We start from the raw sequence: 144,179 nt of genomic DNA, 5'->3' as shown, positions 1-144,179 counted from the left end.
TCTCAACTTCTCCAAGACCATTAACCCAGGGATCTGACCCCAGTGGCTCCAGCGTTCATGAGACTGGAAACGGAAGTGTTTGGCCTCTTGCTGTGGAGAGGTTTAGCATACTGGTTGTAGAGCTTAGTGGGTTTCTTTTAGGTTTTGTTTCAACTCCTAAGAGCCCAGGGACTCAAGCTTTATGAAATGCTCAAGGAATGTCAGGGAATTGACTGGGACCCGGGGAATTGGTGTTCACCGAGCTATTGCTGGTGTATTGCCTGGGATGGAGAGTGAGGAGGCCTAGAGATGCGGCCCACCCTGAGGAGTTGTGGTTGAGAGGGCTTCATGCTGCAGGGCTAGTTTCTTTAGTAATCTACTCTGGTAAGACACAAGGGATGGATAAAAATGAGCAATTATACTTGAGGCAGATCCATTCCTTCAGTGGCAATATATTTTCCTCACATGGTTTTCTCTTCACAGCAAGCAAATGCACATGGAGCCAGTGACTATGAAGTCGGTCATATTAAATTTACTCAGTTTTCTTCAAGTCTTAAAGCGTGAAGCGTTACAAACCCTTATGTGTACACTAGGGAAAGAAAGGAAGAAAAAAAAGAACTCCACGGCAAGGCCTAAGGAAAAGCCTGTGGAAAGAAAACGGCAAGATAAAGCAACACAATTTCTAATCTTAATCTCTTGAAATGGTGCCTTTAAAGCCTCACTTTCCACATTTCTGAGTGGGGCCCATCAAAACTCCGTGTCAAATCATGTTATAACCCTGCTTCTTATCTGTTTGTGATAGCTTTCAAGGGCCAGTAATTCCCCCATATGTGGCAGAAAAGTTCATAGTAGAGATTTGCACACTTGACTAAGCTTCCTGCATTGCTTTTTGTGGAGTGCTGGTGAAGGAGAGAGATTTATTCTCCCTTTCAGATCTAAACCGTGCAACTGCCAGCGACACAGTCTAGAAGCAAACCAGAATCACTCACTCGGTCAGATAATCTACAGAACGATGACTTAATATTATATACTCTCCACTTTTGTCCAGTAAAACACCCAGCCAGGTAGAATGCCCTGGCCTTTTTTCAAGTACAAGTTAATGGACAAGACCCCATCTATGAGGGAGGGCTTTTTGGTGCCCTCTCCCCAGACACCCTCCTTTGGCACTCCTGTTCCATCACCAGAGGTGGCCTGGAGCTCTGGGTTCCAGCTGACTGCTGGGGTAAGGAAAAGAGAGTTGTGGAAACCATAGAGCTGTGGAGAGAGGGTGTCATCTGCCTTGGGAAGGGTGGGGGACAACTCACTCTGTTTCCTCCTCTGTCTACCTGGTTGCACTGACAGGCCTGAGGCTTAAACAGGAAGAGACAGGTTTGACCAGCTCTGAATGGCATCCTCAGGCCCAAGAGTCATAATCACAGGCATCAGCCAAGGCCAGGCAGGTAATGTCAGTGAGTGAAATGGGCCAGGTACAGGCAATAAAGATGTTTGGGGTCTTAGAAAAGAAAAAAAGACATAATCTACTATGTTGATTATTCGTTTGTTTTTTGGTGTTTTGGTGTGTTGTTTGTTTTTTAAACAAAGACCGCTTTCTTTTTTTTTTAATAGACAACATTCTGAAACAAAAATAAAATTAGTCCCTCTTGGCAAACTAATACACTTTCTTGAATTAGGCATGACATCTATTGTTTCCTTTTCCCCTTGACTTTCAAGAGGCTCAAACCTATATGGTGTGCTTCCCTTTGATTTTTTTTCCAAGTTTGTTTTTTTGTTTGTTTTGTTTGTTTATAAGCTCTACACCCAACTTGGGGCTTGAACTCATGACCCTGAGATCAAGAATCACATGCTCTACCAACTGAGCCAGCCAGGCATCTCCCTTTGATTTTTTGGACGCAGTGATCTCCCTTTCCTTCCCATCCGTTTCCTTTCCTGATACACACACACATAAGTACACACATACACACGACAAACTTGCCTGGTGCCCTATAAAGATAGAACATAGATAATATAAGTGTAATACTCATTAAATATTTCAGAGTTCTTAATTTCTTAATATTAAGTATTAATATGTGCCAAGGTCCTATTTTTATTTTCTTCTAAACCCTTCAATGATGTATTTCATCTAAAACATTCTATTGAATGACTGAACTCAGTGGAAAGAACCATTATATAAGTTCTAAATTCTGGCTCTGTCAGTGAACTCTAAAGGTATCCTAATTATAAAACATCTTTTATTCTCATTTTAAAGACCAAAAGTATTCCCTTTGGAAATTTTTGGTTTTGGTTTTGTTTTTCTTTTTCTTTCTCTCTTTTTTTTTTTTTACAATCACTACCATCACTGTCTGCCAGCCAAGACTGTGAAAAGAGATGATATATTTTAGGAAGGGGCCATAGATCCAAAATTAATCTCTACTGAAGTTAATTCCTGCATAAATTAAGCTGAATATGTTTTCCAACACCATAAATCAAGTGTAATAGGTATAAATAAAACATGAACTCAGGTTTCCTCATTTGTAACTTCAGATCTATGACACTTCAGTGTGGAGAAAGATAAAATTGTTTTTGTTCTTTTTTTAGATCTGTTGGGTTAGTATATATTGTAAAATCAAATAGATTTCCTCTCTTTGGCTGAAAAAGCTAATAATCAGAAGCCCACAGAAAAATTCCTTCTGCATACTTATGCAAAACATCATGACCCTCCTCCATCTATATTGATTTCAGCTTTAGGCTCATTGTATATCATTGTATATCATTGTATATCAACTAAACATTTATATATGGAAGGCTTAGATTTCCTTACCCTGAAAGATACTCATGCATGCTTGTTTTCTGAAGCATAAGCTCATAGGGTCAGTGGACCAGATTTTCACAAAAGGAGTAGGGCTCTGGGAACAAAATGAAGTAGTCTTAAATCCCCCAAGATTTAACTGAGAAGTGTGAGTCTTTGCAGCAGGCAAGCAGTGCCCAGGTTGGGGGCGGGGCTGAAGACTGAAGCACGAGCTGAAGACTTTTGGTAGAGCTGAAGAAGATGTTCCATGGCTGTGAAAGCAGACTACCTGATTGAAGATAGAAGACAAGCCGTAGTCTCAATGTCAACTTCCTCATCCTTAACAAGAACTAAATGTTACATAGAGAAAATGAGTTCATTCCCTCCCCGTTATTTACGGAGAGCTTGCTCTATATCATATGTCATGTACATTTGCCTCCGCTTTCTTTCTTTAGGTCTTCTCTTTGAGTGTTCAAAGGAGTAGTTTCCTCTTCCTGAATATTTTAGCACTGGGTCTGTATAGAAGTATAATGCAAGCCACATAGGTAATTTAAATTTTTCTGGTAGTCAAAAAAAAAAAAACAAAAGGAAACAGGTGAATTTAATTTTAATAATCTATTTTATTTAGCATAATATATCCAAAATATTATCATTTCAACATACAATCAGTATAAAAACTTGTTAATGAGACATGTTCCATTCTTTTTTCTCATGTTAAGCATTCAAGATCCAGTGTGTAGTTTACACATATACTACATCTCATTTCGGACTGGCCATATTTCCATTGCCTTTAGATTTTGTGTATATATTATATATACAAAATTAAAATTAAATTATTGCTTTTTAGGTGAGATTAAGAGCAAAATAATTTAGAACGAAAGTTTCCAAACAACTGAACACAATTGTCCACCTTACAGGTCAGTTGTAAGGATCAAATAAGATTATTTATGTTGATGCCCGGCATAGTCTGACACTTAGTAGGTATGAAATAAATCATAGATAGTCTTGAATTGAAGTTACAGCTACCCCTAAGCTACTCTTAAGGTTTAAGAGACACAATTTTAATAGGTAATTGGTGTAAAATCCATGATTTCCAGCTGCAATAATAATTTTTTTTTTTTTTTTTTGGAAGGAACATAATGATGGGGAGTAGGGAGCTCATGGGAAGAGAAGGCTGGGCTAGAACTCTTTTGTCACTAATCCAGCATCCAGCCTGGGGATTTTTTTTCAGTATGTACATCTCTATGATAGAGATATGTTTGTCAGTGGGAAGAAGGAAAAAGGTAGGTAAAGCAAGTTGGGTTAAACAAGCAAAAGGAGCACTGTATAACCACCAATTATCTAGACAAAGAAATGAAATGAAAGGAGAAATGAAATCTGGATAGGATATTAATGAAATCTCCTCCTACGGACAGAGTAACTGAGAGGCCCTTAATTCTGTTTGCAACACAGAGAAAAACACTTACCTTGTTGAAAGTATCCCCACTGGGATCCTCCCTCATCCATGTTACAATGGACACAAGTGTGGAGTAAGTAGCTTTACTCCTGTAGAGTGTGTTTTTTTCTGCCTGTAGACCTGACCAGAAGGGCATGGAAATAAATACATTTTCCAAAAGATATGGTCTGAGACCACATGAAATGCTATGTGTTCAAAAATTGGGAATGATAGGGGCACCTGGGTGTCTCAGTCAGCTAAGTGTCTGATCTCAGCTCAGGTGTTGATCTCATAGGTGAGAGTTTAAGCCCTGTGTTGGGCTCTATGCTGGGCAGGTTTACTCTCTCTGCTGGAATAGATACATCCTTCTCTTGTTCACTGACCCTGACACTCCTGGTTCTCAGGCCTTCATGTTGGGACTGGAACTATACCACGGGCCTTTATGGGCCTCTAGCTTGCCAACTGCAGATCACAGGACTTCTCATTCTCCATAATCATGTGAGCCATAATCTGTCTATATATCTCTATTATTTCCTGTTAGTTCTGTTCTATAGAGAACCCTAATACCGACTTCAACATATTTTTTAGGGGAACACAGATCAACCCTTTGCATGATACAATGGCAGCAGCCAGGGAAGACCAAAGTCTGAGAAAGAATTGGGAGCTGGCAGGCGTGGACAGGAGAACCACATCAGGCATCACGCCATGGATTGTATTTACTGAGAGTTAGGGGTTTGGAGGAGAGTGAAGGCAGCTAGATATGAGCTTCTCTTTCCATCTGTGTTTCCAGCCAAGGAAACCAGCTGCAATTCCAGAGAACACGAGGGAAGCACTCCAAAACACGTTGCAAAATGCCTAGTTCCTGAGCCAGATGCAAGCAGCCTGCTCTATACTAGAGCTAAAAAAAGAAGAAAGTCAAGGGAAGAGGTGGCTTTGTACTTGTTTTTCTCCAGTCCCTGGGGCACAATGAAACAAACCTTCTCAGCTCAAGACTCTTGGTGCCAGGATTCTAGCACGGTTTGTCAGACTGCGCTAACCAACCATGCATTCGTTATTCCTCCGGAATCCCAGTTCTAGAAGCATTTCCCCAACACATTCAGACCATCAGTATCCAAATCTCCCTAAGGAGATTTGTTTTATTTAGTCAGAGTTGAATGTCCTGATTGCAACCCTAAGGATGCATCTCTTAGACATTAGTCATTTAGAGTTGTATACAAGGGCCAAACAGTACCATCCAAACACATTCTTAAACAAAAGCCACATCTGCTGGGCCTTAAAACAAAGAATATTCTGTCCCTTTGTACTTAGGATCCTCTTCTTGGCATCCATATATGTGCTTTTAAATGCTCTGTCAGACAAGCCCTGGATGCTGCTCATGGTCATATTTGTATGTGGGAGTAGAGAGGAGAGGGTAAGGCTTGGGGCATAAAAGAGAAGATGGGAAAATGAGTGGATTATCACGGGCAGAGCTTGATCGCACAGTGATCAAAGGGAGAGTAAACCCTGAAATTTAGAAAATAAGAGTAATCCTAGTGATCATTCCTTACATTTACTGAGCATTTAATAAGTGCTCTAAAAGAATTATCTTATATAAGCTTCATAACAACTCTCTGGAATGGGAACTATTATTGTCTTCATTTTAAGGATGAGAATCTTGCAATTTAAGGGATTACGGATTTACATAAAGTCGTACAACCAGTTTAGTAGCAGCGCCAGGAATGAGATCCAGGCAATCTGGCTTTGAAACAGACCCTTACTATTTTTTTTTAATTTTATTATGTAATACTTGATGCATAAAACATAAATAAGGCATATATGTTATAATGTGTAATAATAACATTAATCACCATGCAATGTTAAAACTCCATCACTACCAATGTCTTTTAAGTGACCTATTCACTTCTCATTCCATCTCCAGCCTAACCCCTGGAGAAACCACCATTATGTGTTTATCACCCCCTCGGTGTGTAAAATAGTCTTTTCACATAGGTAAATGTCCTTAAAGCTATAGTTTTAGTGTGGTTTTCGAGCTTTTAAAAAGTAGGGTCACATTTTCTTTTAATTTTTGAATTTTTTTATTAACATATAATGTATTATTAGCCCCAGGGTACAGTCTGTGAATCGCCAGGTTTCCACACTTCACAGCACTCACCAAAAAAGTAGGGTCATATTATACACAACACCTTGTGACTTACATTTTTTATTTTATTTTTTATTTAAATTCTAATTAGCCAACATATAGTACATCATTAATTTCAGATGTAGAGTTCAGTAATTCATCAGTTGCATCTAACACTCAGTGCTCATCGGGGAAGGGAGGGAAAACAGAATGGGAAGAAATCAGAGCTGGACTTACCTTTCTTTAAAATTCAACATATGTTTCTAAAATTCATCCCTATTGTGTCAGTTGACCGTACTGTCCACATTTTCACGGCTCGGCTCCATTTGTATAAAGAGACCACAGTTTATCTATACCTTCTCCCGTTGAGAGACATTGGGGTTGTCCCCAGTTTCTGCTGTTGCAGACAGTGCTATAATGAACATTTTTGAACTTGTCCTCAAGTCCATATGTGCAAAAATATCTCTAGAGTATTACAGGATCAAATTATTTTCCAAAGTGGTTGCACCAATTTATATTCTTCAACTGTGTGTAAGAGTCCTTACTCCACATTATCACCAACATGAGGTGTTGTCAGGCTTCTTAGTGTCTGCTAAGATAGTGGGTGTGTAAAATGGTATCTCATTTGATGTCAACTTGTATTTGAATGTTATTTTATTATATTTGTATTATATTATTATTTTAATCATATCTGGATAATGTTTGTTCACCTTTACCTCAGTTTAGCCTTCATGTTTACCAGGTATGTTTGCCCATCATTCCTTCTTATATTTCTGACCTTCCTACTAGGATAATTTTTCTTCTTCCTGAATGATATCTTTTAGAAGTTCATTTGTTTAAGAGCCATTGATTGTAAATTCTCTCATTCTTTGCTACTCTGAAGATATTTTTATTTAGCCCTTGTTCTTAGAAAGATGCCTTTCCTGGAATACAATCTTATTTGGATATCATGTTAATGAGCTGGAAGATATTCCTGTCTGTTTTCCCTTGTTGTTATTGAGAAGCCTACTGTCGCCCCATTTGCCTTTCCTTTGTAGGTGATCCTTTTTCCCTGGCTAGTTTTAAGATCTTTGGTATTTTGTGGAATCATACAAAAAATGTGTCTAGGTGTAGAATGTTTGTTATTCTGTCTGATATGTGCTGGTCTTCCTGAAGCTGTGGACTCATGGCTTTCATCGTATTTCATCACTTCAAACACTGTCTCTCTTCTCTTGCTCCTTCTGTTTTTCATACGTTTTAACTTTTATGTCATCCTTCTCATTTCCCCATGTCTCCGTGCAGTATTACAGTTAACTTCCTCAGCTCTTTCCTATAGTTTGTCAGTTTTCTCAGCATTTCTAATTTGCTGTTTAACCCACCTGTTTGTTATTCACATCAAGATTATAGGTTTTCATTTCTGAAATGGATTCCATTTCTGATTTCTAGGTCATTGTTGATAGCCTCTAATATGCACATTTTTAATATGCACACTTTTAAGTGAAATTTTTATCTTTAAATTATCTTTAAACTTTCTTTAAAGTTTTCACTTTCTGATCATTACAGTATCTGAATTCTTGGAGGAGCACCGCAGCTGTTTTCGTTTCTTCTAACTCTTGATTAGTTTCCTATAACTGCTATAACAAATTATTGCAAAATTGAAACTGGTGATTTAAAACAACACAAGTTCATTCTGTGACAGTTTTGGAATCCAGGAGTCTAAAATCACTTCATTAAAGCTGGGGTGTTGGAAGGGTTGCTCTTTCCAGATGTTGTAGGGCAGAATCGATTTCCTTTCCTTTTCCAGCTTCTCGAGGCCACTCTCATTCCTTGGCTTGGGACCCCTTCCTTGCATCACTCTGGCCTCTTGCTTCCATCAGGATGTGCCCTACTTCTGTAGTCAAATCTTCTTTCCTCTTTTAAGGATACTTCTGATTATATCTAAGATCTACTTGGGTTATCCAGAATAACTTCCCCATCTCGGTATCCTTAATCACAGCTGCAAAGTCCCTTTCTTCTTGCAAGCTGATGTTCACAGGACCAGGGATTAGGACTGAGATATTTAGGAGTTTCATTACTCAGACTACCACACACTCAGTTGTCAGAGACTGTTAGTTACCAATTAGTATCCATTCTATCATCCCTTCCTAGGAATGAAAATACTAATTTTTAGCCAGGCTTATTGTCAGCCAGTTAAAACTCCCTAGTTTTTTAATTTTTGTTTTGTTTTTTTCCTTGTTTTGACATCCAGATGTGGTCACTAGAATTAAAATTTTGCCAGTAAGTTATAAGTGGAGGTGCTATGTGCAACACCCTAAATATGTTTTTAAAGAGAATGGTCATGCTCTTCTTGTCCTTCCTTCCATAATGGTCTGAAATGTGGATATCTGGATCTCCAGCAGCCACCTGGGATCACAAGAACAATGATCATAACCAAGATCTCAGAGGATTCATGAACCATAAGAAAATAAGTCCCTGATGAATTTGTGATAAACCTGTCCTGGATATCTATTTCTTCATTTGTTTTACATGAAAACAAATAAATGCATGATTAAGCCACCATTATTTGGTGGGGTTTTGGGGTTTGTTTGGGGTTTTTTTGGTGTGGGTTTTTTGTTTGGTTTGGTTTGGTTTGGTTTTTGGTTTTTGTTCTTTTGCCACATGAGGTTGAATTTAGTCCTAAGTGATACAATCATTATGTCTTGTTTCCTCGTGTGTTTGGTATCTTTTATTCTGATCCTTTATTTGGTTTTAAATAATCTGTGGGAATCCTAAAAACCTGAATGAGTTTTTAAAACCCCCCAAATGGGTTTGCATTGATTTATTCCTGGAGTCGTGTATACCACCAACAGGAGATGGCTTTAACCTTCTTAATGAGGGAATGGTCTCCAGCAGCAGGCTGAGGTTAGCTTCCAGTCCTTGCATTTTTGGCGGGCATTGTCATTTCTTTATCTTCCAAATTTGCAGTTTTCTTTCCTCTATCAATCCTGGTCTTGCTTATTTTTGCATGCTTATATGTTGTTCTTTTGTGTTATTATCATTGGAAAGTTCCCTCTGCATCTGGTGAGAGCTCAATGTATTAAAAATCATGTCATCACCTGGATGCTATGCCATTGTAGTAGAGTATTACCTCAGGGTCTCTTGTTCACCTTCCTGCCAGGAACCACCCCAGTTTCATGATTAAGATGGGCCACAAAGGCCTTACATCTGATTGGCCCACCCAATATTTTGGTGCAAATTTGGTACAAACAGAACTCTTCTGGAAACCAAATTGGTAGCACTTTCTCTGACCATGGACTCCATTCATTTACTTGTTCTCAGGGGTTCATCACAGTTAGTAACTATGATTCTCTCTTTTAGAGTTTCCGGCGGCTCTTTCAAATTACACAGTCCCCTTCATCTGTCCACAGAGATTTTGATACATTTCCAGGAATACATATAATAAAACTCTACTAATGAGCTAGTATAATATGTGTCATATTCTGCAACTTGCTTTTTAATTTAGTAATGCCTCCTATCCATCTCAGTACTTCTAGTCACCTCATTCTTCTTCCATAGCTGCATGGTATCCCATGGTAAATGTAATAGCTTATTGGACAATTTGATTGTTGATGGACAGTTAGTTTGTTTCCAATTTTGTGATATTATTAACAATGCTATGCTATAATAAGCACTTATATACCTATTTGTATGATCACATATGTGAGAGTACATACATAGAAAGGATTTCTAAAAATTAGTTTTTTAGTTCAAAGACTATGAATATTTAACATTTTGACAGATGTTCCCAATTTGTCTCCCTCATGTTAATGTAATGGTGTTTTGTGACAAACTACTAATGTGAAATCAATGTCCATTTTCCCTAATTCCTGAGTAGGGAGTCTCTGTTTTATTTCAGAGTGGTGGTATGCCTACCTAGAGACTACACTTCACAGCCTCACTTTCAGTGAAGTGTGACCTCATGACTATCTCTGGCCCCTGAGCTGTGAGTGGCTATCTTGTTTGGAACATGGTGCAGTATTGCTCCCTGAAAGTTATGCCACTTTCTGCCCTTCTGCCTTTATGCCTTCTTCCAACATATGCAGTGGTTTAATGGCTAACATTTCAGTAGCCAAGATCATTAGAACTGGGTTTTGAGGATGGAAACTAGCCATTAGGGATTGTAGAGAAGAAAGAAAGGAGGCTGAATCTTGGAGAACTACCATACAACCTTAGACTCACTACATCTTGACTCCCATTATAAGAGAGAATAAACCCCTATATTCTGAGTCTTTGTTACATGCAGCTGAATTCCTAAATGACACAGTGTTCCTTTCAACCATTTAACCAATAAGCTAGTCTTTGCTATGAGCCCGGTCTTGTGCTGTGGATTACCACCACAGTGTGCTTACCTGTGCCCAAAGTGGGCTGTCCTTGGAGAGGTCGGTGTGACCATGTATGTGACATTTTACATTGATGCCCATCTCTTCTTCCCCAAATGGTATTCTCAGTCCACAGAACTAATAGAGCAAACTTTAAATTCCTGTCTTTGGCTCAGATCACCTAAGGAAATCAGTCAGAAACATGCACGCGCACGTACTCACACACACACACACACACACACACACGCACCCATGCATACAAAAAGCCAAATAACTTTTCACAGAACCCATAAAACTTCCTTACTTCAGTCTCAGGAATTTTACAGAATAACCCTTTGGCCTTCTTTAAGAGAAGGCCCATCTGATGAAAAATGTAATAGTTCTATGGAATAAAGAATTGCAGAATTAATCATTCAAAGCTACTAAATCAGTGTACTTCATGTTGATTTGTCAATGTGGACTTTTTCAATTAGACAATTTTATTACAGTGATGAATACCAATGGTACAATTTAGAGAGAATTGTTCTAAGTTATGGCCGGGTTAGCCTAGCAATCCATATTTGCTACTGAGTAAGTGTGATGGCTGTAGCCTTTCAAAGATTAACAGACCCTTATTGAGAGCTGAGCCTGCTCCTGTCCCTGGTAAGGATCAGGCAGGAGTGACTTTATTCGTGTATCCCCAAAGGATCCTTCCTGACCATTGTAATGGCCCATCACTTCCCTCCCCACAAAAGGAACACCCACCCTGCCAGAAGCAGGTGTCACAGACAGTGCCTGACAAGTATCTGAGTCCCAAACCAAGTCTTACATTGCCTGGTAAAGACAGCAAATAAAATTCCTTTTAATTTACATCTTCATGTGTATTAAAGCTCTTGTAGATCTTGTCAAATGAGAATCAAGTGTGGCAAAGGTTCACAGTCAATGCAATCAAATCCAGAGAGTCTCTGTTATGAGTAATGTATGATTAATGCCTGAGTTATTTAGCCTGCTGTCAGGGGAAGGGACACCAGATACAGAGCAGAACAGGGAAATGCTGGCTCTACCATACTCTAACAGTCACCTTAAGCAATTCTCTCAACTGCTCTAAGCCTTGGCTTCCTCATGGGTAGAATGGGGATAATAACCTCTACTTTCTAGAGTGGGAATAATTACATAATAAAAGAGTGTACTTCCTCTAGCACAGAGCAGATACTCAAAAAAGGCTGATTGACTCTAAATCTGTTCAATTTATTGACAGGACAGCCCCTGTGCCTCAACGAAGGGGCAGAAGCTTCCACTTTTCCTTCCATGACAATGTTTTGTTATTGCTTTTCCTCTTTATCTGATTGAAGTACGTGCTTTTTGGCCCATTAATGATCTTTGAGCAGTATTTGTTGCTTCCCCTCTGAATTTGCTGTAGGAAACTCTTGGCTTACAACTATTCCATATTTGATGGCAAAGATGGTGTCACCTGCCTTGAAGGGAATGGCAAGCCAGGCAGATAATCTTGCTCCTATCCTTGTTTTGATGCCCCCAAAGCATGGGCAAGCAAAGTCCAAATTAACCCTGTTTGCTCTCACACTACCTCACATAATGTTCATGCTCCTCCTGGTCAGCTGCTCAGAAGTCAGAGCACAATTCAGTCCTTGAAGGTGGGTAGGATGACTAACTCATCCTGGTCTATGTGGGACTTTTCTGTTTTTTTTCCCTGAAAACCCAGCAATATCCCAGCACTGGTGGTCACCCTCAGAGGGGAACAGCCCCAGCATGTGGATTGGAATGGCTTCTCTTAGAGCCCTTTGCCTGTTAAATGCAGAGCAGGTCCCATGGCCACCTCTGGGTGCTTGACTCACTGGGTTTGCACTGCCTTGCATCTTGCTTCAGAGACTGCTCTTCCCTGGGGACAAGCTCCTGGTCAGCAGAGTGCTGCTTCTGCCTTGGGCCTCACTGGGCCAGGCAAATAACAGCCTGGCCCGAGGGACCAGGCCGTCATGGGTGTCCTTTCCCCATGGCAGGCAGGCACACGAGCGCTACACTAATTAACAGATCCCATGTTTCTTCTTGCTTTCCCAGGCTGCTCCTGAGAGAGTACTGAGGGCAGGAAGCCTTGGGGGCCCAAAGCCGTAGCCAGGTCTTCCCCATTGGTTACTAATGAGAATGCCTGTGGGCTGAGGCCTGCAGCTAGCGTTGTGTTGACTCTTCTGCAAGTTATTTCTCTTTAGTGATGTATGCTTCCGTATCAAACATCACACAGTTACTCAGCACCCATGCTTGTTTCCCTTCCTCAGGGACTTTAAGGTCTTTCTTTCTATACCCTCCTCAGGGTTCTGCCCGCACCTATCCTGGTGACTCTGTTTCCCTTATTTGTGCTCTAGATGTCTTCCCTCTTGTCTGACCATGTTGGTCTCCTCTTAACTTTTAGATCTATGGGAGGTTGTGTCAGTTTCCAGAGGGCTCGTGCGTACCTTCTTACACTTGCTGGTTTTGTAGGTGGCCGCCTCAAGCTAGACCTGGAGCACCTGAAGAGCAGCACTACGGCCGTGCCTCCCCACAGCATGCTGTTTTGGCCTGCGCAACTGCCGCTCCTCTTCATCTTGTAGTGATGGTAGCCTCATGTTGCTGGAGGAAACCGCCCAGTCTTTTCCACATTGTGGGGACTTTTGTGGGCACAGGACTGGGCCTGAATAATGAGAGCACTCATTCTCCTTGACCAACACAAGTTAGCTCAGGGAGGGCCTGGGACCAGCTAGGCCAGTAAGCCTTGAGCCCAATACCTCCACTGGATCTGCTGGGGGAACATGCCCTCTGCCTGCAAGGGCTGCTCAGCTGAGCAGACATAGACTTGGTCTCTTCGTCCGCCATGTTGGGAGAGCCTGCGCGAGAATGCAGTCAACCCAGCGGAAAGAGGCCACGACTCCAGGACTCTGCCCTAGCAGCACTGCATGAACTTTGCATCTTGGTTTAGCTATGCCAGATGTAATTTACCCTGGACTTCACAGTTTCACACTTCCCCATTTTTATTAGCCCAGTGTGACCCGAGTTCCTGTGTCTTGAACCCAAAAAGGCATGACTAACCCTGCAGCTTTCTGATTCTGTGATCAGTGGTCTTTCTGTTCTACATGTCACGTCTTTCTCCCCAGGGTGCCACACATGTGCCCTTCATCAGCATCTCCACTCCAGACCACTTTGCCTGGCCTGTGCCACCAGCCATCAAGTCCAGGTCAAGACTTCCATCTCTTCTGCCAAGCCTTTTTTTTTTTTTTTTTTCTGCCAAGCCCTTCTTAACCTCAGCATCCTTCACCACTCTGCTCTTCTTCTCAATTCCTACCCAAGGGGGCACCACACAACTTAGCAATGCCCAGGTCATTGGCTCTTTTTTCCATAGGATGACCTTATCTCCTCAATTTTAAGTTCTCCAAGTTCAGAGATGATGCCCTCCCACTTCCACAAATACTGAATCAGTGTTAGGAAAAAATAACAACTAAAAATTTGTGTGAGCACATGCTGTGTGCCAGACATAAATCTAAGCCCTTTACGTGTACAAACTCATTAAACCCTCGTGACAAACCTGTAACTATTATTATTGTCCCTATTCTACAGAGGAGGAAAGCAAGGCACAAAAAGTTAAGGAAATTGTCAAAGGTCAGCGGACCAGGAAGTGGTAGAATTAGGATTTTCTCCAAAGCATTCTGGGCTCCAGCGTCCCCTGGTTTGACTACTACACTACACGTCATTTTGTGAACCAGTTTCTGCCACTTTGTGAAAATTATCAGTTGCTGGAACATAGGGAATTGTGGAATTTTACCAAGCATAAAGTGGTAGTTATTACCTTTTTCAGAGTCACATACTTCTCTGATAATCTGAAAGTTTTGTACCCTTCTAGAAAATATACACATCTCTCACATACACATGTGCATGTGTGCACATGCACACACACACACATGCACACCACACCTGAAAAAAAGGAGGGTTGCAACCCTGAGCCCTGATTCTGGGGTCATTTTGGCATCTTCATTCTATCCCTCAGTCCTTTGTTATGGCTGGGTATTTGCAAGGGACACCACGGAGGAAAAGGAAGATGTCTCTGCTGTCCAAAAACTCAGCCAAAGCATAAGTACGACTAGAGGCTGACCTGACAGGCGAGCCATTGGTTTTCAGTGCCTCCTGCCTCCTGTTCCCCAGCATTCAACAGGTGCAGGGGGCAGCCACTGTGTCTGCCTTTCCAGCATGCATGCTCTTATTTCTCATAATAGCATTTTGATTTCCCTTTGGCGGGCCACCACTCTCCCATTTCCTCCTCTGTTATTTGGACAGTCGACCAAGGAGTCTGCTCTCCTCTGGCCAAGTTATGAGTACAGGACCCCAGCAGCCCACCAGACTGTGTCCTGGGAATTTGAGCAGTCCAAAGAGGGAGGGCAGCTGGAGGGGACTCTGGGGCTTGGAGAAAATCTGAGTGTCATTTGCCGGTTCCCCGGAGCTGCCTTGCTTTCTTTCCTGTCGTTGGTCTGATTCTGCAGCTTTTCCTTCAATTCCATAAGCTACCTGAGGTGGCTTTATAATATGCCAACCTGGCTAAGCTGAACTACTTCCCAGAACTCCCTTACCTATATGTTTTCATGTAGGATGAGCCAGGAGTGAGACTTGGAAGGTGGAAGAGAAGCGTCCATTTCTGTAACCCACAGTGTTGTCATTCATCTGCTCATTAGCAAGAGGCAGTGGCCTTTCCCAGAATCCTCCTTAAGCTTTTCCAACTTCTGGGCTAGGTGTGTGTGTGTGTTTCAAGAACGTCATGAAGGGTCCTGATCTCTGCAGGATATCTGTGCCCCCAAGGTCAGAGGCACGGGTTGCAGTCCATCCTTGTGGTCCCCAGTTGGCAGGTGTGGGTTCCAGCTGTTCTCACTCTCCTCTACTTTACATCCAGCTGCCCTTCCAGCTGTCTGCCCTCTGGACCACAAGCCCTAGCTTCAGGCCTGAACACGGTGGCCTTACTGCTTCCCAGCCCTCACAACTGTATGGAGTCAAATTTCTGTTAAAAAAAAATTTATATATATATATATATATACATATATATATGTATATATATATATATATCCCTAGCGATTTTGCTTCTCTAGTGGTTGTGCTTCTCTGAGTGAACGCTAACTGACACGCCTCCCCAAATCCTCCTGGTAGAGTCCACTTCAGCGGAAGTTATCCAGAACCTACTGCTGCTGCTTGCAGCCCCCAAATCCCAAACTATACACATTGCATAATGCTTAAGAAAATGTTTTCAAATGAAAGAGCACTAAATACGTGCGTATTCCTACTACTCTTCCTAGTCTGGACTGTGCTGGAAAGGCAGACTCTGGGGTCAGAGAGATTTAAGTCTGAATTTGGGCAGGTAATACTTGTATGACTTTGGATAGAGTTATTTACTCTTTACTCTTTCTGACCCTGATTCCCCCTTTGTAAAAAGAAGAAAAAACAGTGTTAGTAGTTAGCACCAGGTATCCATGCATACAAAGAGAAAATCCAGAGTTATGAACTTAAATGTGACACAAGTGCATTTGTCTGTCATGTGGAAGCAGTAGAAGTAAACAGGCTTAGGTTCTCCATCATCAGGCCCCCAAGCTCCTCACACCCCTGTGTTCCGCTGTCCCTGGAGGGCAAACCCATGCTCAGGGTCTGGTGGTGGCCACACCTAGCTAAAAGGGAGGCTGGCAAATGTCATCTTTATTATGTGGGGCAATAAAAACAGGTTCCTGTCATTGAGGAAGGAGGAAAGAGCAGGCAGGGAAAGCAACTGCTGCTGCACAGTGGGAGACAACAGGGCTGTGCCCAGGGTGGGAAGGAAGCCAGAGCCCATCCATGGCAGAACCCAGCAAGAGTCCATTTTCCTCCCCTACTCATCTCCTGTCTTCCCCCGCCCTGCCCCCCAGCCCATCAGTGGGCCGCCAGTGCCTCCTGCTCTGATGAGAATCCCTGCTATAGGCTCCATTCACGATGATAAAACTTTCTAGCAGGACTTGTATCCTTAAAGTGTGAAATAGATGGGGGGAAATGCATTAAATATCTTGTGCCAATTATATGAAAAAGGAGAGGTTAAGAGTCTGGGTTCTAGAGATAGATAAACTACATTTCTACTACTGGATCTCCTGCTGCTTGGCTGTCAAATTTTGAGCAAGTCTCTTAATCTCCTGAGATCTTTTCCTTAGAGGAGAGGGAGGGACAGAGAGAGAGAGGATCTTCAGCAGGCTCCACACCCAGTGCAGAGCCAGATGTGGAGCTCCCTCTCATGACTCTGAGATCACAGAGCTGAGCTGAAATCAAGAGTCAGACACGTAATCGACTAAGCCACCCAGGCATCCCTGAAGTCTATTTTTTAATTGCAAATTTCAACAACAGTACTGACCTCCAAGTTTTTGTGGTGAGCATCGAATAATATGATGCAGGAGAAATACTTAGTAGTGCCAGGCATATAGTAAGTGCTCAGTAAATATTAACTGTTACTATTATCATTATCATTATCTTTATATACATTATCTTAGTCAAGACTCTCTAGAAACACACTAATGGTTTTCTCTCTGGGTTCATTCTTCACTGCTTTCTTCTGCTTTAGGAACCTGAACAGTGAGTGAAAGAGAATGAGGTTTCTGACACTTCTCCTGTCTAAGAAGCTTTACTGCACAGATTCGGAAAATCCATGGCATGCCCCAGTGGCCCTTCATGGATGAATAGAGATTGAGACCACAAGGACTCCCCTGCTGAGACTTTTGGCTCTGTCTTCTTTGGAATCTTAGCCTGTGATCTCCCAGGAGTTCAGGGACCCCTCAGTGGGTGGTAACAGTTTCCCCTAATCTGTTGATCAGCTAGTGTGAGGCCCAGACCAGCGCTCATAGGGTTCCCAATGTGCTTGCTGCAAACACAGACTCCCTCTGAGTGTGAATGTTGTTTCTCACCAGATAAGGCATGTGCTCAGTCCAGATCAAACACTTGTTTATCTTCAGAGTGCTGAGAGCCAAACCTCTGCTTCTGTTCCTCCCTGGTGTTTATTTGCTTACCCTTGTTGCTTCTGACCATGGTGTTATTTGCGTACCTGATCTAAGTTTCTGGCTTGGATGCCCGGAAAGGTATCCTGCTTCTTGAGGGAATAGAACGTGGAGCAGCTTGTAGGTGGTACAGGGCAGGGAGCATTGGACTAGGGGGTCAAGAGACATAACCCCTGAGTCTGTCTCCAAATGGAAGGATTGGGCTCGGTAGACTTGAAGCCCTCTTCCAGAGCTGACATTCTGTTTTGCTATGAAAATCCCAGCATGAGCATTCTTAGGGGTAAAGAAGAAAAGTTGAAGACTTAAAATGAGGAGCAAGAAGCATGTCTTCAGCCTCCTGTGTCAGGGAGAATTGTGAGTCTCTTTTGACCACATTATTTTGTGTTGCTTGTCTTAGCTGTGTGGTCACAGCACCAAAAGTGAGCAGGAGGGTTCCCGCTCATTGACTTGTTCGTGCAGACATAGCTTGTAAAAACAGTGACTATATCCCATGCAAATATGGAACAAGAGAGGTTGGGGGAGAATTCTAGAATCCTTGCTGGAAGATAATCAATGGTATAAGGAGGTCCTTACTTTGAGAAATATTTCATATTACAATCAGAACTTACAGAATGAATGGGTGGTGGGAGGTAGGGGCATAGATTATTTACTTTACAAGACAGTGTCCCACTTTAGAAGAAGCCAAATGTTTCCTTTAGGAAATCAGCCCTCATGGTGCACTAAAAATATGGTTGAATCTGTAATAAAGCTAATTATACAACTTTTGGCAAATAAACCCATTGTGTACAAGCTTGGCCATCCTATACAGCGTTATCACATTCTTTTCATAAGTACACTCCCATCTTTGGAAGACATTTCTAAAGATAATGCCTTTTTTTGTGGTCCAGTTTGACTTATGTGCTTACTGTGAACAATGAAGATTTTTCCAACTGCAGCTGAAGGGCAAAATCCATTTTCTTTGGTGATAAATGATCTGCAATGCCCATGCTTTCCCACTAGGGGGCAGCACACCACAGGGCCCTTTGGTACAACACCAGCTTGGGATTCAGAAAGCACAGCCAGCCCTAGGAGAGAGCGGCTAGTTCTCAGGTGGAAGACAATTCACTAAAAGCTGTTAAAAGGCAGATCTGATAGTGTCTCTGCATAATTGAAAGCCCTAAATATGTGCCAGCAACTTTTTGGCTGTTCTCTTGGAGAAAAAGGATGAAATCATTTGGTGATGGATAATCCTTCGATACTAGCAGAAATTATTTTTTCTATATCAATACAAAATTTATCCACCTATATCACCAACAAAAGTAATTTTAGGCAAAGACTAATATACATTGATTCATAAATATATTGTTTCCCTTCAAGTTTCTTTTGTGAGTTTATGGAAATCCATGAGGTCAAGTGTTGCATTCATGTTCTACTCCACTGCCCAGTAGATAGAAGCAGGGCTTAGGATTTGAAACAATTTGTTATTAAGTAAACACAAATTTTCAAGGAAAGAAATTTAGGATAGAAGATCAGTTTGAGTTTTAGGGAGAGCTACCCTTTCATAATTTTATACAGTGCCAGGCTTCCACTACATGTATGTAAAGAATAGTAAAAGAAATTCAACGGGTCAGGAAAACAAGTGATTCCACTATGTCCTGTCTATACTAGCTGATGGAGAAGATTCAGTTGCCAAAAGTGTATTTTGGTTGCCAAGATCCAGTTCCAGCCTGAGGAGATATGAATTGATCACCCCTGGTTTTCACCTCATGGGAAACCTTAGCCAGGGAGATTTTATGCTGGACTATTCTGTGATACTGTGGTTAAATCCATTATTTCTCCTAATAGTCTTCCTTCCTCAGAACTTTTGGATGTGAGTTGAATTATCATTGCAGGGAATAAATCTGTTTCTCAGCTTACTATGGTAGGCGTGACCACATGACCAAAAGATGGCCAATGAAATGAAAGCAGAAGTGGTATTCCTTAAAATGGCAGGGTATCCTTTCTCTTACTTTCCTACTTTTATTTCTTGATGGCTGAAATGTAGATGTGATGGCTGGAGCTGGATCCAATAATGATGAGGTAAAAGATACATAATGAAGATGGTAGAAAAACAAGATAGAATCAGGTTTCTTCTTATGAAGGCACCATAATAGCCTAGACTGCCTACCTAGATTTTTGGAAGAGAGAGAAATAAAAATATTTTGGGTTTTTCTAATCAACAGAGATACCTTGAGAAAACAGGTCAGAAGATGGATTTTTTCCTAATTATTTGTTTTGCCATGATTTCATAATTTTCACAACCAATCGATATATATTGAACATTATATGAAGGGCACTGCTGGATGATCTGGTTTTAAATTGGCTTAAGGACAGAGATCATAAACAAAGTTCAGTTGTTAAAAAGTCCTTCATGGAAATTGCTTCAGTGCTACTACATAAACAAAGGCAGCTGTATTTGGTCACAGCCGTAGCTGTTTCTGACATCTGTGTTTTCCCTGGCAGCAGAGGTTGTGCTTATCCTGAATCTCCCTTATGACTTAAACACAGCCAGAATCTGTTTCTGCATTCAAACTTGATGTTTGGTGCAAAATATGCAAAACCTGTGGACATTAATGGTCATGGCATTGTGAGGCGAATTTGCATCCTCTCTCTCTCTGTCATTCTAACTAAGAAGCACCCACTTTTGTGGTTCGAGGTTGAACACAGGCATGTCTGTTTCCCTTTAGATCCTGACACAATGATACGGATTCACAGGATCTGGATAAAACCGTTTTCATGCAGCGACTTGCCTGCCCTAGCCCTACAGGAGCCAAATTACTTCTCACCCCTCCAGGCAGCATTCAGGGGTGTGGGTGGAGTGAGGTAGAGGGCAGTGTCCTAGCAGTCCTGAGTCCTCAGCTGTCTGGATGAGGGACAGGACTTCCATCAGGTCTGAGAACAGCATGGGCTCAGTGCCTCCTGGCTTATAGGGACTCCTGGGTATGGCCCAGCTCTGAGAGCTCTGTGCAAAATAGGAACCTGGTAGCCTAATCCCACCCACAGTAATGAGGTGGGGCCGCAGAATACAAGGGTGGCCATTAGGGGCTGAGGTTTTTCTAGGCACTTAAAAATGATCAACCAGTCCTCTTTAAGTAACATAGCTAAAAGCCAACTGCCTGCTTATTTTCCATACTAGCCAGAGCAACTGAATGCAGACAGAGATACTATACTCAGATTGCACAAACCAGCCTTCTATTCAAAGCCTATTTGCTGCTTCGCCTACCTTAGGGGACAGTCTGGTGTCAAAGGAAAAAACATGTCTTTACAAAGTAACACTTGCCTGGAAGGGCTGAGACCCCATGATGAGAATTATTCCAGGGAACTTTTACCAAAATATTCAATAATTACCACCGTTCCTAGCCAAGTGCTAATGTTTATGCTACAGGAGGATGGAAAAAAGTACACACAAATAGACACACTATCCAAGGGCTTCACTGCCCAGAGTTGGGTTTTCAGGCTTCACCAAGGCCCAGATTAATTATTTCTAAATGCTGCCCATGTCTGGTTCTAATTTGACCCCCACAGGAAGCCTTCAGGTAAGTTGACACAGAGGGTACCCCAGCTGGCAAACCTAAGCATTGTGGTAGCTAAGAGACTCACTTCTCATGGTATACAAATGAAGTGCCATTTCATTTTTGCATGTTTGATTTATATGGTCTGCTGCAGGACACTCTCATCATTGCTTGGGATATTGAAAAACAGCACCAAGTTTCGAGGGAGTCCACACTGAGGTAATGCCTGGTCCAGGAGACTATCTGAACTCTATTAGGGTATCACCAACAGCTGGTAGTAGGTCCTAGTTGTATGATAAAGCTTGTGAGACTTAGAGAAAATTAGTACCATGAGTGTTTAGTAATAGCCATACTAAATTAGGGGCAGGGAGGTGTGTAAACAGGTAAGTGGTACAGGAGGGCTGCATTCCAAGTAACAAACTTCATTCATTTTAACCAGTCTGTGACCCTCCTCCCCCATTTTTACATCTTTGAAGTTGTGATTCATCCTGTAACCTTACCAAGCCAGACTGTATCTTCGAAAAGTGGACAAAATATTTTAAGTCTCACACACTCTTCCAGAACCTAGCCAAGCCCCCATTAAGAACTGGAATTTATGTCCCCTCCCCTTGAACTGGGGAGAGAGGAGGATTTTGTGACTGCCTCCACTAATAGTGCGTGGCAAAAGTGATGCTAAGTGAATGATGAAGCTAGGCCATTAAAAAATGATACTGCTTCTACCTGGCCTTCTCTTTTGGGATGCTCATCCTTGGAACCCAGCCACCACTGCTCTGAGGAAGCACACGCCATGTGCAAAGGCCCTGGTTCTCAGGCCTGGCTGAGGTCCCAGCTGACAACCTGAATGCCACTGTGGAGACAGATCCTCCAGCCCTAAGGAGGGCTGCCTGTGCACAGAGCACAGCTACTAAGTTTTGTGGCAATCTGTGACACAGCAACAGACGACTGAAACGGTCCTCCGTAAGCCAGGCAGCAATCATGACACTGGTCACCACCGGCACGTGCAAACCAGAACTTGCAGAGTAAGTGCCCAGTAACTGCAGACAATAGAGAAGCATGTTTCAAAGAGAGGCTGTGTCACCAACTTTTTTTATGGTACAAAGGACAGTACTGTAAGGAAAATACTGAGAGGTGATTTAGAAGGATCAGACTCTGAATCGGGAGAAATCCGAGGCATACCACACCAAATTTATTGTATATGTTTTCCTTTATAAGGATGCACAAAGTAAAACATATATCTAAGTTTAAAAGAATATTCAGGGGCACCTGGGTAGCTAAGTTGCTGGGCGTCTGCCTCAGGCTCAGGTCATGATCCCAGGGTGCTGGGTTCGAGCCCCGCATTGGGCTCCCTGCTCAGCGGGAAGCCTGCTTCCCCCTCTCCCACTCCCCCTGCTTGTGGTTCCCTCTCTTACGGTGTTTCTCTCTGTTGAATAAATAAAATCTTTAAAATATATATATATATATCCAATGAACATTAAAGAAATGCTGAGTCATAAGAAGTGTGTACGGGTTTCTAGGACAGCGTTTTCCTTTCTCAGTGAAGTTCATCTTACAATTGATGACATCTTAGATTTAATGAAATCGAAGTATTTATTGTTCTTGATTTAAAACCTCTCTAATTATATCACCAAATACAAATTTTCTAAGAATTTCACAAATTTTTCATTTTTCTTTGAAAATTGAAAAAAAAAAAAAACAACCCAAACCCAAAACACCAGCAGGTACAGGCTTTAAGTTCAATTTAATTTTTACTTCCACAATTATGTCCACGGCAAAAAAAAAAAAAATATCTTGGGGATTTTTTAAAAGGTTAATTTTCTAAATTTAATATTCCAGATTAATGACTTTCCAGGAACCCATGAAGTTACAGGACTCTTACATATTTCAAATGTTTTAGGTGGCTGATTCCTGATCTGAGAAGTGAGGGAGGGTAGGCTTAACGAAAGTGAGTGCCTCGGAGCTACGTGAAAGATCTGAGCATTAAAGAAGCCTACTGAATGAAGAGGTTTACAAAACGAAGATGTGATGGTGTTGGCTTTATTACTACTGTTAAATTAACAGAATCAAAACTTCCATAGATTTCAAAAACAAATTTATTCATAAAATATATGAAAAGATTTGACAAAAAATAAGGCTAGAAAACCTCCATAATCTTATACATCTCAACATCACTTACCAATCAATAACCAAAAATCTAAATTGACTCCTATTTTTTTTTAAGTAAAAAGAGATCATTGTAAATATTCACTTGGTAAATAATATTTCATTTTAGGAGTTACACAGCTGAAAACAGTTACCCAAATCTAGTCTGACCATGCCATTTTGGAATTTTAGAAAGTAATATTCTTTACAGAAACTTACTGACACTGAAATCTCTCAAAGTACATTTACAAAGTTAATTCACAGTACTTTTAGAACTATTTTAAACCAAGTGTTACAGTAAAATATGTAACTCTGGGGATGAAGAACAAATTTAAAATATAGACAAGTATCAACTTCTTCTTAGAAATGGAGGGAAGATGGACAGAGCTGGAGACAGTGGTGTCCCACTGCTGCAAACCAGTTCTGAGTCCGGTCGCTGGAAGACAGCACTGTGTTTCACACCCACAGAAAGGCTAGTCTGGACGTTGGTATCTGGGGTCTGTTTTCATCAGTCAAATCCAGCTCTGTTCAGTGAGGGTCGGAGGATCCCAGCGCATTTCCTAAATACTAGGAGTGTTCCTCTGGAAGGTTTCAAGTCCTAAGTCTTCAGATCAAATTTTATGGAGTTTTGTAATAATCAATACTCTCACCATTTGATCAAATGAACTACAGATGCAGAGACCCCTTTTATCTGGACTCCAGTCCAAACTGGAAATGGGCTGAGTAGACAAGGTGACATTCTGCAGAAGGCTGACGGAGCCCGCAACTCCCATCTCTACTCCCTCAGAATCTTTCTTTGACCGCTGAATAGGGTATTCACTGCGAACAAGGCCAGAGTAGTAAGGAGAGAAATCTTAGCATTCTCCACACTGTGTTTACAAGCATATAGACCAGTAGCTCTATTTTTACTTCTATGTTGATTACTACAACTGGTAACTACTTAAAGACTCTTTCTAATGTTGTTTTATACCAATAAAGAGAATATATGGGTGTGTGTGTGTGTGTGTGTGTGTGTGTTTCAAATATACATACAAAAAAATCAGCATGTTGGGGTCCATTCATTCGAAAAACAGTTTCTGAATTAACTAGATAAGATGCTCTAGGAACTCTCGTGTGCTCAGTAACAGAATTTAACTGCACTACTACCAAGGGAGACTGGCAAATGGAAATAAAGCTAAGTATCATTTTACTTAAACCAAATCTCTTTTGCTGGTAATACTCTGACAGCAAATCTCCAAACCGGTTTGAAGATTATACTAGATATCTGTTCTGGTAAGGATTAAAGTTCATACTGAGATAAGCTTCCAATTTCTAATTACACACAAGTCCCCAATCATCAAACATTCTAGCTGTAAATGTGTTTGCACATCACATGGAATACAACTCCGTACGTGGATTACAAAGAAAACGGGAACCAGTTCTTCAAAGAAGCAGCCTAAGGAGTTTGGTTCCCAGGCAGAATAGTGACGTGCTGCTGCATGGCTTAGCTAAGGACACAGGCAAAGCCTAATGGGGAGTGCAGACTGGGCTGGAAGAAATCAGGGAAGGACAATGGGCAAGATACTAGGAAAACAGTAGTTACCAAATGGTCTGTCTACCCAGCATGCTCCCAGAATTCTTAAAACTTTTCCTTTGCTTTTTACTCACAAAAACTATACAGTGTTGATCTAATGCATTCACTCTGGTTGTTGTTTTTTTTTTTTTGTCAGCTAGATCCCTAAATACCTTAACACTTTTCAAATGCAGCCCTGTTTTTCAGCTTCACTGCTGCTTCTAAAAGGAGCTAATAAATAGACATGTATTTTGCAAATGTGAAAGTCCCAGCTATACTGAAGATGGTGTTTTTCTTCTTCTTCTTTTTTTTTTTTTTTTAAAGATTTTATTTATTTATTTGTCAGAGAGACAGGCACAGCGAGAGAGGGAACACAAGCAGGGGAAGTGAGAGAGGGAGAAACAGGCTTCCCGAGGAGCAAGCAGCCCGATGTGGGACTCGATCCCAGGACGCTGGGACCATGACCTGCGCTGAAGGAAGACGCCTAACGACTGAGCCACCCAGGCACCCCTGGTGTTTTTCTTCTTATATCATTAATCAAACTTTATTTTTGAAGTATCTTTCATTTGCAGGCTTGTGTTATTAGGTTTTTTTTTTTTCCCTTGAGTGATGGAAAAAGAAATACCATTCACTCCCATCTTTTATCGCGCCTTTTAAATGAGCAGCTGACCTCGTACATGCCACCTTAGGGACTTGGGATTCAGGGCACATCTACAGCTGTAACTCAGGCAGCCCACAGCACACAGAAAGCAAGCTCAATGACCAGGGTTTTCCTGAAGACCCACTGGGGCCTCGGGGCTCTTCTGGTTCTTTCATTACAATGGTATCTGAACTTGGGCAAGTGAATTATCAGGATCTAAAATTAAGAATTCCAACCCTTGGGGCACCTAGGTGGTTCAGTGAGCTAAAGCCTCTGCCTTGGGCTCAGGTCATGATCCCAGGGTCCTGGGATTGAGCCCCACATTGGGCTCTCTGATTAGCGGGGAGCCTGCTTCCTCCTCTCTCAATCTCTCTCTCTCTCTCTCCGCCCGCCTCTGCCTACTTGTGATCTCTGTCTGTCAAATAAATAAATAAAATCTTAAAAAAAAGAATTCCAACCCTTTTCTTATTTTCTAGAGGTAGTGTTGTAATGACCAGATGGTAATATTTCCAAAAAGCCTTCAGTCACATTTTTCATATCAAAAAAAAGACAAAAACAACAATTTCAATTAAAAAAACCATGATTTTAAACCTATGAAAAGAATGATTCCTAAGGTACCCTGATATATGGAAGACACAACTACAATGACAAGTATATGCAGAGTGTCAAAAGAAGGTTAATATTTACTAAGTGTAAAGTAAGTACATTACTGTTTTAAAAAGCTGACAAAAATAACACTTATGTAATACCATTTAATTTAAAATCATTTCAAAATGAACTAAGTCAAAGGAGGAAGAAAGACAACAAAGTTCAATCCAATCCTACTTTCCTCCCACCAGTAACTTAAAAAGCAGCAACGTGCACAAGCAGAGACTTACTACTTCCAGAGGTGAAGGCTGCCGGCACCTCCAGCTGTCAGAAAGAGCTCTCTGTTCTGTGGCAGGTGTCGGACCTGCCACACAGTTGATTTATGAGCCTATGAGGATGAGAGGCACATAACTAGTTTTTAAGTTTATATGATAAACAAAGACTGCCCTAGAAGAGAAACTCTGTAAAAAAATTTTTTTTACTTCTATAATTTCAATTGTCATAAAAGTAAAGTATTTCTGGCACATCTCTTTGTAAGGGCTACAGAGATTTATAGGAGTCCATCACAAATTAAGAAAAGCATCATTTTTCTTTATTGCTTTATGAAACAAAGTTCTACTGGATTAAAAAATGTTACATTAAAAGTCCATATAAGTTTATAGTACCATATAAATTATGCAAATAGATTTTTACACATTTAAGTATCTCTAGCTCACTCCGAGAGAGAAGAAAAACTCGAAATGCAAACACATATACTTCCTCCTAAGGGAAAAAAAAAAGGATACTGAATTAAAAAAAAAAAGAAAAAAAGAAAGTAGACCTTTTTTTTTAAGATTTTATTTATTTATTTGACACACAGAGACAGAGAGATCACAAGTAGGCAGAGAGGCAGGCAGAGAAAGGGGGAAGCAGGCTCCCTGCTGAGCAGAGAGCCCAATATGGGGCTCGATCCCAGGACCCTGAGATCATGACCTGAGTTGAAGGCAGAGGCTTAACCCACTGAGCCACCCAGGCGCCCCTAGACTTTATTTTTTACAGCATTTTCAGGTTTCCAGCAAACTGAATTACAAGAAGTTCCCATACACCAAATGAACTTTAACTTAAAGCTCCCAGAGCCTTATCTTTAATTTATACCATTTGACCTCTCTAGTCTTCAAAATAGGGATCACAAGACTTATAAATGCTGTTTAAAGCCATAATAAGCCAGGGTCTTTATCAGTCATGTTAAACTAAAAGACAAAAATGGCAACTGGAAGGTAATAGCTTGTTAGCACCTCGACAACAGCTAATAAATCAATGTTAATGGTGTAATATTCACTATAAGGGATTTGAGAGAGAAAGAGAGAGAGAGAAATGGAGGGAGGCAGGGAGAAGGAGAGAGAAGTGGAAAGGAGGGAGGAGAGTCGGATGGCGGGAAATAGGAAAGATTCTGTTTGCAGAGACAGTGAGACCAACTAGATCCAAGTCATTCTTAGATACTTCACATTTCAGTGAGTGATTAGTCTTGGCATTTGACTTAATAGTCTTATAAAAGGATTACCATTAGCAGATTAAAATCCCATATCTCAAAATATACCCTTTAAGTGTGTAAGACTCCTCAACTGAGTGGGTTCAAGCTGTTAAAACCTATTTCAATTTTAAATTTCTCTTTTGATTCTGAAAGCTGATTAAAAAAAAAAAACTAAAAAGCAAGAGGGGACATGACCTCTTAAAATATATTGGATGAGGGGTGCCTGGGTGGCTCAGTTGATTAAGCATCTGCCTTTGGCTCAGGTTATGATCCCAGTGTCCTGGAATCGAGCCCTGCGTTGGGCTCTCTGCTTAGCAGGAATCCTGCTTCTCCCTTTCCCTCTGCCTGCTGCTCTGCCTACTTGTGCTCTGTCAAGTAAATAAATAAAATCTTAAAATATATACCGGATGAGAAAAGTGTTATAATTCTATAAAGGATAATTTAACAAAATGCTTTATATTGTTTGTAGATACATAAATTTATTCAGAAATAACAAAGGCAAACAAATTGCAATTTATAGCTGCCTTGTTAAGATTTAGTTCATCAGGCAGTGACAGCAATTTATCTGCAGTGATAGTAATAATTAACAGTAATAACCAGACAAAATAGGAAGGTTTGAGAAGTACTGCTGAATCCACAATAGAGGGGGAGAGCGCAAGAGAGTAAATTTTTATTTCCTGAGCAACTTATATATTTTAATCTTATAGAAACTACAAATCTGTAACTGATCTTTACTTTCACATTCAAGGAAGGTAGAGTCACATTCCCAACCCATCTCTGGCCAACAACAGGGTGTTTCAGCTTGAGTCTGATGCAGTCCTTACTGCAGGCTTCATCATAGTTTTTTTCTTTCTTTAACCAGTATTTTCCCTGTGCTCTGCTTTCTTCATCTATTTTTGAGGTTGTACTACCATATGTTTCCTTCTAAGCTACCTCAAATACTTCTGGAATAAGGTAAAGTATGTATATATATGTAAGTGACTGACTGAAGAATTTTTTTGAACCTACTATGTGCCCACGATTGATGCTTTAAATAATTTCAGTTAATACAGCAAACCAGAATACAAAATGTGAAGAAATGACATAAGGTATATGTGTTGATATGTTCTGAAAAGTATGTAGATACTAACACAAATATTATATACTTATTAGAAAACACCAGGCTAGATTTTGTTGATCTAATTCTTCACATCAGCTCGTTGTCTTGGGATTGTTCCTAAAGTACAAAATAAGATTCTTAGCCAACTGAGGCCTTTATTATAATCAAGAAATCTAAAACTGATAAACTTTGAGAAAGTACTCTCTGCACAGAAAAACTTGTCAAGTTCCCACAAGAATATATTAAAAATAGCTCCTTTCATATAAAGACCTGGAAGGAACCTTGGTGACTAATTCTATTTATTAGTCTAAAACAAGCTATGAATATTTCTGTTCATAGAAAGACATTTCCCTCATATTTACCTTCTCTGAAACAGAAGCAAAACCTTTCGTTGGATGCTGTGTTCTCATATCAAAAACATGAAACTTTCCTTCTAGTGATGTAGCTACTAACTTATTCATACTTATGTCTTTTCTGTCAAACTCCAAGCTACATACCTGAAATAGAAAATATTTATTATTAATAGCCTAATAATTATTATTCAGGAGCTCTTTTAAACTAAGTAAAACAACTTTAAAAGTATCAGTTCATGTGAAAGCATTTAAATAATCACTTTATCTTTTGAGGATCAATACATCAAATACTTTTTTTTTTTTAAGATTTTATTTATTTATTTGTCAGAGAGAGAGAGAGAGAGAGAGAGCGAGCACACAAGTAGGCAGAGGCGGAGAGAGAAGCAGGCTCCCTGCCGAGCAAGGAGCCTGACACGGGACTCGATCCCAGGACCCTGAGATCATGACCTGAGCTGAAGGCAGCGGCTTAACCGACTGAGCCACCCAGGCATCCCTCAAATACTTTTAACTGAAAAAATTTCTTCTTGGTTCATAGGATCAATAAACCATTTTGAGTTCCCCTGTCATAGAAGATTAATTTGGAAAGCTATATAATCTTTTATTATTGTTACATAGTTATTTTATATAATGCAACCAAAGCTAATTTTAGAAAACCACATTCTTTACTAACGGTATATGGTATATGACTCAGGACCCAAAAATCTCCAAGTACTTGGGGAGGCTGTTACTATTCAGGCTTTCTTATATTAGCAGGAAAAAAGGCCTCTTACTAGCTCATTTTCATATCACACTGCATAGCTACAGGGGTCCACAGATAGGCCACAGGGACTGGTGACTCACCAGGGGTTGTCACACCACATCTGAGTATGTGTTCACTTCCTGAAGAGAGGCTCCATGATTTTCATTAAGTTTTCAAAGGGCTCCACAGACCCAAAAGTTAAAAACCACTGGCAGAGGGGCTGTACAAGATGAGTCATTAGAGGCGCTCTCCTTATGAAATAGTTCAGAGGTGGACACAAACATGCTCAAGCTATAAAGCAACCAAATATATCTTACCCCATTTTTTATGTTTGTCTCCCACCGCAACGACATATTTCTGAGATCAAACAGTTTGATATCCCCATTGTCATAGCCAGCACAAACAACACGTTCCTCTTGATTATAAGCATTGCCTAGAAATCAAAATACGTTGCAGATCTGTACAAATGCTCATTTGAAGGCTGCTAAAATAATGTTCTAAAACGACACATATAGCTTGTACCAAATCTCACACACACACACACACACACACACACACACACACACACAATCACACTAGGCAGAATCTCATTTTGCTAATCCTGACAGGACATCAAGATTTTTAAGTTGGTTATCTAACATTGTTTTTCAAAAAAAAGCTCATTTGCTGAGATTCTCTACTGAAGGGGTAAGTGAAACTGTTCACTGAAGTCTAAGTTCAAAGCAAATGTTCTTTCTCTACAATATTTGCAGACTAAGAAGTCTCGAGAGTCCTTCTATATTCATCTACATGTCTTGTGACCTTTTATCATTCCTACCCTGTACTATAATTAGTGAGGATATCATGCCCTCTTTACTAAACTACAAGGTTTTTGAGGCAAGACTAGGAATCTCTCTCACCTTTGCATGTCCACAGTATTCTGGACATACTTGACATTCATAGAAGAGTAAAAATAATGGATTATTTTTCAAACTTAATGTACCAAATTTAAAACTGCACTTATATCCTTTAGATCAAAGAGGAAAGGCATTAATGGACCCACGGGTAATTACTTTTTAATTATCATATCAAATTTTAGAGGATGATTCTAAATACAAATCCTGAAATTTCTCACCAAACTGTACATGTACTAAGTTTATATATTATTGTTCATAATGTACAAACATAGTAATTCCCATATAAGAACTTGTTTTTTCTTTAATTGGAAACCTAAAACTTTCCTCTGATTACAAAATACTGCAATTTTAAAATAATGTATGAAAGTTAAACAGTTCACATATACTGTTAAATCAAATTTTTAATGTCTGTTATCAACACAGGATTATACTAAGAAAACGAAGAAAGAACATACAGGTTTCAAACTAAGTATGACCCATATCCTTTAGTAGCAAAAATTATTTTAATTATGGCTGTCAGTAAGAGATACTAGGGCACACATCAATTAGTCCTACAAAGTCAATATTCATTTTATGTATAGTAGCAGAAGAACACATTTATCAAATTATAACAAATAATTCTGTAATGGCATAACTATGTTCTAGAAAATAAACATCTTCTGTGTAGCATATAATGTAAGATTTGTTAGGTCACATTCGAGCATCTGAAACTCTGCTTGGCTCCATTAATGGCATTTGGCTCTAAACTAGGTCAACATTATCTAGTTAAACGGAAGTATATAATAGTAGCAAATATTTTTGAGCACTTAATAATTTAAGCACAAATCTAAGCACTTTACATGTATTAATTCATTGAATCCTCATAATACTATTAGGTAAATTCTATTATTCGTTCCACTTTATAAATGAAGAAACTAAGGAACAGAGAAGCTCGTTAAATTGCACACTTCACTCAGCCAAGAAATAACAAAGCGAGGATTCAAACCAGGCCCCGGAGGCTGACATTAACCACCACCTCTATTTGCCTCAATAAACTATCAGAATAATCCACAAAACAGAGTGTGATGAGACTATTGGGAATTTCTGGAAGCACTGTGCTTTTTACCATCTGATACCTCAAATGCAAGGTTCTTCAATAATTTACCGAATGCCACAGTCCAACAGTCTCTCTTGTTTTCTCCTTGTACAGGTTCCATATTAGCAACAGGATCATCTTTTTGTCTTGGGTCCCACACCTTCACAGTTCCTGTTGTGCATATAAGTGAGTTGGCAAAATTCAATAGTGATTGATGACATTTCTTTTCTGCATTCTCTTCCTATGACTTCCTGTGTATATGGTCATATTACAGATAGTATAACACTTAAAAATATTCATGTATTTCTGACTTCTACTTGGGCAAGTTGTATTTAAAGTTGTGGTTTTTTGTTGTTGTTGTTGTTTTGTTTTTTGGAAGACTTTATTTATTTATTTGACAGACAGAGATCACAAGTAGGTGGAGAGGCAGGTGGGGGGCGGGGGGTGAGGGAGCAGGCTCCCCGCTAAGCAGAGAGCCCGATGCAGGGCTCTATCCCAGGACCCTGAGACCATGTTCTGAGCTGAAGGCAGAAGCTTAACCCACCGAGCCACCAGGCACCCGGGCAAGTTGTATTTAATATCAGATACAACCTATATGTTACCATCAGACTTGATTTCCAAGTTAATAGATACACAGAAAAGCCAACAACTCTTCTAAAGTTACCAACAAGGTATAACTGACAAGGGAAACACAAATGTTACTGACTCAGATCATGTCTTTCTTTGAGTCTAAACCTAATGTACTATATATTTAGAAGAATATCAGCGTTATTTTAATTCTTTTTCATACTACCATATAATCATGGGCATTTTTCTTACACAGATGAACAAACTCTAATTTTTACATTTATGATTTCTTATATGGGGTTTTAGAATACTATCTCACATACAATTAAGTTTAATTTCCCTGTGGCAGTAGAGATGAGGGAAATATTAAATAAAATTAACACATATTTCTTCTCATTGCTTCTCCTTTTAATGCAAACTGCAGGACTACTAACTAAACTCACCACTGCCTATGAGAAATACAAATGCATTTAATAAAATGGCTAAAAGGCAAGTACTTAAGAGAGAACAGGACAAGGGTGAAAAGTCCTTAAAAGAGATAATAAACTCAGGAAAAGGGGAGATATCCCATTAGATTTATCTCCAAGGATAAAATAAAGTCGGTTATTAAAAAGGCTACTTTAAAGAGAATAAAATGCTCACAAATGTGACAAGAGGTTATTTTATTACGCTCTATAGAGGGTTCATACAAATTGATAAGATGCATATGAAATTTGCAATAGTTAAAGGAGCAAAGAACATAAACAAAATTCACAAAGCAAAACTAACTGAAAAACAAATGTAGAAAGACGTTAACACAAATTGGAATGGACTACTATTTTTATCTATAAAATTAGGGGAAAAAAGGAAAATCAATGCTGCTAAGATAGACTGGAAATCCACCTCATCTATCATAGTTCAGAATGGACATGGATACTTCGGAAAGTCTGACAATAACTTTTAAAAATAATAAAGTATGCTTACTCTAAAAAGTTATATACATGATGATACTCATTCCCTCATTATTTTATAGTCACTCTCCCAAAACAATAAACAAAAACTTAAAGCAAACTGAATGCTTAACAAAGACATAGTTAAGGGCACCTGTGACACATCCATAGGATAGAATATTACAGTCATCAGAATGGTAATGATGGAAACAGCAACATTCACATATGACAAAGCACAAAATAAAAAAAGACAAAAATCATATCCACACTGACAACCTTATAAAATGGTATATAAGACTGGAAAGGAAAACAAATCTAAGGGTTATGCTACTGTGGTAGATTGAATGCTATTTTTCCTCCCCTATTTCATATTTTTTCTATTATTAAAAGGAATAATTGATTTCTGAAATACAGATACTCTTGAATAACTATTAGAAAAATATATCTCACTTCTTTTAAAACAATTTCCTCATGATCTTAAGCAGGCATTAAAAACTAGCCAAACCCTCTAAGGTACCAAATTGTTTATGTACCCATCATGAAGCAACAAATTCTGATTCCTCTTACAGTCATTCAGAACATCTTTGGACACCAATAGACCTGGCCCCTGTTAGTCACCACAGGTAGAAAAGTAGAGTTCGTGCCCTTGGATCTTTCACAATGCTCAGTGGAAGAATCACAGAACTTCGATGTTCAGCCAGATGTCAACATGATAATTTTCACAAGTACTAGTTCTACTTTTTAAAAAAAGAAAGTGAGGGGTGCCTGGGTGGCTTAGTCAGTTAAGCATCCGACTCTTGATTTCAGCTCAGGTTATGATCTCAGAGTCATGAGACTGAGCCCTGGGTTGGGCTCTGCATTGGGCAGGGAGCCTGCTTAAGATTCTCCCTCTCTTTCCCTCTGCCCCTCCCCACCCCCCAAAAGGTGAAAAGCTGCCACCCACCAATAATTATATTGTCAGCTGTCTCAAAAACCTGTAAAGAAATTTTAAATCCTTCCAAGTTCATAGGAAACTATGATTGTTAGGATCTGAACTAGCTCAAAGCTAAAATAGTAAGTGCTCTGCCTCTATCTCAAAACACCCAAAAGTCTGAGGCAATTGAGGGATATGCAATTAAACTTGCCTGTTAATAAAGTACAGTAAGATTTAGGGAGTCATGGCTACCAAAGAGGATTTCCATAAGAGAAGATGTACTGTTGCACAAAGATTTATCTAAATAAAAAAAAAAATTTGAAATACAAAGAATACTTTAACTTACCATCTCGGCTGCCAGTCACAATTTCTGGTGCGCCTTCCCCAATTCCCAGTCCACCTACACCATCTATAGTGTTTATAATTTCCTTATGGCCCTTTACGGAATATACTGGGATCTCTGGAGCTTCCAAATTCCTAAACAACACAACACAGCTTCTTACTTACTCCATGTGTCCCAAACATTTAGTGCACTACTGAAATTTAAGAATGCATACTGTACTTAGGTTTTTGTTTAAAAATAAGGGCTTTGCTGTGAAGCTAATTTATACATTTACTTCCAATATTCTCTCTCCACTTGAGCTTCTTTCGAGCCCTCAACGAGAACTGTCATAATTCAACTTGGAACTCTATGTCCTGAGCCCACTTAGTGATTCTCGGAGATAATCTATCTAGGACCTTTGCACATGACTTACCAGACAAGCTTGATAAAAAATGTGGGCTCCTCCCCATATGTAATGGATGAGGAGCCCCAAATCTGCTAATCCTTTGGGTCACTGAAATCTAATAATCACTACTTTAAACAGAGAGTAAATTCAAAGTAATTCAGGATGCTTTTTCCAAATAGGTCTTGGAAGTCTGATCTTGAGATCTTTTGGAAGGATAAAATACGAGTAGTGTTTACTTTGTATACATTTCTCCCTTTATAATGTATTATTTTCTCACTAAATTCCATACTATTCTCCTCTCTTTACATATTTTTCAGTGTATCATCATGCTGGTCAAAACAAAGGCAAGTGTGTCTAAGTGTAGTTTAGTTAAGAGAAAGAAACACAGAAAAGTACACACCACGAGTGCCTGAATCTACCCAAGATGGCAGGGTGATGAATGGTTCAAGTAGGTTACGTTAATATATCCCTTTTTTCTACTAGAGCTTCTAAATCATATTTTTCTATAACAAATCAGTTTCTGATAACCTACACTTAAAAAAAATTAATGTAGCTATCCATGAAATGTAATCCTACCTTATTACTAGGCCACGATTTATTGGTCAAATCTCCCTAATTAAAATTTCAGGTAGCTCAACCTAGTTCAGAGACACTGTTTATCTTTGTAGCATCATTGAAAGAATCAAGACTAAACAGGGCTGAGATTCTACTTAAAAGAACTGTTCTACTGTTTTTACAGACTTTAAAACACTGCTTTTTATAACATGAAATTATAAGACTTAACAATGAAAATAGGTCAGTAATACCTGTAACTATTCCAAGGCACTCTGTTAGGAAGACAGTCAACAGTTTATATATTTTGCATATTCTTATACTGAAATAGGTTATTTTTAAAAATAACAGACTCATCTCTCCCCATTTCTTTGAAAGAATATGACACAGCATATAAGAACCAGTAAGCATTCCAACAAATGTGAACTTAAATATTTAGCAGTTAAAGCAAAGGGAAGTTAAAATATAGCTTCATTCTGTTTTATATTGTGATTCTAAAATAAATATGTCAGAGTAATTCAATTACAAAGCAACAGATTCTAAGTGAGAGTCAAGAAAGGTCACCTTTGAAAACACAAGGCAGAGACGGTTGTTTCTTTCTAGAACATTGCTATATATACTTTACACAGTTAAAATAAGAGATATTCTTGAAAAGTAATTAAGGAGAAATATCAATTCCTGCAAATTAACTTAAATATGAGGAAATAACTCTAGGTAGAACATGAAATTGCAAACATTTGGCATAATTACAGTTTTGTTCATTTATAACAGGCTTATACTGATTTGTTCAACGGATGTTTTCCTAAAAAGTTGTGCTTAGATGTTAGCTAAAGTATTAAAAAAATTTTAATAAATTGAGGATTCTACATTAAAAAATTAAACAAAAAAATTCAGTAGATTATTCTGTAATGCCAATTGTCCTGTTGATATGTTAACAATATCAAACTTCTCTGTGTTACACATGTGTGGGGAAGAGCCCTTTATGTACACTTATAAAGTATTAAATGCTAGCACCAAACAGCTGGTGTGGAAATAAATACTGGTAACATTATGCAAAATATCTACAGAAAAACAGTATTTCTAAAGGGGTTTTGAATATAAAATCTAAAAATGTGTATTAAAAGACAATTCTTGCATTTTTATAAATAGTTAAAATTGAACAAGAAATTTTAAAATTAGAATTCTCTCTTTCAGAGGAAGAGCAACAAGACTACTCAAAGGAATAGCCTACCTCATGTCTTAATATTGATTAAATAATCTTACCATATATGAAGGTTTCCAGCAAAATCTCCAGTAGCTAAATATCTCTGCTGTAAAGATGTTGCACCAAATGTTCCACATTTAATGGGTTTGGCCTTTTCAATCTTGACAGAAGGGAGGAAGAGAGGATACATTATTTATATAAGCAGCTATTTATAATTCATGATATTTATGGCTCTATTATGGAACTTTAATAAGACACATAATATAAAAAGCAATTAAAACATTTTCTGATCAAAATTATCATGCATTTCCTCTAGTCACTTTCCTATAGTTTAAAAGTATGTAACTGTCAAAGAGAATGAGTTTTAATTTTGCCTTTCCTCTCATCTCACTAATGAGACATTCAAATGCTGACAAGTATACCATCTCCATTGGTTTGCAAATATGAAAATTTCAGCATTTAATGTGCCATTCTTCTTTAAGATCCTCAGCAGAAATGAGAACATAATGAAGATATTATTCTTTCCAGATGGCTTCTGGAACAAAAATGTTTATGTGTCTCTTATAGTTTTCCCTGCAGGACCCTATAAACGGAGAATGTTTATGTCCTTATTCTCTCTGGGACCTTATCAATGCATAGAGATTTGTATGCATGTGAGTACCAAAGGCACTACTATTGGTATGGATTAGACAGTATTTTGATGTTTCTTTAAAAAGCAACTGCTCCCCGTATTGCGTATAATCACAGTAGTAAAACAACTACACACTGATGTACTATTTAATTAATATGGCTTATGGAAATCATGTATAGACCATATCACCGAAAGGGTCCTCGGAAATGATATCATATCCCGCCACAAGCAAAGAGCTTGAAGCACACAGCTTTATACATTTGCCCAACTCAGGCATTCAGCATTTTTAATGAGTTCCTACTAAATGCAAATCAATGGACTAGGCAGAATAGGATACAAACATGAAGGAGACTGGCCATGCCCTCAAGAAGCTTACAAAGCATCAGTACCTCTCCGACTCCTCCCACATACACCTATGCGTTATGCTACTCTCATCTACGCCCACACCTCTGTGGGGCCTCTGCTAATCTTCTACTTCCTGATGCTTTCCATTTGTCTGCTGCCCCCACTCACCCCGACCCCACCTGCCCAGGCCACTGAAGTCCCTCCCGGAGTGCGCTGCTGCCTTAAACCCTGGGAACTCTGGGCAATGCGGAACCAGATGAGGCAGCTACCTGATACCTGCTGACACCATCCTCTAGCCCTATATCCTCCCATTTACTGCTGGCCTCAACAGGGTAAAACTATTCCTCCTATTTAATCTCTTCTAAACTCTAAGTTTTGTGTGTACAAAAGTAATACGTGTTCCCTATACAAATTCAACAAAACAAAAAAACAACATCAAGAAGTGAGTTTCCTTTTGATGCTCCCCAGTAGTAATCTCCATACTTCTAGACCTTTTTCTACACATTTACAAGCATATATAGGTTTGTTTTAATATAAGAAGGCCCATAATATATTTTCATTTCACTTTCTTTTGTTTTGACATAACAATATTCTGGATATACTTTTTTCTCTCCACAGAAAGCTCCAGTTTCTAGATTTCTTCTTGTAACCTTTCAGTTCTGAGCCAATCTGCATCCCTCCTACTGGGTTTAGCCTATTTCATATAATTTAAAAAATAATTTCCCTGACACTTCCAGTGTTTGGCTGAGCACTTCCATACAGAGTATGCATAGCAATTTTCAAAGAAAAAGAAAAGAAAATTCACTTAACACAAACTGTAAACCCTTCCTTCCTGGCTCAAAAATATGATTATATGGTGCAGGGCTTTGGAAACTCCCAGCCTGTTGAGCTTTCTCACTGTTTGGGAGAAATTAGCAAGTTACTATGTAGCCAGGTCTACAGGAAACCATTCACAGCCTCCTCGGAACTGCCCAGTAATCAAAAGCAGCCATCGATAACGACACGGTTGTAAAAGACCACACTGATGAGAAGCACAAAATCACAGAATCATATTTTTCTTTGTAATACATATGTGGTCTGATAGTTCAGTTATTCAGAAAACTGATATTCATTTTAGTTACTTCTCTAATTTTATAAAAGTTATCTTATAAGGCAGCAACCCCAAGGATCAAAATTTTGTCAGTTTAACAAAGTAGTTTCCAGGGCGCCTGGGTGGCTCAGTGGGTAAGCCTCTGTCTTCAGCTCAGGTTATGATCTCAGGGTCCTGGAATTGAGCCCCGCATGGGGCTCTCTGCTCAGCAGGGAGCCTGCCCCCCCCACCTGCCTCTCTGCCTACTTGTGATCTCTATCAAAAACAAAACAACAAAAAGCCAAAGTAGTTTGCAACAACAGATCACTTATATGCTCCCTACCCTCCACCTCCCCTAAATAAAAGTAAGTAAAATTATTTATCAATGGTGATATAGTCCTTAATCACTATTGTGGCACAATTTCTAGGGTTAAAGTAATTCAGAGTTCCAGCTTATGCCAACTGATGAAATAGACACCAACTCCTTCCTCCATTTGTCTCACACTGGGCCTGGGTGCTCCAAGCAAGAAGTCACCAGTCATAGTTCCCACAGCTGGAGGTATAGGATGAAGATGGGCTTATCAGGTAAGCATCGGGATAGACAGGAACATGGTTCCAGGGACTCACGGGATTAGCAGCTGTGGGGAAGTTGCATCATGTATTAACTCTCCAGGAAAATTCTTCTCAGAGACCTGGGAAGAGCAGTCTCCCATGTTCTCCTCTTCTACCACCTAAAGCACGCTGCTTCCCACAATTCCACTATCCCCTGGGGTCTCTGATGGGGTATGTCTTCTTCCTAAGCCACAGGAGAGTTTTACCTTCAAAGCTAACCTCTACTTTTCAGTCCCTATATTACACACATAGTTCTTTGAAGACTGGTAATAAAACATTGGAAAGAAAAACTTTCCTATGTTATTATTTTTTTAAGATTTTATTTATTTATTTGACAAAGAGAGACACAGTGAGAGAGGGAACACAAGCAGGGGGAGTAGGAGAGGGATAAGCAGGCTTCCCGCCAAGCAGGGAGCCCAATGCATGGCTTGATCCCCCAGGGATCACGACCTGAGCCCAAGGCAGGCAGACACTTAACTGACTGAGCCACCCAGGTGCCCCCTCCCTATGTGATTTCTTTATCTAACTTTCACCTTTTAACCATTTGGGGCAGAGAATCTCAAACCATGCTCCTGGAACACATCAATCTTCTGGTACCAACATAAATTTACACACACACACAAACTTTAAAAAGCTAATGGATATGTTTTTCTCAAACTTATGTTTTCTTGGATATTTTTTAGGTTGCCTATTAGAAAATATTAGCAAATGTACACCAGTAAGAAAACCTGGAAATGAAGATTTTAAAATTTATGTATGGTTATTTCATGTGATATAAAGACCACAGTATGATAAAATAGCCAGATTTTTCTACTGGAAAACCCCTTCTTTGTGAGGAATTGGAACTTATTATACCAATGTTTTATGGAGTTCCAAAAACAGCATCACAATGTTCAGACATTTTGGCTCCTGAACACATCTGAAAATCCCTAACTTAAAAGGAAAGAAACCAGAGAACCACTCTATTACAATAGATCCTATACTAGATATTTCCATGTGTCATTGCACAAATTCTGAAAGTCAGTCTTTATTGAAATATAATGGAATGAAATAAAATGCATCTACACTTAGAGTGTCACCAAGGCCTGTGGTAGAAAAAAGGTAAAGTCTTTGAAATCTTGCCTTGATTCTCTGGCCTTATTTCCTGCTTCTCTCCTCTCTACTACACTCCAGCCACATCTGCAGCTTAGCTTTTTGCTCTTCAGAGACAACGAAGTCAATTCTACCTCAGGATATTTGCATTTATTATTACCACTGCCTGAATTGCTCTTCCCTCAGATCATCATGTCTTTCTTCTCCTAATTCAGATTTCAGTTTAAATGTCACCTCCTTTAAGAGACTTTCCGTGCTCCTCCATTCTGAAGTGGAACCCCTAAATCACTATCACTCACCCAGTTTAAACTTCTTTATTGCATTTACCAATAAAATTATTCAGTTCTCTATCCCCATCCTTTCTAGAGTGAGTGCCATGAGAATGGGACCTTGTCCCATCTGTTAAACACTTTGTAGGTGGTCAACATTCATTGACTCAAAGCATAAAGGAATATATATCAATCTCTCCTCCTAGTGCCGGGGAGAGAGAAACCATTACTGAAGTCCATATTCTCATTTCTCCCACGTTTTCACATGACACACCATATAGTTTCTGGTGTCATTTATATGCAATGATGAAAACAGCATCCATATATTGAATACATATATCAGATATGTTCTAGATGGCGAGGCCATCCCTTTTCTTCCTAACACAACTGCAAGCAAAGTATTTGGAACACTCCTTTCCAGATGAGGAAACAGGTTCAGAGGATGGGGCTTGCTCAAGGTTCCTAGAGCCAGGAAGACTCCAAGCTCTTTATACTAAACTAGGCTGCCCCCAGATCTACATGTAAATCAATTAAATAAAGTTCAGTATGTAGGCCCCATTCAATAAACACAAGAGTCATTAGAAGTACCAAAGAAATGTTCCAACCTTGAAATGGATTGGTGAAGGAAATGGTATAGTCACTGAATCTACTTTCAGATTTGTGTCCTTCAGTTTTTACCTTGATTCGTATCTTTACAAGATATAAATACATGGTATTTATGCTTCCCTCATGTTTTTTCTCCTTATAGCCAAGAAAAATAAAGAGACTTATAGGTAGTAGTAGTCTGCTGTGCCAAGAGTCAAATTCAACTCAAAATATAAGAACATTAAAAAAACTCAAATGTATAAACATCATCTGCAGGACAGTGAGGATTGCAGTTTGCTGAGAAGGGCTGAGCTCTGCTGGCAAATGGTCTTACAGAGCAGGGGTGTTTTCTCTTTCTAAGATATTCATGGAAATCATAATAGCTTTTTTAAGAAGGGGTGCTGGAGTGAAGCCAACTTTTTATAGTTAATAAAAAGGCTCCCTCCCTGCCTGTTAAATACTTTTATCTTTGAAAAGAAAGATTTTAAAAATCCAGTGGTTACTTAAATTTCTCTTGCTGGAGAAAAAAAAAAAACCTGGCTAAAAAGATTTTATAAAATGTGTTCCACAGGGGCACCTGGGTGGCTCAGTGGGTTAAAGCCTCTGTCTTCGGCTCAGGTCATGATCCCAGGGTCCTGGGATTGAGCCCCACATCAGGCTCTCTGCTCAGCGGGGAGCCTGCTTCCCTTCCTCTCTCTCTGCCTGCCTCTCTGCCTACTTGTGATCTCTGTCTGTCAAATAAATAAATAAAACCTTACCAAAAAAAAAAAAAATTAACTTAAAAAAAAGTGTTCCACCAAGAAAATTTAGTATATATTAACAACTTTTGCTGTATGACACACCATAGATGATCATTTTGGACCCAGCTGTTCGTTCTCTTTGTTACAATAAGTGAACATGATTAAGGAAGCCCATGATGGATAATTCCCATGAGAGCTATTTTTGTTCTGTCTGTGGGTGGGTCTAGTACAGCCTGTCAGTATTTCCTCCTCCATATCCCAGCACTACTTTAATTAACATTAAAAGGGTTAGTCAACCAAATGGTAACAAGCACTGAACTCAGTGGCACAGGGACTAAAAAAGGAGAAATTTATTACCTTATTATTTTTACAGTATAAACATCCACAACTGTGATTCCATTTTTCAGGGCCATCCCTCGTCCTTTATGCCAATTAGAGAAAAGCTGTCCCTTATAGGATGAGGAAGTCTCACATTTGTCGAGTTTGATGAGAAAGAAACAGATTTCAGCTTTCCCTGGAACCCTGCAACCCTGTGTGTGGTAGAGCGAAGTGCTCAGCTGTACAAGAAGGCCCTCATTCCCTGTCTGTCCTTAGTAACAAGAAAAGGCAGCCGTCCATGAAGACCTATTTGCTCCCTTCACACATTTTTACCTTGGATGCATGAGCTGTGGAACACATGACTTGAAGTGGTTCCACAATGAAGAACTAAGTATTTCATTAATTCATCTAGCCCAATGGTAGTCAACACTGGTAAGTTGTTAGATTCACCTCGTTGAAGCTTTAAAAATACTGATATCTAGGCCTCACTCTAGTGTAGTTGCAAGAGTCCCACTGCAGGGTGCCTAGGTGGCTCAGTCATTAAACATCTGCCTTTGGGTCAGGTCATGATCCCAGGGTCCAGGGATTGAGCCCCACATGGGGCTCCCTGCTTTGCAGGAAGCCTGCTTCTCCCTCTCCCACTCCCCCTGCTTGTGTTCCATCTCTCGATGTGTCTGTCAAATAAATAAATAAAACCTTAAAAAAAAAAGTCCCACTGCATCAGAATTCCTTAAGGTGGGACCAAGGCATGAGTATTTTAAAACACACACACACACACACACACAAACAACAGCGACAACAGAACATACTCAGCTGATCCTGACGAACAGTGAGGGTTGAGAATCACTGAGCCTGTATTAAACTGATACCCTTTTCCACTGCACCATCACAGCCAAATGTAATAATCTAAGTTCTTAAAAGTGTTTTTGCATTAGTCTTATCCTCTCTTCAGGAGGCTCTTTAGAAGAAGAAACTCATCTTTCAAGTACCTTTTGTCCTTCTTTAACATAGTATCTTGAAATAGTAGGTTGCCAATATATAGAGACAAAGGGCACTATTTCACTTTGTGGAACAAGTGTATTCCTGAAATGTACACAAAGTAAATTTTATTTTTAAAAAGTCACAAGTCTGTAAATGCTCTCTGGTGAAATTTGATGGTATTTGGTATTTGTTCCTAATATTTACCTGTCAGTTTCTGTCTGCTATTCCAATGTTTCCCATTTGTTCAAACCCTGATGCCAGTTGATTAATGATCAATAAGCCAATATTTAAATTTCCCAAGATACATCCTTATACAGATATACATTCACTCTTTCTTTTAACAAGCAATTTATTGAATGGCTGAACCTTACAAATCACACTAACAAAAGACACTATCCTTACTCTCCAGGAGCTTACAATCTAATTAGAGATAAATGGGACACAATTACATACTCCTGGAGCCGATAATAATCACCAGAAGGATGCAGTGTAGAGAAGTTTGTGAGGAGATCAGAAAGGGATTTCCTAAGTCAAATAATCTGAACTGGACCCTAAAATAGCAACATTAACAGGTGCAAAGGGGCTAAGTGGTGTGCAACCGAAGGCAGGTAGAAGAGAATAAGCCGGGCGCCTGAGTGGTTCAGTGGGTTAAGCTGCTGCCTTCGGCTCAGGTCATGATCTCAGGGTCCTGGGATCGAGTACCACATCGGGCTGTCTGCTCAGCAGGGAGCCTGCTTCCCTCCCTCTCTCTCTGCCTGCCTCTCTGTCTACTTGTGATCTCTCTCTGTCAAATAAATAAAATCTTTATAAAAAAAAAAAAAGAGAGAGAATAAGCCATGTTTAGGAACTCTTGAGTACCTGGCTAGAAAAGACAAACTGAACAAGAAAACTGGCACTCATAGAAATTTAAAGTGGGATGGGACCTTATATACCTTCACATCCAAGCTTGCCAAACTGTATTCATCCTTTATCTACCAGTTTAATGCCTATCTGGTCCAAGCAGACTCTCTCCATTGTTTTAAGCCCTGGAGTTCTCAGCCTTCTCTGTAGTCTGTTAGAACACTAAATACTTATGACTGATCACCTGAAATCGATGCATTTTAAAAACAAGTGTAAGAATGTTAACATCATTATTCTCTAATTCTTTCACTAATGATCTTCACTAAACTTGTGAACCTGATCTTGCCACACCCAGTTAAAGTCCTTCAGTGATGTACCGTTTAAAAAGGAGTAGATCTTTTAAATGACCTACAGACCTTGCAAAGTCTGCTCCCTTCCTGGAGCTTCCACTGATGCTGTTTTCTTTGGAAACCACCTCCTCTACTCCTAATTTAGCCTAGTTAGCTTCTACTTATCTCAAATCTGTTTCACTCTCACAGAACCGTGTTACTTTACGTTAGAGAATACATCTGTTTGTATTTATGCATCGTCGGTTTGATTATCTAACTGATTGTCTCTCCCACTAGAAAATAAACTCCATGAGACCGGAGACAGTCTCATTCACATGCCTGGGATTACTAGGCAATGAATTGGTAACTTGTTGAAAGAATAAATGGTTACGGGGCGCCTGGGGTGGCCCGGTCGGTTAAGCGTCTGCCTTTGGCTCAGGTCGTAATTCCAGGGTACAGAAATCGGGTTCCACATCCGGCTCCCTGCTCCGCTGAGAACATGCTTCTCCCTATACCTCTCTCTCTTCTGCTTCTCATGAATAAATAGAAATATTAATAATAAATGGTTGCGTAGTCTCCTCCCATTACAGTGCAGGCATCCCGGTTCCTGCCTTGTCTCTGCTTGTATGAAAGAATATTTTACTATTTACTATTTATATTATTACTTAAATCGACTCTCCACAAACAACTGCCCACCGCCTAAAACCTCGAATTTAGATACGCAGTCTTAATGTCACTTCCCAGAGACCTCGTGGTGGAATGGAAGAGTGGCTGCAGGAAGGGGCCAGCAAGGAGATGAACTGGCCAGCCGAGAGTTCAGGACTCGAACCAAAGCCTTTTACGTCGGAAGTATTCCTCAATCTGCGATCACCTTCGCTGGTTCCGCGCACCTCGAGCTGTGCTTTTGGCGGACGCTGGACCGAGGCTGGGGCAAAAAGAAATACAAACTTCCCCCACCCCCGGATCCGCACTCGCCCCCTCACCAACGGCAGATCCTGGAACTGGGCAGTCTCGCCCGGCACCCACCTCCCGAAGCAGCTTTAGGTCCCCGTGCTGGATCTCGTACAGTTGGATGACGCCGGTGCCCCGGGCGAAGTTGCCCATGGTCACAAATTTGGCGCTGCAGGGCACCCATTTACAGTCAAATACCGTGTAGTTGAGGCCCTTCTGGATATGGGCGATGATCTGAGGTTTCTCGAAGGCCGACATGGTCCAGCCGGTTTCCCCTCCAACCACCAGCACATCCAGAGCCTGACAAAACACTAACCGGGAAACCAAACTCCAAACATAGACAGTTTCTACCCCCCTCCCACTTGCCGTAGTCGCCCTTTTCGCCCTGGGGAGCTGCGTTTAGTTGTCTCAGATAATGCCTGATGCGCTACTGAAGTCAAGCCGATAGTTCTTCACTGACAGCACAAACTTACTCATCGTCTTTACCTACTGCCATTCTCCCATACACATATTGAAGATGGCAGTTGCTTCGGCTGTGAGTGGCGGAGCCAGAGGGGCACCAGAGAAATCAGGCATATTTTAGGATGTCCCCTCCTTCCTACCCCCCGAGCAAACGCACAAAACCCTGCTTCAGGTCCCCTGCGTGGGACTTCTTAGGAAACGGGGCGGGGACCTGGGGCTGGTTGGCGGACGCTGGACCCCTGCGTGGCGCGCCTGCGTGGTGCGGCGGCGCACGCGTTCGAGCCGGAAGCACATGTCGGAGCTGGAGATAACCGGGCATGGAAACGGAGATGGAGGCGCAGAGCGCCGGGGCCGAGGACGGCTTCACCCAAGTCACCCGCAAGGGTGGCCGGCGGGCGAAGAAACGGCAGGCTGAGCAGCTGTCCGCCGCGGGGGACGGCGGGGACGCGGGCCGCATGGACACGGAGGAGGCCCGGCCCGCGAAGAGGCCCGTTTTCCCTCCCCTCGCCGGGGATGGATTCCTGGTACTAGCGGGGACCGTGGGACGGGAAAGGGACCGGAGCCAAAGGTGGGCCAAGCCGGTGGTCTCTGGGGGATGTTGAAAGTGCGGGGGCTCTTCTTCACTGACGTCCTTAAAGAAGTGACTCTCTTGCACGAAGTTCAGTTTTTCAGTTAAAGAAAGCTTCTTGTGGAAGAGCTGTCAGTTTACAGCGCCAGCTCCATCCCTCGATACGTCTCCCGACTTGTGTGTTCTTTTATTGTAGAGTGGGAAAGAAGAAACAAGAAAAATTCCAGTCCCAGCTAACAGATACACGCCATTAAAAGAGAACTGGATGAAGATATTTACTCCTATTGTAGAACATTTGGGACTTCAGATACGGTTTAACTTGAAGTCGAGGAATGTGGAAATTAGGGTAAGGAGAATGTCAACCATTTCCCAATATATTAGGGTTTCTTTTTCCTACAGGGGTGAAAAGGCGTGAATACACTTTCCTTAATGGGACTTATTTTGTTAAGTGGTCGTTATGCAGTTTTCTCAAGTAGTATAGTGAGTTTGAACTTCTTGAATGTCTTCAAAATCTGCTTCAGCACAAATGCTAGTTGAATTCATAAGGTGGACAAAAGGTCATAACCAAAATATTGGTTATGCCTGTGCGTGTATTTTATGATGCTCTTAGCAGAGCAGGGAGCCGGATATGGGGCTGGATCCCAGGACCCTGCAATCATGACCTGAGCTGAAAGCAGCCACTTGACTGAGACACCCAAGTGTCCCTGAACTTGCTTTTAAGTAGGGATCTAAGTCCCAAGTTCATCTGACCAACTCTTTGAACCTTATGTCCACACCTGTGGGGGACTTTGCTGTTTGAAGAAAGTCCTCTACTCCGTACTCTGTTTTCCAGCCTCAATTCCAGGCATCCCTTGGAGTCTGGCTCAAGTGCTTTCTTCTTTAGGATTGCTGTGTGTTTCAGTCATTTCTGTGGAACCTACACTCTTACTGTGCTTGGCTGTCTTACAACTCGCAGGGGCATCAATTAGGATTCCACTCAGGCCTGTTGGGACTGCAGGATGCCAGGCACACAGCGGTACTTTGGCATGCCCCACGTCATTTTAATCTTTCAGACAGGCCTGTGAAGTAGTCATAATCCCCACCATTTAGATGTGAGGAAACGGAGTCAAAGGAGTAGGTTAGTCAGAGTCATCAAAGTCGTTCACTAGCAGGGAGTCTTGTTAGTCCTGAAAGGATCCCCCACTCTGACCATTTTTATTTTACAAATGAGAAAACTTAAGACCTGGAGCACCTATGGGACTTTCCCAAGTTGACGTACAAGATTGGAACTGGGAGCTAGTTTTATACGTACATTATACAACCTTGCATAGTTAGAAATTTGTCAAATATGTGGTCTCCTCAACTAAATTGGAGTCTTTGTGGAAGAATGAAAATGATACTTTTGGAATCAGACCTGTTTCAGAATTCTGCCTTTTTCACATTTCAGTACTTCAGTTTTCTCAAATATAGAACTTATCGTATTACATAACTTTCAGAAGCTGTTGTGTGTGAAGCACCTTTTGCGGTGCCTGTCACTTTTAGTGGCTGGGATTTTATGAATAGCAGCTATTTCTGCAGTTATCTAGTAAAGCCTTTAAGGACAAGAACCCTGCTTAAACCATTTGTGGTAGTTAGTCCTGGAGTTTGGGAAACATCAGCATTTGATGACGATTATAAGCTGATGATCACTCCTAGTGTTGTACTAGAATATTTTCATCTCCAGTCATAATATGTGCCTCTTTTCTTTTCTTTCCTTTTTTTTTAAACAGACTTGTAAAGAAACCAAGGATGTTAGTGCGCTGACAAAAGCAGCTGATTTTGTGAAAGCCTTTATTCTTGGGTTTCAGGTGGAGGTAAGTGATTTCATGACATCTAAAATAGGTGCTTAAAAACACTTAATATGAGGAGCACCTGGGGGGCCCAGTTGGTTAAGTGTTGCTTTCAGCTCAGGTCATGATCCCAGGATCCTGGGATTGAGCCCTGCACTGGTCTCCCCACTCTGTGAGGAGCTTGCTTCCCCCTCTCCCTCTGTCTGCTGCCCCCCCGACTTGTGTGCGCTCTCTCTGTCAAATAACTAAAATCTTTTAAAACACACACACTTAATACGAATGTTTCAGTGGTTGGGCTTTTTTAAAAAATGGAGTTTTCTAGGTCTGGTGAATTTTAACTTAATAGTTATTCTCAGGTATCTAAACAGAAGGGCTTCACAGCATTTATATTTATGTTGTAGGACGCACTTGCCCTCATTAGGTTGGATGATCTCTTCCTAGAGTCTTTTGAAATTACAGATGGTGAGTATAAGGTGGTCTTTTCCTGTTAACTATTGTACTGCCGACTTTGTATTGCTGGGGACTCTTAGCTTTCTAATAGCATCAGTTGACCTGTATTATTAGCCAGTTTTAAAAATATATATATATTTTTATCTTTTAGTAGGGAAATTTAGGTAGTGGTTAAAGTTCATTACGGAGCAGGTGGTATCCTGGAATTGCATGTCTCCTGAGGCTTTGATCTCTCATTTAGTGAAACCCCTAAAGGGAGACCACCTGTCAAGGGCAATAGGAAGAATCGCTGGCAAAGGAGGAAAAACCAAATTCACCATAGAGAACGTGACACGGACACGGATAGTTTTGGCTGATGTGTAAGTATCTGATTTTGGGAAAATTACTGTCCTAACTTAGGTTTGACCTTTTGCTTGTTTCAAGAAGTCATAAAGTTTGTACTTTATGCATAATATTGCTACTGACTCTTTGTCAATATATGGTTCTGAATGAAATACATAGTTACCTCGAAAGCAGATTAAGTTATCTGAGGAAATCTTGGGAATTCTAGCTTTTTTTCCTCAGTTAGCAATAAAGAACAATAAAGGGCACATGGTGGCTCAGTTGGTTAAGTGTCCGCCTTCGGCTGGGAACCCGCCTTCGGTTGGTTTCACCTTCAGTCCGGGTTCCCTGCTCAGCTGGGAGCCTGCTTCTCCCTCTGCCCCTCCCCCTCTTCATGCTCATTCTCTCTCTCTCTGTCTCTCCCTCTCAAATAAATAAAATCTTTAATAAAAAAAAAAAAAAGGAAATGTTTAGAATTACTATTAAAAGAAGTTACATGACAGGTGAAGATTTAAATAGTGTCCGAGGGAACTCCTAAACCAATAGGAGACAGCAAGGAGTGGGGTTTTTTAATCCCATTCTGACTTTCCTTTTTAAGAAAGAAATATATGTGTATAGTTTTATCCATATTTTAAAACTATATATAAAGGCCTTTCATAAAAGGACAATGAGTATTGCACGTTGGGTGAAAAACCTGGGAGCAGCTCTGTGACAGAAAGAAGATGATATAGGCTTAAAGTAAGGGTGCAGGAAGTCAAGCTGGGATTAGCCCTCGTGGGGGTTGAAGCTGCTGCGGGGCCAGGTTGGGGTTGCTGGCAGATGGTGTGGAGATTAGATAATGCCATGAAGTTGGGGGACAAAGCAGGTGACTGACAAGAGGAGGGACGTGCCTGCGGCTAAGGACAGAAATAATTATATTTAAAATCATACTAACTTGGCTGTAAACTCGTGCTCACCATTTTTTAGAACCTAAATTTTAGACTCTGTTTTACACTCGAGGGATAACAATGATACCATGTTGATGCCCGGTTACTGAAAGACAGGTTTATTATAATTTTGATCTTTGTGAGGGGAGCCTGAGGGGGCCATGAGGAAAACTTGTTTTGCACTAGACATTTTAAAATATTTTGAAATGCGTACCACATTCGGAAGTATCATACGTAGCCCTAAAAACCTTTGCTAATTTAGAAATCTGAAAATGCAACTGATGTGCTAACCAAATTATAGATACTATGAGGTATCAAATTCTAAATATAAGCCTGCTTCCCCCTCTCTCTCTCTGCCTCCCTCTCTGCCTAATTGTGATCTCGCTCTCTCTCTCTCTCTCTGTTAAATAAATCTTTGAAAAAAAAATTCTAAGTATATTGATGTGTTAACATAAAATTTACTAGTCGAACTGGTTTTTTTAACAGCTTTACTGCAGTATGATTTACATACAAAAAACATTACTGTATTTAGTATCCTGTTCAGTGAGTTTTGGCCAGATCTATAGTCCTTTGATCCCACCTCAGTCCCAGGCAATCACTGATCTGCCATGGTTTTACCTTTTCTAGAAATTTATATAAATGGAAATACACAGTATGCAGCCTTTGGGGTATGGCTTCTTTTAATTAGCATGCTATTTTGAGTTTCTCCATTTCCTTGGGTATGTCAGTAATTTCTCTTTACTGCCAAGTAGTCTCGTAAGGTACTGCATTTTGTTTATCCATTCAGGTTTGATGGACGTTTGGGCTGTTTTCAGTTTGGGTTATTATGAATAATGTTGGCTATTATTGAATTACTTTTGTATCTTTCGGGGTTTTTTTCCCCAAACTGAATTACATACAACTTGAACTTGAGTATACTGTCTTGAGTGTTCAGTATAAATAGGCTAATTGGAAATCCACATGTTCATCCACTTACTAATTGTGGTTAACCATAATGTGGACTGGTATGCACCCGTAGGTGTTTTGATGAGTTGCTGATAACCTGGTGGTAAAACACAGTATGGTGTGAGCAAGATAAAAAACGAAAAGCTATCCCCAGTGTATTCAGTGCTTCAAATGGGAAACAGTGTTGCCTGTGTGTCCCAAGACCTCCATACCATCCCAGCCACTGCCCTATCACTTTGGTGGCTTTGGCAGCAAAACTGCTCACACTTCATTCGTGCTCACTGTTCCTCATTCTTGCGCCATTGTCAAGAGTTCTTATCAAAGTTAGACACACACATACTTGAGCAAGCCCCAAATTTCTACCACCTACCTCTATTTCCTCTTCCTCAGAGGAACTAATTTCACCTCTTCCAGGTCATTTTTAAAAACTATTTATCTCCAGATTTTCAAATACCGTGTTTACATACCAGCTTTTTTTTTCTTCCTCGACTACCATAAAAGATGAAAATTTAGCTTTTTTTCATCTCTCCCCCAACTTCTACCCCGTGTACTCAGCCCTTCTGACAGGTTGCTCATGTGTCCCTGAGCTCCCCGTACGCTGTGGGTTTTGTGAGACCGGTGTTCAGCGTTACCTGTGCACGGGGTCAGCGCTCACTCTGTCAGCAGCCGGCCCGGGTGATGACCGTGATTCTGTGATTATTCTGTCTGCCCTTTACCGTTTTGTTTTCACTTGAAAAAATTCTTACGTTTGTGCTTTCTAATTATCAGTACAATTGAGTAAAAAACTGTATGTTATCGTATCTCCCCGTGGTTTATCTGGGTGCATCAAACGTTTGAGCAGCCTCTCCTGGAGCCTGCTTCCTCAGAAGCACTGCTTCTCTGCCTGGCGCCCGGTTGGCGCCCTAGGTTCTCCTTTCACCTGTGCTCTTCTGCTGTGCGAATCCCTTGGTTGTTGGGTTCTCTTCCCTGAGTATTCCTTAAGGTTCTTTTGTTTTTCTTTTTTAATTTGAAATTTTTATGTATTGCGAAATGAGCACCACGGTAGGTCTGGTTAACACCCATCACCACAGTTACAAATTTGTTATTTTGTGTGTGAAACTTTTAAGATTTACTCTTAGCAACTTTTCATCATGTAGCACGGTGTTATTGACTAGATTGACACATCCCCGGGACTTCTTTTCTAACTGGAAGTTTGTGCTGTTTGACCCCCTTCACTCAGGTTGCACACCTTGCCACCCCTGAGTACTCCTCATTTTGGTGCCGTATATAGTCCATGAGCTAACTTAGCCAACATTTTTTTGAGAACTTCTAGTTCCAAAGGTGTCCTCTCTCCTGGCCGACTATACAGTTCTGTTCTATAAATCACATCCATTGAGCATTTTGAAGACACTGCTATATCCAAGCTTTCAGTGTTGCTGTTGAGCGGTCCAGCGCCATTTTTATACCTGATTCTTTGAGCGTCCTCTCTGGCAGTTGTTTTCTCTTCATCCAGTGTGTTCTGAAATTTCATAGTGCTATGTGTTAGTGTGGGTCTATTTTTATTCATCTTACTGGGCCCTTTCAAACTAGATACTCATTTTCTACAATTTTCAGAAATTTTCTTGAATTACTTTGGTCTCGCTTTTCTTTCCCTCTTCCTATCTGGAATTCCTTTCTGTAACTCTATTCTTAACATCGTATCCTTGATTCATGGGTACATGAAAATAGCTTTTTTTACCTTACTGATCTGATTTTGTTTTTGCTGTTTCATTCTTTTTCCTCCTGGTCTCCATTTCTCTTTCTTCACCTTGCTGGTTGTAGCCTCTGTTTTTGTAGTAGATGCTTCCGTCGGATTCTGGAGATCCTCCGTGTGTGTGCCACATGTACAAGAGGGAGGCAGTAAAGAGCAGACCAGAAGCCCTAAGCTCATGGGGTCTGGAGCGTGGGGGACGCCAGCTGACCGTAGGCTTTGCTTAGGGTAATTGCCAGGCTGTTTCTGATGCATCTTGTCTTTTTTTTTTTAAGATTTTATTTATTTGAGAGAGAGGAGGAGAGGGTAGAGGGAGAATGAGAAGCAGACTCCCTGCTGAGCAGAGAGCCAGATGTGGGGCTCGATCCCAGGACCCAGGGATCATGACTGAGCTGAAGGCAGACGCTTGACTAAGCCACCCAGGCCGCTTCTCTTTTGGACTTTTTTATTGAGCAGGTCAGGTTCCCGCAGAGAAGCATTCTCTAGGCTCTTTGCTGCCAGACTTTGAAGCCTGGTTAAGGAAGATAGCTGGAGGTCACAACATCCAGTTTGTAGATATTTGCTTCCTGTTGCCCGTTTTTAACGTGGTATTCCTACTTCAGCTGTACCTGGACCCCTGGTCAAGACACCAGGTCTTTTACCTTTCCCAGGGAGCAACACCATGCATTGCCCCCATAATTTTGCCAGTTACAAGGGGTGGTTGCCTGATTGTACACAAGAGTGGGGAAGAAAATCTAGATCATCTTGAACAGACTGTCAGTTTTGCCCCCATTTCAACATGCCTGAGCCTGTCTGGATGACTAAATGTTCTGCGATATTCCCGCTGAGTTTCGGTGTCAGTTCCTGACATTTTGGAAGATGGGCTGAACAAGACAAAACACTGTATTACCCATCTTGAGTCAGTCAGCCAAGAATTTCCCTTAGTAGGGTCTGGATGATCCTGAGTAGTGAAGAAATTTAGATAACCTTGAGAAAGCTTTACAGTTGAAATCCAGATGCTTTAATTAAGTGCAATGTCACTTCCATTTCTGGGTACTTAATACCAGCTCTGCCATTGTGTAATCATGGGCAGGTGTGTTTATCTTTTTACTTGTAAATTTCTTTCCTCATTTATAAAATGTGAATACCACCTACCTTAATAAAACTCATGTGAGGATTAAATGGGAACACATAAAGCCCTAGCACATAAAAATCCCTCACTTGGTGGTAGCCATTATTAGCCAAGAATCTTAAAAAATTCATTTCTTAAAATTATTTTTTGTAATTTTTATTGGGCTATAATACACATACCATAGAATTCCCCTTTAAAATGATTTTTAGTGTATTTAAGAGTTGTGCTACCATCACCACCATTTTTATTTAAGAACATGTATTGTGATTTTCCAGAGTTTCTGGATCATGGGATTTAGTTAAGGAAATGCTTTTGTTGCTAACTTGTCTCACATTCTCTTGCAGGAAAGTTCACATCCTTGGCTCTTTCCAAAACATCAAGATGGCAAGAACTGCCATTTGCAACCTCATCCTGGGTAATAATAATTTATAATTATAATAATAGGGAATTTGAGAACTCAAACCACGTTTGCACATCAGCTCAAATTAAGCATAATGTTAAAGATTGCAAGTAGAAACTCTTAGAGGTTGGCAAATGTGGACCTAAAGAAAAAAGGAATATTTTTGCTTAGATTTCATCAGTCTGCTAGAGAAAAGAGTTTATTGGGTTATTGTGCTTAAATCTTTGCTGCGTTCCCCTGAGGTGCAGTGAAAAGCCATTCCAGAATAGCAGGCAGTGTGTTTTAGGCTTCAACGAAGAGAGAGCTGCTGATCACCATCAGTCAACTTAATTGATGCACTTCGTCTTGTTTTTGGGTTTTTTTTGGTTTTTTTGTTTTTTAATTTTATTTGAGGGTGAGCAAGCATGAGCAACTGGAAGGAGTGGGAGAGAATTTTAAGCAGACTCTGCGCTGAGGGCAGACCCTAAGGCAGGGCTCGATCTGACAGCCCTGGCGTCATGACCTGAGCCAAAACCAAGAAGCAGACATTCAACCGACTGAGCCACCAAGAAGTCCCAGTCTTGTTTTTCAAACTGTGCAGCAAAGTCAGTAACTTCTGGTACCAGTTATAGGATTGTAGTAGTTTGCTCTAAATAGGATTTTCCATCAGTGCCCAGATCTGACTGACTAGCTTCTTTTTTGAAATATTTAGATAAGTCCGTGCCTTTGACTCTTAGGGTGTAAAATATTTTTGGAGAATATTTGGGTATGATTTATGGTTCTTCTGTTGATTTAAGAGCGATCCAGTGGAAAATGTGCTCTTTAGTTGTAGACCGCCTATCATGTGTCTTCTATTTATGTGAGTATATTTGTATAGATGTGTTTCTTTTCCTCTGCAGGAAATCCTCCATCAAAGGTTTACGGCAATATCCGAGCTGTGGCTAGCAGAGCAGCAGATCGATTCTGATTTCAAATCAGAGACCTTTTGTCTTTGGACTCTAGAGAAAAAGCCCTTGCCCTCTGCACATGCTTATAAGAAACCACACGAAGAATTTTTCAGTCACGTTAAGCCTCCATCGCGTCTTCTGTTCTCAGCCAGAAGCATCAACACAAAGGTTTGATAATATTCACATGCAGCAACTTGAGGATAATTCCCCTATCTGAATTATCATTATTGTACTTATACATTAATTATAATTTGTCACTTCATTTTAAATAAAAGATTTACAGTTTATAATTCTACTGAGAAACTTGTTTAAACAGTCCTATATGAATTTATAAATTTATAACTTTTTATAAATTTATAAACATTTCTTGTCTATAGAGTGTAATTAAAACAGCTTACAAAATTACTCTGAATCCTGACCATTAATACTGAGTGGTATGTGGGCTTTTTAGAACCAGCAGTTTGGAATTACTGTTGTGAACAAAGGCTAATCTTTTTACCTCTTTTGTAGTTTATAAAAGACCTCACAAAGCTGATGTGAGGAAAGAATTTTATTTTTCAAATAAGCACTCGATGAAAGTAGCCGACCTTACCAATGTTTCGGTAAAGGTAAAATATGGTAAAAGAATTTTTACCAGGAAAACTACAAAATTCTGCAAATGTAAGAGCTTGTTTTAACTAGTGTCTGCCTATTCAAATATTCATTTGGTAAGTATTTAAGTATTAATCTTTAAAGTATTTAATCTTAGCAAACACTAAGAGGTAGGTAGAATTCTGGACAGTTGAGGCTGTTGGTGGACAAGGGGCAGAAAAAAAATCACTGCTCTTGGGGACTTTTCATTTTATTTCAATAACCAAGGAAGACAAATGTGCAAAAATACCTAAATTCTGTCAGCAGAGAGAAAAATGCTCTGGAGGAAGTAGAGTGGAGATAAAGGAGACGCAGGTGTAGGGATATGTTTACATGGGATGGCCAGGACACACCTGAACAGACCTGGTGGCATTAGCTATGAGGTCTCTGGTGGGGGAGACAGTACAAAGGCCTGCAGCAGCAGCAGGCCCCAAACTCCAGGAACCACAGGAGGCAAAGGCAGTGGGAAGCAGAGGAAGAGTGAGTAGTAAAGCAATGAGTTAGGGCTTTGTAGGTTGTAATGATTTGTGTTTTTAACCAGTGGTAAAGCAGATCTATCTTTACTTATGGCTTATAGTCAAATATCAAACATCAATTTATCAGGGTTTTTTTTTTAAATCCAAAAGAAGGGAAAAAAGACTACCTCATAGGAAAAAAATACTATCTCATGGCTGTGGAAGCCCAGCAAAGACAATTATGAACAGACACAGGCAACTTTCAAATATTTTATTTTCTTATTCATACAGTATGAAGTTTTCTAAAGATCCCACAACATGACATTTCATGCAGAAGAAAAACTAAACATTCAACATAAACCCCTCCCCCCCCCACACCAAAAAAAAAAAAAAAAAAAAAAAGGAAAGGAAAGGAAAAAAAAAACCCTCGTTCCCCAGTAAGGAAATAATGCTTGCACTGTTTTTCTGTAACGCCAGCCAAGATATGCACAAGCAAGAGAAATAGAAAGCATTTGCTAAAATATTTGTAACAAATACTTATGTACAAAAAATTCACAAAAGACTAGTTCCCCCTTGAAGCAGAGCACATGGCAGTTGACACTGGAACAGATCAAACCACTGGCTGGGATTATAAGCCACGTACTGATCCAGAGGAAGAAAGTTACATGTAGTGGAGATTTTCAGTTTGAACATTAACATTTCCAAAGTTTGGCAACATTATCTTTTAAAATTATGCAAATTATGTAAACAAGAGGTACATTTTAAATTGATCTACATGCAAAACTCCATGTCATGCAAGGACACCAAGCACCGGGATTTTTCTCTCACAGACAGAGCCCATGATGTGCAGCACTCAGTTGAAGGAACAGCGATGGCAGGCAGGTGTGCCCAATTTCAGATTCGTTTACCTTGATTCAACCTGCCCTTTTCTACTTACGATTATAAAACCGTTTTTCTAGAAAAACTATACAGGGGAAGACTACTTTCCTAGAAAGCTAACCAAAACGTTTTCTTCCAGCCAATAGTACCTTTGCAGAAAAGGGAAGGGATAATAGCAAGTGGTGGAACATGATAGGCTACTTTTATATCACACATTTAGTAAGTTAGCATCCATCACAAATATGGGCAAATCAAGAAAGAAAACCATCATGCACTCTCTATGCCTTGTGGTAAAGACATTCAAAAGGTATAAATTTAGATAAAATTTTGCTCTTCTATGGCATCAAAATTAGACTTCTTCCATTTAAGTCACAAATATATGTGGGCGGTCAGATACACACATGCACATTAAGTATCACCAATTTTTAGATGAGCTGCAAGTCTTTTGAAACAAGGGAAATTTACGGTTCAAAGGTAAGTTTAATGACAAACTGTTTACCCACATACTGAAACGAATGGATATCTTCAGTTATGTGATTCCATCAAGTATTATTAAGAAATATCTAAGGAAAATCGTGATTGCCTCAGATGGCTTCTGGCCTTTCCACAACTGATAACTTACGTTGATTCAGGGACACTAAATGTAATGGCTCCTAGTTAAGAAATAACAACGAAGCAGCCACAAGCTCTGTGCAGTGACTATATGAACACAAGAATGAGCTCTTGGCAGGAGCACTGCTCTACACTTTCTCCTCAAGCAGGGATGTAGTAAAAGCTGCTCAGCAATGAGACGTAGTCCCTGGAAAGATCTTCATAGGTATAAATAAAATTACAAACTCCTTTGTTACAAAAATGTAATTCAGGTAAATAATAGGACGTTAACAAATGCTTTGTCAATCTCTCAAAGGAGAAAGCACAGGAAAAGGAAAATAGCTGGCCTAACACCCGGCTCAAATTGTACAATTTTCTATCTATATATAAAACTGTGTGAAATAAAAGTAAGGATATTTTATGTTCTGCTTGGCACTTTTGTACTCTATCATTTTGTTTCTGAATCAAGTAGATTAAATTAAAGCCAACCTACTACACATATAGAAAGCTACATATATCTATATATAAATATTTACATATGTATATATAGATACTTTCTCATTATAAAAGATGAAGAAAAATAAATTAAAAAGCCAACCCCTTCCCTTTCTTCACCACATTGATATGCTCTTTTTATGCTGCTGTCCTTCAGACTTTAAAGTGCTACACTGAGTTATTGAGAGAGTAAGAGTTCAATAACACTTAGTTGGCTTCATGAGGCTCGTGTTGGAAAATGTGGCTTCACAGAGAAAAATACTTCCATTTAAATACACAGAGAGCATTGCTGGACGTCTTGAGCAGATCTTCAGAGATGGAGAAGAAAGCAAAAGTGTTGGGAGGTACTCTTTTAAAAAGAGTCACACATCTACCACCATCTTTTTGTGGATATCTAGGCCACCTACAACCTGCAACAGATAGGAACAAATCTTAACCATGTCTGAAAACTCCTTTTTACTAGTCTAACCACCTGAACCAAAATTAAAATTTAAAAAATACACTACACTTTATTCTCAGAAATTGGCTTTTTTGATTGTTTTTGTTTTTAAACCTGTACTACCTACCTCTAGTTAGAATTTTCATGGCTTCTTTCTCCCAGGATAATAGGCATTTTCTTGTGTTCTAGGACAACGGTTGGCAAACTTAAAAGGGCCGGAGGTTATTTGAGGTTATTTGTAGGCCACATGTAATTTCTCTTGCATTTCCTTCTCCCACTTTTTTTGTTTTTTAAAAGATTTTATTACAGAGAGAACTCGAGCAGGAGGAGGTGCAAAGGGAAGAGGAGAAGCAGACTCCCTGCCGAGCAAGGGCTCTATCCCAGGACCCAGAGATCATGACCTGAGCCAAAGGCAGATGCTGAACTGACTGAGCCCCCACAGGTGCCCCTTTCTCTCACTTTAACACTTTAAAAATGTAAACTGTTCTAAGCTCAAAAAGACACACAATACAGGCCATGGGAAGGATCTGACCCACTCTATTTGCCAACCCCTGCTTTTATATAAAGTTTAATATCAAGTAATAACCAGAGGTCCGCATAAAAATTTGTCCACAAAATCCAAATATGGGCTTAATTGTCAGTCTATTCTAGAAGGTAGTAAAAGGTACCAAATGAGTAAACTTTTCTGCACATTATTTTCCCATGGGCTTGAAGATGTGTTGAGTTGTTACAGACACTCCGTGAATAAGGACATGGTAATCTACAAGTGTAATTACCTATATTTGGAGGATAGTCTAAGTACAGTCTACCTAAAGAAAGTAGGTAAGTCATAAATGTTCACAGCTTATTGAATTTTCCCAGAGTAATCACCCAAGTAACTAGCACCCAGACTGTCACCAGGACTCTTCTGTGGCCTGCCTTCCAGCCATCTCCCTCCTCCTGCCCTACCACTCACACAGAGGGAGCCACTACTGTGACTCTAACAACCTGGATTAGTTTGAGATCTTTTTCGTGCCTGACTTGCTTCACCGAATACGTTTTTGCTAACCCATGTTGTTGGGTGTAACTGCATCTGTATTATTTTTCAGTTTAAACTTACTTTAAAAGTTTATTTGAAAAATAAAGCTTGAACAGCCAATTGGTGCTACAACTTCTGCTATGAAAACATCGGGGTGCTATGCTGCCCTCATTCTCTGTGTCCTTTTACACAGAGATGATCATTTAGACTTTTCAACTAATATTCAGTATTTCCCTACAGGTCTCTGAATAACATTCCAACATTGCCTTCTCTTCAGTTTAAAGCTGTAGGCATTATCCACTGATTTCCCACCACACAAGAGGAAGATTTAGCTCTCACATACACACATCCCTCCCATCTATCTCCTACCCCAGATATTTCCCACACCACACCCTTCCAGTAGTTCCAGCTTCATTTTGATTAGGCATATTCAGCATTTTAATTATAACTATATAAAATACTATTTACAGCAAAACAGAACTGCATACTGCACATCTGTTCTGCTACAGTTAATAATTATCTTCTTTGCTGGTATTTTATGTATTTCATTAATTCAGTCTCAAACTTTTGTTCTAAGTATGTTCAAATAGATGATGTAATTCTATCAATTTTATTTTCTTGAAATTATTCCCAGAGCTTTCGCACCTGCTGCAATCCAGGCCTGTCATCTCTGGACCTTGCTTCACCATCCCGGAAATTTCCTTATCTCATGTTGGACCTCTGCTTCCTAGACCCCTCATTATCATTTTTTATTTACAACCTTATTATAGTGGGAGCACATCTTCTAGTAGTTTCCCAAAAAGGGAAGCCTTGCAATACTAGAAAATGTCTTCATTCTTCCATCCAGTTGAGTTTGTAGAGAATTCTAGTTCGGAAATAACTGTCCCTTGGAATTGCAAAGGCAGTGCTCCACTGTCTTCTAGTTCCTACTATGCTGCTGAGAAGTCTGCTGTCCTGATGATTTTTGAGTCTTTGTATAAAGCCCCTCCCCACCACCCTTCTATCCCTGGTCTTTGGAAGTTGGATCGCCATCTCTGTTTCCCCTTTTAAAATTCCATGACATTGTGCTAGCCCCAGTGTATTTTTTAATTAAAAAAATTTTTTTTCAAGATTTTATTTATTTATTTGACAGAGATCACAAGTAGGCAGAGAGGCAGGCAGAGAGAGGAGGAAGCAGGCTCCCCGCTGAGCAGAGAGCCCGATGTGGGGCTCCATCCCAGGGCTCTGGGATCATGACCCGAGCCAAAGGCAGAGGCTTTAACCCACTGAGCCACCCAGGCGCCCTGACCCAGAGTATTTTTATATACTATGCTAGATACTCAGTAATCCTTTCAGTCAGGAAACAATATTTCTGGTTCATTACTTTTGATTCATTTTTAGTGACTTCCTTCCCTCCATTTTCTCTCTGGAAATCCTAGCATTCAGGTGTTAGACTTCCTGCAATGGATCTCTAAATTTAAATTTCCAAGAACTCTCATATATTATCTAAGTTTTAAGGATTCAGTATATTATATGCCTGAGAATGACAGATTTTTGTTTCAGAGGTATCAAAATGGAAATGTGCTTCTCTTTACTTACTCTCCCTTCCCACTACTCCCAACCCTCACCCCCCAATCTATGCCTCCCATTTCCCAGCCTACAGACTTCACCCTCTGCGATCTCCCACTGCAGGGCAGGAGAGTCTGAAGAGCAGGAAAGGAGATCTACTGAGCTAAATGCCTCTTAGACTAAGCCATTCTGTTTTTAGCTTCACCTTCATCCCCACTTTCACTTACCCTGAGCCACCAGTTTCTGAGCCTTTCAGGGATTCTGCATTATAAATCAAGCTGCTTCTCAGCTTTCCGGGCTGATAGCTTAGAATTCATTTTTTTCTCCTGTTAAGTCAGCATACTGACTTACAAGCTGTTCAATCTAGTTGTTATCCTCCCTACTGTCTTGTCGTGTGGGTTCATAAACCTTTAAACTTTTTAGTTTCACCAGAGTTTGGAGAGCAAGCAAAAGTAAATACAGTTCACCCTTAAACAGCACAGGGCTTAGGGATACCAACCCCCCTACGCAGTCAAAAATCCATGTGTAACTTCTGACTCTCCCAAAGCTTAACTATTAATACCCTACCGTTAACTGAAAGCCTAGCTATTAACATAAACAAAACATTTTGTATGGTATATGCATTACATACTATATTACAATGAAGTAAGCTAGAGAAACATTAAAATCACAAGACAAAAAATATGTACTTTACCAAAAATAAAAACAAACAAAAAAAACCCTGCACATAAGTGGGCATGTACAGATTAAACCTGTGTTGTTCAAAAGTCAATTGTATGCATGTTCAGGTCAACCCCAACTTTAATCCTGTCGCTAATCATTTCTATTTTATCTGTATATGTTAACTATTCTGAAAATTTTAAAGAAGCAAACAAGCATAAGTGATCTCTTAAAGTAATGTCCCATCTCTTTCATTGCTGTAACTTGAGAAACCAGAATTAAAAAGGACTCAATGAAGCCAAAGTTATGGGCTTGAGAGATGTTCAGTAAAGTTGGTTTAAACACAAAAACTTTTCTACACTCCTAAACTATGCTCCTCAAAAATACAAAAGGAATTTATCATAAATACCAGAAATGAAATCAAAGCGCAGCTTATGTCTTTAGCATCATTTCTATACCTAAAGATGTATTTTAATTTCCTTCCACTGACTACTGATTTATATATAATTTTAATTTACATCTTGTATTTACTAAATATAAATGAGTCTTCGTCTCTATACATCTCTTCCACATCACTGGGCAAGAGTTTTCCATTTTTATTTGTTCCCTCAAGGCTTAGGATTTCTTCTTTCCTTCTTTTATTTATTTTTTTAAATATTTTATTTATTTGATAGAAATCACAACTAGGCAGAGAGGCAGGCAGATAGAGGGGAGGAAGCAGGCTCCCTGCCGAGCAGAGAGCCCAATGCGGGGCTCGATCCCAGGACCCTGAGATCATGACCTGAGCCGAAGGCAGAGGCCTCAACCCACTGAGCCACCCAGGCGCCCCTTTCCTTCTTTTAAAAGCTGGGTACTATCTGTGCTGCCACTACCAGCCTGGTCTCATGTCACACTCACTCTGACACAAGTCATTCTGTGATCTTTGGCAATGAAGAGACAGATGACAAACCCTTGTACCAGTACCACCAGGCAACAGTTCAAAGTCCCAAATCTCACACTTAACTCTCTTCCTTTTTTTCTTCTAATTTATTTTTTACTTAAATTCAATTAACTAACATACATGATTCATTTCACAGGTACAGGTCAGTGATTCATCAGTCTTTTATAATACCCAGTGCTCATTACATCACGTGCCCTCCTTAATGTCCATCACCCAGTTACCTCATTCCCCCCACCTTCTCCCCTCCAGTAGTTTCCTATGATTAAGAGTCTCTTAAGGGTTTGTCTCCCTCTCTGATTTGTCTATCTTTCCCTCCCTTCCCCATGCTCTCTGTTTTGTTTCTTAAATTCCACGTATGCGTGAGATCATATAATTCTTTCTCTGACTTTCACTTAGCATAATACCCTCTAGTTTAATCCACGTCATTGCAAATGGCAAGATTTCAATTATTTTGATGACTGAGTAGTATTGTATTCTATGTGTATTACACATCTTTATCCATTCATCAGTCAATGGACATCTGGGCTCTTCCCATAGTTTAGCTATTGTGGACACTGCTGCTATAAACACTGGTGTACAGGGGACCCTTTGGATCACTACATTTGTATCTCTGGGGTAAATACCTATTAGTGCAATTGCTGGATCATAGAGTAGTTCTATTTTCAGCTTTTTGAGGAACCTCCATACTGTTCTCTAGAGTGGTTGCACCAGCTTGCATTCCCACCAACAATGTAAGAGAGTTCTCCTTTCTCAGCATCCGCACCAACATCTGTTGATTTCTAACTTATTAATTTTAGTCATTCTGACCGGTGTGAGGTGGTATCTCATTGTGGTTTTGATTTGTATTTCCCTGATGCCAAGTGACACTGAACATTTTTCATGTGTCTGTTGGCCATTTGGATGTCTTCTTTGCAGAAATGTCTGTTCATGTCTTCTGCTCATTTCTTGGTTGGATTATTTGTTCTTTGGGTGTTGAGTTTGATAAGTTCTTTATTGATTTTAGATACTAGCCCTTTATCTGATTCAGACATTGGCAAATATCTTCTCCCAGTCTTTGGCTGTCTTTTGGTTTTGTTGACTGTTTCCTTTGCTGTGCGGAAGCTTTTTATCTTGATGAAATCCCAACAGTCTCTTGCCTTTGTAGACATGTCTAGCAAGATGATGCCGGGGCTGAGGTCAAAGAGATTGCTGCATGTGTTCCCCTCAAGGATTTTGATGGATCCCTGTCTCACATTAAGGTCTTTCATCCATTTTGTATCTATTTTTGTGTATGGTGTAAGGAAATGGTCCAGTTTCATTTTTCTGCATGTGGCTGTCCAATTTTCCCAACACCATTTGTTGAAGAGACTTTTTTCCATTGGACATTCTTTCCTGCTTTGTCAAAGATTATTTGACCATACAGTTGAGGGACCATTTCTGGAGCCTCTCTCCTGTTCCACTGATGTATGTGTCCATTTCTGTGCCAGTACCCTACTCTCTTGATTACAGCTTTATAACAGAGTCTGAAGTCCAGAATTGTGATGCCATCAGCTTGGCTTTTCTTTTTCAACATTCCTCTGGTTATTCAGGGTCTTTTTTAGTTCCATACAAATTTTAGGATCATTTGTTCCAGCTCTGTGAAAAAAGTTGGTGATATTTTGATAGGGAGTGCACTGAATGTATAGATTGCTCTAGGGAGCATAAACATTTTAGCAATATTTATCCTTCCAAACCATGAGCATGGAATGTTTTTCCATTTCTTTGTGTCTTCCTCAATTTCTTTCATGAGTGTTCTATAGTTTCCTTTGCTTATTTGGTTAGATTTATTCCTAGGTACCTTATGGTTTTTGGTGCAATTGTAAATGGAATCAACTCCTGAATTTCTCTTTCTTCTGTCTCATTGTTAGTATATAGAAAGGCAACTGATTTCTATGCACGGATTTGATATCCTGCCACTTTGCTGAACTCATATTTATATGAGTTCTAGCAATTTGGGGGGTGGAGTCTTTTGGGTTTTCTGCATATAGTATCATGTCATCTGTGAAGAGTGAGTTTGATGACTTCTTTACCAATTCAGATGCCTTTTATTTCTTTTTGATGTCTGATTGCTAGGCTAGAACTTCTAATACTGTGTTGAACAATAGTGGTTAGAGTAGACATCCCTGTCATGTTCTTGACTTTAGGGAAAAGGCTCTGTTTTTCCCCACTGAGACTGATATTCGCTGTGGGCTTCTCATAGATGGCTTTTATGATACTGAGGTATGTATCCTCTGTCCCTACATTGTGAAGAGTTTTAATCAAGAAAGGATGCTGTACTTTGTCAAATGCTTTTTCTGCATCTATTGAGAGGATCCATATGGTTCTTGTCCTTTCTTTTATTAACGTAGTGTATCATGTTGATTGATCTGCAAATGTTGAACCACCCTTGCAGCCCAGGAATAAATCCCACTTGGTCGTGGTGAATAGTCTTTTTAATGTACTATTGGATCCTATTGGCTAGTATCTTGGTGAGAATTTTTGCATCCATGTTCATCAGAAATATTAGTCTTTAATTCTCCTTTTTGGTGGGATCCGTCTGGTTTGGGGATCAAGGTAATGCTGGCATCATAGAGTTTGGAAATTTTCCTTCCATTTTTTTTTTTTTGAAAACAGCTTCAGAGGAATAGGTATTAATTCTTTAAATGTTTGGTAGAATTCCCCTGGGAAGCTCTGGCCCTGGACCCTTGTTTGTTGGGAGATACTTGATGACTGCTTCAATTTCCTTGGTGGTTATGGATCTGTTCAGGTTTTCTATTTCTTCCTCTTTCAGTTTTTGTAGTTTGTACATCTCTAGAAATGCATCCATTTCTTCCAGATTGTCCAATTTGCTGGCATATAGTTGCTCATAATATGATCTTACAGTTGTATTTCTTTGGTGTTGGCTGTGATCTCTCCTCTTTCATTCATGACTTTATTTGGGTCTTTTTTTTTTCTGGTAAGTCTGGCCAGGGGGTTATCAGTCTTATTAATTGTCTCCAAGGACCAGCTCCTAGTTACATTGACCTGTTCTACTGTTCTTTTGGTTTCTATTTCATTGATTTCTGCTCTGATCTTTATTAAGTCTCTTCTCCTGCTGGATTTAAGCTTTCTTTCCAGTTCTTTCTCCAGCTCCTTTAGGTGTATGGTTAGGTTGTATATTTGAGAACTTTCTTGTTTCCTGAAGGTTTTTATTGCTATATACTTCCTTCTTAGGACTGCCTTTGCTGCATCCCAAAGGTTCTGAGCAGCTGTGTTTTGTTTTGTTTCCATGAATTTTTAAAATTCTTTAATTTCCTGGTTGATCCATTCAGTCTTTAGTAGGATACTCTTTAGCCTCCATGTATCTGAGTTTCTTCCAAATGTTCTTGTGATTAAGTTCAAGTTTCAAAGTACTGCGATCTGAAAACATGCAGGGAATGATCCCAGTTTTTTGGTACGGGTTGAGACCTGATTTGTGACCCAGCATGTGATCTAATCTGGAGAATGTTCCCTATGCAGCACTCAAGAAGAATGTGTATTTCTGTTGCTTTAGGATGGAATGCTCTGAATATTATCTGTGAAGTCCATCTGGTTCAGTGTGTTATTCAAAGCCCTTATTTCCTTGTTGATCTGCTTCAACGATCTCTTCATTGCAGTGAATAGGGTGTTAACATCCCCTACTATTATTGTATTATTATCAATGTGTTTCTTTAATTTTGTTATTAACTGGTTTATGTAATTGGCTGCTCCAATGTTAGGGCCATAAATATTTACAATTGTTAGATCTTCCTGTTGGATAGACCCTTTAATTATAATACGTGTCATTTCTCATCTATTACAGTCTTTGGCTTAAAATCTAGTTTATCTGATATAAGGATTGCCACCCCAGCTTTCTTTGGATGTCTATTAGCATGGTAAATTGTTTTCCACCCCCTCACTTTAAATCTGGAGGTGTCTTTGGGTCTTAAATGAGTCCCTTGCAGACAGAGTATCAATGGGTCTTGCTTTTTTATCCAACCTGATACCCTAATTATCTTTTGATTATGGCATTTACCCGTTTACAGTCAGAGCAACTACTGAAAGATATGAATTTAGTGCCACTGTAATACCTATGAAGTCACTGTTTCTGTGGGTTGTCTCTGTTCGTTTCTGGTCTTTATTACTTTTGGTCTTTCTCTTTGCTTAAAGGATCACCTTTAATATTTCTTGCAGGCTGGTTTAGTGATCACAAATTCTTCTAGTTTGTTTGTCCTGGAAGCTTTATCTCTCTCCTTCTATTCTGAATGACATCCTAGCTGGATGAAGTCAAATTCTTGGCTGCATATTTTTCTCATTTAGTACCCTGAATGTATCATGCCAGTCCTTTCTGGCCTGCCAGGTCTCTGTGGTTAGGTTGGCTGCCAATCTAATACAGGTTAGCTTATATTTTATATTTAAGATTATTATATTAGCTTATTATTCTTCAGCTTATATTTTGCTTATATTTTATATATAAGGTTAGCTTATATATAGTTATATATATAACCTACAGGGTTAAAGACCTCTTGTTCTGGAGCTGCTTTCAGAATTTTCTCTCTGAGATTCGCAAGTTTCACTATTATATGTCTGGCTGATGATCAATTTTTATTGATTTTGAGGAGGGTTCTCTATGCCTCCCGGACTTAAATGCCTGTTTCTTTCCTGTGATTGGGTCAGTTTTTACTCCAATATACCACTGCCCCTCCCACCCACATCTTTTCCCTCTTCTTCTGGGATCCCAAATATTCTAATATTTTTTCACTTTATGGTATCACTTATCTCTCAATTTCTCCCCTCATGATCCAGTAGTTTATCTCCTTTTCTCAGCTTCTTTATTCTCCATCATTTTGTCTTCTCTGTCACTAATTCTCTCTTCTACCTCATTTATACCAACAGTTAGAGCCTCCATTTTTTATTGTATCTCATTAATAGCCTCTTTTAATTTTGACTTATTAAATTTTAGTTCTTTTATTTCAGAAAGGGATGCTTTAGTGCCTTCTATGCTTTTTTTTCAAGCCCAGCTAGTATCTTTATAATTGTTATTCTGAGCTCTAGTTCTGGTATCTATTTTGTTGATCAGATCCCTGGCAGTCAAGGATCTGCTTCCTGTTCTCTTTTTTGAGGTGAGTTTTTCTGTCTTGTCATTCTTGCAGAAAGTGGTCACTTTTCTATTTGTAGAATTGCAGCAATTCTTTTCTTAGATCTCTGGCTGAGTTCACAGGTGTTCAGAATGATTTTATAACTAACTATCTAGCTCAATTCCTGGGACCAGCCAATACTAAGGTCTCCTACACCTCCACAATCTTGGACTCCTCCCCCTCCTACTCAAGCTTAACTCTCTTCCAAAAAGACCCCATCTGTTCTTTAGAGTACCACCCTACTTTTTCAAACAGTATGCAGACAGCACCCCTTTGAGATGAAAGAAGATACTTAAAGGATAATATGAACTTCTTAAATGCCAAAATTGCAACTTCAGTCCTTACATGACACACAACCAGTTTGTTTTTCTTTTTATGATTTAAATAAAAAATGAAAAGGAGAAGGGAAATCTTCCTATAGAAGCCTCCAATAGTAACTGAAAAATTTCAGAACGTTTTTGTTATCTCTGCCTTGCCTTCTGGAGTCTCTAGCTTACAGTTAAAACTCCTTATAATATATCAAAAGGCTAGTATCTTTGCTTTAGGGGCAAAATAGTGAAAGAAGATGAATGGTTGTGTTGCTGTTTGGAAGCGGTGAGTGGTGGCAAAACCCTAGACATACTGAAGAAAGGCAATGAACTGGAAGGTAAACTGTGGCCCCAGTTTCTACCTCGCATTAGTTTTCTTAGGACTCCCCATAACTGTGGGCCCTTACCCTACCACACAAAGAACCAGCCAGCAATAGCTTGGGAGCAGGGAGGGGTAGAATCACCGTTTACACTGCCTCACTGATGAGTCTAAAATCCATGTAGACTCCATTTCTATTGTCCTCATGAAGCTAACCTTCCAGATGCCTAGCTGAAACTCATCAACACATACATACCTTCCACAAGGTTTTCAAACATATTTATTTTTAAATAAACCTTAAGAATACACCCTGGTTATAATTTGAGGGAGTACCAACAATAAGTTATTAGTACCATTCTTATGGTATTATCAGATAATCACTGAGAATATGAATTCCTAATAATAATAATTGTTATTAACAATCACAAGGAACAAGGGCCATTAACAAAATCAAATATATCAATTTCTAGGGCAAAAATGTATAAGGAATTCTCTAGTAAGTAATTTTGTTAAGTTTTTAAAACCCAACTATTGGAAGAACCAGCTCTTTTGTACTTACGGCACAGAATTCTTCAAAGGATATTCTTCCATCTCCATCCTTATCTGCATTTATTATGGTTTTGTCTACAATTTGCTGTAACTGTGTATCTTTCAGATTGTTCCCCACCATCATTTTCAGCACCTGGAAGAGTTCCCCATTGGAAATATAGCCATCTTTATCCATGTCATAGATACGGAAAGCAACTAAAAAAAAAGAGAGTAAGGAAAATTAATGACAATTATAAGGCAACCACAAGTAAATACTTTAATTAGGAAGGAAAAAAGTAAGCATTCAAATATCTAGAATTAGAACTATGATGATAGCTCCTTCCCACATTTGATCCTGCCTCTAGGAGCAGTTAAACACAGTTGGGTAAGAGTATGGGCTTTGGTGGGGCACCTGGGTGGCTCAGTGGGTTAAAGCCTCTGCCTTCGGCTCAGGTCATGATCCCAGGGTCCTGGGATCGAGCCCAGAACGGGGCTCTCTGCTCAGCAGGGAGCCTGCTCCCCACCCCTTCTCTGCCTGCTTCTATGCCCACTTGTGATCTGTCAAATAAATACAATCTTTAAAAAAAAAAAAAAAAAAAAAAAAAGAATATGAGCTTTGGAGTCAAGAGTGCTTGGCCAATTAGCGTACCTGAGGGTTAAGTTACTTAGCTTTGCTAACCTTCAGTTTCTATACATAAAATAGGGAATAATAACAGTTCCACCGTACCAGGTTCTTTAGAGTACTTTATGATGACAAATAATACATATGAATTGCTTAGAACAGTGTCTGAAACATGGCAAAAGCTCAATAAATGATAGCAGTTGCTATTACTATTATTCTCATTTATACTGAGTTCATTTACAAAGGATGTCTGCATATGTCCTACGCCTCTAAGAACTGTTATTGAGTAAAACATCTCTCTAGTTAAGATACCTTAAAAAGGTATCAGATGTTTACTGTAATAGAGGCTGGCTATATAAAACCAAAATAATGGACTTCTGGCTAAATAGGCGTATAAATGAAGCTTACCTAATTAAATTAGAACATTTTTTCAAACTTGGATCAAAAAGTCTTATCCAAGACACATAGTTTATGTAGCTGTTTTCAGAAGGAAATTGGTGTTTCTATCCAACTAAAAAGCAACAATGACACTGTTTTTAAAAATACTAGTTGTAAATGTCCTAAAAGGACTTTCTGCAGAATATAAAATTGCTGTTATATATATTAAGCATCTAGAATAAAAGACATCTTTTCGAATATCTTAAAAGATTGTAATGTAGTATAGGGTAGTAGTGGCATAAGAGGGAGAATGAACTCAGTGAAGAAAAATACTTACACCTCAACTTCTGTTCCTTATCTCCTTTGACACTGAACTGAGAGACTCCCTCAATGAATTCTGAATAAGAAATGTTTAAAAATCAATTTTTAATATAAAAATATATATACCCCACACACACAAATTCACATATCCACAAGAACATGTTTCCTTGCAAAAAAAAAAAAAAAAAATTACTACTAAGCAGTGTTTTAAACTGGAAATGCCAAATCTGAAACTTCAACAAGGTTCTATGTATTTTTTTTTTAAATCTGAACTTGGGAGTTCTCTAAAGGTCAAATCAATTTGAACAATATTAAGTAACACTGAGCTTATCACTAAGGGAAAAAACATTCTTTAAGCTATTTAACTCTTTTTGGGAGGATGTAACTATAAAAGGGGGGCTTTTAAAAAATATATCAAGCCGTGTTGGGTTCTCTGCTCAGTGGGGAGTCTATTTCTCCCTCTCCCTCTGTGCTCTCTTTTTTCCTCTCTCAAAGCAAATAAATAAAACCTTTAAAAAATAAAAACATAAAGGGTGCCTGGGTAGCTCAGTTGGTTAAGCAACTGCCTTCAGCTCAGGTCACAATCCCAGAGTCCCGGGATCAAGTCCCACATTGGGCTCCCAACTCCATGGGGAGTCTGCTTCTCCCTCTGACCTTCTCACCTCTTGTGCTCTCTCTCATTGTCCCTCTCAAATAAATAAATAAAATTTTTTAAAAAAATAAATATATAAAAAAAATAAAAACATAAAAAGATCATGGGGCACCTGGCTGGCTCAATATGTAGGCAGCACATCTGACTCGAGTGTAGGGATTACTTAAAAATCTTTAAAGAAGAAGAAAGTATTATAAAAAGATTATGTATTGTTTTGGGTTTTTTAAATTGTTTTAAGTAATCTCTATACCCAACCTGGGGCTCGAACTCATGATACCAAGATCAAGAATCTCGTGTTCTTCTGATTGAGCAGCCAAGCACCCTGATTATACATTGTTTGCCAGAACAAAAATAATTTTGCATTTCTGGTTCCAAAATTCAGACCCATTTAAATAAAGTCTTGTGAAAATGATCGTTTTTTCCTCACTGCCTGCTACACATTTAAGTCATAAAATCAGCTTTAGATCCCCCTTCACTTAAAATTCAGTTCCTGGAATGAAAATAACATCTGTTGATGACAAATCATGTAATCAAATATAAAACTTTGTACCACAGTAATATTAGCAAAAGTACTATCATTTTACATAAAAATTTAGATTAAACAATCCTTTTTATAATGCTCACATCCTAATTACTACACCGCAATTTTATATTGGTTAGTATAAGTCTCATTCTTTAAAGAAAAAAAAAAAAGGCTTCTAAAAATGTAGTTCTGGGGCACCTGGGTGTCTCAGCAGTTAAGCATCTGCATTCAGCTCAGGTCATGCTCCGAGAGTCCTGGGATAGAGTCCCATGTCAGGCTCCCAGCTCAGTGGGGAGCCTACTTTCTCCCTCTCCCACTTCCCCTGCTTGTGCTCTCTCACTCGTGTCAAATAAATAAATAAAATCTTTTAAAAATATAAATAAAAATGTAGTTCTAATACTCTGTTTCCCTAGAAGACTAGTTTTCTAAAAACAAAGGAAATACTAAATTTTTTTTTTTAGCTTACCTTAAAGGACAATTTCATCACTTATGAAAAAGTAAAAGATCTTAGTTCATATTAAGGTTCATATACCACAGATTGAGAATTTAACAATTATATAATCACACATTTTTAAAAAAATTTGTCAGACGTTTGCATACAAAAAACTGTAAAATAAGTCATAGATTACATAACTTGTTTAACTTAAACTACTTTCTTACCTTTAAAGTCTACTTCTCCATTCCCATCTGTGTCAAATATATCTATTACTCGCTGTACTAAAGGATTCTGTTGTAACTCAGGCAGAGACATGAACTCTTCCACACTCAAAGAACCCGAATTGTCCAAATCAAGCTTCTTAAATCTCTTCCCTAGCCTTTTAATTTCATCAGCATCAACTAAAAGCAAACCAAAAGAAGCAGCAAGATTTATAAATGATTTTATCAAAATTACAGGGAAAAAAATCCAGCAGTTAATCAATAGTAAGTTTAATTTCTAATTTAATTAGAAGAGTCACATATACTATTAGTTAACTCCTTATAACAGATAAAGTCATAATATTTTTATTTGGTTACCTTTTTGTTTGCCTGCCCCTGCCATTACATACAACCGACTGTATACTGCACCAAGATATTACAGGATTGCAATGCTAAGCTGATTGTGGGAGTCAGGTGATTCCTACTAGGCAGGCTAAATCAATCTCTGTTCTGTACACCAAAGCATCTTTTCACTTATCTTTTTAAAGTTTAATTTATTTCTAATAGTTATGGTTTGAACATACTTCAAAATTCAAGACCTCCCTCCTACCCCACCCTGTAAATGTTGCCAGTTTCTTGAATACTCTTCCAAAGATAGTCTTAGCAAGTATGAGCAAATAGAACACAGGCATTTTACTTTTTTTAACCAAAAGAACCACAGCTAACAAAGTTCACTTTTCAATGTTTTAAAGAAATAACAACTTAAGAAATGTTTGCATTAGTTTGTAACTACTCTATAAAAATTCAGTAGCTGGTCTCAGCAGCATATACGGTCTTTAAAAAAAGATAATTTTCTTCTAAATTACATAACTATTTTCATTCTTTAAGATATCAGAGTAACTCACATATAATTTTAATTGATAGCAGAAATACAAATATATTTAAAGCTATAACTTCCTAAAAGAAATTTTTCTAAAAAAATTAAGTCAAATGTTCCACAGCCCAAGTATACATGTATTACAGCCCACAATATTAGAGACTGAGACTGCAAACTGTTTTTGAAAATTCAAATATATGGCATCCTCATTATAAAAACTTTAAAAAAGTTAATAGATTTTTTAAAATATAAAAATACCTTAAAATGGAATAAAAACTGTATCTGAACGACTGAAGCATAGACTGTACAACTACCACATGCTGCTGACAGGAAATAGTTCATATGCAACTGGTAAAGGGAGTCCTGTCACTCAGTAGAGCACAGAAATGTCAGTGGTGCGGAGGGACTTTTCCTCGTATGTTCTGGAGGAAGGGAAAGGAACTGTTTTCTCAAATTAAAGACCCATTCTTGATAAAATTTTAAGGCTTTCCAACATTGTTATCTGGTGAAAAGTACCAGTAACAAATGAACAACCTGCAAAGATACTTCGTCTTTCCACCTCCGCCTCTCCCCACCACAGAGCCTCAAAACACAATTAACGAAGGTGACTATACCCTGGCTCATTATTTAATTTTTAAAAATTAGTTTCTACCAAAGCAGATGTCCTCAAGGACCTTGAGGAAAATCCAAAATAGGAAGCATGAGTCCTAGTTTAAGGCTAACAAATGAATTGCTATGGTGCTTAATACAAATGCCAGAGGTTATTTGTGCTAAAAATTTTAAGACCATAACAGTTCTTCTATGTACTCTGTTACAAAGCTGCATAATGAGTGGTCTATCTAATCCATACTTTCCCTGGGACATAGGATGTTTGCAACATTTGAGGTTTGCAAGAATACATACGTTTTACTGTAAGAGAAATGCCTTTCTTAATTAAACGATTCATCTAAACACTGCTTCCAACACCAAAATACACATTTCATAAACACATCAACTGCAGAGAGCCTTTTATTCCTCTATTAAAGAGTATTCCTTCTTTAATGAACAGATGATAAAAGCAAACTGTTCAAATAAACCTTATTTTCTAATTTTCTGTGATGAAACTGGATACCCTTACTCTTGGAGGAAAAAAAACTTAAATTTTTAAGTCCCTCAAATGCTTTTCATTTATTTACTTACAGGTTTCCTGTGCCACCTCAGATGAAACACCACTTTTCATTGTTCTTCTGTACACTACATATAAAAGTTGCTCAATAAATGTTTTAAATGAGTATTCTAAGGGTTTCAGATTTAAAACATAATGATCAAAATGCTATCAGAATTTAGAGTAGAACTACTTACCTAGTCAGACACCAATTAGCAAACCTTTGAGAACAGTTTTTCCAAGTTCAGATTTTGCTGAAAGCACTTACTCTTCTCTCTCTACATACCAAGGATGAGTTAACTACTTTTTTTTCTAGTAACCTTTAATTTTGCCTTAGTTTACAACCACAAACCAGAAAAGGTAATGAGGAAATTGAACAGAACAGATCACTAAAGTACATCACAAGAGGAAAAGGAAAGACATGTGTCCACCAACCACATCTCATACAGCAACAGCTCTGGAGTGTATCATCAGTTGGAAAGAACAAAGGTAGTAATGTACACCATATTACTTATGAACACTTAAGATTCCATTTACTAAGGCTGGCACATAAGTAAGTTTATCTAGTCACATTATGAAACTGAAACTGAGGTGAAGGATTATTGTTTAAATGACCCAGAAAACCCCACTAATCCTGAAGAAAGCATTCTGGTCCTGACAAATGAATAAGAAATACTAAGAATAAAGATAAACCATCAAATAAATATACTTCTTTACACTGCCAGCAGTGATCTTTCTAAAAGGCACATTCAGCCAAATTGCTAGCTCTTGTGCTTACAAATTTGTAGTGGCTTCTTAATACAACCAGGATAAAAAATCTAGAGCCCTTGACAATATTTAGCTTCCACAAACACAAACCAGAAAATTTAAATTTCCATCCTTCTCTTCCCCCATTATCTTTACCTTAGCTACACTGCTCTCAGCACAGTTCAGATAGCATAAAATTCATGCATCCATTTCCTTATATACCCTATACTGGAATGTCCTTCCCTGAACTCTCCATTTAGGAGACCCCTATCAATTTTTCTCTGATTAAAAAAAGGGGGATACTAACTGTGTGCCCTGTGGTTATTAAGTATCATTAATGCATTCTCTGGCAAAAGCCCTTGAAGCAACATTTAAAACCATTTTCTGTCTTTTGCTTTAAATATCTTAAATGATATAAAACAGTCGATACCTATTCTGGATGAGTAGATACAACATTCCTCAAAGGCAAAGCAACATGCCAGCGATCACACTTTTTTTTTTTTAAGGTTTTTTTTGTTTGTTTGTTTTTTGTTTTTGACAGACAGATCACAAGTAGGCAGAGAGAGAGAGGAGGAGGAGGCAGGCTCTCTGCTGAGCAGAGAGTCCGATGTGGAACTCGATCCCAGGACCCTGAGACCATGACCTGAGCTGAAGGCAGAGGCTTTAACCACTGAGCCACCCAGGCGCCCCAGCGATCACACTTTAACAATAACTGCGTTTTTAAAGCCCCTGAAGACCTAGAGGGAATGAGCTCTATGTAATTTTCTATTCACCACCATTCTCACACATCCCTTGCAGCCAAAACTCACCCAGAGACTCTTTAAGAAACCAGTTTAATTTGAAAGAAGGCATATCTCTTCTCCAACCACCCATTTATTTCCTCCTTTCTGTCCTTCCTGCTTATCCTAAGACACGGACTGCTTAGTACTTACTATAGTTGAGGCTAGCTGACCAACTGCAGGACTCTGTACCTAAACAGTTACAGTATTTTAAAATGGTTTGCCTAGAAGGCAATGCCATAAATATTTTTTAAAGCCAAGATTAAAGAAAGCTAGTTTTCAAAAAACAAATGGTAAATACAGTTATTTTAGGTATGGAACAAAGTGATCGGTTTGGTCTTTACTGTCGCCAGTAGAAGCAGCACTTCCTCTACCCAGCACTGCAGAGAAGATGTGTTGCAGGATTAAATGTATGCTCGGGTGTGAAACGGCATCTCAATTCTTGAAATATGGGTACTTAGCAATCTCCTACAAATTAGGCACAGATCTCTCAAACAGATTAAACCCACTAGTATCATTAAATGTTTCAGATCTGCACTTCGTATAAGTTAAATATTAAAGAACAAATTCCAATTCGGGGTACCAGCTTTCATCAAAGATTTTTTTCTAGTGCTTGGGATCATACTCCCTTAAAACAGATGGACAAGGGGAAAAAGAAAAAAAACAAACCTCACCCTCTTGACTCATCTTGTGACTCAGAGATACTCATTTTCATATGTTTTGCCAAGTTAAAACATGTTATTCTTCTTAGTTTTTGTAAGGATTTCTACTTTTTGAAAGGACTACCAATTTTAATAATTGAAAATGCCCACCTATTCACATTATACAAAGTACTAAAATAATCTTATGAAGCCATATATATCATTATCTAAAATTTAAGGACATTAAAAAGTTGATCTTTTCATCAGTTTATGAAATATAAAGTTGTTAATAAGAACTGATGGACTGCTAATGCAGAAAACACCAAATTATACTGTTGAGACCTTACCCAGATCAATGCACCGTGACTATACTCAGAGATAAAGGTGAAATCTAGATGGCGACTCATTTTAACAAGTGATTTCAGGAATCTTATTAACACATAAAATTATTAAGCATTTGCTTTTAGCAGGCCCATTTGGCTACAGTTAATTTTATTTTTTGCATTGATACGTAGGATTTGTTTGTTTTGTTTTTAATTCCAGTATAGTTAACATAAAGTGTTGTGTTAGTTTCAGGTGTACAGTACAGTGATTTAACAATCCCATACATTACCCAGTGCTCATCACAAGTGCACTCCTGAAACCCCATCCACCTACTCACCTCCCCTCTGGTAACCATCAGTTCTCTAGAGTTAAGTGTCTGTTTCTTGGTTCAAGTCTTCTTTTCCCTTTGCTCATTTGCTTCTTAAATTCCACATATAAGTTAAATTGTATGGTATTTGTCTTTATCTGACTTACTTCTTTTAGCTTTATACTCTCTGGCTCCAACCATGTTGCTGCAAATGGCAGTTTCATTCTTTTATAGCAGAGAACAATATTCCACTGTATATGTATACCATCTCTTCATCCATTCATCTATCAATGGACACTTGGACTCCTTCCATAATTTAACTATTGGAAATAATGCTGCTATAAACACAGGGCTGCATGTATCCCTTTGGTGTTTTTGTATTTTGGGGGTAGATACCCAGTAGCACGATTACTGGATTGTAGGGTTATTTTTAACCCTTCAGGGAATCTCCATGTTTTCCCAGATTGCCTGCACCAGTCTGCGTTCCCCCCAAAAGGGCAAGAGGGTTCCTTTTTTTTCCACATCCTCATTAAGACTTGTTTCTTGGGTTTTTCATTTTAGCCATTCTGACAGGTTTGAGGTGGTATCCCACTGTAGTTTTGATTTGCATTTCCCTGAAGATGAGTGATGTTGATTTCATGTGTCTGCTGGCCATTTGTAGGTCTTTTTTTCTAAGATTTTATTTATTTGACAGAGAGAGACATAGCGAGAGGGAACACAAAAAGGGAGAGTGGGAGAGGGAGAAGCAGGCTTCCCACCGAGCAGGGAGCCTGACAAGGGTCTCGATTCCAGAACCCTGGGATCATGACCCAAGCCGCAGACAGACACCCAACCACTGAGCCACCCAGGCACCCCTGTAGGTCTTCTTTGGAGAAATGTCTTTCATGTCTTCTGCCCATTTTTAATTGGATTATTTGTTTGGGGGGCACTGAGTTGTATCAGTTCTTTATATATTCTGGATACTAACCCTTTATCAGGTATGTCATTTGCAAATACCTTCTCCCATTCCGCAGACTGCCTTTTAGTTTTGATCATTTCCTTTGGTTTGTGGAAGCTTTTTATTTTGATGAAATCCCAAGAATTTATTTTTGCTTGCCTCAGAAAACTTACCCCTTGCCTTAGAAGACTTATCTAGAAAAATGTTGCTATAACTGATGTCAGAGAAATTACTGCCTGTGCATTCTCTTCTAGAATGTTTATGGTTTCAGGTCTCACATTTAGGTCTTTAATCCATTTTGAATGTATTTTTATGTATGGTTTAAGAAAGTGGTCTAGTTTCATTCTTGTGCATGTAGCTGTCCAGTTTCCCCAACAACATATATTGGAGAGAGCTACAGTAAATTTTAATAAATACTGTCAACTGGACATATTAGTACCAGAGTAATATAATACTAAGAGATAAAGTTGCATATTCATTCATCACTCAGATAAAGAAACACAACCATCTCCCTTCATATTTTTTTCACTTAGAAAAAAAGAATAAAAGAAGATTCCAAAATAGTATTATATAGAAGACATCTACATCTCTAGCTGTTAAAGCATTAATATTATTACCATATATACCCCAACTGCTACTCCACTGTTAGGGTTAAAAGAAAAACAACTGTGAAGTCTAAGCCCTTTTAGGTGATTCTGAGATTTCTCAAAATGAAAAGAAGCAAGCAGAATGGCAGAAAAATTAACCTTCCACTAACTTTAGCCAATTCCCCAAAATTGTGTAGTAGTCAACAGAAACAATACTATTTCTAAGGAAACTCTTTTAAATAGCCAATTTATAAATAATTTACTATTAGTCTATTAATCATCTAAGAACAAAAACAATGTCTTTTCAAGTCCTTCTAGCAGTAATAATATTTTCAAAGACACTTAAATGTAATGTGGAATCCTGGAAAAGAAAACTTTCCAGATGTCACCAGTTTTTTCACTAAAATAAGCACTTTAATAGTACTGTTCCAATGTTAATTTCTTGATTTTGGTAACTGCACTATGGTTTAGGAAGACATTAATATTAGAGAAAGCTAGATAAAAGATACCTGGGAACTTTATAATTTCTTTTAATAATTTCTCCTTAGTCTCCTCTAATTTGTGACAGCTCTTAATTCTTCCCTTGTCTTCCACAATCTTGAAACTCTTAATCCAGTATTTTGTGGAATGTCCCTCAGCTTGGGCTTGTTGATGTTTTCTCATAATTAGGCTGAACTTGGGAATGTGGGGGAAAAATACCATAGACATGATGATATGTCCTTATCAGCACACTGTTATCAAAGGATTCACAACGTCAATGTGTTTTTGCTAGTGATGTTAACTTTGATCACTTGGGCAGGTGATGTCTGCCAGATTTCTCCACTATAAATCTACTACCTTTCCCTTTATATTAAAAAATATCAGGGAAAAGGGGGGGCACAATACTTTAAGACCATGCAAATATCCTATTTCTCCTAAAACTGTGACCTAATTTTAGCTTCCATAGGTTAATCTTGTAAGAATTTATTACTACGGTATTTGCCTAATAATGATCTTCTTTTCCCCTTTCTTCCTACATTAATTGAAATGTTCCTATTTAAGAAAAAATAAAAAACTGTCCCTTCTCCCCATTTATTTCTTTATTCAGTTATTCATATTACAGCATGGATTCACAGATATTTATTTTATTCTATAGGTTAAAACCCAATAATGTCATTACTTGTTAATCAGAATTTTCCAGCTTTGTTTAGGTACTTACTACCTCAAGTTGGCTTCTGCATGACCTGTCAACAATCCCCATTTGAGTACCTTCTTAATTTCTGGCACCATAAGATATTCCAGCCTCATCCTAACTATACATGGTATTTTCCAAGCAGAGATTCCCCAATCTGTTTTGGATGGCAGGATATTTAGAACTGAATTATAGAATGAAAACTATTAGGAAAGATTACTCTAATAAGGAATCTTAGAATTTCTATCTTAGAAATATTTTGGAAAGAGCCATCAGGCATGACAAAATTACTTATGAAGAAACATGTACTGAATGACTTATAAAGACTATCACAAGAATAAAGCACTATAGTGTTATCAATACAAGACGTTGGGTAGTTTCTCAACATAAAGTTTGATTTTAAAGTTTTAAAGTTTTGTGTAAAATGTATCTCCTACAAAGGTAATGAGTAATGTATTTTCATGTTACCCCAAATAAGGTGCAAAAACCACCAGAGGGCGCAGTAAAGATGGTCACAGATAAAACCTTCATTAAACAGTTCCAAAAAACCCCCAAATTCTGTAATGACCTTGTGTATAGACTAGCAGTTTAATATTTATATTCTGCAAGGAACTGTTTGACAACAGAGAAAGAACCCTACCAATAGCATGAGAAAATCGAAAAACTATTTTATGAAATAAGAACACATAGTCACACAAATTTGTGCAGTCTTTTCTTACAAAGAAAAATTTTCCTCCACTTAAAAGGTCTAGATTTTAGGGGTATATCATAATTTTCTAGTGCAAGAGGCAACATGTACTTTTGGTGTTTCTAGATTATAATTTTTATATAATTTAAGAATGAAATATGGGGGCATGGGTGTGCTCAGTTGGTTAAGCTTCTGCCTTTGGCTCATGTTATGATGCCAGGGTCCTGCGATTGAGTCCCAGGTTGGGCATCCTGCTCCGCGGGAGTATGTTTCTCCCCTCTACCTCTAACCCTTCCCCTTGCTCATGCTCTTGCTTGCTCTCTCTCAAATGAATAATCTTTTAAAAAAAATGAATTGTCAAATATGCAAAAGCTAGACATCAGCACCAAGAATTATCAAGTTGTAAAATGCTAATAAGAAATTTTAAGCCAACTGTGAGAAATAAGACATTCCAAAAATATATTATTAAATACATAGTTCTATGGGTTTTGACAAGTATATACACTTATGTAAAGCATCACTACAATCAAGATAAAAGCACATTTCCATCATCCAAAAACATTCCTCTGAGCCCTTCTGCAATCAATCACATGCCCTACCACCAATTGCAGGTAACCACTGTTCTGCTTTCTGTAACTGTGTCTAGAATTTCATACAAATGAGATCATATAGGATGTACTCTTGTATCTACTTTTTCTCATCTAGTTTTTTTTTACATTAATTCATATGTCAGTAGTTTGTTCTTTTTTATTGCAGAATAGTACAGTCCACTATATGGATATACACTTTTTAATGCATTCATCATTTACTAAACATACCTGCTATTTCCTGTTTGAGACTATCAGGAATAAAACTGCTAAGAATAGTCACAAATTCTTTTTTGTAAACAAATGTTTTCCTGGGCTTGCTATGTCAGACAGGGTAAATATATGTTCAACTTTCAGAAACCGTCACAAAGTTGTCCAGAGTGGTGTACCTTTTTTCATTCTCATCATTAATATAGGAGAACTCCAGGAGCTTCACATTCTTGTCAACACGTGGTACTGTCGGTCTTTTTAAGTTTAGCCATTCTAGTGGGTAGTAGCAGTATGTATAGCTGTAATCTGCACTTCTCTAAGGACTAATGATCTTGAATACCTTTTTCATGTAATTATTTTCAAGTTATCTATCTTCGTTTGTGAAGTGACTATTTAAATCTTTTTCTCTTTTAAAAACTGAGTTGTCTGAAAGAGCTGTGAAATTCTGTAGGTATTTCAAGTATTTTCTCCCAGTCTGTTAAGCTACCTTTTCATGTCTTTTTTTTTTAAGATTTTATTTATTTATTTGACAGAGAGAGATCACAAGTAGATGGAGAGGCAGGCAGAGAGAGAGAGAGAGAGAGAGAGAGAGAGGGAAGCAGGCTCCCTGCTGAGCAGAGAGCCCGACGCGGGACTCGATCCCAGGACCCTGAGATAATGACCTGAGACGAAAGCAGCGGCTTAACCCACTGAGCCACCCAGGCGCCCTTCATGTCTTTTTTGATGACTTTTTTTATAGATTTTATTTATTTATTTGACAGAGAGAGACATAGCGAGAGAGGGAACACAAAGAGGGGGAGTGGGAGAGAGAGAAGCAGGCTTCCTGTTGAGAAGGGAGCCCAATGCGGGGCTTGATCCCAGAATCCTGGGATCATGACCCTAGCTGAGGCAGATGCTTAATGACTGAGACACCCAGGAGCCCCTGCCTTTTCATGTCTTAGAGACCAAAAATGTGGGGTGCCTGGGTGGCTCAGTTGGTTGAACATCTGATTCTTGATTTTGGCTCAGGTCATAATATTGGGGTCATGGGACTGGGTCCTGCATCGGGCTCAACACTTAGTGCAGAGTCTGCTTTGGGATTCTCTCTCCCCCAGCTTCTCCCACTGCCCCTCCCCCAATTCGTGCTCAATAGATAAATAAAATCTTAAACAGCAAAAATGTTCAATTTTGATGAAATCCATTTTTTTCTTTTATGATTCATGTTTTATGTATACCAAAAATCTTTGTCTATCCTGGTTGTGAAGATTTTCTCACAATGTTTTCTTCTAGAAGTTCCATAGTTCTGGCTTTTATGTTTGTATCTATGACCCATGTAATTTTTTGTATATGGTATGAGGGTAGAGGCAGATTTTTATTCCATATAGAAATATAGTTATATTTTGTTGAAAAGTAGCCATTATAATGGCATCCTTGGTGCATTTGTGAAAAATCTACTCTACAGGGGCACCTGGGTGGCTCAGTCAGTTGAGCATCCAACTCTTGATTTTCTCAGGTCATGATCTCAGGGTTGTGAGATAAAGCCCTGTGTCAGGTTCCACACTCAACAGAGAGTCACCTTGAGATTCTCTTTCCCTCTCTATCCCTCCCACTGGTGCACTCTTAAATGAATAAATAAATAAATAAATCTTTTTTTAAAAAGCAAGTATACAAATCAATATGTTGTACACCTTACATTTACACAATGTTATATTGTTATACTGACATAATGTCAACTATATTCAATTATATTCATTTAAATAAAAATTAGAAACCAATTATGTATATTTACCAGTGAAGCTACATATGCATGTATATATATGTATGTATGTATGTTATGTATTTATATGGATCTATACCCTCTACTGTGTTCCATTAATTTATCTTATGCCAATGCCAGACTTATGTTTTAATAATAAACATTTCAATCAGGGAGCACTGTCCTCATACTTTATTGTTCTTTTTCAAAATTGTTCTGGCTTTTCTCAGACCTGTACATTTCCATATGGAATTAACAATTAGTTTGGTAATTTTTACAAAAAGCTTACTGAGAATTTGCTAAGGATTGGCTTGAATCTATAAATCAGTCGGAGTAGAACTGATGCCTTAACAGTATCAAGTCTTCCAATCTATGAATGTGGTTATCTCTCTTCATTTATTGAGGTCTTTTTAAGTTTCTCTTAGTAATATTTTACAGTTACACATACAAATCTTATAAATATGTTAAATTTTTATATGAATAACTCATTTTTTCTTTATAAATGGTGTTTCTGTCAATTTCATTTTAATTATTGTGATTATATAAACTTCCACTGATTTTTGCATACTGTCCTTGTATCTTACAATATTGCCAAATTATTTCTAGTAACTCAGAATTTGCTATATATACAATGATGTCATCTGAAAATAAAGACTATTTTTTACTCCTGCCTTCCTAATCTGAACGTAATTTATTTCTTTTTCTGGATCTAATGTATTGACCAGGACTTCTAGTACAGTTTTGACTACATTTGGTCAGAGTGAAAAACCATGCCTTTTTCCCAATCTTACGTGAGAAGGATTCAGTCTTTCATCATTAAATATGATGTTAACTATAGGCTTTTTATAAATGATTTATCAGAACTAGGAAGTTCCTTTCTATTCCTAATTTGCTAAGAGATTTACCCCTCAACTCTGTCAAAGATTTTGCTACATCTACTGATAAAATCATGTTGTTGTTTTTTTCCTCTTATTCTGGCCACATAGTGAATTAGATTGTTTATAATTTAAAAATGATACTCAGGATAAATTCCACTTGGTCGTGTTTTATTGTCCTTTTTACATATTGCTGGATTTGACTTACAAATATTTAAAGATTTTTGCATTGCATTCATGGTGAATGTTGGTCTATAGTTTTCTATAATGTCTTTGATATTGCTAATGGTGTAATGCTAGCTTCTATTTTCTGAAGGAATCTAGATTATGATTTTTTTTTTCATTAAATGTTTGCTAGAATTTACCAGTAAAGCCATATGGCTAGGTTTCTTTGTGGAAAGATTTTTAAATAAGAATTTAGTTTCATTAACAGATACAATTCTATTAAGATTTTCTACTACTTTTGTGTCAGCTTTAAGGTTTCTGAAGAAATTTTTCCATTTATTCTAAGGTGTAGAACTTACTGGCACAAAATTCTTCATAATGTTCCCTTGTTATCTATTAACATCTGTAGGATCTGTAATGATTTCAGTTCTTTTGTTACTGATATTGGTAATTGCATTTTCTTTCTTCTACAGTATTCCTTCAAAATGTGAATGCTGTATGTTCCAACTTCTTCCTACCTTATATAAAAGGCATAACCAAAAATGATCCATCACACAGAACTCGTTCAGGCAAATGAATGTTGTCCAAAAATGTTAAAATAAGCTACACAGTTGGAGTAATCTTAAAATTCTTTCTTAAAATTGTTTTCAGAGCTAACTGAGCTTTAGAAGAAAATTTGTCCTAGAAAAGCCATGTAATGTAAATTGTTCAAAGAAACCTTGGAGATGAAACACTCATGATGAGAAAACAGACCCAGAGAGTTAAATAAGTTGCTCAATGCTATAAAGCTTGATGACAAAGCTAAGTGACAGGATTTCTTGAAATACCTTCTGATCTAATTTCTTTTCTTATGTTAGCTCCATGAGAACAGTTAGTACAGAAGTTTAGGCTAAGAGATATCAGACTCTGCTGTTCATCAACCTGCATTTTTGGGCTAAGTGTGGAGAAAAGGAAATAATAAGAATGTTCTCGCTCCAGACAGATAAAATCAAACCATATAATTCTGAGATGTTCTCTAACTTATACATTACTGGTTTTCCTACTGAAGGTGTTTATATTGATGTTGTTTTTCTTCTTTTGGTTTATCTATATTGTGGTTCTAATCAAAATAGGCAATAAGCTACTAAAAAAAAGCATATGTTTATAAGATATATTTATATAAGATCATAAAAACACAAGTTTTCTCACTGTTATTAATAACCATGGCTTAAAAGTCACACCTTTTTTTTTAAACCTAAGTGCACACTGTGTAGGTCAGTAACATATCTTATTCAAAAGATAGAGCTCTTAAAGATTTCCATTGTTTTGTAAGTCAAATCAAACCCCCAATCCATTACACATCATATTCTCCAGGTTTTCCTCTTGTTCTTATCTGTTCCTATGTTCTGTTGCATTTAAACACTTAGTTGTACTTTTCTTTAGTTTTGTACCACCCCCCATCCCAAACTCCCCCCAAAATGCAAGAATATGTATTTAAGAGTCTTCTATTACATTCAACACCAATTATTCAAGACTTATTTATGGCTGCTCCAGAGTTCAATCTCATTTATCAGTAATGGGACACTACATACGCAGGGTTTTGGGTTTTTTGTTTGTTTGTTTTTTCTTACTGACTTGACTTTTATGTTAAGAAATTCTGGAAGGGAGGAAGGGAAGGAAGTCAGGTTCCAGCACACAATTTATATAATGGCTTTTCTTTATTCTTGAAGTCATTTTCACAAACAATTCTAGCTTCTTGTTCTAATTTGTACCAACTGCTTTCCAGACCCACTAGCATAGCTGTTACTCTTTTCTCTAAAACACCTTTTCACTGGTGTCTTAGAGATTTGGTTTCTTGGATCTCATTTCATCTTCTTTAACTTCTACTTCATTTTTCCAGGTACATATTCAAGAACTTATAAAAGATAAATTTCCCAAGTCCTTAAATATCTGAAAATGTCTTTAATTTGATCTCATACCTGAAAAATCATTTAAACAGGTATCAAATTCTGGATTGAGGAATTCAGAACTTCGAATAAAATGTTCCACAGCTTTCTGCTAATAAATCCAACACCAAAAGATTTCTATTCTTTTTAAGTAATTTTTTCCCCCTATCTAGTTGTAGGGTTTTCTTTCTACTCTTGGAATTTTAAAATTACGAAAGAAGTTGAGACTAAATGTTGATTTTTTTTATTAAGCTTCTTGGTTATCAGAATGCTCTTTTAATCAGAATATTTGATTTTACAGGTGAGGAAAATTATCTCTCTCACTGATGAGTTTTGCTTCTATTTTATCTATTACATACCTTGAAATTCACTCTAGGCAGATACTATTACTCACTGTATTTGTGCCCTAAATCTTTCCTTTTTTGTATATTTTTCCTTATCCTTTGCTCTAACATTCAGAAGGAGATCTAAGAATTCATCATACTTTTGCTAACTGGTTGGCTAGGCTTTTTCACCAGCTAAAGTAACCAACTTCTGCATACCAGCTATAAAATTATTCAAATTCTGGCAGACTATCACATCACTACATGTCATGCACTTCACTGTTAAAACCTCGAATTTGTAAATGCTACCATACCAAAATTGGATAGTATGGCCCCTCAGTTTTTCTTAAGACTACCTGCCTAAAAACTTAAAATATTTAGAACCTAGCAGACAATCCAGGATTTTTTTTTAAGAAGTAATCTATAATGCAAAACAAGGAAACATCTCAAAACCCAGATGTTCAAGTCCTACACTATCCTTTAGAAAACTTTTCATCTTTCTCTCCATTATTCAGCTCTAAAGTTTTACTCACAGCAGAATGTAAGTAATTCTCAGTGGACTAGGTAAAACAGAGTTCAGGATCACTAAATTACTAAACAAATGGTAAATCATGGCTGCTAGATTAAAAAACATTAACTATGTGATACATTTATGAATATTTTAATCAAAGAAACGTAAAAGTCAATTTCAAAGTTAATGGCGAAAAAGTTTTTTAATACTAAATAGTATTGTAGGAATAAAATGTGTTTGTTTGTTTTAAAGATTTTGTTTATCTGTGTGTGAGAGAGAGAGGGAGAGCAAACATGAGCAGGGGAAGGGGGAGATGGGGCAGAGGAGAAGCAGACTACCCGCTGAGCAGGGAGCATGACACAGGGCTTGATTCCAGGACCCTGGGATCTTGAGCTGAGCCAAGGGCAGACGCCTACCCAACTAAGCCACCTAGGCACCCCTATAGGAATAAAATGTTTTAAAACATTCTGAGCTGTGCACAAACTGAATTTTTATTGATATTAAAAAGGTTTCCTCCGGGGCGCCTGGGTGGCTCAGTGGGTTAAAGCCTCTGCCTTCAGCTCAGGTCACGGTCTCAGGGTCCTGGGATTGAGCCCCGCATCGGGCTCTCTGCTCAGCAAGGAGCCTGCTTCCTCCTCTCTGCCTGCCTCTCTGACTACTTGTGATCTCTATCAAATAAATAAATAAAATCTAAAAAAAAAAAAAAAAGTTTTCCTCCAAAGATTTCTGAGATGATGAATAAAGGTTTGAGAGTCAACCAGAAATCACTCTTTAGAACACACATTATTTAAAAATAGAATGAGGGGCACCTGGGTGACTCAGTCAGTTAAGCACCCAATTCTTTATTTCAGCTCAGGTCATGAGATCAAACCCTGCATCGGGCTCTGTGCTTAGCAGGCAGTCTGCTTGAGATTCTCTCTCTCTCTTTCCCCCTCTGCCCCTCCTCCCTCCCATGGGTGCACTCTCTCTAAAATAAATAAAATTTTTAAAATAAATAAATACTCAATGAAATTAAGCGAGTCCATGTAATAAAGGGAAAAGAGGAATAAAAGAAAGACATCATAAATAAAAGAAATAAAAGAAGAAATTAAATTCACCTTAGATTAACTTTTTCTCTGAAAAAGTTTTCATAACAAAAAACTACATTTTAAAGACTATGACTATGTAAACTTCCCCGTGACCATCTGAGAGCAGAAATTAACAGCACAAGGTAAAGTCTCTACACTTTCAAGTCACCTGTAAATACTCAAACCGTAAACAAAATTGCCTGAATATGAGACTGTTTACTCACAATGAGAGCAGTGCCCTAAAGTCATAATCAGGTCTTCAAGGTTTCTACACATAGCTCTTTATGCAAAAGGACATGCCTTCAGAATCTGCCAAGCTCTTCTTAAGTCCCCTTCTAATGAAAAGAAAATTGAGAAATCTTTTTAGATAAAATATTTCTTGGGGTGCCTGGGTGGCTCAGTCGGTTGGGTGTTTGACTCTCGATTTCAGGTCATGATCTTGGGGTTGTGGGACAGAGCCCCACATCAGACTCTGCTCAGTGCAGAGTATGTTTGGGATTTTCTCTCCCTCTCGCAACCCCCCCATGCATCTCTAAAATAAATAAAATCTTAAAAAAAAAAAAGTAGAGAGAGATTTGTCTTTCATCTATATTCAGTCTACAAAATAAGCCAGACCTAAGTTTACCAATCTTATCAGAAACATTCAGAATTACACTGGTTTTATCAGCAGTAAAAATTAGCTGAATCTGAGCTTCCACTCAAACTTGCAACTATTCCCCCATTTAGTCTTCTGCTTAAACTATCTGAAGTAGTATATTTCACTCAGCCACTTTTCCAAGTTATCATGCCAACTTACAACTAAGGTCTCAACTTTGAGCAAATCACCCCAACAGAGTGAGTATACATTTCCTAGTCCAGCCAGGTTAGCCAACAGACAACAAAGTCACAATGGCCTACAATAATTTAACTCATTAAGAAGTGAACAATGAATTGAGAGACAAAAATAAGGAGGAGGAGGAGGCAGAGCAAGAGCAGGAAGAGAGGAGGAGAATACCTATCTATGTATTGGACAAGTCCAGTTGTTTTTTTTTTTTTTGGACAAGTCCAGTTTTACCTAAAATCATTCTATACACACAAATATAACACTGATCTTGTAAAACCTACTATAAAGAAGGTGATTAAAAACCTGACTCTGGAGCAGGACTACTTGAGATCAACTCATGGTTTTGTTACTTCACCTGCTGATGTGTGGCCTTAAGCCTATTACCAAAGGTCCCTCTACCTCCTGTATTTTCACCTATACAACAGGGAAAGTAAACCTCTCTCATGAGGCTACTGTAAGGATTAAAAAGGTTAATGTATGTAAATTGCTCAGAATAGTGCCTGGCACATGTTAAATGCCATAAAAGTATTTGTTGTGATGAGTTAATAAAATAAATGGAATGATTGGTAACTACTGAGTTTTCCTAAAGGTACTGCCTTTAAAATTATCCAAGTAGTTGTCTATTAGTCCAGCTATGAGCTCTTACTAGCTTATTCAGTCAACAGGTATTTATTCAGCATCTGCTTTATGCCAGGCATTGCACTTAAGTTTCTACTGTCAATGCCTCCATTCCTTTATGGGTGAAATGTGCTTAAGCAGCCTCTTAATATTATTAAAGCTTGTTGTGTTGCATGCCATACTTAACTATAAATCAATTTTTTCTCCTTGATATTACTCTTAGTTAACCTACCTATCCCTTTTTCCACTCATTAAAAAAAAAAAACTTTCAATAACAGACACATACAATAGTTTAATGAATCAAATAATTTAATGAATCCCATATAGCTATCAACCAGCTTCAGTTAACATATGAGAAATCTTATTTTATTTATACACCCATTTCAATTATCTTACAGCAAATCCCAGACATACCATTTCCTTGTCATTGATTAGTATATACTCTAAAATACTCTTTTTAAAAAGATCACAATAACATTACTTGAAAAATATTAATAAATTAATAATTAACTCCTTGACATTAAATAATAATGCTCCAGTTTCCCCAAACATCACAAACGACACTTCACATTTTCTGAATCCACCAGATTTGGCAAAAAAGGCAATGTGTCAATAAAACAGAAGTGACCTTAATAGTAACAGTTTCATGAGAATAGTAAGAGAATGAAACCCAGAATGTAGCAGGCCAAGAAATTAGCAGAAATAAGGAAATGGACATAACTGTATATGCTCTTAAAAAAAAAAAAGTATAAGAAAAAGTGAAAGGTACACACAGGATCAGAATCACAGCATAGTTGGTTGTATGTTTAAACTGAAGAGAGATGAAGAGGCTGAAGACATAGGAAAAAACAGAGAAACAAAATAAGGTCCTAGAGATGAGACTAGAATAAGGACCTGGAATAAGGGAGCTGTAACACAAACTCGGACACTGCCAGAAGGAGTTAGTTAAGTATGAATGGGACTGGGAAAATTAGCAGGCAGGGGTGGAAGGTGGAGATGGGGGCATGTGAAGGCAAACACTTAAAGGTTTCCAGTTTTCTTCAGAATCAGGAGACAAAGCACTGATTAAAAGCAGAGTATGGGAAAGGATTATGTAGGGATTTGGACAGAATCTTGAAGACTTGGATGGAACGTAAGGAGATTGGGGGTAAAAAAATGGACCAGATAGGTAAAAAATTAGTCAGCATTCAAATCTTATACAGCTTTCAAAATGATTTTTCAAGGATCACCCCTTTACGAAGCTTTTCTTCCTTTTCTCTCTCTCTTTTTTTTTTTTTTTTAAGAGAGAGAGGGAGAGAATCTTAAGGAGGCTCCACACAAAGAGTGGAGCGAGGCAAGGGGCTTGATCTCACTCTCAGGATCCTAAGATCATGACCTGAGTGGAAAAAGTCAGACGCTTCACTGACTAAGTCACCCAGGCTGCCCCTCCATTAAGTTTTTCTTAATGACCTTAACCAAAAGTATTTTCCCTCCTAAGACCTTTAGTTTTCATTTCTCATAGAGGTCTATTTGTACTGTAGTCATTTCTCCCAAGAGCCAGACTATAAGCACTTTGTGGGTGTTTACTTCTCTGTGTATCACAGAGCCAAAAAACAGTACCTTACAGGATATAATTGAGATTCCTCTTACCTTTTTAAAAAAGCAGAATTTAAATACTAAAAGAACAAAACAGACAGTAACTACTTGAAGAGTTAAGAAGACCACTCAAGGCAGAGACAAGTATATAAGGCCTCATGAAGAACATAGAATTGAGGTGGGTCTTGGAGGGATGAGAGGCATGACATCATTTTACCTGAACAGGGAAGTATAAATAGTGAAGTGTCTCAAGGATGAGTTTTAACATTCTTATCTATAATGGTGGCTATTCACAGATAACAGTAAGCTCTTCCAATAATGAAGAGGTTTCTTAAATGAGAGAAGAGTTTACGGCAACATGTGGGTGGGGGGAAAGTAGTGGTTTTAATGAGAACAGGTTCACTTTGGGGAAATTCATCCAAATCATGTATAAAATTGGTAAAGGCATATTTATTCTAGTGAACCAAACAGGGAACAGAAAAAAATCCAGATAAGATTCATGGCGGATTGAACAATCACTGACAAGTACAAAGCTTTAGTGACATGGCTCAACAGTTTCATAAAAGCATAAATCAAGTCCTAAGAAATAAGACAGTTCTGATGATAAAACTCAAAGCTTTAACAGTGTATGAAATCTATTTTAAATACATTTTAAAAAAAACTTGGCCTTTGCCATCCTGGATGTGTGTCCCCTTAGGGACCTCTTTCTTTGGCAAAGAAACAAAAACTAACTTCTGAAGACCTCTTTCCTGTTGCAATCCCAACAGCCAATCCCAACTCTATTTGCACTCTGAAGCCCAGCTAATTACAGACCTCCAGACCTCCTTTTTGCCCACTAGCAACTAGAGAAATAATTATGTCATATGCTCAAATTAAACACTAAATGGCAAGGCACAATTATGAGCAGAATCCTTTCAATTCTGAAGAAACTATAAAACTGATCCAGTAACTTTGCTAGAGACCAAAAATTACAGATCTACATAACACCTGGGGAACCAGTATGTAACTATTCTAACACTGATCATATTTCAGAGGTAGGTTAGACACTGACAGAATTGACAGTTCTCCAAACCAGAAGACCACAACAGTCTTTAACAGTTCAGCAAACTTTTCCTTTAACAAGCTGAGTAGTAAATATTTTAGGCTTTGTGTACCCATTTGGTCTCTTATAACTATTCAATTCTGCCACATGTCGCATGAAAACAGCCATAGGCAGTATATAAGCAAATGGGCACAGCTGTATTCCAAGCAAACTTTATTAACAAAAACTCCCACTAGGCAGTAGTTTACGAACCCCCAATCTACTGTGTCACAATTAGGTTTGGTTTTAGTTAATTTTAGCAATATGCAGATGTAACAATTTATCCTCATGTTTAAAATAGAAACAAACACCTACATATGATCATAATTACACAATAAATTCATTTTAAAAAGACTGGGAGGAAACAGTAAAATAAAATGTAAACAGCAGCTAGGATGGCAGAATTACAGGTAACTGGGTCTAGAGAATGACCATTTAAAAAAAATTTAATTGCAGAAGTCACAAAATTATGATTAATAAATAATTTCAGATTATAACTGCTATAAAGAAAATAAACAGGGTACTATTCATGAAAGATAGAATCTAAGCCAAGTAGAGAGAGAGAAACATCTCCAAACAGGTGACATTTATGCTGACAGCTGAATGACAACAAAGTCAACTAGAGAGCTGATAGAGCAGCATTCTACCCAGAGCTCATAAGTAAGCAAAGGTGTTGAAGAGAATGAAATTGACATGTGTTCTGGGAAAAGAAAGGAGACCAATGAAACAATAAAGAACAACTGGGAAAATGGTTTTAGTAAGACACAAAGGAAGGGACACTTCATTGCAAGGTAAGATGTCTCCAAACAAGAACCAGCTACATCAAACAGTGGCAGAAAGGACAAGGAAGATTTAGAATGGTTTAGGGATTCTGGGACCTCATGATGGCATCTAAATTTACCAAAGGTCTGTATTTCAATTCTGAAGATCTCTCCCTTACCCGATCATTGCCCTTCCACACAAGAGACTTAATGATTTTTATTTAATCTCCCTGATCCTGACTGATCCTTAAATCAAGAATTTCTAAAACTGTCATTTTCCTTTTTTACGTTCTCCAGTATGGTCAGAAATGACCAGACCACCCACACTTTTTATACTCCTCATTGCCCTGAGAAACATCTTTTGCAACAGCTACTTGGTCTATGGAAGTTTTGCCTTCAACAAACATTTTTTGTTACCAAAAGATAAATAAACTAGCTGTTTACTTGATACTTTGTTAATCTGAAAAACTTCTGCTGGGTTGCTCCACTGAGATTTGAGGGCTGATTTGTCAACTACAGCTCAGTGTAAATAATAAAAAGCGGCTCTATTAAAAAAAAATTTCCCTACTCTAGTAACTTAAAAAGACTGTAAGTCGGGGCGCCTAGGTGGCTCAGTGGGTTAAAGCCTCTGCCTTCGGCTCAGGTCATGATCCCAGGGTCCTGGGATGGAGTCCCACATCAGGCTCTCTGCTCAACAGGGAGCCTGCTTCCTCCTATCTCTCTCTCTCTCTCTCTGCCTGCCTCTCTGCCTGCTTGTGATCTCTGTCAAATAAATAAATAAAATCTTAAAAAAAAAAAAAGACCATAAGTCAAATTCATTACCTATTAAATAGTTAAGGTCTAACTTTGCTATAAAGATATATAGAGGGGTATTCTATATATACATACATATATAGGGATGGGTAAATAAAAGAAATTCTTGATACCAAGAATATCTGACTTACAGTGTGAGCACATTTCCAAAGGATAACTGGCCTCATTTCCCTGGAGAAAAGAAATAAACAATAATTAGTCACAAAACTGGCACAAATTTCTTTAAAAGGTTAAATATTTTGAGTCACAAAACATAGGGAAATAAGCCAAAAACCAAAGTAGCTAGATCTATAAATTACAGTTTTTTGGTATGAAAAAATTATACAGTATGACAGAAAGAGCTCTTGAATCAAAGAGGCCTAAGCTGTGTGACTTACACAAACATTTGAATAAAATTTATTTTAAATATTTTTAATGCCCTAAATATGTTGTATACCCAACTGTAACACACTGGAGACTATCAAGGCTCTAACTGAATTCAGTTGGGGACAGAGCTCAGAAAAAAGCTGCCACCTCTATTTAAATGAAGAGTTTTCTGAGATTGTAAAACTCTTTAAAAGAAAAAACCAAAAACATTTATAATAAGTGCACTGAAACAATTTTCTATATGCTTTGCAACTAAAATAAGAAAAACAGTCACTGGAAGGTGGGTCCAATGTAAGACAGCCAATTCAGGTTTTTTTCTTGAGAAGTCTTATTTCAGTGGATAAATTCCATATTGGTATAATTTATCTGAATTCCTAATTTATAAAATATATAAAAGTAATCATCTGTTTTCTATACAGGATTCCATCTGAATCTATTTTAAGGAAAAAAAGAGTTCTAGGAAAACTACAGACCTGGCCCAAAGCCTACATTTAATAATTCCTAAGGAACTGAGCCCAGGGAGATAAAGTACCTGGTGGATGATCACACCATTTGATTAGTGATAAAACCAAGAGTAGTTCTAAATCTAAAACAGTAAAAACTTCGGTACAACAGACTAACATGAGATAAAAATCATGAAGATCTTTTTCTTTTTTTTAAAGATTTTACTTATTTGTGACAGAGAGAGAGAGTGAGAGAGGGAACACAAGCACAGGAGAGCTGGAGAAGGAGAAGCAGGCTCCCCACTGAGGAGGGAGCCCAATACGGGGCTCAATTCCAGGATGCTGGGATTACGACCCAAACCAAAGGCAGATGCTTACAAACTGAGCCATCCAGGCACCCCAAAATCATGAAGATCTTTTAAAAAGTCTACAGAATTTAGGGGCCCCTGGGTGGCTCAACCAGTTAGGCATCCAACTCTTCATTTCGGCTGGCTCTGGGCTCAACATAGAGTCTGCCTGTCCCTTTCCCTCTGCTGCTCCCCAGCTCCATCTCTGAAATAAGTAAATAAAGTCTTTAAAAAAAAAGTCTACAGAATTCTAAATAATGTAAATTAAGCTCTTAAAGTTCAATGATAAAATCAGAGTAGCATGCATCCTATATTCATTCCATTTACCTAATCTTGACCCCGTCTAGCAGTGTACAATAGGATTAACATAAGAATATACTCATAAGACATTAAGAAATTATTGAATACAGCCCGAAAAAAAATTTTAGTTTGGGTCCTTAGCTTTTACTCTTAAAAGTATCTTATACTACATAAATTTGACGTCTAAGAAAGGTTACCAGTAAATTAGCATCTTCAATTCTTATGTCACCAATGATTAGTCTTTCCCTTGAAAAGTATGGCAGATAATTGCAATTTTTCAGAACTGGTTAATTTTAGGTTCCTTTATCAAATATATATTAAAAATATAAGAAATAGCAAAAATTAATAAAACTTGATAGCAATGAGCAGAGACAGTGTTTCTGCTTATTCCGCCCCTTACTTGATTAACATCCTTACCGTGATTCCTACCTTTGACTGCCTCACATATTTCATGCCTGAATTTTTAAAACACAATTTATTATTTAGTTTTTTTTTTTTTTAAGGTTTTATCTATTTATTTGACAGAGAGAGGGAGCAAGCACAAGCAGGGGGAGCAGCAGGCAGAGCGAGAGGGAGAAGCAGGCTCCCTGATAACCAGAAAGCAGGGTCCATCCTAGGATAACAACCTGAGGCCAAAGGTAGATGCTTTACCAACAAAGCAACTAAGCCACCCAGGAGCCCCTTAAAATACACTTTAAAGAACAAAACAAAACAAAAAACTTCACTCTGCCTTAAGAGTAAGTATGTTTCTTGAGAGGCTCTCAAAAAAAAAGAATATAGAGGCGCCTGGGTGGCTCAGTGGGTTAATAAGCCTCTGCCTTTGGCTCAGGTCATGATCTTGGGGTCCTGGGATCTAGCCCCGCATAGGGCTCTCTGCTCATCGGGGAGTCTGCTTCCCACCCCCTTGTGATTTCTCTGTCAGAAAAATAAATAAAATCTTTAAAAAAAAAAAATACAATAATACTTTGGATTGTCATTCTGAAGTGGGTTGGGTTTTGTTTGGTTTGGGTTTCTTTGATGATAATAATTAATATTACAATTGTCTTAAAAGTGAGGGCTTGGGGCACTGGCTGGCTCAGTCAGTAGAACATACGACTTTATTTCAGGGTCATGAGTTCAAGCCCCACGCTGGGTGTAGAGATTACTTAAATAAATAAATACTTAGAAAAAAAGAAGTGAGGGCAAAAAGGTCATATGGTAGTTTGGTAGTTTCAGGAACCAGGTCCTTGTTTCTTCAACCCACTGACTTTTATAATGTTATCAATTCTTTATAAATGATACCATCCATCCCCTATCTATATCATCCCCAGCTAGCCAGCATCCACAAAACCCAAGGACCAGCCCAGCTGGAGCCCATCAGTGCTTATCCACTAACAATGAATGCTTCATCTGCCTCCCTAACTTAGAACCCATATATCCAAAAGACTACTTCAACCTCAATCTGTCTAACCTTGGGCCCAGCAAAAATATCTTTCAAATATTAAGCGAAAATGCTTTCCCCAGATAACCAAAAACTAAAAGAATTAAGCTCCAATACACATGCACTACAAGAAATGTCACAAGAAAATTCTTCAGGCAGAAGAAAAATGACACTAAATGAAAATCTGGATCTAGACCAAGAAATGAAGATCACCAGAAATGGTAAACATGTTATGTAAATATGAAAGACTTTTTTCTCACTTTCAAATGTCTTTAAAATATAACTGACTGTTTAACACAAACATAATAAAAATGTATTCGGGGGTGTATAATGTATACTGCAGAAGTAAACCATATGAAAAGAGCAGCACAAATGTGAGACGGAAGAATGATGCATGTTGTCAAGATCATACATTATGAGGGAAACATTACAATATTATTTGAAAGTAGAGCATAATATTGAAGATATGTATTATAAACCCTAGAGCAACCACTTTCTAATAAAAAGATAAATAAAATGGTACCATAAAGAATACTCAATCCAAAGGGAGGCAGATAAATAGGAAAAAAGAAACAAAAATCAAAAGTGGAAAAAACAGAAAGTAAAATAGGACGGCAGATTTAAATCCAAAGTTTTGAGAATGATACAATTTTATTAGGTGTATCACTCTAACAACTACAATTAAAGAAGATTCAACTGTAGGAGTGTCTGGGTGTATCACCCTGTTAAGCATCCAACTCTTGATTTTGGCTGAGATCATGATCTCGGGTCCTGAGACTGAGCCCCAAGTCAGAATCCCTGCTCAGCGCAAAGTCTGCTTTTCTCTCTCACTCTCCCTCCATACCCTGGCTCACAAAACGCACACAGGCAGTCTCTCAGCTAAAATAAATCTTAGGGGCACCTGGGTGATTCAGTCGTTAAGCGTCTGCCTTCAGCTCAGATCATGAACCCGGGGTCCTGAGATAGAGGCCTGCATGGGCCTCCCTGCTAGGCGGGAAGCCTGCTTCTCCCTCCCCCATTCCCCGTGCTTTTGTTACCTCTCCTGCTGTCTCCCTGTCAAATAAACAAATAAAATCTTTTTTATAAATAAATAAAATCTTTAAAGAAAACGGAAGATGCAACTGTATGCTTTCTACAAGAAGCCTACTTTAAAAACAGGATAGAGCTAGATGAGCCCTTCACCTGTGGAATCTGATGCTATCTCTAGGTAGATGGTGTCAGAATTGAGTTGAATTATTGGATATCCAGCTGATGTGCAGATATTGTGTGTATATGTGAGGAACTCCCACCACCACACTATAATTAAGTCTACAAATACACACACAGGAACAGAGCTTCAAAATAAATGATATCAAACACTTTTAAGAACTGAAGGGCAAACAGTCGATCATTTTGGAGATTTTAATATTTCTCTCACAGTAACTGAAAGAAAACAAGTAGAACAACAAAAAATCAACAACTCACTATCAACTAACATGTCCTAAACCAGCAGAATATTCTTTTCCAGGGCACATGAAACAATCATAAAGACATTCTTCTGAGTCTAAAAAAGTCTCAATAGAAAGGTCTAAAATCATGCAGAATATATTCTCCCAATAGGATATAATTAAACTAGAAAGGTATTTGGGAATATTCAAATTTGGAAACAAAACACAATTCTAAATAATAACCCATGAGTCACAGAGGAAATGACAAAAGAAATCAGAAAATATTTTGCATAGAATGAAAACAGAACCTATCAGAATTTATGGAATACAGGTTAAGCAGTGTTTTGAGGAAAATGCTGTTACAAGAGAAGGTCCAAAACAAAATGATCTGTTCCTAAAGTAAAAAGCTAGAAAAAGAATTAAGTCAAATCAAGAGAAAACAAGAAAGAAAAAAAAAAGAGGAATTAATAAAATAGAAGTGGACTAACAAGAAAAATCAATAAAGACAAAAACCCATCTTTGGGAAAAGATCAATAAGTAAGCCCCCAGGCAAATCAACACAGATCCCAAAGACACTAAAAGAAAAGTAAAGGAATTTTCTAAATGTTCTGAAAACAAATTTTATAATTCAGACGAATGGACAAATTTCTTGAAAGATAGTATATGACAAAACTAACCCAAGATAAAAGAGAAAAGCTGAACAGCTCTGTAGTTTTTTATTAAAATACACTGAATTTTGGGGCACCTGGGTGGCTCAGTGGGTTAAGGAAGGCTCTGCCTTCAGCTCAGGTCATGATAAGGTCCTGGGATAGAGTCTCATAGCAGGCTCTCTGCTCAGCGGGGAGCCTGTTTCCCTCTCGCTCTCTCTGCCTGCCTCTCTGCCTACTGGTGATCTCTGTCAAATAAATAAAATCTTAAAAAAAAAAAAAAAAAATACACTGAATTTGAGTTAAAAACTTTCCTAGAAAGAAAACTACAGACCCGGATGGCTTCACTGGTCAATTTCATCATATATTCGAAGTAAAAAACATGCCAACCCTGCACAAGTTCTTTCAGAGAGCAGAAGGGGAAAGGAATAGTTCTCAACTCATTTCATGAGGCCAATATTACTCTCACCAAAATCAGACAGTAACATTACAAAAAAGAAAACTATACTCCCATACTTCTTCATGACAATGGATGCAAAAATCCTTAACAATATTTGAGCAAATCCAGAAAAAAAAAATTTTAAATAAAATTTCATATATGAGGAATATCCCAGCAATGTAAGGTTGGTTTAATATTCCAAATCAATGTGATTCACTACACTAAGAAAAAACACCATATGATCATCTCAATAAATACTATAAAAGCATCTGACAAATTTCAACACCTACTCATGATAAAAAAAGAACCACAATCCAGCAAGCAAAGGATCTTCCTCAATCTATAAAAGCTATCTACAAAAAGCCTACAGTTAACATCATACTTAATATGGTGAAAGACTAAATGCCTTCTCCCTCAGATAAGGAACATGGTACGATATCTGCACTAGTGCAATTAGGCAAGAGAGAAGAAATAAAAGGCATAAAGACTGGAAAAAGGAAGTTAAACTGCCTTTATTTGCAGATAACCTGATTGTGTCTGTACGTAAATACTAAACAAACTGCAAAAGACTATCAGAACTAATAAATGAATGAAGCAAAGTCACCCAATACAAAGTGTATATAAAAATCAAATGCATTTCCATAAAGACCTAAGTAGCCAAACAATTTGAAAAAGGAACAATGTTAAAGGAGTTACACTATCTGACTTAAAGAACTATTATAAAGCTAGAGTTATTAATAAAGTGATATCGGCGGAAGACTAGACATAAAGATCAATGCAACAGAATAAAATGTAAAACACACAGACAGGAGCACCTGGGTGGCTCAGGCATTAAGCATCTGCCTTCGGCTCAGGTCATGATCCCAGGCTCCTGGGACTGAGCCCTTCATTGGGCTTCCTGCTCTGCGGGTAGCCTGCTTCTCCCTCTCCCACTCCCCCTGCTTGTGTTCCCTCTTTCACTGTCTGTCAAATAAATAAATATAAAATCTTAAAAAAAAAAAACAACAACAACAACAACAAAAAACACACACACAGACACAAAGTTAAGTGTTTTTGACAAAAAGGTGTCCAGGTCATTCAATGGGGGGAAAAAAACCTTTTCAACAAATTTTGCTAAAACAAATGAGTATAATATTTTAAAAAGGAAAAGAAAAAAACACTTGAGTAGATACTTTATAACAAAAGATATACACAGGGGTGCCTGGGTGGCTCAGTCAGTTAAGCGTCTGCCTTCAGCTCAGATCATGATCCCAGGGTCCTGGGATTGAGCCCCACGAAGGGAATCCCTGCTCAGCGGGGAGCCTGCTTCTTCCTCTCCTCCCTACTCATGCTCTCTGACACTATTTCTGTCTTTCTCTAATAAATAAACCTTAAAAAAAAAAATACAGACACAGCAAATAAGCAAGATGAAAAGATGTTTCACATCATTAGACATTAGTGAAATGCAAATTAAAGCTACAATTAGATACCACAATACTTGCAACTAGTGTGTGTGTGTGTGTATATATATATATATATATATATATGCCTAAAATTTTAAAACTGGCATACCAAATGTTGCTGAAAATGTAGAACAAGTGGTTATGTGCTAGGAAGAATTCTAAGATAGTCCCCTCTGAAATTCCCAACCCTAGGTAAACAAACATCTTTTCCGAGTTATTCAAATAATAATCTAGGTACTGGCCCAAAGGGATTTTGTACATGTAATTTAGGTTCCACACCAGTTGACCTTAGGATAACATTATTAGGGTGGACCTGTTCTAATCTCAAGAGCTTTTTTTTTTTTTTAAGATTTTATTTATTTATTTGACAGAGATCACAAGTAGGCAGAGAAGCAGGCAGAGAGAGAGAGGAGGAAGCAGGCTCCCTGCTGAGCAGAGAGCCAGATGTGGGACTCGATCCCAGCACCCTGGGATCATGACCTGAGCCAAAGGCAGAGGCTTAACCCACTGAGCCACCAAGGCGCCCCTCAAGAGCTTTTTAAAAGCAAAGAGGGGAAGTAAGAGATTCAAACCATGAGAATTCAAGACCAGGGAGTGCACCACATGCCACTGAGTGCAGGCAGCTTCTAAAAGCTGAGTGTAGTCTCCAGCTGACAAGTGAACAAGGAAACAGAGATCTCAATCCTACAATAGCAAGAAACTGAATTCTGCCAACAACCTACATGAGCCTGGAAAGATTCTTCCCCAAAACCTCCAGACAAGAGCTCACTCTGGTCAACACCTGGATTTCAGCCTTCTGATTCCCTGAAGAGAGACCCCATTTGAACTTTGACTTACAGAACTATGAAATAATACCTAGGTGCTGTTTTAAGCTACCTGTTTTAAGGTAATTTGTAACACAGCAACAGTAATTAACACCCAGACATACAGTATATGTGGCTAAAAGTAAAAATGTCAACTTAACATATGTTGGTGAAGATATGGAACAAATGAAATTTTTATATATTGCTGGTGGAAACCCCAAATGAAACAGCCATTTTGGAAGAGTTCGACGGATTCTGAATAGTAAGTTTCATATAACATTCATAAATGAAAACATGTCTATGCAAAGATTTATACACATGTCCACAGAAGCTCTGTTAACAGCCCAAATAAGCAGCAATCTAAATGTCCATCAACTGTCAAATGGATAAACTGTGGTGTATCCAGATAATGGAGTACTACTCAGGAAAAGGAAAAGACAACTTACACACACAACAACATAAATGAATCTTGAGGCGCCTGGGTGGCTCAGTCATTAAGGGTCTGCCTTCAGCTCAGGTCTGATCCCAGGGTCCTGGGACTGAGCCCCCCACATCAGGCCCTGCTCAGCAGGAAGCCTGCTTTTCCCTCTCCCACTCCCCCCTGCTGTGTTCCCTCTGTCATTGTGTCTCTGTCAAATAAATAAAATCTTTTTAAAAAAATAAATAAATGAGTGAATCTCAAAAGCAGTAAGTGAAAGAAACCAGGTACAAAAGGTTACATGCTGCATGATCCCATTTATAAATAGTACAGTTACCAAAAGATCAAGGGTTGCCAGGGGTTAAGAGGGTCAGAGAAAAGGGGTAGCAGGTAACATTTTTGGGTGACAGAAATGTTCTACACATCTTTATTGTTGTGGTGCTTACAAAACTATACATCTGTCAAGACATGTTAACTGTACACTTAAAATTGGCTAATTTTTTTATATGTAAGTTATACCTCAATAAAGCTGTTTTTTTTCTCCCCCATTTATTTGAGTGAGAGAAAGAGTGTGTGCATGATGATCAGGTGGAGGGGAGAGAATCTCAAGCAGATTCCCCACTGAGTGTGGAGCCCCACACAGGGCTCGATCTTACGGCCCATGAGATCACGGCCTGAGCTGAAACCAAGAGCTGGACACTCAAATGAGTCACCCAGGTGCCCCTAAAGCTTGTTTTTAAAAATTCAGTAGGAGTCTCAAGTATAATGGAATTGCTTCGTAACTCATAGATTTAAATTCCTACTTCTTATACTTGAAATACCTCATCACTTTCTTTAAAATAGTAAATTTCCTGTCATACTATTATTCACAATCAAAGTATATGGATTTTTGTTTTTATAACTTACACACTCATTTCAAGGTAGCAAATTATGTATTTTTCAGATTAATTTTACAGTATCATGAGAAACCAGAAACTTATAGTAATCTCGATCCTTATAATTCCTTCATCCTTTACTTAGTCCTCTTCTCAGATCTCTAATTCCATGAAGGCAGTAATTGTTTTATCTTTTGATACTCCTTGCCAGATTTAACACTATCCTTAACTTACGTAAGGAAGTATTTTAGAGGTGCATGTAAAAATCCAGACAGCCTTAAGGAACTTGGTTTAAGTTGCATGTTAAGCATCAATGTATTACATAACATGGTTAGATTAAGGACATATTAAGAGATTCAATAAATTTTTTTTTTAAAATTCAGTTATTAAAGAACTTTTGATTTCTGCTTTCCTTAATGCTCACTTTTCATAGTGAGTATTAAGCATCTGGCTCTCCGTACACTTTAAATAAGCAAGCGGTACTCTAATACATAAATAGTATTTATAGTTCCCAAGAAGAGCCTATAACCAAATAAGACAATGCTGTCACCTCTTAAAGTCTCCTAAAGATAAATGTCTACATAATCTGACAGTAGGCCCTTCGAAAGTAGTCTAAACTTTACAGCATGCATCTATAAAATTTATTTTTATTCTCTCACATCTAGACATTTCAAGATAAAAGTAACTCTAAACAAAAGGAGATAAGAGAGATCCAAAAATACTTTCTTCATTTCTTTCCAGAAAATTTTAGAAATTATATTTCTATTCCTCCTGATTTAATGTGTATCAAAATTGATAATCATAAAACAGTAAATTTTAAAAATACTAAAAATATGGACTTGAAAGTTAGAATACAAATGTTTTCATCTGCTAAAAGACAAAGTTTGCCCACTTCCCACAGTTAATGTAATTTTTATAAGGAAATCAATTTCTAGGGTAAAAATCACTGACCATCTTAATGCTCCAGGACAGATATTCCTTAATTTCAGAAGTATAAAACAAGGTGTGAAACTGTGGATGGGTAAATTTGGGTAAAAGGAAATGGAAAGATCAAAGGACAGAAGCAAGAGATAAAAATCACTAGTTATCTATCAGTAGACTTCAAGGACTCTTCCAAGTCTCTGCGTCGTCAAGCTGAGTTCACGAGTACCCCTCCCTCTGGACACTGATTTCTCCATGCAGGAAATAAGAAAAGTTGACTAGATGATTTCAAGGGGTCCTTCCAGCTGTGTTTTGGGTTTGTGGTGGGTTGTTTTTTTTTTTTTTTGGGGGGGGGGACTACTAATGAAGATGCTACAAGGGGAGGGAGGGAGGGAGAACGGGAGAGAGAACACAGACAATGTCAAGAAATGCCTTCAAGCATCCTGTTGGTCCAGGAGACAAAAGTTTCCCAATAGAGTATGCTTAACTTTGTATTATGTTCTTTTGTAGGCCAGTAAACAATCAGTATAAGAAAAGGAAAGGCAGGGGTACCTGGGTGGCTGAGTCGGTTAAGTCTCTGCCTTCAGCTCAGGTCATGATCCCAGGGTCCTGGGATAGAGCCCCACATTGGGCTCCCTGCTCAGAGGATAGTCTGCTTCTCCCTCTCCCTCTGCACCCCCCACCCCAGCCCATGCTCTTCTCTCTCAAATAAACAAAACCTTAAAAAAAAATTTTAAAAAAAGGCAATGAATCTCAGAGGCAAAGTTGTTAGCAATACAAATCAAACACGACTTTGGTTATGGCAACAAATCTGGCACCAGTGATCTTGTGGATACTTTATAAAAATTAGCTATGATGCTATCATATGGCAGAAATTGTTCATTAACACATTGTTAAACAGTGACTAGTTTTCCAGCAGGAGTTAATAACATCTATACTTGTCAAATTATTTTAGGAGGAAAATAAAACCCTAAAATTTTCTAGACTGATAAATGTTTCCAAAACTATACTCCATAACTTCACCTAGCCAATGTTTGAGGATACATAATATGTTAACTATTTTAAAGACCCTACTGCATAAAAATATAAAGACCCTACCACCATATGATGGGGCCTGAAATAGTGATACGTATTATTCAATCTCACAGTTTAAAATGTGTCCATTAAATAGTATCTAACCTAACCAATCCTATTTGTCTTTTCCACCCAAAATTAACCATGATTTTTTGTATGTTTATCTTGTATCCTACAATCTTGCTGAACTCATTTATTAGTTCTATTTTTTTGTTGTAGATTTCCCAGAATTTTCTATATAGGCAATCATGTCATCTGCAAATAGAGTTTTCTTCCTTTCCAATCTGTATGCCTTTACTCTTTTCTTGCCTTATTCCAGTGGGTAGAACTTTTATCACTATGTTGAAAGACTGGTGAGAGCAGGTTTACCTTGTTACTGATCCTATAGGAAAAGCATTCAGTCTTTGCCATTAAGTATAATGTTACCCATAGGTTTATATAGATATTCCTTATCCAACTGAGTTAATTCCCCCATACATATTTATTTACTTTTTTAAAGAAACTATGAATGGGTCCTGAATTCTATTAAATGCCATTTTCCATCAAATTATGTGATCATGTGATTTTTCTTTAGCTGTTAATACAGTGGTTTATGAATACTGAGTTTCAAATGGTGAACCAGCTGTGTATCTGTGCAGTGACACATACTTGCTAATGGTATTCAATTTTTTTCCCATACTGCTTAATTTTCTTGACCATTTTCTTAAAATTTTTGCATTACACTGATATGGGTAAATTGATAGTTTTTGTACTGCTTTTTGGAGGGGGTATCAAGGTAATGGAGACTATTCAGATTATTTAATTCATATGGGTGAAGGGTGGTAGTATGTATTTTTCAAGGAACTGGTCCATTATATCAAAGTTGTCAAAATTATGTATGAGTTGTTCATCGTATCTCCATATTATCTTTTCCATGTCTGAAGGGCCCATGATAATACCCTACACATCATTCCTAATACTGATAACTTGTTTCCTCTTCTAGTCCTCCCAGTCTTGATAGAGTTTTGTCAATTTATTTATCTTTCCGAAGAAACAGCTCTTTGTTTCATTGATTTTCTGGTTTTTGTCTTCAACTCCACTGATTTCTGTTTTTATCTTTATTTCCTTCTTTCTTGCTTTGGGTAGATCTTGTTTTTTTTTTTTTTTTTTTTTTTAGGATTTTATTTACTTTTTTGAGAGAGAGAGAGTGTAAATGAGATTGAGAACACAGGCCGGTGGGGAAAGGTAGAGGGAGAGGGAGAAGCAGACTGCCCACTGAGCAGGGAGCCCAAAGTGGAGCTATTCCCCAGGACCTTCGGATCATGACCTGAGCTGAAGGCAGATGCTTAACCAACTGAGCCACCCAGGCATCCCTTGATTTTGCTTTTTTTTTTTTTTTCTTCTTCAGGTTCTTGAGATGGGAGCTCAGATTTACACTTGTTTCCTCTTTTCTAAAATGTGCATATAGTGCTGTAAGTTTCCTTCTCAGCACAGCTTTACCTACATCCCACAAATTTCAGTAAGTTGTATTTTTTTTTAAAGATTTATTTATTTAAGAGAGAGAGCAAGAGGGAGGGAGAGAGACAGAGAGAGTACAGCAGGGGGAGAGGCAGAGGGGAAAAGCAGGCCCCCCGCTGAGCAAGGAGCTGGATGTAAAACTGGATCCTAAGACCCCAGGATTGTGACCAGAGCTGAAGGCAGATGCTTGATGAACAGAACGACCCTGGCGCCCTCAGTGGGTTGTATTTTTTTTTTCCCCAATATAGTTATTCTCCAGTGCACGGAAACATAGAAAATACTTATTAATAAATATTTTTGAATTATCACTGAAATATGCTTTTAAAATTTACAAAGTAAATCCCTTTTTGTAATTTCTTTGAAAAAATGTATTACATTCCAAACAACTGTTATATGAACTTTAAACACAGTCCATTTGCCAATTAATCTTCCTTTTTATGCCAACTCAAAATTTTCCAGGACTGAAACTGAGTGTACGTCCAAAAAGTTAAGAATGGTATTTTAACAAAGTGTTTGGTCCACTGTAAGCAATTAATGAAAAGAATTTAAGAATAAGATTTCATTCCCAAAGGTGTAAGACACCACTCAAGTAGCAACAGACACATGATAAAAGCTTTATTAAAGCAGAGATCTTTCTGAGAAAGTTTCTATTTGCAAAAACAAAAACCTGCTGGCTTTTTTCATCTGGTTTGCCTTCTAACGATTACATTATTTTCATCAAATTAAGACAATTCTTTACATAAAGCCCTAATATTCTTCAGACATTTCAGGTGCACTAATTTCAATTTCAAACTACCTTAGTTCAAACTAAACATGCAGTACAATAAATGATACTCTGTCTAGTTCTCATGGACTTTTTAAAAGGTAAAAGCTGAGGAAGAAATCTTTAAAAGTTATATGTAAATACAGATATGTATGGAAAAAAGGAAAGTTTACCAAATACAAAAAAAAAAATAAAAATGAAATCACATTTAGGTGTGGGGCATTCTTTTAGAAACTTTACATACATTATCTCATTTATCTTCCAAACAATCTCCCAGGTTGACAGTGTCTAGAATATTTACTGTCTAGCCTTTTACAGAAAGAGCTTTCCAACTCCTTCCTTCACCTGAAGAACTGTAAGGCAAACGATATCCTTTGGCAGGAAGCAGACTTTTGGTTATGGTAAAGTAGGTAGAGAAAATGATTTTTGTGAAGAGGCTGACAACACAGGGTTATAGCTACATACTGGTGAGGGAGGAAATACAGTATAACATCAAAAACCAGATATAATTTTCACTGCCTATAATCCCATCAGTAATCACTGACTTCTCAGAATACCAAATAAAATACTGAAATGGTTCCTACTACATAAGGCCTAGCATCTGGTGACGGAAGGTAAACTAGGGACAGTTTATAAGAACTGCCTTGAAGGAAGGTGGTCAAAAGGTACAAACTTCCAGTAATAAGGGAAGTAAGTATTAGGGATATAATGCACAACGTGATGACTAGAGCAAACACTGCTATTTAACATGTAGGAAAATTATTAAGAGTTCTCATCACAAGAAAAAAAGTTTTTTTTCTCCTCTTTTTACTGTATTTATATGAGACCATGGATGTTAAATGAACCTATCATGTCAATTATTTCATAATATGCATGTATCCAACAATCACGCTGTATGCCTTAAACTTATAGGGATGTATGTCAACTATTTCTCAATAAAAAAGTGGGATTTGTGCAGGGGGGGGGATGGGGGAGGATACACTTAACTGCCAGAGTTAGAAATTTGGTCTTTTTCTGGTATGCAAGAAACATGGAAAAGACAATGGACCTTAAAAAAAAAACCTATAGGGGCACCTGGGTGGCTCAGTGGGTTAAAGCCTCTGCCTTCAGCTCAGGTCATGATCCCAGGGTCCTGGGATTGAGCCCTGCATCGGGCTCTCTGCTCAGCGGAGAGCCTGCTTCCTCCTCTCTCTCTCTCTCTCTCTCTCTCTGCCTGCCTCTCTGCCTACTTGTGATACCCGTCTGTCAAATAAGTAAATAAAATCTTTAAAAAAAAAAAAAAAAAAAAGAAAGAAAGAAAAGAAAAGAACCTATAATGAGACTTGCAATCTAATAAAAAGAGACACTTGAGGAAGTGCTCCCCACTTTTCTTCAGGCAGGTGTTGGTGTCTGAAATTGTGCTGGCCCTCTTTGGACAAGTGGAGCTTTAATGTAAACTGGACCTATGTCCCTGATGAAACTGGATGAACTTGAACCACCCTGTAACTCTGATTCTAGGCTTCTCATTTTGTGAAATGATACATTCCTCATTATTTAGGCCACATTTAGTTGGGTAGGTATTCTGTTACTTAAAGCCCACCACTCAGATACATTTTCTACATTGTTAATGAGTCTATTACTGGACAGAGAGTTATACAGGACAGAGAGTTACACAGAAATCAGAATGAAATGATTATGAAACCCAAATCTGCCAAAAAAAAACAACATACTGGTTTTTAGTACATTGATTTTTAAAAATTTAAACAGGGCAGCGCCTGGGTGGCTCAGTTGGTTAAGCAACCAACTCTTGGTTTCAGCTCAGGTCATGATCTCATGATCTCGGGCCCCCTGTTGGGTATTGCACTGCTTACAAATTCTTTCTCTCCCTCTCCCCCTCCACCACTCTCCTGCACACTCTAAAACAAAATAGAATAGGGGCACCATTAAGCGTCTGCCTTTGGGTTGGGTCATGAACCCAGAGTCCTGGGATGGAGCCTGCATTGGGGTCCTCCTACTCATTCTCTCACTAATAGAATAAAATATTTAAAAAAAAAAAAAAATTTAAACAGCATTTTGCATTCTATCAAGCATCTTAGGTAATTACCTTACTCAATACCCACAAGAACTTTGAAATCAATCAGTCTGGTGGCCATTTTACAAACATGTATTTATTTGTGTCTGTTCATGTGTGTGTATACATTCAGCAAACTCAATTACAGATCTTCCAATTCTCTAACCCTGCATGTTCCACCACATCATATCTCAACATAACAACAAAACGATTATTCTCTCAGCGCTTAACTGTTTCACATTATCTGTAAGTAACGTGAACCAAATGAATAATAAAAATGTCCAAATAGCTACTACACGTGAAATTCAAACTGGGCAAGCAAAGTGATCAAAAGAAATCTAGCACCTTATAATGGCGCTATTGAAACATTTATCAGCGTGTATGTATGTACATGTATATATATATATATTTATATATTCTATTGTATTTTAATTTTAATTACATACACATACACTATTTTTTTCTCCATATCCTGACTCAGTCTATGATGTGAAGTCTCTGGGAGTTTCTTTTCTTTCACCTTTGTACTCAACACTAAGTTTGATATGTGTAGAAGGCAAACAGAGATGTTCACTAAATTAAGAAATCAAAGATTTAGAGTAACAGTCTCATTTTTTATCAGCTGTTCTAGAATATATCCAGTACAAAAATGTTATGATAAATCAGCTTAATAAAAATGTTATTGACCAATTCTGAGTTTCATTTATGAAAAAGTCTACATACCACTTAACATTCTCAAATGCAACTAACAATTTACTCAGATACGTAAAAAAATCTCGAAGCATAAAAGAAGTCCTATAACTTTTAGAATCTATAGTTGCCTTTCCAGTAGCTTTCCCATTATGCCAATGCATTTAAGCTTTCTAATTGTTTATTCATAGGACTTCCACAGACCTCCCTAGCCCTAGATGATAAATATAGCTAACCCAGTTGCACCTTTGCTGGCTTGTCTACTTATACGTATCCATCATTTACATTTATATTCCATGAGAGATGCTACAATGGTAACTAGCTTTACAAAGATGAATAAAAATGCATCCCCCGCTTTAGAGGAGTCCACAGGTTAGGGTAAGCAATTACACACAATGAAATATGGTATGTACTATTATGAAAGTTATTTCCAAATAGCCATTAATTGCTGGAGGGAGCTGGAAAAGTTTTCACCGAATGCCACTGGAATAGGACCTTTTTTTTTTTTTTTTTAAGATTTTATTTATTCATTTGAGACAGAAAGATACAGAGAGAGAACATGAGCAGGGGGCGGGGGGGGGGAGTGGGCTCCCCTGCCTGATGAGGGGATCGATACCAGGACCCAGAGATCATGACCTAAGCCAAAGGCAGATGCCCAACCATCTGAGCCACCCAGGTGCCCCTGGAATAGGATCTTGATGTCTGCCAGACAAAGGAGAAGCACAGGGCTGATGGAAGAAAAAGTAAAAAAACAAAAGCCCCAGTAAGTTTAAAAAAAAAAAAAAAAAAAAGATGAGGCACTTGAGAACTAAGTAGTCTGACTTGGTTATAGCATAAAGATAGCTAGAAATAAGGATCAGATCATGAGTGTCAGCAAAGGACTCTATATTTTTTAAAGTTTTCATATATTTTTATTTTTTTTTAAGATTGTATTTATTTGGGGTCAACTGGGTGTCTCAGTGGGTCAGGTCTCTCTGCCTTCGTCTCAGGTCATGATCTCAGGGTCCTGGGATGGAGCAGCACATTGGGCTCTCTGCTCAGCGGGGAGCCTGCTTTCCTCTCTCTCTCTCTGCCTGCCTCTCTGTCTACTTGTGATCCCTCTCTGTCATATAAATAAATAAAATCTTTTAAAAAAAATTATTTATTTGACAGAGAGAGCACAAGCAGGGGAAGCAGCAGGGAAAGGGGAGAAGCAGGCTCCCCACTGAGCAGGGAGCCCAATGTGGGGCTCGATCCCAGGACCCTGAGATCAGGACCTGAGCTGAAGGCAGATGCCTAACAGACTGAGCCACCCAGGCAACCCAGGAATTAAAATTTTTAATGTAAGTTGTAGCACTGACTTTCAAGTAAGGCAGTGACATGGATTTCCTTTTCAGAAGGAAAACTCTGGTGGCAATATCAAAGACAGAATGAAAAAGGAAGAAACTGGAGGCAAAAAGAGCAAAGCATTAAGTAGGCTACAGAAATGATCCACATGAGATCTAAATGAAACCCTAACAATGCCAGTGGCAAGAGGGATAAAGAAGCTGATTCAAGAGGCACTGGAGGATCTAAAAGGGAAGACCATCTGCTATAACATGATACTTATCTTTCTGAAAAAACTTCATGCTCTTAAAACTACACATTAAAAGTAACATGGCTTAGGGCACCTGGATGGTTCAGGTTCGTTGAGCATGCGATTCTTGATCTCAGAGTCATAAGTTCATGCACCACGCTGGGCATAAAGCTTACTTAAAAAATACATAAATAACATGACTTAAGGAAAACAGAGTTGGAAGCAGACACTAAAAGCCTATGCATTCAGAGTACTAACAAAACCAACAAAAATCCTAATTAAATATAGTTAAAGATGTGCTAACTAATCAGTATGGCACTTTTTAAAGGTACAGATGAAAGTAACAGAAAAAAGGGGTATTTGAAACTAAGTTAAAGAAACAAAAGAAAAAGGGACAAACATCTGAGGGAATTATACAATAAATTGTTTCAAATAGGTGAATTTGTAACTCACACTGAGTCAAGAGGAAGAATGTGGGCTATATGGATAGTATACAATACTGTTATTCTTCAATAGCTTGCCACTTTTAGCTGCTAGTGTTTTGGATTCAGCTGCCGCTACTTAACAGCAAGAAGCATTAATACACTGGGAACATTGTAAATACATTTTCCTCTTTATCAGTAGTACATGAACCAAGGTGGAATTCCTCAAAAATCCCTCTAGTAAGTGACTTATCCTCCCACACCCACACCAGGTCAGGCCACGTATTCCTATGTTATACTCTTTCAGTACAAGATGCAACTGATGACTACTTAAGACTTAAATAGCAGTAAAGGGGAGAAAAAGGCATACCAGGTTTCCAGATAGGAGTGAATGAACAGATAGTGTTTCTAGGAAGAAAAATTAGGGAATAATGGAAGCATGAATAGGAAGACAAGAATGAATGTGGTTTTAGTTATGATGAGCTGAGGTGACTGACAGACACCCTCATTTAGATAAATATCCTGTAAGTAGTCAGACCCATGGACTGGAGCAGAAAAGAATAATGCAGGCTGAAAGTATGAATCATCAGTACATAGAAAATGATGGAACTTTGGGAATAAACAAAGAATATATGAATTCACTCATTCAACAAATATTTATTAAATTCCTGTAATATGGAGGGTTCTATGCTGGCAGCTGGCATAACAGAGGAACAGTCTGACCTGGCGTGGGGGTGGGAAGCTCAGTTACTTCCTTGAGGCACTTTGAACCATTCCAAACATAGCCTATGCAAAAGACTGACGGTAGATTAAACAGATGGCAGAATAAATCTAGCATACAATACTGAATGAAACGTTAACAAGACCAAGTAGCTAGAGTATAGAGAAAAAGCAGGAACCTGGAAAAAGCTGAAGTAAACAACAAGTAGAGCCCATAGAGTCTATGTACTATGTTAAGGTGATGTCAATCCTATAATATATAGGATTTTAAATGGGAAAGTAATACAATCAATATTTAAGAGGGCCTTGGACCAAACCCAGATGAGAAGCTACCAACAAAGATTAAAAATCATCAGAGATGTAGAACAGCAACTAGCAAAAAATGTCACAGATGCCAAAAAAGGAAAGAACTCCAAGAGTTTCCAACAAGTTCCAACATTACCAAAAACTCAAGTAAGAAGAATGAAGAACTAAATACATTTAAAGAGTACCAACTGGATTTCTGAATACTCTCTATTATCACCACAATCTGAGGTGCTCTTATTCCCATTTTGCACTACTAATAAGGTCAAGAGTTTATGGTATTCGTTCAAGGTCACACAGCCAATGAATGGCAGAACTAGAATCTAAATTCAAATCTTTCCAACTCCCAAGTCTGTGCTGGTATTAGAAGATTACTGCCAACACAATTACTTCAGTGAACTGCAGATAAATAATCATTCTAGACCAGTGCTACCTAATAAAAATTTCTGCTCTGTACAGACAGAAATGTTCTATATCTGCATGAATGCAGGAACCACTAGACACAAGGAGCCACCAAGTGCTTGTAAAATAGCTAGTGTGGCTAAAGAACTGAATTTATAATTGTATTCAATTTTAATTAATTTAATTAAAATGTAAATAATCACATGTGGCTACTAAATAGCACATCACAAATCCAGACTATAGTATATTGAAAATAAGAAAATGAGCATTAAAAGAGTCATAAAAGAGTCAAGAAATACGATGGTAAAGATACTGACAGCCACACAAGGCAACAGAGTTTAAGTAATCTGATTGTTCACAAATTCGTTATTTATTTGAAAAATACTATTATGAGTTAGTTTATAATTCATAAAATTCCATTTGTTAGGAAAACAGTTGCAACACAGATATAAAAATCTATATATAGATATAATATAGATACATCTATATATAGATGCAAAATCACAACTTCCCTTATTACCTATTAGCACTTGTTTTTCCTGACATTCCAAATTTTATTAAAGATTGCCTTACAAGTAAATAATACTACAGGATGCCAGCTTATTGCACGCCTGTAACAGGAGATTCCTTGTGGCATCACACTCAGGCAGATAGGATAAAAAATATTTATGTATCAGCCTTGAAACTAGGCAGATTAAGGATTAATAAAACTGCTAACACCTCCATTAAGGCCAATGATAAAGATCTGATCTTTTTTGTAGGTTGCTATGCTTCACAGTCTTGTACTTAGGTTTCAAAATGCATAGCTAATTCTCACACACAAAAATTAATACTATGTATTATTTACAAAGGACAAAAGAGAACTGGTTAGGGTACAGATAAGTTTAATAATGCTACCAAAACAAGTCAAAGTGTCAATCTCACAGAAATGTTTTTGGGATAGCAATAGATTATCACATGGCCCTCCTTGTAACACCCCTAACAAAGGGCTCTAAGTGACAAAACAAAACTCTAAGGAAGGAACCTATAAGAACCTATGGACTGATGAATTTTCAGTGCTCAATTTTAAAAGATTTCCTATAGAAATCTCCAAATGTCTAAAAAATTTTTATAGTACAAGATTATAAAAACCAAAGACAAATCCAGAAACATATTAGTTATACCTCATTTCAAAATTTATTCCTGTGCCAGATCTATGTATTAGCTGTCAACTCATGACCACAAAAAATGTATGGGAGTTCAAGGAGAAAATTCAGAAAAGGAGAGTAGATGTGAGCTGTTGAATAAAAGGTTTATTTGGAAGTATAAAAGTGAGGAAGTAATTTTAATCTGGCAAGCCTGAAACAGAATAGATGTTTGATAGACTACACTTTGGAGATCATTTTCTCTTTTTAAGAAATGGTTATTCATTTTGTTAACACTTACTAAGGAGATAAATGGAAAAAATAAGTACAAAAAATTTTGTAATAAATTATTTTCTTGGGGGACTGGCTGGCTTAGTCAGTAGAGCTGTGGTTCTTGATCTCAGAGTTATGACCTCAAGGCCCAGATGCATGGAGAAATTACTTAAACAAATTTTTTTTCTCTGAAGAGTAATTTTGCAAAATACTGTCATAGTTAAAACCTTGTTAAAACTCAGTCATTACAAAACTGCTACCTGATCAAAAAATTATGCTCAATTGTTGAGTCATGCTTACAATGAAATAGTTAAAAACCTGGGAATAAAACTAACTGTAACGAGTCAACTAGAGCATGGTATTGTTAAAATCTCTTTAAAGTTGACCTTTATAATCTTTCAAATAAGAACTAAATTATAAAGAAATTAATAAATCTATATACTGTCCCAAGTTTTAAAAAAAGTAAAAAAGGAAGAATACAACCCACCCCCGCAAAAAACCCTCCCTTTCGTTAAAGTACACAAGAAACTCAACAATGATCAATACAAGAAAAAGGCGTGCCCTGAAGAAGCTCACTTGCCATTTTATACCTTCTGGTATAAACTGAATTTTAAGCAAATGTATTAACAGTGTCTTTACAACTTCAAAAAAAAATTAAGAATATCAATCTACAACTATATGTTCCCCTTATATAAAATCTGTACTCAGAAAATGGGTTTTTTTAGACCTATGTAACTTCGTCAGAAGGTATTAAAACAAACACTGACAAAGTATTAACCTCTTTTCTTCTTAATACTCCTTTTTCTTGGATTCATTCCCTAGGTCACTGACCCACTGGTGCTCACTCCTGTGTCCACTTATTATTTAATAACATTTACTTAGTGCCCTATTAACTGCATATCAAATCTCCCCCAAATCAGTATTATAATCTTTTCCATACTCCTCTCTCTCAATCTCACCTCATTTGCCTCAGCCTTTAATCTCAACTTCAGATGATCTTGCCTCAAACTATCTTGAATTACTGAGAGAATTTAGGCCACCTCCCATGAACTCCATTAAAACTCTGTTGCCACGGCCTACTCACCTCACTCTGATATTTTCCCCCTCTCTTTTGATGCCCCTTCTTTCCTGTTATTCCTCTTCTTTCCGTAACTTCTAGTACTCATTCTAGGACTCATTCCATTAATTATCCTTTCTTATGGCTCCCTCGAGTGGGCTTCTCTCGTAAATCTAAAGAATAACAACATCTGGGCGCCTGGGTGGCTCAGTTGGTTAAGCGTCTGCCTTTGGCTCAGTCATGATCCCAGGGTTCTGGGATGGAGCCCCACATTGGGCTCCTTGCTCAGCGGGGAGTCTGCTTCTCCCTCTGCCTCTCCTCTCCAGCTTGTGCTCTCCCACTCACGCTCTCTCAAATAAGTGAAATCTTTGAAAATAAAGAATACAACATCTGCTATCCTAAATAGAACTCACCCCAACTGTAAACCAGTAAGGTTAACCTTTTTTTAATAAATGTCTCAGAAAAGGAACTAACACTCATTGCCTCCACTGTCTCATCAGCACTCACTAGTTTATTCCACTTACTCATTCACATATTCCTTCTTTAAACACTCCTTAATATCCAGTATATAATATGTATTTGTAATAGAACAATGAAAAAACAAAGACAAGGCCTCTGCATTCTCAGTGTTTACTTTCCCCTGCAATCTAATTTCTATTACCTAGGATTTAAGTGAAGTTCTGTCTTAAAGATTATGATCTCTATAACAGTTTTCATTTTTATTTCCTTCCCTCTCTTGTTAACGGATTTAAGAAAAAATCTCTTAAATTGCCTAAGGAGAGTCCTATTTCATCCTACCTTCTTGGGTAACCTCAAACTATTAACAATTCCATCTTCTCCCTCTGAATCCTCAACCACACTCCCTCTCTCCAGGCTATTCCTTTTACTCCAGAATAAATTCTTCCTCAAACCTAAACTCCACAGCTTTTATCTGGTCTCCTTCTAGTCAAAATTTTAAAGAATATCTATACTCAATGTTTGACCACCCATTCATCCCTCAACTCACTGCATCCTGGCTTTTCTTGTTACCAGTACAAAATGATGTTTTCTTGGTCTGTTGCCAGGGTCACCAGAACTCTCCTGAAGCCTCCAAGATAATCTTTTAAGTTCTTCTCCTTCCTGATCTCTGTAATATCTAGGCACTGTTGACTCCTTCAAATCTGACATCACTCTACTAATTTTCCAACACTCTCTGGCAATTTATTCTCAGACAACCTTTGGGGATTGCTTAACCTCTATTTACCTCTTATATGCAGTGTTAGGGATTACCCTCTTCCCATTTTACATTCTTTCTCCATAGGATTTCATCCAGTTTCATGGCTTCAACTACTAACTAAGAGACCTGGACAGACAATGCTCAAATCTTTAATCTTAATCCAGATTTCTCTTCTGAGCTCCAGACACAGAGATCCAATTACCTGTTCACCATTTCCACCTAGATGACCCACAATTACTTTCTTTTTCTTTTTTTTTTTTTTTTTTAGATTTTGTTTATTTGAGAGAGAGACAACGAAAGAGCGGGGGGGTGGGGAGGGCAGAGGGAGAGGAAGATGGAGAAGCAGACTCCCGGCTGAGCAAGGAGCCCCACACACAGCTTCATCCCAGGACCCTGGGATCATGACCTGGGCAGAAAGGCAGACGCTTAACCAACTGAGCCACCCAGCCACAACTACTTTAAATTCAACATGTCCAAAACAGAAATCAACATTACTCCCTCTTATCTCCTTTTCCAATACCTCCTAGGCACAGAACATGCATTTGTGAAACAATCCCAAATGATGCTGACGCAGCCAGTTCAGGATTCACACACTGAGAATCACTGTTCTAACGTACATTACCTCTTCCTACCTTCAGGTTAACAAGTCTCCTCTATCCTAGGCCACAATATCTATGCAGTAAGCAGCGTTAATATTTCATAGCGCTCTATCCTACTGAACTTACAGAATCTTGCAATACAGCATTCCAAGTATTAATTACCAAATGATGAGAATGCTGGAGATAATATGACAGTCATCCCAGCAAACTGCAAGTTTCTTGAGGACAGGACAACATTTCTTATATCTACAGAACTGAATCTTACCCATTAGGTGCTCAATAAATATTTGCTGAATGGATGGCACAATCATCTGTCCAGTCACCCAAGCCAGAAGCCACACACTGTACACACCTTTTCTTCCTACAATCCAACAGTCACCAAGTCCTATCTTCTACCTTCCGAAATGTGTCTCATACCTGGTCTCTCCTCTTCATTTCCACTGTTCCTATAGTGTTCCTATAGTGTATAGTGTTTATACAGTCCTCACATTAGTACTGTAACAATTTCTTAACTGGCCACCATACCTATATTCATTTATCCTATTTTATTATCCACATCGCCACCAGGCTGATCTCTCTAATACGACAAAGGAGACAATGTCATTCTCCTGCTTAAAAATAATAGTTTCCCACTGGTTTTGGAAAAAAATTTTAACTCCTCCATATGATATGCAAACTCATCTATGATCTTGCCTCAATCTAACTGACCACCCTTTTTCTCCTTTCCACCCTAACCCTCCACCCTCCAGCCATACTGAACTGGCTTATATATATTATGCCTCTAGGGCTTTAAACATAAAGTTCTCTATCTAGACCACCTCTCTCATTGGCTAAATACTCATCCTTTTAAAACTCAGCTCAGCTCTTTCCCTGCCACCACCGAGCTTCGCAGAGCCAGAGGCTTGGGTGCAGTCAAGATTCAGCTACACTTGTAATCCACCGCCATGGCACCATAGCCAAGGAAGACATTGCTGCTGAAGGCGTAATGGATGTTAATACTGCTTTACAAGAGGTGCTGAAGACTGCCCTCATCCACGATGGCCTAGCACATGGAACTGGCAAAGCTGCCAAAGACTTAGACAAGCACCAAGCCCATCTTTGTATACTTGCATCCAACTGTGATGAGCCTATGTATATCATGTTGGTGGAAGCCCTTTCTGCTGAACACCAAATCAACCTAATCAAGCTTGATGACAGAAGAAACAAGATGAATGGATAGGCTTCTAAAATGGATAGGCTTCTAAGACAGAGATGGAAAAACCCCATGAAGTGGCTGGCTGCAGTTGTGTGGTAGTTAAGGGATATGGCAAAGGATACCGGCAAAGGATGTCCTCAAGGAATACTTCAAACACAAGAAATGAATAAAAAATTTGGTTCTTGTTCCAAAAATAAAAATAAAAAGACTCAGCTCAGACACCATCTCTCTCTTGAGAAAGCTTTCTGGGTGCCATTTATCTCCCTGCCCCATCCTCACCCCAGTTTGAATTAAACCTCTCCTCTGCCAGGTACTTTTTTTTTTCTTTTTTTAAAGTAATCTCTACACTCAGTGTGGGGCTTGAACCCACAACCCCAAGATCAAGAGTCACATGCTCCACTGACTGAACCAGCCAGGCACCCCACCCCTACACTAAGTACTCAAGCACCCCGTGTTTAATTTGTTAATAGCAAGGGCCACAATGCATAGTTGTTTTGTTTGCTCCATGTAATTAAGTTCCTTGGAAATTACAAATGTGTCTTATTTGTACAGTCAGTGTGAGGTATGTTAACAGATACTCAATTAAAATTTAAATAAACATATTCCTTGCTATTTTCTAAATAGTGGCTCTCGAAATTTAGCATATAACAGAATTACCTGGAAAGTTATAAAATTTAGACTGCTTGCCTCCATCCCCAGAGTTTTGGATTCAGCTGGTCTGGGTAGGACCTAACGAGTTCCCAGATGATGCTGACAATGCTGTTCCAAGTATCAGTGCTCCAAATAATGTTTTCTCCATCTCCAGGATTTAAAGAATCTTTTCCTAGATGCCTCCAACTCTGCCTTCTGCAATCTTAATAACCTTTTTAAACCCAAGTTAACTTTCACCTCCTTCATAAAACTTTCCCTAATCCCAGATAAAACTGTTCTTGCTCTTTCCTCAATTTCTATCAGGCTTTGTGTGCATTACTCATATTGTAACTTGGACTAACTTTTTTCACACCTACTAGCATTTGATTATTTTCTAGACTTAAATGAAGATAGGAAACCTGCCTTAGTCATTTTAATATCTTCAACAACCAAGCACAGTAACCAGTGAACAGCAGACAAAAGCTACAAGTATTTGTGATATAAATGAATCCCTGTTGCTTGACCAGCCTCTAGGCCCATGGTCTGACTTGCTTAATTCTCCTGGCTCAAGCTGATCTCCTTATACTGCCGTGTACTTTTGCTTGCCTTACTACCTAGAACAATGCCTTATCTACCCACAGTTATCTGTCCCTCACTTTGCTTTGCTGACTGACCCTCAGCTTCTTTACCTTACAATCTATGCCCTTTTAATTTTCTCATCCACTATGGGACATAATGAACAGAGAAATTTTCTTCTCATGACTACTGTGAATTTTAATTCTACAGGTCATAATACAGAGGTTGCTTACTTTGTTATTGCTATACAGCCTTTGTCACAGAATCTGAACTAAAATACGTTGTATGCAACTCCAACTGCAGGTATCACGGACAGCAATAAATGTTTTGAATTCTATTTACAGATTGGAAATTATTTTATTTTAAAGATTTTATTATTTATTTATTTGAGAGAGAGAGCACAAGCAGGGCAAGCGGGAGAAGGAGAAGCAGGCTCCCCGCCTAGCAGGGAGCCCAATGCGGGCTCCATCCCAGGACCCCAGGATAAGGACCCGAGCCAAAGGCAGATGCCTAACCAACTGAGCCACCCTGGCACCCCAGATTGTGGAAATAATTTTAATAAAAAGTTTAAAAACACAAAGACATAAAAACATCATTTATAAAATTAAAGGTTTTCCTAAGAAATTTTTTTAAAAAGCCAATCACTTACACACCATATTGATATATGCATCCAAAATAAAATCCTATTTTTAAATTATACTAAGTACATGGTGAAGACTATTTCTGATGCACAAAAAGTTAACTAAGTTTCTAGAAGTGCTCCTAAGGGGGGCCTGGGTGGCTCAGTCAGTTAAGCATCTGCCTACGGTTCAGGTCATGATCTCGGGGTCCTGGGATGAGCCCTACATAGGTCTCCCTGCTAAGCAGGGAGTCTGCTTCTTCCTCTCACTCTGTGTTCTCTGTCTCAAATGCATAAAGTCTTTAAAAATTAATTAATTAAAATAAATAGAAAATAAAATAACACCCCTACAAAATTTACTTCTCCAAAAATTACTTGGAGACTTTTCAATCATACAGATCTAAACAAACATTCTTCTGTTCAATCATTTTATTCTTTTTCTGCATGGCAGTAACTCTGAAGTACTCTTATCTAAAATACAGATGCCTACCCAGAGAAAAGAATTGTGAAGACATCTAGTTATTTACTTCAGTAAACATACACAATTTTATCAAACAACTGGGAGGGGGGTGGATATTCCTAGAAGCTTGGTACTCAGGTGTGTGTCTGTTATGTAAAATCTTCATGCCACCTGCATGCTCAGCAGTTTTAAGATTCAAAGAGATGGAGGGAGGGAAAGACTTAACTCTCAGGTAAAAAACTACTTTTAACATAGCAACTAAAATAAATACCTATCGGAAAAGACTGTTGGTAAATTCAATCCAATCTTTTTACTTACCCCTTACTTGAATTAATCAGTGATATTCGTAAGTTAATTCATAAATTAAAACCCACTGACAAAATTGACAATATGGTCATGATACTCAGTAAGAGTTATAATAAAGTTTTCCAAAGGGAGTGAAAATTTTCAGAATTCTAGGCTCAATTAACTAGAGAAATGAACCAGATCACTCCAAAGCCCAAATTATGTGAGTTAATTAATATCCCATACAGCAGAGTTGACCTGTAGGTATGGTCTTGATACCTTCAAACCAGTGCTGCATTCAACACACTAAAATAATTCTAAGGTTGGGAAGCCAATGTCACAACAAATTAACTAGGTCCTGAAATGGTATTGAGAGAATGGCAGAAGAAAGAAGGAAAAGTAAATCAGAAAATACGGAAAAGAAAACTGGAAAGAGGGAAATAATGACCTAGAAGGAAACAATATCAAAAGGTAAACCTTAGAATATTCTTTTAAGATAAGAAAACACTGAGTATGAGGAAGGTAAATTTAAGAGCTAAAAAAGAATTTCCCAAATTCAATCTGTTGGTCAAAAAAAGGGGTGGGGGTGGGGGATCCTGAGGGGACACTACAGGGAAGAAAAAAAAAAAAAAAAACCACCTGGAAACCAGCTCATTCTGATGTATAACACGCAAGCAACAAAAGGCTGGATCATTATTCCTCACAACTTATTGTTTACAAATGCTGGTAAAAACATGCACTGCAATGGTCAAAGATCTTCAAGATCCTGACATTCGAGTAAAATATATGTATAAGGAAGTGGCAGTAAAGCACTCAAGTGCAATTCATAACTCCAAAAAAACTATGCAAACAAAAAGACTGCACTATTAATGGCCTTGATCTAAATTGTTTTCTGTTGTACTCTGGAAAAACTGAAGTTTTCTAACTTTGGGGGCCAAAGTTGTCTCTGAGCTGCCTCCCAAGTTGGCAGGGAAAAACTTCCTCCATATATCACTCACTAATCATTTATTAAGTTTCTTCATAACCTGGATTTTAAGTATACTGATAAGTGCACTTAATCATTTGTCCTCTATTTTAAAGAAAAGTTGACTTACTTGAATTTTCTAGTTTCACTTTGTTCCTTCACAATCCCATCGAACTGATTTTAAATTGCCGTCAACAGGATTTCTCCCTTTGCTAATCCACCGCTCTATTTTGAAACACTTAAATTCTACATACAGGGTGAAATACAATCCAAGAAATTACCCAACGTCAAACAATCGGTCTAAAAAATCTCCTGACAACTGTTGGAAGACTCTTGGAAAAAGCTTAACAACCAAATCACATGTCTGAATATCTGATACATATGGAAGAGCCCTGCGAACTTTTCCTACTACGTATACAATTCGCGATAGCAGAGAGGAAACTGCAGCGGCTACCCGGGGCGAGGGAACCCGTAAGGTAACAGGCTAAAAGGGCGTCGTTGATTTCTTGGCTACAGTGACAGAGGCGGGAGACACACCCCTAGCGTCGGTTTGAAACACTACAGCAATGAATTCTACCTAGGGATTAATGCGAGGGTGAAGACAAATTTAAATCGCCATGATTCAAAAACAACCACAAGAGAGACTTTGGAAGGTAACAAAGAAAACGAAAAGCCGTGGGCAGCAAGGAAGAGTTGAAAACAAGTATCCCCATGTATCAAAGACCGAGTTAGAGACTGCGTTTTCAGGAACATACACCTTGGACCTTTCCGGTTCGCCCGTGCAGAGAGAGAAGCAGCGGCGAAAGGAACCCCATAAGGTTGCAAACAGCACCAAAATACTAACAGGAGAGGGGAGAAGTAAGTGGCAGGATCCCTGCAAAGACTCACTGCTGGAAAATGGAGTGGGAGAGAGAACAGCTCTGGAGAGAAAGTGGGTCTTATATAAAAAGCCATTTACCACGTATTATTTCCCCAGAATTCTGGAATGTGCCCGAACTTGAAGGAGTGAGTCTGGGGGTGGAAGGGGGGCTCCACGTGCAGGAGGGTCCGGAAAGAAGTAATGCAGGGCGACGAGGGGCCAGGGCCAGGCGGAAGGCCGGAGAGGAGGTGGTCGAGGCCGGCGCGCGCGGAGGGAGGAGGCGGAGGGGCGCCCCGCGGGGGCCCGGAGGCGGGCGCGGGGGCCCCGCGGTCCTGTCAGGCAGCCGGCCCACCGCCTCCACCCGCCGCCGGCCGCCAACGCACCCGGGCGGCTGAGGGCTCTCCCGGACCCTCCGCGGCCCCAGCTGGGCCGGGTCTCTCGAATTTTCCACTGGGGGAAGCCGGCCGGGGGTATCGAGGCTCGCCCCCGGCCCTGGAGGCGGCGGGCGGAGGAGGGATGGTGCATTGGGGAAGCAAAGGTCTCACCATTTTGCTCGGCGGTCGGCGGCTCGCGCGGGAGGAGAAGAGTGTCGGCGCTCAGAAGGGCTCCCGCAGGAAGCGGCGGCGGCGGCCCAGCTGCGCTGGGCTGTGGCGGCTGCGGCCCTCGGGACGCCCGCGGGGGAGGGAGTGCAGGTTGGGGGAAGGGAGGCGGTGCCTCCGGGCCCGCGCCGGCCGGGTGACTGGGCACACGGGAGCGGGCGGGGAAGAAGAGAAATTAAGGTCGAGATTCGGAGACAGAGAGAGAGGGAGGAGAGACAGCGAGAAAGGGGAGAGGCAGAGAGGAAGGGGAGTGGGGGAAGAGGGGGCCAGGCGGTTCGTGGGGTACAGCCTAGCGCTCGCGCCGGAGCCGTGACGGACTCACTGCAGTGGCTGGCGCTGACCCGCAACCTCAAGGCACGAAAAAGGGGGAGGGCGAGAGAGGGAGGGGAAAGCGGAGCGCAGCGGGGCGGAGGGCGGGGGCGCGCGCAGAGCCGGCGGGGGGGGCGGGGCTTCCGCGAGCGGCGCACATCCGGGAACCCGCGCGCGGGCTCCGCGGCGGCCGCCCGGGTGCTCTGGCGAGCTCTGGTTGGGGATCGCGGAGCGCGCGACCGCGTTCTCCCCACCGTGGGCCGCCCTTTGCGTGCGGTGCGGGGGGACGACAGGGACGGGGGCGCGGACGTCGGTGACGTCGCGTGGCGGAGCCCTTCCTGTCATGTGGCTGGAGGCGGGCAGGTGGGAGGAAGGCTGGATCGGGAGGAGGAGGAGGAAATGCGAGGGTGCCGTGAGAGGGAGGAAGTGCTAGGGTTGCCCGAGCTGTGGGCGAAGGCGTACTTGGTTCCAGGAGTAGGAACCTCGTCGGGGAGGAGCCGCAGATGAGCGGCCTTAAGGTGTCAGAGCCACCCGGGCACCGCACCAAAAGAACAAAAACAAAAAAAGAGGAATATCCTAGCCCTGGAGCTAGAAGGGTATCCGGTTACTCAGGAGGATTGCTATCTTTGCATCAGTGTACGGACTTGGACCCACTACAAAATGGCTCGGCGCATCTAGACTGTTTGTTGTCACCCCGGTGCGGCACCCGCAGGCCCACACCCCAGTATGAGCTGGCAGGGTCAGGAGCCAGGTTGGAAAGGCAGGGAAGGAGAGCCAAAGCCGGCTACAGCTTGAGGCTTGAGGAGCCACAAAACTGCTGAGTGGAAGGACTGCTTCCCACTCCCGCAAAGACTTCCTCACCCAGTTCTGTATTTTCCTTAAACCCTCCAAGCTGCCGTTTGACGGGGTGCCCAGTGTTTGTTTTTGAAACACATTCGAAGATAGATTGCCCACTTATCCCTTTAGTAGGGCTATATCTACTTTGGTGGCAATTACCATTCCCAGAAAATTCAGACTGTAATGGGAAATGGAAGAGCATGAGGAAGAAAATTATTGGGGGCCGGGGCGGGGGGAAGCCGATGGGAGAGGTGTGATAAGGCTAGTGAAGAAAACATTTTGCAACTATTTTAACCATTTATTCCTTTTCAAATTTTTGATAATCCTGAGGCTTATGTGTATGAAAGACGGGGAGATAATGTTTTCTGAGTGGTCAGAAACTCCTTATTGACAAATCTTTTGAATAGTTTATAAAAAGCTGTAGTGTTTTTAAAGCAATCTGTTGACGCTTCTCACATAAGAGTGTTATTCTTTGTGGTAATTATTTTTCCATGATAAGGGTGCATCTTTTCTAAGAGGCTCAGAGACATGTCCTCGGTCTCTCTGTCTCTCTCTCTCTCTCTTTTTCTAAGAACTACTTTGTGTCCAGATGAACAAAGAAAAGTAACTAAAACATAACAAATTGTCTCATATGGTGAATGCTTCAAGGAAAGACCAAGAAATAACATTGCTTCATCTGCTATTTAAGTTTGTTATATATGTTGCTATTTATATACTAGTATGTTACCTTCTAAAACAGGGAAAACTCCCTAAGCTAAAATGTGTCTCATTTATGTTTTTTAGGTATATTATTTTTAATTATTCATCATAAAATTAAGATATGCTCATTTTTTTAAAAGTAGTATGTAGGGGCACCTGGGTGGCTCAGTCAGTTAAGTGCCTGCCCTTGCCTCGGGTCATGATCTCAGGGCCCTGGGATGGAGCCCCCGCATGGGGCTCTCTGCTCAGCAGGGAGCCTGCTTCCTCCTCCCTCTCTGCCCGCCTCTCTGCCTACTTATGAGCTCTCTGTCAGATGAATAAATAAAATCTTAAAAAAAAAAAAAGTAGTATGTAAAAAAATTCCTCCCCCTTAACTCCACTTCTTAGAGGTAATCACCGTAACTGCATTGGTGCATATGTCCTTTGGACATAATCAATGAAAATTAAACTCTCATTTTGACTGAGGATTAAATACCAAGAAAGAATTTGACTTATATGGGATTCAGTAGATTTAGAATAACCCGCAATTTTGTGAAGATTTGAGCCAATTTAGACTACCATCATTCAACACGTATGTACTATGAACCTAACTCAGAAATTCAAAAGCTAGGCACTGTGAAAGATTGGTTAGCCTCTGTTACTGACCAAAGCGTGAGACACAAGGGCCAAGTCTACTTTGTCATTCTCATCCTACAGATCTCCCAGATAAACACGATTTATATTCTCTCAGCCTTGTGTATACTGCATAAAATACAGACATGTTAGCAGGTTCCATCTCTGACACTGAAACTAGTCTATTCTGAATCCACTGAAAGAGGCAAACCTAAACTGTACCTTTAGTATACAGGATTTTGCCCTAAGGTTCAAAAAAGAAAGTATAATAATCATTACCCTTGTCTCTTTTCATTAAGTTTTGGTGTAAAGCTTAGTGTGGGAGGGGCCAGGTTCCAAATAGTCCTGCAGCAAGTATACATGTTTTTAGTTAACTAGGTAAGTGAAAGACAAAGGACATAGCTAACAAGTGGATCTTTTTCCTGGAAAACTTAGCAACTAAAAGATGACGGGGAGTTTTATGTCAGCTAAGTTGGAGGGAGACATACTTAAGACATCCCAGTTACAAGAACAATAACAGCCATGCATGAGGTAATGAGAAGTACTAATGGCAAAGGAAAGGAAGGAGTAAAGAAAAAGATGAAGCAAAAATGCACTGACAAACTTGGTGGATGTAGGGAACAAGGAGAGGAAGAAATAAAAGATGACCAATTTGGGGTGCCTGGGTGGCTCAGATAGTTAGGCAACTGCCTTCGCTCAGGTCATGATCCCAGAGTTCTGGGATGGAGTCCCTCTTCAGGCTCCCAGGTTGCTGGGGAGTCTGCTTCTCCCTCTGACCTTCTCCCCTCTCATGCTCTCTCTCAAATAAGTAAATAAAATCTTAAAAAAGAAAAAAGATGACCAATTTTAGTTTGGATGACAGAAAATAATGATGTTATTAAAAGAAACGAATCAGGAAAAATTTGGGTGCTGAGTGGAGAAAGATGTGTTTGGATCTAAGAATGCTGATTTGCTGGGGCACCTGGGTGGCTCAGTGGGTTAAGCCTCTGCCTTCGGCTCGGGTCATGGTCTCAGGGTCCTGGGCTCAAGCCCCATACTGGGCTCTCTGCTCAGCAGGGAGCCTGCTCCCCCACCCCAACTGCTGCCAGCCTCTTTGCTTACTTGTGCTCTCTCTCTCTCTGTGTCAAATAAATAAATAAGATCTTTAAAAAAACAAAAAAAAAAAACAAAAAAAAAAAACCAAGAATGCTGAGTTGTTGATGAGAGATCCCAGTGGGAGCATCTAAGTAGGAGCTGGAAGTGCAGGTTAGGAGGGAGTAGGAAATCAACTTCAAAACAGGTTGAAAGTGAACTCTTCAAATTTTATCTTAGAGATAGGAAAAAAGGAAGAATGCAAAGATAGTAATTAAGTAGCTCAGCAGAAAGCAAATTCAAGAGAAAAAAAGTTTTAAGAAAGAATGTTTATAGTCCTATTCGACCACAAACAGCCTCAAGCTTCAATGTCTCCACAATTATCTTTAAGAAGTTTGAAATGTCCCAGGAAGCCTTATGTATAGAGTCTCCAGATCATTGTGATATCCAGAATCCACCTTATTCTTTTTTTTAATCTTTTTTTTTTCTTTTAAGACTTTATGTATGTATTTGAGAGAGAATGAGAGAGAAAGAGAGAGAGAGAGAGGAGTGTCAGAGAGAGAAGCAGACTCCCCACCAGGCAGGGAGCCCAATACAGGACTTGATCCCGGGACTCCAGGATCATGATCTGAGTTGAAGGCAGTTGCTTAACCAACTGAGCCACCCAGGCTCCCCAGAATCCACCTTATTCTTAAAGGACTGGTCACTGCCATGTTTTCATATTTAAAGATTTAAGGGTGACAGAAGAAACAAATTACCACTCCTGTAGTTGTTGAAGATATGCTAGTGCAATATAACCTCAAAGTGTCCACACTTTTATTCATGATTATACTGACTAATGTGAACTAAAAACCGTGTTTAATTGTATAATACAAAGGACGAAAATGCCAATTAAAAAGGAGAGCCAGTTAAAACAACTTGAAAGTAATGTCTGTTCCTTTGTAGCACGTTTGTTGTTAATGTAGATTTAGAGGAAATGTCTACCTCTCCTCCTAGATAAAACATATACATCCCAATTCAAGAATCCCAGATTTAAGAAGATTTTGTACCTTTTTGCCACCTAGTTTCACACCACAAAATTCTCTTTTGGTGGGCGTGAGGTTGCATGGGGAATAAATCGCCTTCCTTCCTGGAATCCTCTTTTGTACCAAGGAAAGAGCAGGAATGTCAGCTCACCCCTTACTCAAGGGGGTGGTTGAGGAAGGGTTTCTCAGCACCTGAGAGAGCATGGAAGTAGCTCCTTCCCTTCTTGCTAAGCAGCAGAGGTTTGAGCCAAGGATTCTATATTCCATCTTGGAAACTCATTTCTCCATAGAAACCATTTTACAAAGAGTTTTGTAAATAATGGCCTTTCTGCAAAAGACTATTTAAATTAAAATATAGCTGAAACTCTGCATTTGCTATTAAAAACATAATGGTAGAAAAACAATGCTCTTAAAAACATATGGCTTTATGAATTAATGAGTTTGGGGAAAATGTATACCAATTACTAGATGGAATTCTTAAAATTTTAAGCGTAAGTATTTTAAGTTACGGATCATGTGCAACTTTTTTTTAAGTACTTTATTTTATTTTTTTTAAGATTTTTATTTATTTATTTGCCAGAGAGAGCACAAGCAGGCAGAGGCAGAGAGAGAAGCAGGCTTCCTGCTGAGCAAGGAGCCCGATGCGGCGCTCGATCCCAAGACTCTGGGTTCACGACCTGACACGAAGGCAGCTGCTTAACCAGCTGAGCCACCCAGGCATCCCTATGTGCAACTTCTGTAATTCTCCTAAGAATTAATAACATTGGATTTGTTCAAAATAAAATCCTTTGTCATTTAGTTTTCAGATAAAACGCAAAATTTTTAAATTTGGACAAGTTTCCCAAAATTATGTGATTAAGTGATTGTATAAGTTATTTTTATATTATATACAGAGCCAAAAAGAAAAGGAGGAACAAGTCTTCATGAAATGTATTCCTAAAGCTCTTGAATCCACATCTAAATCTGTGTGTTGGAGGAATATTCCACAGTTCTTTTAGAGGCAGTCTGTTAACACCCTTTACATAACAAGCAATTCTTTTTCTGTGCTGATAATTTTTCCATATGATAAGTACATTACAATTGGGTAGTTATCAGCATAAAGATGAATGTTGAAACGTGAGGTAAAGAACAGAAATCAGAGAGCACAGAAGTAATAGAGCAGGACCACAGGCAGAACAAAAGGTAGCATCTACTTTTAAGTAATGCAAGGAGAAAGAAATGGAGAAAAGATAATGGATGAGGCTCTGGGAGAGAGACCCAGCAAGAATGCCCAGGAAGCTGAAGAAGAGGAGTTCAAGATGACAAGGATAGTCCAGCAGCATGTCAAAGAGGTCCAAGACAGGTGGAAAAGTTCAGATAGTTCGTATACGCCTGGACATTTCCATTGAGATGTCCTAGGTGATGTCTTAAAATAGTTTTTCCTGAATTAGAAGTCTCATTTGTTTCTTTGGTGTCTTCCACTTAAAAGTGAGTACCAAGAATAAGTTGTGTGTTTCAGGGGCTCCTGGGTGGCTCAGTGGGTTAAAGCCTCTGCCTTTGGCTCAGGTCATGATCCCAGGGTCCTGGGATCGAGTCCCGCATCAGGCTTTCTGCTCAGCAGGGAGCCTGCTTCCTCCTCTCTCTGCCTGTGTCTCTGCCTACTTGTGATCTCTGTCTGTCAGATAAATAAATAAAATCTTAAAAAAAAAAAAAGAATAAGTTGTGGTTTCGATTTTGATAGTATTTCCACTTTACACATTCACTAAGAGTATTTACCGTGTAGCATTAACCTGAACAATATTTATCTAAGCATAACAGAAAATAGGATTTAAATATAAAATGGATATATTGGGCTCCTGGGTGGCTCAGCCAGTTAAGTGTCTGCCTTTGGCTCAAGTCATGATCTCAGGGTCCTGGGATCTAGCTTCTCCCTCCCTCTCTTCTTCTTTCTGTTGTTCCCCCTGCTTGTGCTTGATCTCTCTGTCAAATAAATAAATAAAATCTTTAAAATCAATTGATCGATCAATAAACGGGACACCTGGGTGGCTCAGTCAGTTAAGCGTCTACCTTTGGCTCGGGTCATGATCCCCTGGTCCTGGGATAGAATCCCGGCATCTGGCTCCTTGCTCAGCGGGGAAACTGCTTCTCCCTCTGTCTGCTTTGCCTGCCACTCTCTGTGCTGTGCACTCCCTCTCTCGCTGACAAATGAATAAATAAAATCTTAAATAAACAAATAAATAAATGGATATATTATGACACTAGAGAAGACCTGTTTTTCACACTTGTTAACACATTTATATACTTACATGCTTACAAATATCTAAATGTGCTCCACACATGAGATAGCATGTAAGTCAAGAGTGAGACCCTAGTTCTAATCCCACCACTGGCTCCAGTCCATATCTGTATGAATTTTGGATAGTTCATTTAAGTCTAAGTCTGCATTGTCTAATATAGACACTTGAGGCCATTTAAATTTAAATTAATTAAGATTGAGTAAAATTTCAATTCAGTTCTATGTCTTTTTTTTTTTTAAGATTTTATTTATTTGTCAGACAGAGAGAGCACAAATGAGAGGAGTGGCAGGCAGAGGGTGAAGCAGGCTCCCTGCTGAGCAGGGAGCCCCATGCGGGGCTCAATTCCAGAACCCCGGGATCATGACCAGAGCCAAAGGCAGATGCTTAACCAACTGAGCTACCCAGGAATCTCCAGTTCTTCTGTCTTATTAGCTACATTTCAAATGCTTGATAACTACATACCTAGTGGCTACTATATGGGACATCAAAAAGTTCTCTTGGACAACACTCATCTAAATACCTGAAATTATTTATCACTGACCACAAATATAATATTTGTTCATTTTGAGGGTAAGAAAATTTTACATATAACAAACTAATTGAAACTTATTATGTTCCTTAGCATTTGACATATAATTGGCACTTAAAATAAACCAGAAAAGTATATTTGAACGAATAAAAATGTGCTGATGTCAGAAAAAAAATTGTGTATGTATGTATTGAGAGATTAAAAAATGAAAAATTCAAAATACTCTCAATACTTTTATTGAAAAAAGTATATTTATAGAATTATTATTATCAATTACATAGAATTAATAATTTATTTAGTTTTCATTAATGATTTTTTCTTACTATAATTCAAATTCCATATTTTATCCATGCCATTAATATAAATTTCAAATACCAATCAGTACACTGTAGAGAAATTCTAAAATGCAAAGAGAATGTAGTAGGGGATAAATATTAATCTTGCCATCTTACAAAGATTCTTAAGAGATCTTTAGTAAATAAAGGATCAAGATTTCAGTTTTATGGTCCATCTAAAAATAACAATCCTTACCACTGATCAGCACCTTGAGCAAGCAACATATTAAATCTAGTTCTTTCAATTGTCACGGTTTTTCTCAGGGAATTTTCATTGTAGACTGTGACTTCCATGGAAATGAATAAACTGGCAAAAGAAGATTGGTTGGCATACAATAGCCATTCATTAATTTAACTCATCTGATGTTTGAAAAGATATACACTCAGAAGCCAGCTAACCTCTAGAAAAGGAAACAGTGTTTTACAGATTATAACCTGCAGGTACTAGAGATTAGTTGGCTTAAGATGGCAGATCTCAGAGGTCCCCACTGATTTCTCTTGTGAGTGGGGAGGCAATGCAATGCCATTACATCGCCATTATGGTTAAACCATAACTTGGGCATAACTTAGAATGGCATTTTCTTCCTCCTCCTCCTCCTCCTCCTCCTCCTCCTCCTCCTCCTCCTCCTTCTTCTTCTTCTTCTTCTTCTTCTTTTTAAGATTTTATTTATTTATTTGACAGAGAGAGAGAGACACAGCAAGAGAGGGAACACAAGCAGGGGGAGTGGGAGAAGTAGGCTTCCCGCAGAGCTGGGAGCCCGATGTAGGGCTCAAAGTGGGGCTCAATCCCAGAATCCTGGATCATGACCTGAGCTGAAGGCAGACATTTAAGGACTGAGCCACCCAGGTGCCCTTAGAATGGTATTTTCTGGATGGAGGTGTGGAGAGAATGGGGAACACTAAGGCTAAATATTAGGCATTAGTAACTGGTCCATAACAACCGTTGTTTCCAGTAGAGCGAACTACTCTGAATGTTCCACTTTTGAACAAGACTTTTTCTCTTTGCCTGGTGCTGAGCACTGGGTAATTTTTGGGACATAAATGGAATAGCTTAATTCTAAGGGACTCTTGGGGGAAAACCACTGGATCATTAACATGGTTATTATAGAAAATGTTTTAAATACAGAAAAGTACAAAGAAAGGGAAATCATCTGTAATCATACCACCAAGAAATAATCGTTGCTTTTATTTGGATGTATATCCAATCTTTTTAATGTATATATACATTAAAAATTTTTTATATTTATATATAAATATATATAATATATATATTTATATATATATAAATATATATATTTATATATAATATATATTTATATATTATTTACATAATTGGGACCCACTGTTTTATAACATACTTTTTCACTTAATATTTGGTAATGTTTACTACATCTGTAAATATTCCTCAAGGATATGATTTTAAGTTTTTATATATTCAATAATATTAATGTATCTCATAATTCACTTAATAAATCTCCTATTACTTAATTTTGAATTTGGTTGCTTTCAGTTTTTTCCTTTTATAGACAATAGCATATTAAACATCTTTGCAAATCTTTGTGCAAATCTCTGATTATTTTTAAAGATACATTCATTGTAGTGAAATTATAAAACCAAAGAATATAAAAATGTTAAAGATTTTTTAAATATATATATATTGTCAGATTACTCTCAAGAAAGTTTGTACCATACCAAGAAGCATTGCACATTTCCTAACAACTGTACAAACTATGTATTGACATTATTTTATTTTATTATTTTTTAAGATTTTATTTATTCGTCAGAGAGAGAAAACACAAGCGGGGAGAGCAGCAGGCAGAGGGAGAAGCAGGCTCCCCACCAAGCAAGGAGCCCAATGTGAGACTTGATCCTGGAACATGGGACTTGATCCTGGGACCCCAGGATCATGACCCCAGCCAAAGCCTGGAGACCCCAGCCTAACCAACTGAGCCACCCATTTCGTTTAAACGTAGGATTTTTTGTTGTTGTTGTTTGTTTGTTTGTTTGTTTGTTTTAAACGGGCACCTTATTGTTAATTTGCATTTTTTGGTTTACTGGTAATATTGAACATTTTTCTTAAGTGTTGACCCTTCAACTCAAATAATAAGAATATGTCCCTGTGCTTTACCTGTTCATTGCCCACTTTTGGGGAGAGGATTTATCATTTTTAGTGATTTATAACAGCTCTTTGTATATGAAGGGTATAATCCCCTTATCATGTGTGTTATGATTTCACCCAAGCTTGTAGTTTGACTTTTTTTTTTTAAGAGTTTATTTATTTATTTGACAGACAGAGATCACAAGTTAGGCAGAGAGGCAGGCAGAGAGAGAGGAGGAAGCAGGCTCCCTGCCGGGCAGAGAGCCGGATGTGGGGCTCGATCCCAGGACCCTGGGATCATGACCTGAGCCAAAGGCAGAGGCTAATCCACTGAGCCACCCAGGCGCCCCTGTAGTTTGACTTGTATTTTCTGAGTGTATTTTCCTGTTCTGTATATGGGAGAAAATATAAAGATGTCAACAAAAGAGTTCATATCCTTACTGTATAAATATTCTTCTAGGTAATAATGAACTATTTTTTCATATTGTTAATCTCTCTCTACATTGAGTGCATTGGTGTGTGTGTGTATATATACATTATGTATTCATATATATTCACTATATATACACATGTACATATCATATATATCTACATCTACATCCTCATCTATATCTATATATATTTGGTGATTAGATTTGAAGGTAGAAAATCTAGGAAATTACCACCCACTTTTTCCATACAAAGTATAAGTTAATTAAGCTTGTCTTTTTTTTTTTTTTAAGATTTTATTTATTTATTTGACAGAGAGAGAGAGATCGCAAGTAGGTAGAGAGGCAGGCAGAGGGAGAATTAAGCCTGTCTTGACAGTGACTACTTACACTTCTTTCTATTGAATAGCTAATCCAATTCATTCAAAACTTCATTTGACTTAAAAAATAAGCAATACTGGGGCTCGTGGGTGGCTCAGTTTGTTGAGTGTCCAACTGTTGGTTTCTGCTCAGGTCATGATCTTGGGGTCTTGAGATCGAGATTGAGCACCTTGCTGGACTCTGCTCAGCAGAGAGTCCTCTTCCCCTCTCCTTCTCCCTCTGCTCCCCAAACCCCACACATCCTCTTCAAAATAAATAAATCTTTTTTTAAAAAAAGCAGAACTAGGGGCACCTGGGTGGCTCAGTGGGTTAAAGCCTCTGCCTTCGGCTCGAGTCATGGTCTCAGAGTCCTGGGATCAAGCCCCACATCAGGCTCTCTGCCTGGCAGGGAGCCTGCTTCCTCCTCTCTGCCTGCCTCTCTGCCTACTTGTGATCTCTGTCAAATAAATAAATAAAATCTTAAAAAAAAAAAAAAAAAGCAAAACTGATCTGTCGGTCATATTCTTTAATGAAGAGGCAAATAATGTATGCAAATCCTGCACCAAGACCATAAAATTGAGTACAACTAAAAGATCTTCAGAGGTGAAAATATTATTTTCTGAAAATGTCATATCTAGTATCTACTCCTAGATTATTGTATTATTTTGTTATAATTTTGCATTATATTGTTATAATTTTGTTTATATTATTTTGTTATAATTTTGTACCAATTGCACACATAGCCCATATAATGTAGAAAGATATGTTCTGTGTGATAATATTGCTTTATAATTTTTCTCCATTGAAGTACCTACACTACTTAGAAAATTTCACAAAATTTTATATCATATCATTCTTTCTCTCCATGGTATCCTAATTGATAGAAAATTAAACTTGCCTATTATTTTATACATGAAAATAACTACAGCATAGTTCTTCTATATCTATGAGTATATTAAAACAATTTGCTTCAACAAAAATAACATCAGAGCTATTTTGGGTAGTTAATCCTCACTTTGTTTTTTGGCTGGAATGAGTTCTTTCTTGTGCAATATTCGAAATTAGAAATATCTTTTTTAAAAAATTGAATGGTTATATCAGTTTTCCTTGTAATGATTAAAATTATCATAGAAAATTGGTTTTTTCCAGGGCAAACTTGTTGGAATCAAATTTAAAGTACTCACTAGCATATTCTCTATAATGCTATTCTTCCAGGAAATATAAGAATAACCAAAAAGGCATATTTTGAAGAAAAATACTTGTGTAAATAAGTATATACAGTACAATGTTATAAATTGTGAATATTCAGTAAATGAGCCATAACTGCCTATTCAAGACTATATCACTAAAATTAATCAGTATGCTTTTTAAAATAATTTGCTCTTCTGAAAAGAGTTCATAAACATGTAGGAGATATGCAAAATTTATAATGTTGTAAATAGAACTTGTTAGTTCTGCATAATTGGCAAATTGCACTAGTGCTAAAATCTCAAGGCCACAGCTGGAAATTGCAATGTAGACGTATTTTATGCATTTTATTAGAACGAGGAAGGTGATTATATTTCAAAGAAAATATTTTACTTGCAAATTGCATGTTTTTGACTAAGAATGAAATGTTTGGTAAATGTTGACCTCAGTGAATTCTACATGTTCTACCATTTAAAACTGGTTTTTGGAGGCCGGAAACAATGATATCCTGGTGCTCAAAGGGTGTGGGTTTAAGAGTAAGGACTTCAAAGTACGGGGTTGAGATCATGAGGAGAGTCTCAGAAGATTCAAATCAACTAATGGTTGGATCGGCATATTCTTGTGACAGAATAAACAGGCGTTGGACAGACTGGGGCTCCAGGATGTTTAGAGAGTGGTGGGTAGAAGATTAAGGCAGTATAAACCCTGAGTTTAAGAACTTTGAACCCTAGTAGAGCCATCCAGTACCAGCATTAGTAGAGAAGAATTGAGGAATCCAAGCTTGGCTGGTTAGCAGGTCATAAAGAATCATTAAGTATGGCTGAAAGCGCATGGAAGTGAATATGAATAGTTATAAAGACATAATTTTAAGCACTTTGAAGCCTGCACCATAGTTTTAATTCTTCTCAGTTGACTGAAAATCATTCTGTGGGTCTAAGAAGAGAGGACATTAAGTGCTGGGCCTGGAAGTAGAACTCAGGTCTGTGTGACTCCAAAGCTTGAGCTTCTCACCACAATGTTATATTGCTATTTGGTGAATTACTGTGGGGTGGGTGTGTGTGTGTGCACGCGCATGCGCGCGCACTTGCGCACAAACATGTGCCTGTGTGTGCATTATCCCTTTAATTTTTAATTTTCTTTTTAAAATAAAAACAGGATATTGACACTTTTGTAACTGTTTTCCTCACCAACTATTGTATTCATGTAACACTTTAGCCTTTGGAGAGCTTTGGTAACAATGGTTCCAGCTACATAACCTGAGAACCATATTTAAATAAAAACCAATTCCCTCCATAAAGAACAGTTCCAGGGGGCCATACTAAATCTACCAATGACTCGTGCCATTCATCCGACAGCAAGCCCAGAAGTAGTGATGAGAAGAAAGACAATGGTCCAATTTTTCTGACTTTGTACACAGTTAAATCATGGAGATCTCCCTGACAACAATTTCATCCAACTTTTTCTCACTTGGAATGTTTTGGGCGAGTGTGTAGAAATAGCAGAAATATAATCTCCACTGTTTCCTCTATTAGTGTTTCTACTCATTAGATAATAATCGGTAACAGTAAACTTTTAAAACACTACATCTTTGTTTATACAGGAAATAAATGTGGTTTCCAAGATACACAGGAAGCAGATACGTGAAGTAAGAAAGTTAGTTTTTAAACTACCTTTTAAAAATACCAATTATGTTCCACTATGGAGAAATATGTAGTCCTCTATAATGACGTTTTATCATTCTTTAAAAAAAAAAATTCTTGGGCGCCTGGGTGGCTCAGTGGGTTAAGCCTCTGCCTTCAGCTCAGGTCATGATCTCAGGGTCCTGGGATAGTGTCCCGCATCGGACACTCTGCTCGGCAGGGAGCCCTCCTCCTCCTCTCTCTCTCTCTCTCTCTCTCTCTCTCTGCTTGCCTCTCTGCCTACTTGTGATCTCTCTCTGTCAAATAAATAAAATCTTTAAAAATAAATAAATAAAATAAAATAAAAAATTCTATTTATTTATTTGAGAGTGAAAGAGCGAGAAAGTGTACAGGGGTGGGGGCAGGGAGGGAAAGGGGTAGAAGCAGATTTCCTGCTTGGGAGATGGGGTACACAATCCCAGGACCTACAGATCAGGACCTGAGCATACACTCAACTGACTGAGCCACCCAGGTGCCCCAATATTTTATTATTCTATTTCATAATTGAAGTTTGTGATTACATAAAGTCAGATAGTTGGGTTTACTAACATGGAGGCTGGCAAATCCCATTCAGGTCCTTAAGTTTTTGTCCAGTGTTTTGCTCTGTATTTTCTCAGTCCTTTAACAGAAGCAAACTAGTCTTTCCATCTGATTCTTCTACTATGTGAACAGTGCAATTACTACAAATTTTAGGGTCTCTGTCCATTAGTGATATATAAATATTATTAACATGAATTAAAAATGGCTTTTTAAAAAAGAATAAAAATAGAAAATATGCCTCTCAAGATCATAATCCTTGTCTGGGATGCATTTTCTCATCTCTAGCATAAGGGATTTAGAATAGTTGAAGGCTAAGCACCATTCAGCTCTACAGATCTATGCTTCCATTGTTTTTAACGGACCTCGTGAAACTTGCCAGAGCAAAACCGGGCAAGCTGCAACAGCAGTCTGTGAGGAACACAGGAGCACCTCCTCATTTCTTGAGTTCAGCAGCTAATTCACTTAGAATCTCATTTAGTCGGCTGGCTCCAGAACTGGGGCCTGCCACCTTCAACCTGGATCACGTGAATCAAGCTCAGAGAGAATAGGGCTTTCTTATTCAAAACATACATGTGAAAATAAATTTTAAAAATAAAGCTAGAGAATACACTAATGTAAAAAAGTCCCAGGGCAGCATTTTTTTTTTTTTAAGATTTTATTTATTTGACAGAGAGCCAGAAAGGGAATACAAGCAGAGAGAATGGGAGAAGGAGAAGTAGCCTTCCCGCCAAGCAGGCAGCCCAATGCAGGGCTCAAACCCAGGACCCTGGGATCATGACCTGAGCTGAAGGCAGACGCTTAACAGCTGAGCCACCCAGGCACCCCAGCAACATGTTTTTTAAAGGGAAGGGGCAAACATCCTATAAAGAGATCATCAAAGGGGCACCTGGGTGGCTCAGTCAGTTAAGCGTCTGCCTTCAGCTCAGGTCATATTCCCAGGGTCCTGGGGATTGAGCCTGGTGTAGGGCTCCCTGATAAGCGGGGAGCCTGCTTCTCTCTCTCCCTTTGCCCCCCACCCTTCCCACTCATGCTCTCTCTTGCTCTCTCTCTTTCTCAAATAAATAAATAAAATCTTAAAAAAGAGAGAGAGAGAGAGAAAGATCATCAAATATTCCTTCAACACAAATCAATTAACACTCCTGGGACCAAGACCAAATCGCCAGACACTATTCGAAGACGCCTTTTGCAATTTTAAAAGATCCTTGTTTCTGTCCTGTTGCAGCTAATAAAATGCTTTCAGGGCCTTTTTTTTTTTTTTTTAAAAAGATTTTACTTATTTATTTAACAGAGAGAGAGAGAGAGATAACACAAGTAGGCAGAAAGGCAGGCAGAGGGTGAGGGAAAAGCAAGCTCCCCGCTGAGCAGAGATTCCCAATGTGGGGCTCTATCCCAGGACCGATCCCAGGACCGATCCCAGGACCCTGAGACCATGACCTGAGCCAAAGGCAGAGGCTTAACCCACTGAACCACCCAGGCGGTCCTTTTCAGGGGCTTTTTAAAAAAGAAGTCCACAAGTAGGTTGGACGTTAGATGCTAATGTTCCAAGAGATTCTTTGGCATAGAAATAATTTACATTGCCCAGAATCATAGAAGAATAAGTGATAAGTGGAAAAGAAAATGGTTTTAAAAATATTTAGGGAAAAAGGTCTTCTAAAATAGCAAGCACAAAAGAAGAGTTACTTAACATTTCATAATCATTGAAGGTATTTAAAGGCTCTGTTGTCTGTCTTTACTTAAGACTATATTTCTATTTTTTTAAAAATTCCAAATACCTAATTTATTCATGCTTATTTTCCTGCATTAAAATATGTCATGAAACTGTTTCCTGAAGATTCCATCAGGAACACAAAGTGCCAGTAAGTGCATGGTACAACATGCCACAGTATAAATTGTATTTAATCTACAGTATCAAGAATGAATCAAATCTACCACGTAATGTCCCATCTGGAATCTTTCTCTGTGATGGAATTAGGTATGTTTCAATTCCAGATAATTGATTAGGACTAATTATCAGAATAGAAAGCATCTAATTTGCCAGCAGTCAATATTATCACGGGGGCACACCAGTGAGTGGTAGCCCTGGAATTAGAGCACAGACTGGAATGTTAATTCACCCACAGCCTGCCTGCTGGCCCAGGTCTCTGAACTCTCCCCCATGGATCTTTTGCATGCAGAGCTCACTTTGAAGCTGTGAGAGTTTCATGCGTGGGAAATCAGGAGAATCAAAGCTGCTTTACACAAAAGCATATGGTTGGGAGTCCAGGGGATGCTGAAAAATACTACATATTAGTAATCTCCCTGTGGGAAGCTCATCTGAGTTATGAGACCCTCATATTTTGCATTTCTTGAGCCTTGAGTGTTTAAATTGCTAGCCTCAATCCTATAGCACCGGGGTTTGTTTTCACATTTAGTTCCCTTGGATTTTTTTTTTTTTAACCTACTTTGACAAAAAAAGAGGGAGCAAAATAGGAAAAGAAGGCAGGGGCGGGGAAAGAATAAATCATTATGCAGCTCTCAACCTCCACAGGGAAACAGCAGTACAAACCCACAGATCCCGAATTGTCAAGCAATGGGGCTGTTTGTTTACAAGTCACAGAATCAGTTATGTAACTAGAAGTTAAGGAATTCAAGTGAGTGTTTAAAATGGAGCAAATACTGATACTTTTTGAATTAGTCTAGAGACTCCTCTCTGAAATAGGTTCAGATAGATTTTCTGTCTACTTATTTTTAGTCGCTTTATGAATTTAGTTTTTGAGTTTTATTGTACAAGAAGTACAGTGTTTCTATACAGATAATGACCACTCATTTTTATCATTAATGGGCGATACCTAGGAATACTTTGTCATCATGGCAGTTGTTAAAGCATTTATAAGGGAAATTGGAACAGCTTTTTACCTGCTGATCTAAAATTCCTGTCTGATTCAGTAGGAGAATGTGTTATATGACAATAGATCAGTTTTCATTTCTCTCCACTCCTCACTCCATAACTTTTTGTTAATTGGTTGGTTGCTTTATTTTATTTTATTTTACTTATTTAGTTAGTTAGTTAGTTCTGGGACCATATAATGTTTATAAAATGAAGACTTCTAAAAGTATTTCCATGTAAATAAAAATTCTTTTTTATCTGAAACTCTGTAAAAATTTCAACTCTAAGGCAAAATGTTAGAAAATCAAATTATTTAAGTAGGTGATTAGATTGGGCTCTAATAAATTTCATGCATAATTTAAATTACTTTCAACAAAGCTCCTAAAAAAGTTTTTATGATATTTTTAATACCTGCATTTATGTTTAGTATTTTATTTTTTCAGAAAAGATTTTCTTTATTTGCCAGAGAGAGAGCACATAAGCAGGGGACCGGCAGACAGAGGCAAAAGGAGAAGCAGGCTCCCTGCTGAGCAAGGATTCCAATGCAGGACTTGATTCCAGGACCCTGAGATAATGACCTGAGCTGAAGGCAGATGCTTAACCGACTGAGCCACCCAGGCATCCTATATTTAATATTTTCTAAAAATATGTTTTTTCCTAAAAACTTAGAGCCAGATTTCAGTGCTGAAAGAGAATATAATCCGATAGCAAATTAAACTCAAACTACTGAAGTTTCAGTAAATATATTGATGGGACATTGTTTTCTTTCTCATTTAGCTAGCTTGTTCTTCAAATTAGGTCAGTTTGGTTTATATGTTACTCCCTACGGAAAATCCTAGGGGAATTGTTGGAGAAGAATTATGTTTTTCACCAGGCAGACAAAAGCTGAGTTCAGGCCCTTAGGGAACCTTCTCAGGGTGTTTTCTGCTAATGGTGCCAGAGCCCCATGACCAGGAGGGAGCTGCACAGCTGAGACGTAGTACCCAGAGGGCTGCTCAGCTCTTGAACCTGTCATAATAGACACCGAGAATAGGGACTAAATCCAAGTAAATCTTTTAAGGTGTACGGATGTTGTTTGTGTTTAATTTGAGTCTTGGCATAGAGCAGGATATTTGGTGGCCTATATTCTATCTAAGTTAGAAGTAAGGCTGGACCGACTCACTGTCTAGAGATGAGAAGAGGGCGACCAAGTACAACAGAAGCCCTATGCTCATTGACGATATTCCCATAAATGTGTATTCTTAGCCCAGGAGCATCACGGAGCCTCGGTAGTTGGGGATTTGATATTTACCAGCTTAGAACAACGATGTGAGTTTGAAAAGCTCTCTCCTTCTATTTACAGGTCATTGAATGTTGAACAGAGGAATATGAGTCTAAATGAAAGGACAAAGATGAGTATCAACTTAAGACCAACTTCCCTCAATTGTTTTTCAAGTTTTTAGGTATTTCTGGACCTGAAGGACATATCATTCCACTAAAAAGCAACAAAAATGATTTATGCAACTTGTATGGAGGTAAATTGTATGAACAAAATTTTGTACCTACTCACCCTTGTATGGGTTATTAATCACTGTTAACAGATAGTGGTAGTGTGCAGAGGTGCTTACAATTTTTAAAATTACCTTTACCTTGGGGCACCTGGGTGGCTCAGTTGGCTAAGTATCCGACTCTTGATTTCAGCTCAGGTAGTGATCTCAGGGTTGTGGGATCGAGCCCTGGGTTGGGCTCTGTGCTTCAACAGAGTCTGCTTGGGATTCTTTCTCCCTCTCCCTCTGCTGTTCCCCCCACTCATGATCTTTCTTCTCTCTCTAAATAAATAAATAAATAAAATATTTAAAAGAGTAAATAAATAAAATAAAATTATCTTCACCTTGTCTTGCCTGCTATCCAAAGGCATAAGAAAATAGATCATTATCATTTAAAATAACCACAATTATAATAATGCTTTATCAATAAGACCTTAATTTAAATAATGACATAGACTTTTCAGAGCACTCTGAAGTATATGAGGTAATTTATACATTACTAGAGCTCATTATACATGTATACATGTATACATTTCTCTGAGATGCGAAATGGCATCACGTCTTACGATGAAGATGAAATGGGTTTTAGACATTTATTTAGACAGTATACTTCATTTCTGTATGTATATTTTACTTCAATACAAAGTTTAAGAGGCTCTGAAAATATACATTTTAATTGATAAAAAATTACTGAAACTGAGTGAACTAAGTCAATTTTTAAGAAAGGATATATATAGCTATTGTTTCTCCAATATGCATTTATAAAAGTGGGGGTGCATGGGTGACTCAGTCAGCTGGGCAGCTGCCTTCAGCTCAGGTCATTATCCCAGAGTCTGAGATCAAGGGCCGCATCAGGCTCCCTGCTCAGTGAGGAGTCTGCTTCCCACTTCTCTCTCTGCCTGTCCTCTTTGCTCATGTTCTCTCTCTCTCTCAAATAAATAAATAAAATATAAAAAATTTGTAAAAGTGTTTTTTACGTGATTATAAACTACCTTCCTTCAAAAACAACTTCAAAAATAACTCATGATTTGGGCTTTCTGGGGTTGGAGCTGAAGTTTCATTAGTTTGGGGCACGTGAGTGGCTCAGTCCTTTAAGCATCTACCTTAGGCTCAGGTCATGATCGAAGGGTCCTAGGATCCATTCCCATATCAGGCTCCCTGCTCAGCAGGAAGCCTGCTTCTCCCTCTCCCACTCCCCCTGCTTGTGTTCCCTCTCTTGTTGTGTCTCTCTCTGTCAAATAAATAAATAAATAATAAAAATCTTTTTTAAAAAGAATATCTTGGTTTAATTTTTAAGTTCAGAGAAAGGATGGGGACAGAAAGAAGAAGAAATGCCTGTTTGTACAGTGTAGGGCAGCTTTCAGTATTTCTTAGAGGTTGTTTGATGTAGTGGAAAGAGAATGAGCTGTGTCCTCCAATGATGTGGGTTTAAACCCCTGCTCTGTTACTTAGGCTCACCAAGCTATCCTTTCCTTATCTATAAAATGAGAGTGTTACTTTACAGAATAGGTGCTCAATACTATTACTACAGGTAAAGGACATCAACTAATGACTTCTTGGGTTTCTTTTAAGGGATAAAATTATATAATTGTAAAATAGATGTACCGATTCCCCTTGAAGAGTGAATGGTTGAAAACACAACCAAAGATGGCAGGATAAGCTATTAAAATTGCTTTTGTGAAACCTCCTTCCTTTGGTTTTTATCAGCTCTAAATGAAAGTTACTCTTTTCATAGCCTAAAGCAATATTTTCAAATCAGGAAAAGGATTGCTCCTAGGAAAGCCAAAATGTTCCTATGTTTAATCCTACTGTTTGAAGTAAAAAGATTTGTTACATTTTTTTGCCTGAACTGAAAAACCAAGAACTGTTTTAAATACTTTAAACAACGATCAAGTGCTCATAAATTCTAAGTTATGAATCACTTGAGGACCCTAATGTAGCACATTATAAATATTAATTAATTCTTACTAACACCTCTGCAGTAAAAGTGTTATTATCCTTTTACCAGGCAGGAAGATGAAGTGTCCATGAGACAAAGCAATTTACCCTGGGGATGTGTGGAAGAAGTTGCCAAGCCAGAAAAGAGAACTAAGGAGTTTGGAATTGGAGCCCTGTGTGTTTACAATGTAAGAAGAGGCTCATTCCAGGGCACCTGGCTGGCTCAGCTAGTGGAACGTGTAACTCCTAATTTCGGGTTTGTGAGTTCGAGCCCCATGTTGGGTGTAGAGATTACTTAAAGAAAAAAAAAATCTTTAAAAGAAAAAAAAAAAAAGAAGAGACTTGTTCTTCACATATTAAAATATACCTATTTCTCTTTAGATTGATATAGTGGTGCGGTGGAGGGGGGTGGTTGTGTGTCCTACTGAGACCTTAAAAAATGTTAGCTCTTTGTTTCCAGGCACTGTCATCACAAATTATTTGTTGAAAAGGCTAACACTTCAATTTTTCAGATCTAAACTTACCTAAGCTTCAAATTGTTATTGTAGGGGCACCTGGGTGGCTCAGTCATTCAGCATCTGTCTTCGGCTCAGGTTGTGATGCCACAGTCCTGGGATTGAGCCCCACTTCAGGCTCCCTGCTTGGCGGGAAGCCTGCTTCTTCCTCTCCCACTCC

The 144,179-nt window shown here is 38.6% G+C and overlaps 1 protein-coding gene and 1 pseudogene across 1 annotated transcript; one reads left to right on the top strand and one right to left on the bottom strand.

Moving 5' to 3' along the window:
- Positions 1-23,241: 23,241 nt before the first annotated feature.
- On the bottom strand, positions 23,242-123,474 carry WDR92 (WD repeat domain 92). Its single transcript, XM_032873756.1, is given in 17 exon segments — positions 23,242-24,129; positions 26,381-26,478; positions 29,062-29,196; positions 30,109-30,224; positions 31,832-31,933; positions 34,518-34,648; positions 36,715-36,815; positions 45,493-45,732; positions 45,735-45,829; positions 45,832-45,944; positions 46,047-46,382; positions 67,236-67,237; positions 69,037-69,221; positions 70,343-70,402; positions 72,162-72,338; positions 93,540-93,579; positions 123,135-123,474. Coding segments are annotated over 17 exon segments (2,142 nt in total). The 5' UTR covers positions 123,138-123,474; the 3' UTR covers positions 23,242-23,921.
- On the top strand, positions 96,355-118,396 carry LOC116877124 (annotated as a pseudogene).
- Positions 123,475-144,179: the final 20,705 nt, after the last annotated feature.

This window comes from Lontra canadensis, unplaced genomic scaffold (genome assembly GCF_010015895.1).
Source record: "Lontra canadensis isolate GAN:19392208 unplaced genomic scaffold, GSC_riverotter_1.0 scaffold50, whole genome shotgun sequence".
In the NCBI taxonomy this organism is placed as follows: domain Eukaryota; kingdom Metazoa; phylum Chordata; class Mammalia; order Carnivora; family Mustelidae; genus Lontra; species Lontra canadensis.
Note: the sequence above shows the minus strand (reverse complement) of the source record. Positions and strands in the feature narration are given on the sequence as shown.